General features: G+C 38.2%; 2 long non-coding RNA genes across 2 annotated transcripts; both read left to right on the top strand.

Moving 5' to 3' along the window:
• Positions 1-11,857: 11,857 nt before the first annotated feature.
• Positions 11,858-32,622, top strand: LOC309882854. Its single transcript, XR_014318370.1, has 3 exons — positions 11,858-11,928; positions 29,610-29,667; positions 32,602-32,622. It is a non-coding gene; the product is annotated as an uncharacterized lncRNA (long non-coding RNA).
• A 2,847-nt stretch (positions 32,623-35,469) lies between these two features.
• LOC309882853 lies at positions 35,470-80,999 on the top strand. Its single transcript, XR_014318369.1, has 5 exons — positions 35,470-35,543; positions 36,213-36,326; positions 40,145-40,266; positions 68,922-69,043; positions 80,967-80,999. It is a non-coding gene; the product is annotated as an uncharacterized lncRNA (long non-coding RNA).
• Positions 81,000-144,179: the final 63,180 nt, after the last annotated feature.

A 144,179-nucleotide genomic window follows, 5' to 3' on the forward strand; every position in this document is an offset into this window, starting at 1 on the left:
AGGTATTTTCCATCGGAAATAATGTATGCTTAATTAAATAAACTCTGTATATGTATGAGAGAGAGAGGAGGAAGAGGGATTTTTCCTTCTATCTTCTTACTTTTTGAAAGTTTTGTATTCATTTTGCAACTGGAGAGTCACACCGATGGAAACAGCCCAGAATAGCTGTGAAATCAATCAGCAATCCAACAGTTCTGAGCTCTGGAGTAACCTACTAGGGAAAAAAAAAAGAACACAATATATTAAATACAAATCCTAAAAGATCAGTAATGTGCCAAACAGGTTATTGCATTCAAGACTCTTGATAAAGATGATTTAACAGGGTGAAAAGATCGCTTCTGCAGATCACAGAGGGAAAGGATTGTGAAGAGATAAAAAAGGCACATGCCATAAAGAGATAAGTGAACGTTATCTTTTTTTAAAGGTTTGAACTTACCTCCTGATTGTTAGCACTTTGTTGTATTTCCATAATCAAAATTCTGACCATTTTGATGCAGAGCACTCCTACCTTTGCTCTCTTCTGTAGTCCTGTAGAAGCAGAATAAAATTAATGGAGATGTTAGGGTACCTTGGCTCTTGGTTTGCATGTTGTTTCATAGACAAATAACCAGTACAATTTTAGACTAAATATTTTGTGGCTATTTGTAAATTGTGATAAATCCCTCATGCTTGTTTGTTGCCGTTGTTTTTTTTTTGTTTTGTTTGTTTTCAGTAGGCAGAAACTGAATAAATGTGTAAACGTATTTCTACATCAAATAATGGGTGGTCAGTGGACATCAAAATATTAGCTCCTTCAGAAGGCTCACTCAAATTTATACCCCATTCGGATGCCAGTTTTGAAAATATGTCTTCTGCCTACCTACAAAGAGAAATCTGTCCTTCTGATGAAGCGTCTATCTGTTTCTGTTGCTGGAAGTCTTTAATTGCTTTGGTCAAAAAATCATTTTCTTCAGCTCCAAAGCATATGCCATCTGCCATTCATTGTCTGTTTCACACTCACCATTGTTTACAAAACTGCTGTAATTCTGTGGGATTTTTTTTTTTCCCATATCAGTTATTTTGAGATATTTTGTGAATTTTGCAGTTTGCAAAGTTTCTTAGGGAATTTCCCTTTTCCCTTTTCCTTTTTCTCTTTTTTCTTTTTTATTTTCTTTTCTCTTCTTTTCTCTCTCTTTTTTTTTTTTCTCTTCTTTTCTCTTTTCTCTTCTTTTCTCTTTTCTCTTCTTTCCTCTTTTCTCTTTCCCTGTTATTTAACTTCCTGGGAATAATTTGAAATGATTACTGCTCTTTCTTCAGGAAATACTTTACTAGAAAAACAATTCTCCTGTTTGCTTGTTTTAAACAATCATTGTGTACCTGTAATTTAAAAGTGTAGGAGGCAGAAAATAACTGTTTAGAGAATATTGATAATCTGAGACAGTCCCAAGTTAAAGAATCAGAATCCTATTGTGCTTAAATGCAGTAACTGCCTGGAGCTTCATTCTGGGAGTAAGTTGCTCATAGATACAATAGAAATGAATGTCTTTTTTATACATTCGATTTGGAGTCACAGGCTTATCATTAAAATATATGTAACCGTTTTAATGGTCAGTAAATAGCTATGTTAATGTTCAAGTGGGCAGTGCTGCCAAATAAGAAATGAAATACAAGTACTAACGTTACCTTAGGCTGCTGCCTCCTGCATTATTTAACTGTTGGGTGTAGCACATTTCTTAGGTATTGAAGCACTGTGACTGTAGAGGAGAGAAGCTTAGGTTCAAGTCTGAGAATATCAAGAAGAGTTTCTGGGCAGGTTAGTGGAAAGGATATTAAATATGATGCTGAGGATATGGGCCTAATTTAAAGAATCATTTTCTGTTGCACCCACAACTTTATTCTTTCATCTCACTGACAGCACAAATGTTTCCATCCATTTCATTTCATCTTCTTCCTTCTCATCTCAGATATTTATATGTTTGGATGGCCCCATCGTGATAAAATCCAGCTGCCTCCCAAACAGAAATATCATTTACAATTTCTCTTGCTTGCTTCTTTCAGAGTCTTCGGGGAAATGGCTTGATTAATTCATAGGTTTTCATTCCTTCATTTGTTTGTTTATGTGTGTGAGTGAGTGGATGTGCTGTGTAAGGATGTGTGTGACTAAATTATTGAGGGAAAGCTAAATCAAAGAGATTAAATTTGCCTTTAGGGTGTATTTAAAGTGCAGACTGCAATATAGAGATATGCATGCATCCTTAAAGGAGCTGGTCTGGGGTACTGGAAACTTAGGTGAGGGGAAATTCTCACTCCCCTCTGTGTCTGACAGTCTCTGCAGGATGGCATTTCTGCTCTCTGGCAGTTTGAGAGTTTGCGATTTAAGGATGAATGTCCCAGGTTTCAGTGCCAGCAAGTAGCTCAAAGACTTCTTGTTTATACAACTTTCATAAGTTTAAAAAGAAAAAAAAAAAGGTTTGTTTGTGACTGAATCTGCCACATTTCTCACTGGTTTACAGAAGTTTCTTCTCATACTGCTAAACTCTGGGGAACCAAAAAAAAAAAAAAAAAAAAGGAAATAGAAAGAAAAAGAAACCCTGTGCTTTCAAAACCTTTTGAGAGTTTCCTCTTCTTTTTTCCTTACTCCAATTAAATCTGGTGCCAGTGATTGTACGTGCAAATGAAGAGAGCTAGTAGGTCTTAAGGGTGGTTCTGTAAGGACCAGACCAGTCCTAAAGACCTCGGCAGACATTTCAAACTCTCTAGCCCTGCCTTTACACTTGTATGAGACCATTTCAACCATTGCTGTGCAAGATGGAAAAACTCTTCTTCTTAGCAGAAGGCGAAGCAGTCTGGGGAGAGTCAGAATAGGACCTGTGGTTAGGTGGGAAGAGAAACCACAGAATACTTCTGTTGTCTTGCAATGGGTTTACCAGCAAGGAATTGATTGTCATGAAATACCCCAGACCTGGTAACCCTCCTGACCCTACCTGAGTCATTCCTGTTAGTCCCCATTGATCACAGAACTGGGAACAGGGATTGCGTGATTCAAATAACCTTCTCCAGGAGTTCAGTCTACTCTTTTTCAGTGTCTGTGAGTCACAGGAGAGCTCTGGATGTTGTGCAGGGAAGCCATGCACTTTTACACTCATATCCTGTGCAGTGCTGCCGAGATCTGTGTTTTCCCTCCTGTTTGTCTGCAAAGCTTCACCCTAGAAATAACGATAATTTGCTCCATGGGAGCAGTCCCATCTTAAAATCTTTCTTGAAAAACTGTTTTTGGAAAACAGAAAGAAGATTATTTAAACAGGGAAATAAAACAAGAACCATTAGTAAACACAGAATCCCTTTTAGACTCTCTTTTCAAATTCTTTCCTCACACAAATCTTTTCTTATTAAGTTTTGATTTTCAATGGTTTTGCTTGGTTAGACCTCTAAGATGTTTTTATGACAGGCATTTTTCAGTTGTGGAAGCTGTCAATCTTCAAAGCTCAGTGTGAGCAGTACGTCTGAGCTGAATCAAGAGCTCACTGCCCCTGCCTGCCCAGGCGATGGGCACTGCGCTGCCTTGAACACCGCTGCAGCTACTCACAGGGTGAAAATGGTCATTTGTAGAGGAATTTTCCATAGCTTTGTCACTGAGCAGCAATTACTATGGCTGTTTTTTTCTGAATAGCTACAATTCTCTTTCTAGAAGACGGTGATTGTGAAATCATTATGAAGTATGTGAATTGGTGCTTGCTTTGCCATTCTCCCTGTATGTGAAGGGCTGAACTGACAGAGAGCAAAACTGTCTGCTTAATCAGCTCCCTTTCACAATTAGCAATGCCAAGAAAAAGAAGTGCACGTAGAGTATGCTGAGTCTGTGCTGTCTGCTGCTGGCAGTGGGAACGGCACTGTAATAATCTACTTCCACTGTCAACATCAGGAGGGACCTCTGGGTGTGCAAGAGCAGCTACAATGTGCCATATTCCAGCAGTCCCCAGCTGGAAAATGGTTCCTACCTGGGGAAATTACACTTGGGTACAGATAGATAGTAAGACTAATGACAATATCCTATTGATAAAAGTACATCTCTTCTAAAAAAGTGAGGGAAGAAACTTTACATACACAGCCTGCACGAGGAAGAGAAATTGGAGTTGGCAGCCATCAGGGAGGCAAGGAGGAGAGGCCCCCCTAGGATGGTAGCACAAGAAATGTTGCTGAGGGGACTGCTGGCCGCATCTCTGACAAACCAGGCAGGCTGACAGTCAGTGTCATGGCACAGAATGAACCGCTTTGATCGACAATGGTAGAGGGTAAAAGAAGGGGATTCTGAAATGGCATTGCCACCGATGGCAGCCACAGCAGTGTACCTGCAGAAGGCCATTAGCATGCACACGCCGCACGCTGTGCCTCGTGGGCTGGTCTGGGCCGCCGCAAATGAGTTTGCAAAAACAAATGGCTCTGGTCTGGCATCTTCAGCACCGAAGGGCTGACAAAAACAAAAACAATATTGTTAATGGAAAAATGAGACTGTGGCTTCTCTGTTAAAGCCTAGGGATCTAAGGCTTTGTCTGATGCATACTAAGGAATGGAGAAAAGTCTTTGGTAGAGGAAAAGAGATCTCAGAAAGGGAAAGAAAATAAACAGAAGGAGAACTGATACTCACATCATGATCTTCCAGATTCTTTGCTGTGTGATTGCATAAGTTTATTTTCTGAATTTTTTCTTTTACTAAATGGATTGTTTCATTTCTTCCTGAGAAGTGGTTTATTTCTATATTTAAGCAAGTGGTCCACAGGAATGACTTCTAAAGCACTGAAGCAACTTTGTAGCTTCAGTGCCGAAGGCCTACAACAGCTCTTGTTTAGGAAGATCTGGTTCCCTTCTGCCCATTGCAGGGCTCTGGTTTCAGGCAGAGCTTTACCCAATAGTGATGATAAACATAAGGAAGAAGTTTAAATATGTAAGAGCATGAACATGTTCATGTGTTTAACTGGCAGCATGTATTAACTTTTTTTCCTTATTCAATAGATGCAGTAACACAATAAATGGGTGTAGCTGTATGTTACATATTTAGAATAGATAAGTTCATCTTGTTTTTGGGATGAGCTTGAGCAGCGAAGAGCCATAAATTTCCCTGCTACAAAACCATCCTAAAAAGATCTGTGCTCAGTTTCTTTCCTCTGTTGCCTTTTTCTTCAGGGGTGATATTAATGTATTCCTGGTGTTGTGCTGATAGCAATTAAAACTTTCTATAAATGCTTCCAAAGATGGTACAATGGGAGTCAGAATATGTCATCGAAGCTATCCATTACACTGGAGATTGATAGCCTTTATTTTATATCTGTACTAGGATATAATAGTAGTCAAATTGGCTATTTTCACTCAGGTGGAAACTCCTCCCTTTTTTGACAGATGACATCTGTAGTGTCAGTTTTCAGATTAGAGATCTGGTCTGCCCTATCCTGCCCTATCCTTTTCAAAATCCTATTTTTGATAGATTCCTTTACTACCATTTACTATCCTGAGGCAGCTCAACTGTTAATGAGCATTCTTCCCCTTTCCTAGCATTGCAAATACAGACAAGGAGGGATGCTAAGTTCAGTTGGTGGTTTCATAGAATAATTTTGGTTGGGAGGTAGGTCTTACTCGTAGTGAGTCTAACTGGATAAGTTTGTTCAGGACTTCTCCAGTCATGTTTCAGTATCTCTAGGGGTGGAGACACCATAGCCTCCCTGGACACTTCACGGTATTTTATTTTATTTTATTTTATTTTATTTTATTTTATTTTATTTTATTTTATTTTATTTTATTTTATTTTATTTTATTTTATTTTGCATATAATCAAAATTTCCTTTTTTAGGAGATTGCATTCAAATTACAAAATGATTCTTCTCAACTCAGTTGGCACCAATAGCTGTTTTTCACATAGTTTGTTCACAAACTGTTTGTTTTTCACATAGCAAGAAGTGATTTATTTTCTGCTTTTCATGAGGCAGGGCAGCCATGCTTCCACGATTATCAAAAAAGTCTTTTGCTTCTATTGAAACTTTCTCTTTGAGAGTTAGTTGATTGTGAAGCTCTTTGGAAGGCTTTGAAAAGGTCATAGCCTCAATCCTCAGCTTCGAGGAGAATGTCAGAAGGCTTTAAAGGGTCATTTTATATCCAGCAAAACATGAGGTGATACAGCTACATACTTGTAATTCGTCTTCAGCAAATGTTTTCTCTAAGCTGCAAGAATGTTGTATTTATACTTTTAATGTATGCTGTATTATTAAGCTCTGACATTAAACACCTTCATGCCACTTTGGAGGCACTGAACTTTGCTAATCGCACCGTAAAAGAAGGAAAGGGGAAATTTCGAAAGTCTTATGGCACGTTTCTTCCTTCCTGTTAACTCTGGAGGTCTTTTCCAACCTCTGCCATTTTGTGATTCTGTTCATGTTGAACTGATCAAAACTTTCAGTGGCCAAAACTGAAGACATAGAAGCTCAATGATCAATTGAGCTTCTATAACTACAAATAACTACAATAGTTATATATATAATTTGTTCTTTACACTGTACATGGAAAACTTCAGTGACCAAACTTCTCCATTAAAACATTTTCTACTTCTTCAGCAGGAAAAGGAATGCTGTTTGTGATGATGCCAACAGAGATACCCAATCTTGGCACAAAACCACAAAAGTGAAGCCTTTACAAAAACAGAAAACCAAGCAGAGAGATCTTCAGCTGATAACGCCCTCTTTCCTGGGTATACACACAGCATAATCCTTGATAGATGAATGTTTTCTTGTGAAGAAGACTCCACCGTGCTGCTGAGGAGGCCTAACAGGCAAGTTAAACATTTAAAAACTACACAAAGTGATATATGGTGTATAGTGGAGCAAAGTAAGTTTAAATGCATTGAATATCAAATTCCTAGAAAAATCAGTTATTGTTTTAGATTACTTGAGCCTGCCAAGTAAGTACAGCTGGGAAAAAGATGTTGAAGGGAAGACGTTAAGGGAAAAATCCAATGAGTCAGCACGTAGGGCATTCTGATGTTTATTGCTTAACCTACTAGACTGTACAAGATGTTGGCTTTCAGTGCTCTTAAGCTCCACTCTTGAAACAGTTTCAGTATAAATAGACAAGCGGAGTAATGAGACACGCTTCCCATGCCATTTCAGCTAACTTTTCCTCATGTACAACCAGATCTGCTTTGCATGGGCCACTTGGGTATGTATGGATCCAGAGAAACAGTTGTGCAGGTATATAGTAAGAGTTCTCACCTAAGAGGTGGGATACTCAGTTTATAGTTTCTGTTCCAGTAAATGCGTAAGAAAAAATTGAAAGATTATAATTCCTTATACTAACAAAAATGATGATTTTCATTAAAGCACACTTTAGTGAAGGTGCAAACTCTCCTCAGGCATTCAGGATTCAGTCTCCTCAGGCACAGAAAGGAATTGTCATATGATCGGTTTGAGCTGTGAATCTGTCTCATTTTAAAATAATCCTTCCAAGTGAGTAATGCTCTTTCTTCAACTCCCAGGGTAACTTAACTCTACAAGTAGGAAAAAAGAAACCCAGCCATAATTCCCGTTCCTTTCTTCCTCCTTGTGCTACGTTCTCTCACAAACTTTGGAGGATCACTTATGACCAGCCACTGGCTCTAACTTTTCCCAGTTGGTCTCCCAGCGATGAATTGGCAATTAGCCTTTGCCTGCTACGCTAATTGACCTTTCCCCTTTGTCTTTTCAGCTAATTACCAAAGTAGTCTAGCTGGCTGTTTCTCAAAGGCTTACATAGTGTTAAGATAATAGGAGGCTTCAGGCTGAAACACACATAGGAAGAGACAGTTTTTCCCCACTCCCCTGTTTTTATCACATATACCGGTTCTCTAGCTGATCACCTTGTCATAGAAATTGGTCCGAGGCTCCTATATCCTGAGGGTGTGAAGTGCTGTGCTGGGGACTAATAAAGACAACTAACTTGACAATTCTGGCATTTCCTTTCCTGTTAGTTCCTAAAATTAACTTTTCATCATTTGTACCTCTCTCTAGACAACTAAAATATAGTGTTTTAGTAGTTAATTTCAGATGATTTTTTTTAAAAACAAATTGATTGACATAGATTTCTCCCTTCTATCCTTTTTTGTCTGCCAGGCAGCTAAGCTGGATACAGGTAAGTCTCACAACCCAGATCAATCAATACAGTGATAAAGATTAGGTATCAGCCTTGTTCAAAAGATGGGATTTTCATCTTAATGGCTCAGTCTGCTGAAAAACAATTCTCTTTTGGTTTTGCCAGATATAAGGACATAACCTTGTGCAAGAGAAAAGCCCTTTCAGTCTTATAATAAAACAGGTTCCTATTAAGGTATTAAAATAGGAATTTTTATCGTTATTGTGAGAAGTTTTGTTTCTGAGCCTGTCTTGAATGCCACCCAAAAAAACAAAAACAAAACAAAACAAAAAAGCAAAATGAGTTACTCTAGTCAGTTATAGTCAGGACTGTTTATATCAACATTATTAAAAAACAAACAAACAAACAAGAACAAAAAAAAAGTAATTACTTTCCAGTGTTACAATTTTCCAAAAATTAGCAGGGCTTTTGTCTTGCATGGCTAATTTAGTTTGCTGCTAAAGAGCTCTCTGATGAATACATCTTTTTAATCTTAATAGCATTAGATGGACTCTCCTAGCAGTCACTAGTAAAATAATTAGAAGAGTTGGACATATGAAATCTAAATTAATAATTTCAATGACAGTTCTCTCAATAAGAGGAGTAAACAATGTCTGACATGTATTTCATTTTTTATTTTATAACATTTGGTGAGACCATCATATTGTAAGTCTGGTGTTTTTGATTTGTACTAGTGAGAAACAACACAGACATTCTATAAATCTCATCACTGTAGTTTAGGGGTATCTTTATTTTAGAGTGAGCTGTTATCGTGGTAAGGCCTGATTCTTAAACATGTTGGAAGAAATGTTTATGTACCCATATGATTGCTATATGAAACTAGCTTTTACAATTTTCTATATTAGAATTTCAAGAATATATGCTACCATGATATATAGTTTATTTGCAGACTGTAAATGTCTTGGTAATGTTTGAGTTAGCTAAAGAAGTTCTGGTGGGAGATGATGTTCAAGACATGGTTATGTTCAGCATGGAGTATGTTCAGTTGCCATGGTTATTTCATGAAAATATATATGTAGTTTAGTTAAGTCCCTGTATAGTTTAATTTGCATCATAAATAAAAATATATGGGTGCAAACTTATCACATGAAACAAAATCTTTATAATCCCAGGGTTTATGATAATAAATTCAAACTGAGGTATATATTATGCACAGATAAACAGAAGCAGTGGCAGCTAAGGTAACAGTATTCATCTTTTTTACATAAATAGCAAAACAGGTCAGAAATGCAAAACAGGTCAGAAATAAGTGAGTTTCTAGAAGCTGAAGTGATGATGTGATGATCTGAATTTTTGAAATGATCTTGTGACATTCAGAATTACTAATAATGAACTTGGCTCTCATCCCCCTCTCTCCTTTTTTGTATCACTGAAAGAGCAGCAGGACAAAGGACTAAAGAAAAAGAAATGTGACCATTCTGGTTGTGCAAACAAGGACTTAGAATTAGTTGTTCAGCTGAAGGTAATTTCTTACATGATCTCTCAAATCTTTACTGTTTATATTTCTGTTTAAGCACTGAATAACCTTGATAACAGAACGTGAATAATGCCTGAAAGGAAAATAAAAGTTTGCCCAATTATTTCTTGCTTCCAGCTGCTTAAAAGATAACATTTATTATGTTGTCTGATTAAATGCATAAACATGAAATATTTATGCCTATGAGTCCCTGTTTATAAAATACCTGGTTCTTTCCTGTGGTCTAAAGGATTTAGACAACCCATTAAATAGCAGAAGAGGGACAGGCTTCATCTTCTTCTCTTCCCTCTTCATTTCAGCATTTGCCTGTATGAAGTGTTCATGTGTATGGAAACCAAAACCATCACAGGGTGGAATAGAACTCAAGTGTTCTGAATTGTGACAATTTTGATTTTCAGAACTGGTATTTTTATTCTGATTTGGAGAGGTCTGAGCAACTGTGTGCTCATAGATTGTGGTGGTCTGTATAAAACAATGCAAAAATACAATTTGCCCAAAAGGTACGATAGAATTTTAGTTGGATATAAATAAAGATAAATGTTTTGGAAGAAGTTAGTGATGTCAAGGTTTCTTCTTTTACTGTTGGACATTTTAAGCGCAAACATAACATCTCAAATATCAGGTAATGTAGAACAGATGTAAAAAAAATAATGTTGTTCATAGATAGGATGTATAAAAAGAACGTGAGGGACTTTAGATACTAAGTGATTACAGTGCAACATGAGCAGCAAGGCATAGCTCCGAGGGGGAACGGATTGAGTAGTGTTTAGTGATTTCAAAGCCAATACCAATTCCAGAGCAAAGGCAGAGATTTATTTGTGAGTTCTGGTGATAATGCGGATAATGATTCTGCCAAGTCAAATGCACATGCTGACCAATATAAATGAGTTACCAAGGCCTAGTGAATAATGTCCTGGTGATGAGCCATAAATCAAAGTGCAATCATCAATCCAAAAGGCCTAGAATGGTTTGGTAGTAACTCTCAAGTTGGTACAAATATTAATATGAAAAATAATGAATCTGCCAGCTTAACGCAGGGGTTTGCTTTGGATAAACACTGTTAGAATTTGGGCTGTCCAGTAAAACCAACTGACAGATTTGTTTGTCATGTGAATAATATTTCATTCAATGCATTAGAACAACCAGCAGTCTCTTATCAACGACAGCATGTCAGATTGATGAATACTATATGATTCTCACAAGTATCCTGATCAATTATTATTTCTTAATGTAATTATTATCTATTAATTGCATTAATACAGTGTTCAGATATCCTGGTCATAAACACTGATGATTTGTTCTTGCTTCTGAAACAAATGGGAAAAGGGTGATCTCTGTCTCAAAGCAGTCTAAATCCAACTAAGATGAGGCAATGGACAGACAGACAAACTGAAAACTACAAGAAAAAATGGGGCACTTTTGGTCTGTGAGATAAGCAATGGTCTTAGGACACTAGCAAACTAATCATTGTCAGTTTTTATGTCAGCATCACAGAGAAGAGGAATGTTAAAGCAACTTTTGAAGGAGGATGATGCATTACTTGGGCAGATGTTTGTGGAAGCTCCTTTCAATTGTGGTAGCATGGGAAAACACGAAGGGTGTTTTTTAGTCTTGCCTCTTTCAGTCAAATCATACAAATTATCACTCTGAGGATGGGACAGAGAGAATATGGAACATTTGGAGTGTTGTCTGTCCAGTTGGCTAACTTGAACTGAATTTAATAAAATAATAAGATTCCAAAAATAGCAAAGAAGTCATGAATATATGCAAGGACTAGTACAGAAGCCTATTTAATACCACTGTGGAGGGAAAGGCCAGACAGGCAGTGCTTTAGACAGTCAGGCAAGGGTTCTGCTTTATAAAACACCAGAGAATCCAAGCACGCAATTTAAATCTATAAAAAACAAGGTTCACTAGTTCTATTGCTCACGCGATCACTTGTTCCTGTTATTAATTTTCCCAGTGGCACTTATTCCAGTATAGTTCCATGGCTGTACAAGATGTGTTTCATCTACAGCCAAGCTGTGAAACCCTGAACTTTCTATTTATTCCTTATTTCTTTGTGTCACATAGACAAAAATGAATTTTCACTAAAGTCAATTTTGCCATAAGGCAAAACTAGCTTCATCTTTCCTGCTTCCTCCCATCTTATTTTCCCAAGCTGCAATTTTGTCTGTGCAAGATAAGAGGTAGCGATAAAATACTCTGACAATAATCATGTCCTTGTGTTTTAGTGCTTGGATGTAGGCTGTCTCCTTTGACATCGTTTGTAGCCCAGCTAGCCAAGAAGAACAGCTGCACAGGTCAGTTTTCTTTTCTACCCTTCTCCCCAATGTTTTCAGTAGTTCCAAGGGTTAGATTTCCAGAGAAAGTGCTCAAATGTAACCAAAGTTATTCTGAAAACTCTTTTTAAGAGTTCCTGGACTATAAACATTGCTATCCAGCAGATATTTCCATGTAGTGATTGCTATGCACTCCAGCTCTTGTTCTTACACCCAGAAGTAGCCTCATTGACTCATCAGTGTGGCAGTGAAACCCCCAAAACCAAATTGAAAGCAAAACAGTAAGCAAAAAGCGCCCGTTTCACATTTTGAAGTTTGACTGTTTGTTCCAAATTGTTCTGTATAGACAGACTTCTAAAAATAAAAGTTGTTAATACAGACAGCAAATAAGTACTCTTCCAAATAGATTTTATTTCAAAATACCTATTGTCCTTCCCTTTATGTTCGTATTATGGAGAAAGTTTACTGTTGCTCATGAAGTTACTACATTGAGAAAATTACCAACTCAGCACTATAATTACTTTAGGAAAGCAGCAAATAAGACAGCTTCACATTGTTTAGACAATTTGATTACTCTTACTCATGATTTCAGAATGTGATAATCTAAGTGTTGCTTTAACTTGAGTGCTCAACCATCTTCCACAGTGATTTATACAAACAAATGAAATGTCAAGTTGAGATGTTCCAGATTTAGATCTCCTGAAGTTCCGTGTTGCTGCCCTTTGTTACAGACACTCTGCAAACCTCCTCACCAGCTAATGTATACTATTACAGCTCTGAGTAAAGCAACAGGTTTCTGTATTGTCTCTAAATTTTAGCCAAGACTACTCAACTTTTCTGCAACAATAGAACTTTACAAGAAAAATGGTCTTAACAATAACAATGCACACAAAACTACTTGCAGACTTCTTTGTCTTCTGGAGAAAAATACAAATTTAGTTAATACGATCTATTCTCGAAAAAAAAAATAAAAAAATAAAATAAAAAAGGTCCTCAGACCTTCTTCCTAAGGGAAATGTGAATTAGCCACAAAGCAATGAAATATATGGCTGCATATCAAAACACTAGGATGAAACATGCAGCTGGGAGTCTGGTAAAATGCTGTTCTGCAGTTTAAAAATCTGAACAAAAAGTAAGGCCTTGGGAGAAGACGAAACAGTTTTGACAATTTATGACTAAGAAGATCAGATGCATCTTTTTGAAACAGATAGCCCAGTATTCATAACTGTGTGATGCCATGAAATATGCATGATCACAAATATAGAGAACATCTATATACAGTAAGAAAGAACACAGAAAGTTTTATTATTTGTCAGTTGTTGTAAAAAGATTCTACATTTGCTGTGAAAAATGTTCATGGCAATACATGAATGTATGTGCTTTCTTGGAGTCAGATTTCTACACTTCCTTACTTTCCTGATGGAATGAATCCTAATGGATTTTATCCAAAGACTAATAGAATGAATCTGATTTTGTTTATCATTCATGAGTATAGGTCTTGAACTCTTTTTGAACATGGGAAACTAAGAAAGTGTTGTGAAATAAGGCACCAGGACTATTCTACCTGTAGTACATCTTGTTTGCATGAAAACAAATGTAATACTTCAAATACCAGCTACCAGCTAGACAAGATATGAATGTATTTTAACTATTTTTTTTCTTAATTCCATTTGGAGGCCAAGGGAAGAAACATATATTGTTATTCAGCTTCCCTCTCAAGAGAGATTTCATACTGACAGATACTTGGGATTCCAGCTGTGGGACAGAGCTATTTGTGTTAAAACTTCCTTTGTCAATGTAAATTGTGGCATAATTCCAGAAGTACCTACGGTTTCTAGCACATTATTGAAATGGGACATTGCTGCCTACCAATTGAAGCTTCAGACTAACTGTATTGAATAAATACCCAGAAAAGCTGTATAAGCTCTCCTGTGTACTGCACATTTGACCTCTTTGTCTCCAGAAATGAATAATATTGAGTTCAGATTTCTATGTCCCATTCTTTCTTACATCTAATTAACTAGACTAAGTTTTAAGTTCTTATCTGCAATAGTGCACAACAGATTGGAAGAGGATTTTTTACAGGCAGCGTTGATGCGTGGTGATCAGATATTCTCAAGGTCAAACAATAGAATAATAAATCAGCAATAGCTGTATTTTATTGAGCAGTAGTGAAACACTACTGCTAGAAAGCTGAGGAACTTACACTGCAGTTAGAGAATTTTTAGTCTATTCTACTCTTCAGAGTGAAAATGTGTATATATATTTTTTTTTTCAGTACGTATAGAATGCATTGAGATTGTATTTCTAGTCTTGCAGTGGACAGGAGGAAGAACGACGAGGTGATGTTTGTTTTTCTTTCTAGATGAAGATGGTAAGTAGTATCAGAGCATTGTGCAATGCCACTGCTAACCAGCTGCCACCTGGGCTTCAGAACAGTGACCGCTGTGCTTTGAGCCCAGTGATCTAGCCTGGTTTCACTTCCACTGCAGTCCACCCATCCAGACTGCATGGACCCTGCAATGATACCAGCCTGTCACAAGAGAGAGGAAGGAAGGTGAGGAGTGCTGGTGGTGTTTGCACCGATAGAAGGGCGTGAGCAAGTGGAGGGGTGGAGAAGCTGCTGCAAGGCAGCATACTTGGGTATCCTGAGGGTAGGAGAGTAGTGTGATAGGCAGCTTGATAGGCAGTTGAACCGAAGAGGCTTTTTTGTAATGGGGTTAGAAGACTGTGGTTGTAAATACAGATGTAAATCAGAAGCGAGATAGAAGTTAAAGATCAAAGGAAAGAGCAGGGAATGAGGGAGTAGGTATGGGATGGAAAACAAGTTACAATGAATAGATATCAAGGAGTTAGGCAGCTTCGATCTGTGATAAATAAACAAGGTTCAAGACATATTGAAAATACGAAATCATTAATTCCAAATTTCTCCTATGTAATGCAAATATGCAAAGACCCATGTGCGAGACATTTTGCTACCAAGTTGCCTCTTAGGACTGAGTATCTGAAACTGGAAAGGATTTATCTACCAGAAGTTCAGATGCTGTGTGGCATATTAAGTGAATTAATATGCACAACATTGCATCTTCTCTTCCAAATTAATAAACAGCACGTTCATTTCTTTTCTACTAATTGAATGTTTAACTTGTTTGTCTAAGGCCAGTGATAGGTCAGTAAGAGGTTAGGAATAAATATTGCTTGTTTTCTCCAGAGCCCTGAACTGTCGCTGGGTTTCATATTTCCTCCAGCCTGTCTCAGTGCAATACTATTTTGCAGACAGATGAAAGAATTTCTTTCATTATTAAAACAAAAGGGCAAGTAAAGAGTTAGGGAACTGATAATTATATACAAACTTCTTCCCCAAGGGCAGAAGAAAAAAATCAATGTGTTACAGTTTTTTTTCCCAATATAATTAGTGACTTTATGGAGAGCAAATTAGTATACATACTTTCTTTTTAGGACTTTACCATGGCTGGAGTTTATAGCTAGAGGATACTTGCTTTTTGTATTGTTCTTTTGGTTGGCTAGGGCATCTGAACAATGGGAAATGGAGAAATAGTACAGTTCTAAAAATTAGATAGTTGTAGACATATTTCTAGGCTACTTTGTTTGTGAGCTGGTTTTGTTACTGTTTAAATTTCTCATTTGCTTAGGTTGGAAGTTGTTGAAGCTTATAAAGAGTACCGGAGTGTTTCAGGAACCACTTCTACCTTTTTAAAGGGATTTTGGTACTGAGGTTGGAGATGATTATAACTTTACTTTATACATCTAAAGGAACCTGCCTTTCTTAAACACTGCCAGTTGCGAGTGTAGAGAGAGTGAATCCTTTTGTTGGCAGAATATGAAGTTGGTTCACAGAATACGAATCTGGCTTACGATATTCTCTCTTTATTGACTGACTACATAAGGTATATGTAAGTTCAGGTCTATGTCTGATTTGGAGAAGAAATGAATTACCTTGCTTAATAGCAAATCTGTTCATGTTACTCAGGAGGGTAGAGACAGAATAGCTGCTTAGAAGGATTTTGGAAGAAACAAGATGTGTATGAGTTCAAAGTAGTAGAGCTGTTTTTAAGGGCACCATTAAAAATCTTCCTTAAATACATTTCATATGAAGGAACTTGGATTGACTGCATGGTACTGAGAAAACATCTCATGTATAGTGAGCAGGGACCCTGCTGAAAATTATGTTCTTACCTCTGCTAAGACAAGGAGAAAAGCTGTCGCACTTCTCATTTAAGGACCTGCCCTGGCTCAGCAGCCCTCTCACTCTTAGCCATGGCACTGCCATTCAAAGAGCAACATTTCTAGCAGCATGTTGATGACTTTACTCTCCTCTTTCTTAGACATGCTTTGGAGTATTATTTGCCTGTTGTCTGTGATGCAGAATAGACCTGTTGATGAACAAGCCTTTCTATTCATTGGATAATCTCTTTTATGAGTTGCACAAGGAAGTCAAGAGGAAATACTTGTTCTACATTTCTGTGGTACCTGACAAGTGCACTTTTGTAACCTGGATGGAAAGCTCTCTTTTGAGCCACCTGTGTTCACTATTTCTATCTGTATCTTGAGCATGGAGACTAAGCTACTGTAAGCTAGCTTTGAACTCATAATCCTTTCATATCCTCTTACTCTTCTCATCCACTATCTGCTAGTGCTGTCTCTTGGCTTCTCTACCAGTACATGAAGTTATCCTACTGTATTGCTAGCTCCATGCTCTACCCTTTCTTTGCACTCCATAATACATTCCATCATCCATTTCACCAATTCTATTTTGTCTTGCACAACTTTTCCCTCTTACATTTAGAAAAGCATCTCTTCTTCATTCTCATGCAAGAGTAGGAACCTTATTTTTATCTCCCTTCTGTAACTTAGATGTAATTCCATCAGTGCCTTCACACAGGGCAGCATCCCTAGAGCCTGGGTTGACACGGTGAGCAGTGGGCCATGGGCCCTGCCGGCGTAGGCCAGCAGGCATTGTTATGGGAGGAGACATCATGAGGTACTTTTGCTTGAGAATAGGCAGGTTGAGGTGTGTTTAAGAATAAAAAGGGTTCCTAGATATAGTCACTTAGAGAAGTTCACCCAAAGTTTGGCAGCTGGCAAATACATCTTCTGAGGGAAAGGGAGGAAGTTGGTGGGCAAGGCGTGCTTTGTGCAAGATGAAAGCATCTCCTGATGCACAGGCAGATGAACAGTGGCAAACATTATATGCAGAGTAGTGTTAACATGGTCTTGCAGCTTGTGAAAATTGCAGGTGGTTAATCCATACGTTATTAGTCAATGCATGGGAATGTGCAGTAAGTCAACGAAAAGAACAGCAGTGAGGAGAAGGACAAAGTGCCCAGTCTGGACTGGTCTCTTCGACTCAGACCTCATGAAATTCCTGCTAATCTGAGCATCATCAGTGAACATTTTCCACAGTTAGAGTCATGAGTCACAGAGGGATGTTTCTCATGTACCAGAGCAACTCCTAATCAGTTTTTTAAGGTCAAAGATCCATCTGCAAAATTCACTAATGCTGAATCTGTTCTGTTGTTTCCTTTGCTTTTTTCCACTGTGGTTACAGTTTCTGTAAGTTAAATGTGCTGGAACACAGAGGGCAATAATTTGAGAAAAGGTTCATTTTAAGGGTAATCTACCAGACTGTGAAAGCCAGAGATATTTTTACAAGTTTGATTTACAGAATATGTACCATTACTTATGGGGCAGCATACCCATAAAGGTTCGGTGACATTTAAATAAACTAACAGATGAGGGGTTATTCCTCCAACTCAAAAGCAAATGAAAAGCACAATGACAAATGGACATTTTGTACACTTCAGTAAGAATACAGTAAAGATATTTCATATGGACAGAAAGAAAACACCAGACAGTCCATGAGCTGAACAGTGAACCTTTGCATGCTACTTGGTATAGCAGAGTGGATTTATGACTTAAATTAATTCATCTCATGAAGGGCAATGGTAATTGAGACCTCTTTGTGTGTTTTATAGTGTGAATACTAATGTAATTAAATGCTTAAAATTAAGAATAGATAAAAACTTGATCTGACAGTAGTAACTCTGCAAAGACAAATTGCAGAGCACATAGCCAGTGTATGAATCTGTGATTAATTTATACTGCCGTTTATAATGCGCTAAGTAGCTGCATGCCAATTATTATGGAAACAAATTGTGTTTATATTAGCATGTCTGAGGTGATCATTGATCCCAAATAGCATTATTTGAAGACTAATAGAGAGAATAATGAAGGAATAACATTCTGCCCTGCAGCTGTCCAGTGTGTTTCAAAATGGAAACTGAAACTGGCACATTTTGGGTTTCATTGATTTAATCAAGAAACAAACAAAAAAGCTCTCTCACTTTCCATCAGTAAGATTTTTCTTGTCACAAGTAAACAGCTTCTTTCATCATCACCAACAAAAACATGAAAGTCTCTTGGAGGGGCATAGACTAGAACGTGAAAAGACAAATCTTTGTCATTCTGAAATGAAGTCATTAGCTGGACTCTCACTTCTTAAAAAGATGAAGATGGAAATTCAGTGGAAATTCTTTAAAAAGCAAGAATTTTGCTGACGAATGATTGATTATTGAAAATATGCTTGTAATTCTTTTCCTTTATTATTTTTTACTTTCAATCAAAGTTCCTGAACTAGTAGTTAAGGCTGGCTGCTTCTGATTTTATTTGCTGATTTTATTGCTAAGGTGTGGCTCTAATGATTACTATGATAAGTGAAGTCTGAATTTTGAACCTCTGAATCTGAAGTCATGTTGTAATAAAGGTGTTGTTTTAAAAGATCTTGAATTAAGTTCTGAATAATAGAAAGAATGGAAAAGCTGATGATTTTGATGGAGTTAAACTGTAGACAGATGAGATTGTCTTATCCTCTATTCTTCCCATTTTTTTTAATTTAAATTTCAATATTGGAAGCCTTCAGCTCACAACAAAAAAGCTAGTCAGTTTATTTCTGACAAAGTGAACTGCAGAATTCAGCAATGATATTGTTGAATGCTGTGATATCATAACTTTGATTCCTGTGGAATATGTCTAATAATAGGAATGTGTTATAATTGTCTGAAAGAAGTGATAGGGCAGCCGCAATTCTTCTACTGGAGAGAAAAAAAAAAAAAAACAGTCAGAATAGGTTAAGGAAAAAAATTAAGCAAATACAATTGCCCTTTTAAAATAGCTATTTCCCTCCATATGAGCTCCAGTGATCCTAATTACTTAATGAAATAGGCACATTTGCACTTGAGTTTTGAGGGGAGGCCTCAAAACTGCATCAAAATTTAATTTAGCAGCTTGCTAATGTCAACCACAGCTTAACACTGAGGCATTTGGTAAGGTAGCTTTAATTAGTGAGCACATGAACCAAGCTATGATACAATATCTCCTTCACCACCACTGGGGAAGAGTTTGATCTCATGAGGTATGTAATGTTAGATTGATTGGAGAACTAGAAAATCCTTGTCCAGGGGCCTGACAAGATACGGACTGGAGCACACTAATTGACCCATTTTAAGATGGGCTTTATGCAGCTTTCCAGTTTTGGATGTGCAACCGTATGTCCACAATTACTTGCAGTTATGATTAACTAAGAAGCCAGATAATTGTGATCAGGTGATTAAACAATAAGTATCATTCTTGTTTTACACTAAATAACATCTGTAAGATGAGACGTCGTCTTTCAAAATCAGGCCTAGTTACTTACTCCAGACACTTTCTGAAGTGCTTTGCATTTCCTATGGAGGTTGGTTATTGTATTTTTTAGACTAATGTATCAATTGATGGAATTCTTTCACTGATGTAAAATCAACTTGGTTAAGCACTTCCTAGGGAGCAGTTACTTAACCTTTTTTTTCTTCTTCTTCTTTTTTTTTTTTTTTTTTTTGGTGTAGGCATTTCTTGATCCTTCTTGTCACCTTAATAAAGACTACTCTAGAACAACTCACAGTTTATCCAACTTCAACGATAAGCAAGAAGGGGACAGACTCTTTTGAAGACTACTTTTCCTTGAAATAATTATCTTGACTTGGCTGACTGTAGTCAAGATTGTCCTGACACTTTGAGAAGATAACATGGGAATTAAGACACATGGGGAATTTTCCCTTTCCCTTAATTCTCTCAGTAGACCTGTGGGTGGGACATCAAAACTGTTTCCAGAGACCCACTTTTCTACAGTTGTAGTTCTTAGCTTGGGAGCAGAAATCCCCTTCTGGGGCACTTTTGTTTTAAAATATTTCTTTAATTGTGAACTGCCAAGAACTGTGCTGAGACTTCATGGTTTTATCTGCTTTAGCACAGCTGAAGAGATGTGATAAATGCAACCTGTTATACAGCACAATAAGACATAGAAAGCTATAGAGGGAAAAGACTGAAATGATAGGCTATAATCAGAGGTGAAGGGAAATGTAGTGCCACACAAATACCTCTGAGAAATTTGTTGAACAAACTCAAGCTCTTGTATAATTAGATGACAAGATTTATTTTAAACTATGAGGTATGAGTGTGACAGCACTATAATTTGTCTTAAATAATTTCTTCACACCCAACAAGACACGGTCTTCAAAGTTCAGCCCTGCTATGGATTTCTTAAAAATGAAACCAAACATTTTTACACCTAAATTGGGTATAGAAACTGAAATAAAGCTTGCTAAAAGACAGGTTCGAAATTTCCTTTTAAGATTAAAGAGATTACTTGATTTAGTGAGGTAATTACTCATGCTTTCCTATCTGATTTCCTCTAACATAGTCTTGTTGACAGCACCTGTTTTATTTTTCATTGTGAAGTGATGTGTGCATACAGAGCTTAAAAATCTTGGGACAGGGCACCAGTGTATGGTCTCCCTTCAGTCCCTTTGTAACCCACTGTTGTCCAGCATATAGTGAAATAAGTTTCCTCTATATATGATAGTTCAAGGAAAGGCATTTAGAAGTAATATTGCAAGTAACTCACTTAGCATTTTCTGTGTTCTGAAAGGGGAAAGAGGTGTGTCAAAAATGCCATGAGATCTGGTGATCCTAACCTCTGTCGTGCTGTAGTATTATTGTCATTTCCGTGAAGTGGAGATATTAAAATCTGTATTTGCCATATCTACTCATTTGCAACATTTGTTTTAATTTATTTTTCCAGCAATATTTCCTAATGGCAATGTCCCAGTAGGCTTTGGCACTTGCCTGAACACAGATGCAAATGGTGGCAATGCGCAGTTGGGTCGCGCTCTCTCACTGCTTGTGGGGTGTGTAGCCAGGAGTGAGATGTCTGTGTCATATTGTATATTGTTGCACTGATTCTTTACAATGACTGGCTCTGCAAACAGTTCAGGGAAGATACCCAGGCAGATGGAGTTTTGTTTCCATGGCTGTAAATTGCTTTCTACAAATATTTGTCCCAGTCTATTGAATGCTCGTGGCAAGGTGAGTCAGTGTGACCATAGCAAGTGTCTATAAATATCAGAGTGAATATTTATGGTAACTTTTTGCTGTATTCATGCAGCCTAATTACAACATATGCCTACATTATTTGTGACATTTTAAGATCTTCTGGTTTATTTCCTATTGTTTCCAGATTCTAGTACATTGAAAGCAAGAATACTTGCTGGCATCACAAAGCTCTTCTGCTTTTCAGTGATTCATTTGCCATGTGGAATAGTTTGTTCAGACATAGACTTGGAGACCCCTTCTTCATGTGCCAATTTTTTTCCCTGTGTAAGCTCTAATAAGCTTTTCCTTTCTCTTACACTCTGTGCTATAATTCTTGCCACAGGGTCTTTAAAGAAGTCTGCATCCATCACTGATATGTCATGAGGAATTTGAAACTTCATTGAAAGGGAAGATAATCAGCTTTATGTTATTTGTTTACATTTTTGGTGTGTTTTATCCTAACTAGATATAGCTGTTCTGAACCACTGGCAATCCCAAAGGAAATCAGCTGATTCTTTATGGCGACATAGCTGGGTAGCCTTCCTGACAAAATACAGCATCACTGCTCTGTGGCTTAGCTCTCTGGAGGTAACATTCGTTTTCGCAAAGCTAGAGCTGTTATATATTCATGAAGCTTTGAATTCATTAACTGTGAATCTGTTGTCTTGTCAAGTCCCTTTCTAAGAAATGTTAAAATTCAGCCAGATGTCTGGTGTTATCTCCCCCTAAAAAGAAAAAAAAAAAAAAAAAGAGAAAATCTTTAATCTGTGAATTGATAGTCAGTGAAGTTCAGTACTTTTAAAGTCCATCCAGGTACCTGGCACTTCTCATGGCTTTGAACATAATTATTATAGTTGGGTCAGGAGTTTTCATTCAGCAAAGTTTTTCTCTCGGAAAATGATTAGAAGGTTGTCTGTCACAGTTTATGGGTTGAAACCATGGATGAATGACACATTTGCTAGTACAGTAAGGCTGCTATTCTGTCACTCCTGGGAGTGGAGTGATGATACAACTTCTGGTAGCAGATTTTACAGGTGTTCTTAGCAGGGGAACATCAAGAGTCAGAATTTCTGACTTCGGTTCCATGTTTTGGATGGAAATGTGCTTTGATAGATATTCCCATCTTCTTTCTCAGAACTTACAGCTGTGGAGTAAGATTATAATAATGGTTGCTGCAGGCTATTAGTCCTAAGGTTGGTAGCCCAGAAGCCTGGGAGCCTGATCCTACTTTTATATGAGGAATCTTGCATGCTGAAGAGCTCTGTCTTCATATTGAGTTTAATGCTTTGTGACAGTGAACCCAGCAGCTCTTGGACCCCCTAACTCAAGCTGGGAGTGTCAGATTTTCTTGTTCTCAGAAGCAAGCAACAAAGCCTTGGGTTTCCATCAATTTGCTCTTGTGCTGTTGTAGGGAGAGTCCTCTCTCAGCTTGCTCCTGTGCATTAAGGACAGCCAAAGAGCCCCTGAAGTTCACAGCCAACAGCTGTGGCATTTCTAAATGTGAAACAGGAAAGGAAGTTCTCTTGTTTTTCTAATATTTTTAAAGTTTGTTGTTGCTGTTAAAAATTCATTATTCAGAACCTAAGCAAAAGATTATGCATGATGCAGAATCCAAGCATTTCAAAACACTGACATTTTCCTCTTGAAAATAAATCCTGTTTGCATCTATACAGGCAGTAACCAACACTTCTCAGCTGCACACTGGAAACTCCTGTATCACCAGTGCTACAGAAATCCCATAGCTTATATCATGACATTTTCTTCAATTTTCTTCTGACAGAACCTTTGTCTGTGGGGCAAGTAGCAGTTAAATGACTAAGAAAGATTTCCTTAGGAAATCCTACTCCTCAAAAGCCTGTTGAGATGTTAATCTTCAACCTGCTTCCTTATTTTGGACTCTAGACAGGCACTGTAGAGGCAGACTGGGATACCTTACTTCAAAAGACATTTTCAACGCCAGTGGTTGCTTATTGATTCAGCTGTTCATAAATCATTTAGAGATCCTCCTGCTGAACACGTCTTTCAGACAGGATCCCTGATGTTACTAAACTCAGCTATACAAGCCCTCCCAGGCAATCCACCCCAACAATAGCTTGTTTGATCAAGTGTCTGATTTAGATTTTTTTTTTTAGCATGAGACCTTTATGTGTTTTCAACAGAGTTTAGGTAGAGAATCCTTGATTTGTATTTTGAAGTAAGCGGATGTTGCATTCCGCTCTATTTTATTGCAAACTTCAGAACAAAATCAACTGCTGTTAAAAAGAATGAGGTAGTTTGCAAGAAAACAACCAACACAAAACCCTCAAAACTTAGGAAATGCAAGATATGCAACCTTAATTCAGTCACCTCTGCTTCTAAATTATGAAATACAAGGCTATATGACATGTAATCAGAATCAGGGGAAAGCTGCTGCTTATTCCTTAGTTCTGCCACTCCTGACTTCTGAATGCTTCAATTTGCAGCATGAGCAATTCAGTCATTTTGAAGCGTTCTATCTGAAATTCCCACCAAACTCTTAAGTTGTGTAAATTCGGACACATTTTCCAGCTTCTTCATACATTTACTTGAAATAAAACATTAAGTCACTATTCTAAAGCATAGAATAAAGTATAGAATACTACAATTGCTCAATAAAATGGCAAAAATTACCAGTGTAAGAACAATGTATTCTCCACTATATTATTCTCTGAAAAAGCAGAATTATTTTTTGCTGAAACTTAACCAAAAATCAAATCAAATCAAATCAGCCCGAGGCAGACATCAGCCTGGAATGGAAAATGTCAGTCTGAGCAATTAAAGTGTAGAAACCTATAAGCAGCTAAAGCAGGGTTTTATGACAGAAAGTATCTCGGCAGTCTTGGCTAAACATCACAGCCAGCATCACTTACCCTTATATAGGTGTTACAATAGAAGTAAAACATATTAAAGCAAAGAAATTGTCAGCTCCTGTAATGTTCCATACAGTTAAGGAAATGGTTCCCTAGTTCAGCCTGATGAACATGCCAGTACTGCACTATGGACATAGAGCCACGCAATTCAGTAAGTGATCCTACAGTGATGGCATGTGTGGAATGAATGGCACTGTTGCACAGCACTTTTGAACAGGATGTGTGACAGATACTGTGCTGTGTGTTTGGGGTGAACTGGACATAGCTGAACAACAAGAGGTAGCAAAAAGATAATATGTGAATAGTGAGTTAGGGCGATGCTGAGAATGTCATGTAGCACTACAAAAGGATGCACAATATTTGTAATGGAAACCTAAAGAATAATACCAAATATATATATATATATATTAATCTGAGAGCTTCTGCAATCTCCATACAGCATATATTCCATATATTTAATTTGCTAAATTGCACCACAGAAACAGATAATTTTCCACAAATTCATAGAGGTGATGAAAGGCTTTACAGCATTGCTCAGGTATCACTTCCTCATCTTCCATTTTACAAGTAATTATTTTCCATTTTAAATTCAAAAAACAAAAAGGAAATGTATGGAGAATTTAATTTTTAAAGTATTTAAATATTGAAAGTTTGAAGTTGTAAAGAGCAAGTAAAAGCTGTTACGGTGAAGCCTTGTTTCACTACCACATGTACTGTATCTCAGCTCCCCGAGACACTGAACTGAAAATTGTCATTGTCTTTACACTGCGCGCCTCACTGTCAAAGGAAAGCATGACTCTTACTCATACCCTCATCATTTTCAGCTGTCTGAGGTGGAAGCATGACAGGTCAGGAAGATTTTCAAAGACATTTAGAAAATGAATATAATTGTGGGAAGTTGAAACAAATAAGGCCTTTTCTTCCCACTGCCTTCACAGACACGTTTCTCCCTGCTGTGTAATTACCTCCCTGCCTAGTACTACACTACGCATGGAAATAAACCTAGGTACTTAATAATATAAAGGTGCTTCCTCTACAAGAAGTGACAAATGGTTTACGGCTGAGTACTTTCTGGCACTAAAGTAATTTTTAGCATTACTGTCGGTGTTAGATCTTTTAAAATTAGTAACAGAAAGGAATTTTCTGTAAATAGTCTGCTAACTCGAGTTAATTATTAGGTTTTGGAACATCTTTTATCACGTAGAGACAACGTACCACCTTCACCAACGCAGGAGCTGTTCCTGTATTAATGTAGGTATTCTCCTGAGTAAAAACAGTGTTAAGTTGTATCTGGGCAAGGTGTTAAGTAGTGTTTTATATCATGCTAGCTCACTTGTCTGGAAAACATAAATACAACAGAAAATGTCTTTGTCAATACCCATCTAGACAGCTGCCATGTTTAGTTGGTGAAGGCAGTGTTGAGATGCTGCCAGATAGAAAAGTGATGTGAAGGAGAATGCAAATCCTGAATTCTCAGAGTGCAGACTGAAGTGCTTAATAATTCCAGTTATTACTTAACTAACATTCATGTGTCTTTTTAGAATTCCTTATTATCATGTAAATGTAGTAATTCCATGTTAAAGAGAAAATAGAGGACACTTTATAAAACCAACACACGACAAAAAAACAATCTGTACAACATGTCGCTACAGGATTGTTCATAAATCTGAAATTTGAGAAGATTTCCTGGTCAGCTCAACTTGTACTTGTGACAGTGCAAGTTTATTCCTTTCATTTCCTATTTTTCTTTTTTTCTCTTTCTTATTTCTCACAGCTTGGAACATCCAAAGTGTGAGAAAAGTCTCAGTAATTAACTCAGATAGGGTCTTCTGTGAAGAAAACAGAAGAATGAAACTTTCATTCTCATGTGTTTCTCACATAAGTGAAAAGACTTTGGAGTCTGGAAGTGCCATTATAAATAGAGCTGTGTGCCCTCCTCCACCCCCATAATAATCTTATCTCAGTACTTTAAATAAGCAGTCTCCTTTCTTTACATCCATGCTTTGGAGAGTGCTGGAGACTGCAATATTTCTTTGTAGGCATCACTGGACCAGAAAATATACTCCAAACGTCCAGAAATTTCCTGTTTCCCTTGATTAACACCCTGAGCTGAGTTAGCCCCTGACCTACTGTAGAGCCCAGTAAGATTCAGTGCCTGGGAATTTTTTCTCTTTGTCTTGTTGCCCCATGAAGAAGTTGTAAGGCTTGGCTTGGCTTTAGATTTTATGGTTATGTTTCCCAAAACTCCAGCTTTTGGGAATTCTTACACTTTATATGGAAGATTTTTAAAAAAGTAAATCTTTTGTGTGTGAGCCTGTGATTTGTAGGTGGGTTTAGAGGTGACCAAGCTGCATTTTGGAGGCTATAAAAATGAACTAGTCCAAAGCCCAGCTCAGAATTTTATCTCAGTAGAAGATTTTTTCTTCAACAGCTCATTTTGCTTGTTCCCCTTGTGTTTAGTTGCAGTGCATTTATGAACCTCTATTTGCATCATGCTATTTTAACTTGATGTGCCAAAATGGGTAAATCTGAGGCTGTACAGGATAATGACAATGTCATTTTCAAGGCGCTCTAAATGATATGGAAGATAACTTGAACAGATATTAGTTTCCCACTGTGCTCAGTTGTTACACAGTAGCTAATTAAAAGGCAGTTGACAAGCACATAAGACAAGCAATGCTTGTTGGAGTCCTTAGCAAGCTGAAAAATAATCTAATAACCCTAGAATTAATTTAGACTCAAATGTTTCATTGCAAATGGTTAATAGGCTGATGGTTGAACTGGTGTGCTCAGACACTTTTCTACATGAAGTAGTACATGACCAGTTCAACTTTTCTCCTATGTAATAAAATTATACAAATCTAAATTATACACACGTTCCCAAGTTCCTAGACTTCATTAAATACTAGGGGATTAAAAACTTGTATAAATTAATCAATGTGCTATAATCCTAAAAATTATAAAATGAGCCCTTGAGGAAGTAATGTAATACTAGCTTTTTAATTAGTGTGACACCAGAGATTCATTGTTCTATAATGTAAGTCTTATGTTTATGAATTGTATTATCATTTTAAAATAGAAAAAAAATACAGTGTTTTTACTAGTTACGAACAGGAGGTAGGTGTTTACGGGTTTTGAACCTGTAAACACATCTTCAGCTTCTCGTCTTATGGGTAAATACTGTGCCAATGAGTACAGGCTTATCTTTACTTTTGTGAGTAAACGGGTTTATGATTCCTGGGCCTATTTCATCAAGATCTCCATAAATAATCCTTGTGGTAGCCAGAAACCCTGCTGATACCAATGAAGTGCTAGTAGGGCTGAGAGTATCAGCTGACACTTTAGGATGAAAATGTCCATTTTGTTTTGTTTTGTTTTTAAGAGTAAAGTGGAAATCTCTATTAGGTACGGTCAGTTTTGAGAAGTGCTTGCTATGCCATCTGACAAATATTTTATGCTTTCAAGATGCAAACACTTTTTATATATAAAAAAAATTATTTGTAAGTCTTCATTCATATTCTCAGCTCATCTTCATCTTACAGGCTGTTGTCGTGGTCATTGTTATGTTAATAAAGGGTGCTCCCAACTCTTGCGTAGGACTGGTTCTGATAATGTTAAACTACAGCGAATCACCCAAGCTTTTAATTATGTCATGCCAGACCTGTCAATAAACCAAATGACAAAATCTGGTGAAGTTAACCTTCAGGTGTAAGCACCCATAGGAAGAAAAAGTAGCCGCAGTTTTTACTGTTGTTCGTGTGAAAATATTAAGCCACTGAGATTTTCCAAAGGTTATTTAAAAAAGCACAGTGCATGACCAGTTAAAAAGCATTTTAAATGTCTTGAACAGTATCTATGATTTTAGAAACTGCTATGTGATAAATTAATTTGGGAGAACATTAAAATAGAATTATAAATTTGTCCTTTCCAGTCCCAATGTAGATTTCACATCTTTCAATAATCTAAAGCTGGAGTCTAGACTTCCCAGTTAACCTCAAGTGAATCCATACCAACAGTTTTCTGTACCTAGGTGACTGAGTTACAACTACTGAATCTTGCTTCTGCATCTGGCAGTGCTGTATGAGCAATTTTTGAAGCTGCTTAAGTTTGAGAACTCTTCCTCAGCATGTATATTTCACATTAGGATTTATAATTGTTTAGAGACTAGTGTTGTCTAAATCATATTCTTTGATGTTGTGTGAATTCCAGTTTGTAAATTTCCCTTAATCTGGCTTAAAGAACTTAATTTTCAAGCAGTGCCAGTGCCTGTGGGTGCCGTGCACAGTAGGATCAGGGCAGTGCTGGAAACTCGCACAACCCATATTTAGCAGTGTGATTTAACAACGTTGGATGGGGAACACTGCCTGAGATTGCCCCTTATTTCAAAGGGTAAAACAAAACAAAACAACAAAAAAGAGGAAATGCTAACTCTGTGTTTGGCAAGTTTCCCCAACATTGTCTGTTCTCATGAAAATGAACAAGGAAGATCAGAGATCTGAGCATTTTTTCATATAATTCCTGTGGAGCTACTGGAAGAGAGACAAGTTTCCTATGCAGAACATCATGGCAACAAAAAGACTGTGCCTCTTTTGTTTCCACTCTATATTTTTCAGAAATCTAAAGAAAAAATTTCACTGAAATTTAAATAGTCCAACAGTATCTGAGTCTTTCATATGTATTATTTATTGTACCAATCCTCAGCTGGTGTAAACAAGCCCACTTACAATGATGCTAACTGTGGATTTGCTCAATTACACCCTCCATCTGGGCAGTGGAGCCATGCTTTAATAATAAGGAAACAATTCTCTTTTTCTTCCTTCCATTCCCTCTTCCTGTTAGAATATTAAAATAATTCCATGCAAGCAAATTATCCCCAAGATATCCAAGAATTCTGTTCTTATGTCTCATTTTGTTAGTATTTAAGATTAAGTTACTGTAAGTAACCTTTTTTTTTTTTCAAAAAATACAGGAAGGCTGATATTTTTTTTAACTATAATGTACTTTCTTAGTCCAAGTTTGTAGAACTAAGATGTGTTCAGAAAGGCAGATACTGCAGTGTTCTCTCCTTTTTAGTAGGATTTTCAGCAATTCTGAAAAAAAAATCTAGTGTTGGTAGTATTTTACTCACAGAGGCCAATTTTCACATTAGAAATCTTTTATATTTAAATAGTTCAGGAGATAAGGCAACACTAAGTTTTGAACTACAGGACTAGATTTTGAATATATAAATGCACTTCTTATTATGAAGAGATTGCTGGAAGAGCTCATGAAGGAAACCCAAATTATGATTTTTTGGTTTTCTGTACTCGAAAATAGCCTCGCTACACTGTGTTTTATATCAACATGAAACATTGCTTCTAGGCTACTAACTTGTATCTCATGTTTCAGGTCAATGCATTTTGAAGCAGATGGGGCAGTAATTCATGAAAAATAGTGTTTAGAAAAGGTAAGTCAATTTTACAGATACTGTAATGTCTGCCACAGGCTAGAAACTGGCTTGTCTGTGGCTGGATTGTGAAAGGGTCTGAACTACTCCACAGCTACTTAATTTACTTGTAGGGGAAAAGGGAGAACACAACCACAAGCTAGAAGCCACATCCTAGAGTGGACACCCCACCTCTGTACATTTCCAGATTTGTCCTTGGACTAGTTGATAAAAATATATATAGATCCAATCAAGTATAATGTATTTAATGACATTTCATGGACTCTTTCAACCATTTTACATTTGATTTCAATGAAAATGTGGTAAATTGCTGAAAGATGCAATAAGCAGCATCATAAGGAAGAGGTACAGAATCGTGTTGTGCCTGTGGATGGTGTTTTTTGGTCACAAATACAATCACTCCCAGCTTCTGACTATGACAGTTGCTGAGGGACAAAAATGCCTAAATCCCATCTGTCTGATCCAAATAGGTGGAATTTTGTGTGCTAAGGAGCTTCCATATTAGATTAAGATCTATGTCTGAGTAAACAAGCAATTGACATGCATTCATTAGAAAGTATAGCTTTCACAATATCTGATGAAAAATTGTTTAGTACAAGTAACTCCCTGGTGTACTATTTAATTCCCTCAGTTCTAGCAAGCTTACTCCTAACATAAAGTGCAGGAGAAGTTTCCATGAGAATTTGGAGTAGTGCTTATCCTCCACTACTATCATTTCTGTAACCCCCTATGCTTCTTTTGTGGTGTCTCCATATGGTAAAGGTCTGGGAATGGATTTTGGCTCTATCAAACTTCATCAGAAAATGTTTTTTTAATTAGAATTTTTAGTATTAGTATTTGTACTTATTTTTATTTTGTTTCCCTCTGTCTTTCTGAAGTGGCTAGTAATCTTAAGTGTGGACGTGCAGATCTTCCTGGGATAGACATGCTTCACAAACAGATTATTCAGTCATAAGGGACAAGTGTTGACTGCAATGTCCTCTTTCTCTCCTGTAGGAATCTTGGTTTAGCCAGGTACGTCAAAGAGTACCTTCAGTTCTTCCTGCCATTTATCTGTTAGTGAGAGCAACATGTTGTAAAAATTTGTTTTTAACATACTTCAAAACCTGCTTGTAATTCCTCAGTTCGTACACACCATTTAGTGAATAATTTGACTTGTTGGCTATCTTCCAAGCCAATAATGCTGACCAAATTATCTTGAACATGCAGATGGTAACAAAAGGGCACCAGGTGTTGTTTTATTGTAATAAAGATGTGCAAACCTTTGCATCTCACTAAGTTATTTATCCACATAAATCATCAGGATTCTCAGCTTCCCACACTGCTTTAGTAAATTTTGAATAAGAGGCATCAGCTGTTTTCAGAATGTGCCCTTCTGTACATGCCACAGATATTTTGCTTTGGGCTTTTCTTCCACACTATGACCCATAGAGGCATTCAGTAGATCCTCTTTTTGATTTAAATGATTACTGAGCGATCAGAAGCCCAGATGTTCAGTGGCTTAATTGCTAAGTGTTAGCCTATAAAAGAGAGTAGGCAGTTAGTATCTGAAGGGAGGATTTTACTGCGTATAAATGTTATTTGGTACATTAAATGACATTATTTACATCCAATTTCTCTCTCTAAGGTGGCAACCTGAGGCTGTAAGTTGCCATGATGGAAAAATAGCACTTGTTTTCATGTCTACCTTTACAGATACAGAGAAACAAAATGTGGAAGCATAACACAGAGCAATGGTAAAACAATACTGATCGGGGGATAAGAAATACTGTCATACACCAGCAGACTACTGATTGCCAACTTTTCTATATGCCTCAAGGAATGGCTACAGTGTATCATCTACAGGAAAGACTTCAAAACTTAACAATAAAATATTAAGTTGAATATTGCAGCCCTAAAATCACAAAGTGAATATTGCAACAAAGATCAGGATTTAGTGAGATCACTAGAATGAAATTCCTATTTCTTTTGATTGTCATGCTGATGTATAACAAATAATTTGAGTACTTGACATTGATTCAGTATCATTCAGAGCTCCGTTCTCACTGGATTTTTTTTTTATTTTCTAATAGAAGAAACTAAACGTCCACTTTAAATAGTTTAAAAATGGGGGTGAGGACTCTCTGGCCAGATCAGAAATGGCAAGTGATAGCACAGGTCATAACTGTTCAATGTTCAAATAAAACCTATTTCCCTTGATCCCTGTTCAGTCTGATGAATCCTCAGGGTTGGCTCCTGCTGGAATCAAAAACCAAACTGTTATTCTGTTTTGTGAATTCCCATCACCTGTTGGCATCCTAAGCTGGTATGAACCACTCTAGGCAATGATGCAGCTCTCCACAGTCAAAGAAGTGGCCTTGCGCTAGGAAGAGTAATATACACTGCATTACTAGAAATAAAAAATACTGACTGTGAAACTCATCTGTGGTGGGCAAGATGATGGAACCAGGCCTTCTGCAATGTTTGTTACTGTAGCTGATGTTTCATACTGTTAGTGCATATTATGCTTTTTTGAGTGTTTAAGTGCTTGCGCTGGTTTGATCTACTTCAATGCCTTTTTGCTAAATTGCACAGTTACAGAAAGCATAGAGCACCTGAACATACCATTAAATGAGATCCTCTAGCATGTCCTTGTCAGGAAACACACTGTTTCTTCTAAGATTTTATTACATTACAATATAAATGACAACCTAAGTAGTACTGTCCTGGGAATGCTAAGCATAGTGCTTCTACTTAAGAAGGAAGGGTGTGGACAAATGGTTAATTAATGCCATAGTGTTTTTTACAAACATGTTAGGCAAAACCCACTCTGAACTGTAACAATGATTGTAACTTAAAAACTTAGAGACTTTCCTGACTGAATTCGTGGACCAGTCTTCATCCTTTCTTCAGTCCAGGTCTGCCATTATCATTATCATTGTGTTTTTCCCATAGAAAGAAAGGCCGAAAGATGACCCATTACTAGTCACAGCACGTTGCTCTCACTGATTGGAAAGCAGTCACACAACAACAAGCATTTATTCTGTTTACTGAGATGTAACACCAAGGAACAGCAATTCACACCTGCGGTGAAGTTGTTATACTTCCCATTTCTTTTTTTTTTATATATATATATATTCTATTTTTATCCTTCATTTTTCCTGTTTCGTTTTGCCTTTTTTTTTTTTTTTCTTTTTTAATCTTCTCTGCCTCTCGTTCCCCCACTTCTATGATGGGTGTCAGTGCCAGTCTTGACACTTACCTTAAACCTGAAATGAAGGATAAACGGTCAGTGGTACATTTTTCAGCTATTAAATGGGTATTGCCCTAGTTGTAATTGATGACTTTTCTGTAGGGCAATCAGCTTAAATGTGTCTGGCTAATATATGAAGTATATATAAAAATGCATGTATATATATTTACATGTATATAGCTTAGACCCAAATCACATCGTGGGCTGTGGAATTTAGAGGAGAGCTCCCTTCTCATGCACAGGCTGTTATATCATACTATATATCCTCCAAAAATAAAGGGTATGACTGGAGACGAGCAAGGGAAAATACCAGAAAATCTGTGAATCACTGATTTATTCACCACATCACAGAATATTTGATTTATTTTTTTTTTTCCCCAGAACATTTGTACTAGACAAGGTAAAACGTAACTGGAAAACATTGCAGTGTTGTAATAATCCTATCGCACTCCTTAGAAAAAAAAAAAAAAAAAAAAAGGTAAAGTAGCTCTCCTGAGGCAGCATGAACTTTCATATGAAGATTCCAAAATGTTTTTACTTTTCTTGTAAGGACCATAACCTAAATAAATAAATCCAAGATAGAAATATCCCACCTGCCCCATGCTCATCACAAATCAAACCCAGAGGTTTAAGATTACTATTCTTACCTCTACAAACATGACACTTAGCAATATAATGTCTCTCAAAAGGGAAGGTGGGCATAGAAATGGAATTGCTAAAATGATTTTACTGTAGAAAGAAATGGAGACCTAGTTGGTAAGAAAATAGTACATTTGAATTGGTCTCAAGTGTTAAATAATGGATATATGTGTATATAGGGTATTCAAATGCTTTTGATTTTTATGCAGAAGATTAAAATTTCCATTAGTATTCCACCTCTTCAGTTTTGCCTGGGGACTGTTAATTATATTTCTGAAATTGCAACCAAATAAAAACTTAAAAAAGTAACAACCAGATAATATAGTAAAAATATTTCCGTTTCCCCTTTTCTCTTCCCTGCAAGCAGTGTGCTATCCTCTGTACAGCCCTGGACTAAAAGCTTACCTGTGTTAATTCCTGCACTCCACATCTCTTCTTGTACATGTACTTACTCCTGAGCAAAAAGAGCCCGTTTCAGTAACATTGTAAGCACTGTCATCCAAATACTGGTGTCCTGAGATGCTACTGTTGGTAGCAACTGTGATGCCTCAGGAACAAAGCAACATTGTGTATAAACCTTCATAAGGTCGGTTCTATTAGTGATGAGAGGATTTTCCGACTAATGATGGTGTTCTGCTCCATAAACCAAGGCTCTCAACTGCTTTTAAGAAATGCTAGAAATGCATTTAGAAAATGTTGATATTTCACTTCTAATATTTTCTAACTGTGAGGGTGTTTGAAACCTACAGTTTTATGCAGTGCTTTAACTTGCCTGAGCATTATGGAAAGACAGGAATCATGGCTGCTTTATTTTCAGAGGTGTTTTCTGGTAATAGTATAGGCTCCAGTGGGAACTAGGTCTTGGGACATGATGCTGGCTTGCTTTCATTTTTATGCTGTGCATTTGCATGAAAATTGCACAAATAATGATGATATTTTTTGTAGTGTTTAGTGGAGCATTTGGTATAAAAGAACTTGAAGTGTAAGGGTTAAGGCTTTTTGTTCTGTTTCTAACACAAGGGCCGGATCATGGCATAGCCACAACTCTGTTGTGTGACTGGAGTACCAATGAAACCCCAGTGAATGCCGTCCTCCTACCATTATATCCAGGCAATGGCTACCCAGCCGCCTGGACGGCTGTAGAGAGCTATTAGAGTTTCATGGCAGTTGCCATGAGTAAAAATATACATAAAGGTGGTGGACATAAAGTAGACCTCAAAGTATTGCTGAACTTTCTTTATAGCTTATTTCTGCAGTCTTAATTGAAGTAAATTTTGCTGAACTGAAAGGAACTTCAAAGTGCCTGCCTCTGCTTCCCTGTTACGAGCTTTAAATTGTGTTTTTATAATTAAGCTATAAATTTTAAAGCCATTTCAACTACAGTTTTTAATATGCCACAGGTTGTCCACCTGTCGTAACTGTGGTTCGATTGTTGTAGATCATTTTCTTTGGTGTGCTGCATGACAAAAAGCTATTATAGCAAAAATACTTTCTAAGTGAGAGGTGTCTCAAGTTGTCTCAATATTGGGGCAGAATGCATTATGTTTCTAATATAGGTGCAAGGTAAAAAGTTTTTATAATGGAATGATAGAGTATCAGTGTAATCCAAAAAATACTTTGTTTTCTGAGGTTATTGATATTGATTTCCAATATATCAGTGAAAGTGTTGAAAGATGGAACATTAAAAGTAAGCTGTGGTGCTCCTCATGGCTACCATAACAGCACTGAGGTGGTACCCATCTGAGTGCCCAGCTACACTATTAATAATTTAGGGTTCCTTTCAACTAGAAATCACATGTCAACTCACCATCAGGTAAATGATAACTCGGCTTGGAAAGCAGTAATCCATTAACACCTGTCCTAATGATATCTGGATATGTAGAAAATATGATGTAAAACTCCCTGTTAATATAAAGAAATTGTGTAATTACAGGTATGCAGGTTTAATGAAGAAAATTGCCCTGGTAATGGGGATTACCTTGATTTTTGCCCTGTTACATCAACAGTAAGTAAAACTTTTAACTAGTGTGTGCACAAGTTTTGTTGTCTTTCAAAGGCAGTTGTAGGTTTTTGCATTGCTTTAGAATTATGGCTGCTGGTCACTGATGTGTTTTTTTGTTCAGAAAAGATATGAAACTCTTTTATACTCCTTGATTGTTCCAATTTTCTTTCTAGTTTAAGAAAGAGTAGGTTGTAGAAATTAATTTTCTATTTTTCTGACCATTTTGTTTTATTCTTATTATAAATAAGGTTATAAAAATGTACTTTGAATTAAAACTATCAGTTTAGACCTAATGGAATTGGGCTAGTTCAATGGCTTTGGTGTAGATAAGGAAGCTGACAGTAGATTTCCAGTTTTTGTGTACTTTAGGGAAGGGCGTTTAGGGATGCCTGTGATATATCAACTCCTCCAGTTACAGCATTATAGACAACTAAAGTAATTTACTGTTATGAATACCTCTGGAGAGTCAGTGTGTGTTGCGCTGAATTAAATATCTTGAGCTAAGCAAACACAGAAAGACAACCCTAACTTAAAACTTAATTCAACTCTGAACCTGTGGATTCAAGTCTCATGCTTCATTTTATTGAAGTCTATTTGTATTTAATCTTTTTTTTTTTTTTTTTTTTTTTTGAATGATTGCTCAGTGTATTCAGTGTATCTTCTATATTTCAGGAACAGAAGCCTGTGTGTATTTTTTAATTATAATCCACGGTGAGGTGTTATGGAAGCCAGTTCAGCATAAAATCATCCATGTGATACCCGAACTTTACTGAGGCAAAGTGTATTGTAAGTATGGCAACCTTCAGCCAGAGAAACAACGTGAAATTAACGTTTTTTCTTATAACATTTGGACCACTTCTAATAAACGTGTAGAAATAAAGTATATCACTCTAGAGGAAACAAAGACCTCTATTCTTGAGAACATCCACATGCCCTTACCGACCTTGGGTTACAGGCATACACTTTTTAAACTGGAAACATTTTCACCGTTGGCACATTCAACTCCCACCTGCCCTTTCTTTTCACTCTTTATCAGTGTAGACTAAATAGACTGGATATACCCTACACCCTCAATTTCTTTGAATTGTCCTTGTAAGAAGAAGTGTCTTGTCTTGGTCAGCTTAGCTTGTTTTGCAGAGTTCATCTTTTTTTCCACTTTCCAGAAGCACTTCTTAGAGCCTAGACTTTGCATAGGGCTTGGGCACTTCTCTCATAAAAGACATGGATGCTCCCAGATTTTCCTAGAGAATTAATAGCTTCCAACAGCACACAATGCAGCACAGGGACTAATAAATCTCTGTTGTTGAGAGAGTCCCATTTAGCATGCAGCCCTATTTGCAGTATATCACTGTTGCAGGAACTTGGATATCCATATTAATTCATACCAAGAATGCTCTCGTCTTGCCCCTTCATCCTTCTGTTCTCTCTGTTTCTCTCTTTCATTTCTGCTGATAATCTTCTGTCAGGAAAAGTTTGGTGGTTGTTGGAGGGGTTTTATTTTTTCCCAAACTGGTAGCACAGTGTCTAGCTACCAATGGTATTACCTTACATTTTTTATGAACCTTCTACACTGTCACTTGCCTTCTCAGTAACCCCAAAGTAGATCTACTAGATGATGATATTTAACAAGAAGTAAGGCTCTGAAGGAAGCAAAGTAGCACTTCCATCATTCATCATTTAATCATTTTGAATCCATATCAATCTAATTGCATGAAGGTCTCCAAATCCCAATTCCAGCAGACCTTTTTTCTCCCCAGATAAAATCTGTGTTGTAATCAAACATGCATGTATAAGAACCAGGAAAAGGTAGACTCTATCCTAATCCAGAGCCTAGCTGTGGAGTGGTAGGAATGATTACTTTTCCAGCCAACATCCTCAAAAAAATCTGCAGATGTCTTTTTTTCCCATGTTCCGATATGGCCTCTAGATGAAACCAGAGCAGGAGTCAGTCTGTCCCAAACCTATGCCCAGATTTGAGCAGGATTAAATGGAGACCACCTCCAGTAAGCCCGGGGTCTTCCCTGGCAGTTTGAGAACCTGGCTGAGCAGTGCTGGGGCCAGGGAGCCAGCACGCGCCTGGTGCCTGCTTGCCAGGGGATGGCTTCAGCAGGTGCAGCCGCTGATGCGCCCCTCGGAGCATGGCAGAAGTGTTTTCTTCTGCATGGGGAGATGTGTTGCCAATGCACACTAACTGCTTGCAGACAGCCTCTAAGGTGGCTGTTCATTAAATGCTGTAAGTTAGACCCATGCAGCGTCAGAAATGCCTCTTCTTGCATGGTCAGTCCTCAGTGCTCATTTTTTGTTGGCCTGCATTGTATTCCTGTCTTTAGTGAGAAGGATGAATAATTTCTAACCTATTTTGGATCAAGAAATTTAAATTTGAGTTTAACTGTAAGCTTACAGTATTTCATATTTCTTCCAACATTTGGCCTCAACTGCACAGCATAGTTACAGAAGCAAAAACAAAAGGACAATAATTTTCACTAGAGCACACCTGCAATAATGGCTCACAGCGTTTAATTTTTCCCTTGGTTTCCTGGTAGACTTTGTTTTGACACCTGCAAACAACCTTTTCCAAATCAAAGTGAGCTTTTTCTCTCCATGTCATTCTGCCACCCAAGTTGAGCTGAAGTCCAACTAAGAAACAGAGCAATTATAAACACAGTTTCCTCTGGTGCTTGTGCTGTTTTTAGCTTTGCTGCTCTCCCAAGGAGAAACCTGTGCCTAATGTTTCCAGCTTAGCATGCAAAATTAATAAAACCTAACAATTAGACTGAGCAACATAAAATAGAAGTAAGGGATCCTTTCCTGTGTGGTTTGGACTTCAAGATATTAAATTGGCTCCTTTCTCTTAAACATTTTTTTTTTGTTTAACACAATGATCATAAAATGTGTATCTGGAATGATAAACAATAATTGGCTCTAGGCAGCCTTTTCTCACAGAGACAAAAGAACAGTTGTTATTCCTGTACTTCTTTCAATAAACACATGTGTAAGTTGGAATTCAGCTAGGCTGCCCTGAAAGGAGGCACACTTTTGTGAGAAACATAAAAGAGATTAAATTTACAAGTGGGCATGTAGACCGAAAAAAAGTTTTTTGTTTTATAATATTAAAAAGTGTTTTCTATGCTCATACAATGCCATGATATATCTCACCAGGAGAAATTCCATCTGAAGCTAATCCTGTAATGTTCTGTAGAAAACAACGGTTTTAGCAAAGATGTAAATCAGGTCCTTACTGAGCCTATAGATGGTTTGGGGATTAATATTCCTTATTCCCATAAGGTTTTCTATATTACTTGGGCTCACTTTTGGATTTCAAGGCTTATATTACAATACTTCCAGTTATTAGCTTGCTTTCAGTTTGTCTTCATGGGAAGGATTTACTTCATTTTCATTTTAGTGTTTATCAGAACTGATCAGCCAACTTCCTTCTCTATTTGTTGAAATGCAGACTGTGCCTTACATTGATAGTCTCTAAGATTATGAATAGCTCAGAAGTAAAATGCTTTATTTAAGATTAAATATGTTTCTTAATATTGTGTTGCTTTTTTATTTTTATCTTTTTGAATAACAAGAAATTAGTTGTAGGTGTTTTTTCTTTTGTATGTGTTTTTGTTTCATGACAGGATTTCAAACACTTTATGGCTACTGCAAGCAGAATTTCAACTATTTTCTAGATCCTCAGGGATTTATTACATAATATCTGGATGATCCTATCTGATGCAGTACAGTTTACACTATACCACATTTTGAACTGGGCACGTGATCATTCACAAATCTGTTTGGCTGTATCATTTTTCCAGATTATTAATTATAATCATCGTTAAGTTTGTCCTGGTAGATTTCATTTAAAGGTAATAAGGAAAAAAACAATGTGAAGGAAAAGGAAGATATGGGATACCATTTTTTTTCCAGGGTGTTTTCTTTAGAGAGAGAAGTACTGAAAAATGATATCTAACTTCCTTTATTCCAATTAGCTAATTTTATTGATGGCTTGTCTTCTTGTAGCAAGAGATAAAAGCAAGTATGAATTGCCTTTAAGAAATTGCTGTATCATTCATTTGAAAAAGAACTGATTGTTCTAAAGGATTGCAACTTGACAGCCTAATTTATTGACTAAATACGTATTTGAACAAAGGCTATAAAAGACTGCAGAAGAATCTTTGGAGTATCTTTTAAGATTGACTGGGAGTCTTAATGAAGCCAGTGTCCCTTGCCCTTGGCCTGTGTTTCTATTGACTTCAGCAGTCATTAGATGAGTCCCATGATGACTCTAACTTGAAGTAACGACAACTTTCCTAAACTCTTGTGACAAGTATTTTACTAGAGATATGTGCTCAGCTGATTGTGCACCTGTCCTAAGTATTTTGGAGGCCCTGCACATAGTGCTAATCAGTACCTCTGCTTTACCAGAGACTCAGCGCATGAAACATGTACCTTCACTGCAAGTCCTATTTGTATGTGTGCTGCAGCCAAGACTGCTTGGAATTTGGAAAAGTTGCCGGTCCTTTTCAAATCAAAAGAAAGTTGCATCTTTTTTATGCAACCTGTAGGATTTGGCTGCATAATACAGGAAATACTTTATTATGTTTGTGCCCTAGGTTATCTTGGCAGAGCTCAGTGTGGCCAGTGGATCTTGGATGCTCCCGAAATCGTAACGTGTACACACTGTGTGGTGTGAGGAAGCAGAGGGATAGCAAGAGCTGGACTCTCAGCAGAAAAGGTGGTGTATCTTCCATACTCTGTGTGTTATTTATAGTCAAGTCTGAGTTGATTTTGTTGATTTTTAGGATACTAGCATCACTCGTCTGTGAAGCATTAAGCATTTACAAAATGCACAGTAAAACCCAAGCAACTCACCTTAAATAGTTGACAACAGAAGTAATAACCAAAATGTACAAAAATGTATGAGCAATGGGACCACATATTTATAAGCACTGACACTCAGCTGTTCAGAAAACCATAAATATTTATTTGATAAAAGACCTATAGGAAATAAAAATCTGAAATGTTTGATAAAGCTTGAACCATGTTAAACAAATTACTTACCTCCAACCAGGTGTGTGCTTGAATGTAACAGCCAAGCCAAAGTAAGCAGACCTGAAAATGCTTTCACCTGGCACAGTCAGCTTGTACTTATTTGTGAGTCAGCAGCTGTATGGTTAATATTAAATAAAGATATGAAGGCCCGTAAGTAAATGAACACGGGAAGTGAAGTTAGCTGCTTGCATGATTGATAGCTGGTTTATTTTTAAAATAACTGTCTTATTTTGTCTTAATGTGCTTGTTATATACTTACATAGAATGGTGCCTTCTTGTTAAGGTATTAAAAAAAAGTTCTGTGTGGCTTATCCAGAGACTATTCTGAACTAAGCAAAAATGACAACATTCTGATCTTAAAACAAGCTTGGAATTCTTTTGCTTAGATGTTACATGATCCTGTTCCTTCATGGTGTTCCTCAAAATATGATTTTTTTTCCAATTTTTTGTTTATCTGAAATACTTGTGAGCTATCATCATGAACTTGTGCAATATGAATAATTATACCTTACTTCATAAGATCATTTATTAGCATACGGTTAATAGTTGCCAATGATCATAACATGCCTGTGTGGCTGCTGGGACCCCACCTGTTATGGTACTCCAGAACTGAATGAAAGTGATATTGCAGATAAGCAAGTGTTTTTTAGTAAGAGAGCTTTTGTTGAGGGAAAGCAGGTTTTTTAGTAATACAGAACCGCAATTTGTTTTCTGTTTTATTCTTCTGGTACTCGATGTTCCTAAGCTTGATTTGGTTCCTGACTGCTAGGCTGACAATTAACCAGCTTCTGTGCATCCTGTCTCTGTTAGTGTTTGTAAGTAGTAATTGTTTTCCACATGTAACACTAACTATACAAAAATTCATCCATGTTGAAGACAGTATTACCAAGGAAACCTTGAATAGTTCCAATCCTTTTATTTTATACTGTCCCTTTCCCCTCAGAAGTGCTGTTCAGCTTCGGTTGGGGGTTCCTAGGTAAAACTTTGCATACTAGAAATAGTATATTTATTTGTAGCCTCTGAGTAAGGCTGACTGAAGACAGAAATAGTTTGACAAAATAAGAACGCCTTCTTTTTCAAGCTGATCTGTAAAACTACTTTCAAGGTAAATGTTTCACAGTATTGTTTAGGTGTATCATGATACTGTGGCACAGCGTATAAACATATCTCTTCTAGCTGGGAAGTGTTTGATGTGGATGTGTTTGTATAAAGAAAAGGTAGGTAATTCTCAATTACTACTGCTGTGGTAGAGCATATATTATGGTAGAGAGGGCAGAAATTGGGAAGAGTTTTTTCAGCTCTTCCAAAGGAGCTCAATTTTGAGTCAAATACCATGTTTAAACCAACACTTACAAAGGGGGCCTTAAGCTGGATATTTGGGTAACTGGAACTGCATGATTTTTGCTCCTTTGTAGGCATCCAAATGAAGATTTCTAAAATCCAATTAAAAGTATCAGCTAGGAGCTCAAAACTTGTTTGCTTTAATCCTGAATGGGGGCTGATCTTCTACAAAATGTAGTTGGTTTTCTGGCATCTGACTGTTTGGTGGTGGTAGTGGATTTTTTTAATCTGTTTTTGTAGATTTAATCTTAAAATCCAGAATAAATAATAGGAGGAGCCTTTAGATGGTGCATATGAATTATGATGTTGAAAATAGCCTGTAGTGACATTTTTGTCATAGTAAAGGAAAATTTTGAGAAGGTGGCAATCTGCAATTTTTCAAAGACCTCTGTCATAATAGACTGCTTTTATAAACCCATGCCAAAACAGATCATTACTGGCTGTCTTACATGAGCTGACATCTTGCTTTAGGTATACTTCTAAGTTACTGTTGGCTCATCTTGTTTGAGGTCAGCTTATATGTTCAAGCCAGTATACACTTATTGGCCCAGCTCTGCTCCTGTATGTTTTGTAATTTGCATGTTGTCATATGCTCAGAGATTTGTAGTCATGATCTATGGTTTATATGTGTGTATATATATATATATATATATATATATATATATATATTTTTTTTTTTTTTTTTTAAATATGTCAATGTGGAGCTAGTGCACAGACCTAAGAGCTGTTGTGTGTCCTCCATAATGCAGGTTAGCCCTTTAGTGCACGGGTTTTTAAAGCTGCCTTTTCAGAGGAGTTGACAAAATGGGCTCTCTGAGGCACTTAAAAGATTCCAGTATCTTTTTGTCTGAAACAAGAACATAAAAAGCAGCTGGGAATAAAATATAGCTGAACAGATGAGATACACAGTCTGTTTTCTCCTAAGTAAAAATAGAGATTACTGTTCATTTTGAGACTATATGATGCAATGAGAGTTCACTTGCAGTGTAACTGTAGCTTATGCTCCAGAAGAGTTACAAAGACATGAGACTGCTTCAGTTACCTCCTTTGCCAGCCTTACTCCAAGAGGTGTCAAGGGAAAGAGCAGATGTGTGTGCTAAGATATTATCTAGATTCCTTTAGTGATTATCAAGACTTTACTTAGACAGTAGACCTTATGTCATAAAATACATATATTCCTAATTCTCAAATAAGAGCACAAATCAACCCAGTAAAGAACATACTAAGAACATCAACTAGAAATTCCAGTAAGTATAAATTTTTAAACTGTTCCACTGAACTACCAATGTGCTAGGCTTAGCAGATGTCGTCTTTGCAGTTCTTGTAAACATTTACAGTTCTAGCAAGGTAGGTGAACACTTATGTTAGTGAGTTCCCTGTACTTACAGCCATAAATTATTTGTGATTCATGTAAATATCTTTATAAGCCAGGAAACGGTGCCAAGTAAACACTGGTCAGCTTTTTAGAAACACCTTGTATGAAAACAGACTGCTTTAAAGTTGTTTTTTTTTTTTCATTTTTTTTCTTTTTTCTCATATGACCCAAGTTAACTGAATCTTCACATTCCTGGTGAGCAGTGCTGTTGTCTGTGACACCTGTTTTAAATTCACCTTTTATAGCTGTAAGATAAATTTAATTTTGTGAAGTCAGAAACTGTTCTGCACTTCCCCAAGTCATCCCTGTAACAATCAGTGTTCCAGCTGCTTGCTCCCATGATCTTTCCAGGTCTGCATTTCCTGTGGAAGAGTGGCTAGGAAGCTGGATACTTTGGCAGACAGGGGTCGCTCACTTTCTCCCAGTAAAAAGTGGGAATCACAATGTGCAAGCAAAGTAATGTGTTTTAAGATGCATTGGCAGTATTTTTGAAATACTTTTTTTGTCCATAAAGGTGTGTTGCAAAGCACACAGCTTTCATATGGTTTTCAAATACTATATTTTTGTGATTGAAGATGAATAAAACATGCCAATAAGAAACAGTACAAAAATTAAGGAAATTCCAGAGAACAGAAAACTTCAGAGAAGTAAATCATGAAACATATGCATCCATTTTTTAAGAAAGTATGAGTCATAACTTCTAGCTGCAGACTTTCCATTTGTTCACCATTTTGCTGTTCCAGCTTTGATTCAGAAACTAGCTCTCAAGCAAGAATCGTCATTTAATTTAAAAAGTCTCTGGGTTGTAAAAATGATGGTATTGTGTATATATATGAGATACATATTTTAGTCTTCATCTATGTAACAACCACCCAAAAACATCTGAAATGACAGCAGACAGCTTTATTTTTCCAGTGAGCCATAAAAATGAGAAAACAGCAGAATAGCTAATGTTACGAGTTGCAGTTAGTTATTGTGATACTAAATGGAGAACATGGCAATAACTTTTCAGGTTGTCCAACTTATCTATCAAGTGTACCGTAACGTATACTTTCACATAGTTTATTGCTTTAATATTATTCTGCTGGATGGTTCAAATCGTACTGTGATGAAATTCATTTCAAGGAAATTCTGACAGTATAATGAAGAATGATGTTTGTGTAGTACTTAACGATACATTTCTTCAGCTTAAACCAAATAATTGTACTTTATATTTTGTTAGCTGAATATATACAAAAGCAGAATCATTTGGGTCACAAAAAACAGCTTGTAACTTTTCAAACTGTACACACGTGCTTGAGGGCAAAACCATATTATTTGAAAATAATGTTTTATTGTTGAAAGTATGTATAACAAACAAGTGTTTATGTGAAGAGTAAGAGATTCACAATGCTATATCATAATTCAAAATATCTGGATTAGATGCTTATTGCATGAGAGATGACCCTGAATTCCATGTTTGCTAACCACGAGAACATAGTTAGCGTTCCTCAAAGTCCATTTATAATACTGTGAGAAAACAACTGGTGCAACAAAATCAAACGTCATTGGTTGTACTTAAAAATAAATGAGCTGGGGGGAGAAAGTACAGCAGTGAGTTTTGGGCTTACTTCAACCATTCTGCATAAGCCTTCTTCACGAGCCTTTTCACTCTTGGAATCTATCTACAGTTGTCATTTGGGGGGGGGGGGAGAAGAAAAAGGACAATGGCCTCTTTCTTCTCAGCCTGAAAATCAACAAATGTAAGGCTGAAATCTGTTTGGTTTAATGAATGTTTTAGTTATATTGTTTCTGAAATTATATTGATGAAATTGGATTACTTCCTGGAGACAAGGACATTGCTGAGGCAAGAGAGGAGTGTAATGAAGTGAGTTTCAAGTTACAATACATACAATTTACAATAGATAAGTGTGTTGTATATTCCTTCTTTGTTTAATCGTACTTTTGTACTTTTTTTTTTTCAAATGGCAACAGTGATAAACATGGAAACAGCAGTATCTGTCCCCTCTTACAAGTGGAGACCCCACCACTGTTTACCCAGAAGCTCTATTGAGTGTAAACTCCATGGGTTATCCATCTTTGTGTTTATGTAATCCAGAAGAGAGCTTTCTGAAAATCCTGGGTACATGAAACTGTTGTCATCTCACCATCTCCAATCTTCTTATGGCTGTTTGACATTTTCTCCTTCTTAATTAGAAGTTGGAAGCATGCAGTTTGGCAAGATGGGAAACAACAGGAAAGGTCTATCCATTCTGCAAAGTTCATGACAGGCTTTGCTCAAGTTTTTGATGGTTTGTGTTGGTTTTTCTTGTTCTGTACCAGTTCTTCCACCGTCTGTGCAATTTCCATTAATAGTCATGAGTGATTTGCGTGTCTTAATTCTTCATTTAGAGTGTTGAAAATCTACCCTAAAGCTATGAAAAAATAATGGAAAAAGCATGTATAATTGAAAATAGTCTTAATCACTGGAATGTTGAAATCCACATGGCTTGGAAGACTTGAAGGATTTCTTGTTTTAGAAAAGTTGAATTGAAAAGTGCTGTCATTTTCTTTAAATACATTCTTTTGAATAAAACATCCATTCCTGGCGCCAGCAGCAAGCTTCTAAACATGTTCAAGATGACATGATTGATAACAAGAATGCTCTCCTCAAGATGTTTCTAATTTCTTCTCTCTGGTTCAAGAATGTTAAACTTCCGACACGATATGTGATACAATAACAAATATTTTAACCAAAGATTAATATTTTTCTTAAGACTGTATAACAAATGGGACTGAATGGAAACCTGAAAATGAGTTGCTTGCTACAGAATGCTGGTAAGTTCTAGAAGCTATTGCCTGAGTACAAATTATTTCCTACTTAATACTGCAATGGTAGGCACATTTCCAACTTGAATAAATGAATTGACCCTGTTTCTTTAAGTGAGGGTCTTTCCTGTTTGACCGTAGCAGTGCATAATTTTAGGTCTCAGTAGATTTTTATTAAATTTATAATTGTATAGTAGTTTTTACTTGATCTGAGGATGATACCTATTTTACGCTTGGATGCTAATCAAGTCGAGTCCCTATCAGAAAGCTAGATCAAATAGTAATAAATATTTTGTCTCTATCTCTGACCTCAAATTAAGTATGAAATATTGGTTCTCACACCTTTTTAGTAAGTTTGTACCCTAGAACTTTTAGTTTTTGAAAATCTTAATGATCAGCAGTTGATTTGGGATGAAGTTCCTCTTCTAATTCTAAAACTTCTGCCAGTACATAAGAGATTAGCAATGTTAATCTTGTCATCTAGGTCAGCAATTGTCCCTTTCTATTTATGAAGGTCCCATAGTCAGAAAGTGACAGATTTTCCAAGGAAAGAAGCAAGGTCCCACAGTCTGTTCAGGCAAAAGGTAGCATAAAGCATCTTAGTCTAGCTTTAGGCAACAAACGTAGAAGTCTTATTTTGTAACCTATTATCAGGATCATATTGAAATGTGAAGAGTATTTTTGATCTTTTTGTAATGGTGCATGATCCAGACCAGCTGCCGTAATTCTTGGCTTTGCTGGATACAAGCTGTTATTTCTGGTCTCTTTGATTTTGCAGAAGAGACTTCCTTGCACAGGCTTCTTGTATCTTCCAGAAAAAGATTAGAAGCAGCCCAAGATACATCACTGGGGACACAGAGATCCTTCCAGTTATCCCAGAAGAATCTACAGTTGAGAAATGTAGCCCGTAGAAATGAACCCAGCAATACCCCATCCCTCATCAGCTAGACCATACCAAGGAAGTGCATCTATGTATGGTAGCAGCTCTGGTGTATTTCATGTAAGGATGCTGGGAAGGCTGACTTGGGCAGGTGGAAGGTTAATAGGGTTCTTCATGGTGGGCCTGTATAGCTGTGAACTCTTCCTCACTTCTGCAGAGCAGGTGAAGCCATATTAAAGTAAAGCATTTTAGTATGATTTTTGTAACCATTCCCAGTAAAGAGTGGGATTTTTAGTTTTCCATCTGAAAAAGGTGATCTCCCAAAGGGCTGAAGCAGATACACACGCTTGAAGGTCAATGTCATTTCTCATCTAGTGCTTGCCAGCTGGCAATCTCCACCTGTAAGTCTCTGAATTAACATCACAGTTTTAAAAACAATTAAATTTCAGGAACAATATGTGGCTGATTAACGATAGTGGAACTTGGTATGGGAAAGGACTATCTGCTCAGTTTTAATTCAAAATGTGTCAAACTACGTGACATGGTGTTATATTACTGCATATCGATGCCAGACAATGACATTACTGTAAATAGTATTAACCGTCTGACTTAGGGAAAAACAAGAAAATTTACAGTTGATGTATCAAATTATAGCTCAGATTGCAGCTTCAAATTATACTCTTGTCAGAAAACATGGCTAAATAAGGAGAGTGAAACACTTATTAGTTTGAGATAAAATGGAAGTGTTACCCTGGTTGTTTAACAAGTCCCAGTTTGTGCCATACATGGAAAGCTGTCTGTTGACATCTCATGGAAGACTTTCTATAGCACTGTGACTAGACCTCTTTACTGGTTTGCAGGGAGAAGAATAAAACCATTTTGGGTCGATCAGAAACCAAATTCCTTGCAATTTTTCATTTCATTAAAAAAAATGTCACCAAGGGAGAGAAATGACTAACCAGGAACAATGACCTCTGTGAAAGTTATGCAGAACTAAACGTAGGAATAGGTTGGCTATTGCTCTGCCACTTAGGAACAGGGCCAAGTATATTATTTGTATGTGATTCACTTACTAGACTGTATATGAAAGCTGGCTTCAGTCTAAGGAAGTACAACATTCTGTGTGTAGTCTTCTACAGAGACCTTTTTTATTTTAATGTTGTCCTTATTCTTCCAGTCCTCTTTTCCAGTTGTTGAGTTAACCCTTTTAAAATTCTCTTCCTGCTAGCAAAGCCCACAGACTATATTCTAAATTGGACTAGGAAAAAGATAAGCCACGCTTTTGGGGCGTCTGAGGAGAGGGAAAAAAAAAAAAAAAAAGAAAAAAGAAAAAAAGAAAATGGCTTCTATACTTATCAAGCCAGCCTGTAGGAATGTATTAATTATATAAGAATATGTATGAATAGATAGCTTTACAGAGATATGAAAAAAATCTTAACTACTTATGTGACTCAGAGTAATAACTGTCAAGAAAGGAAATAATTTAAGCCAATAATTGAATAGAGGAAGATCAAGTAGAAGATCAAGCCACAGTTTAGGCTTTGCCACTGAACATGCAGTGAACAGCTACTGGTCTCTATATTGTAGGTTCCTTCTTCCCATTCCTGGAATCCACCAGCACTGTGTGGATGAGGAGCTAATGGGCAGATGGGCACTGGGAGTGCAGATCAGTTCTACTGCCTGCCCCCCACCTTTACTCACTGCTGAACAGTCTAAATAAGAGTTTCAGCACAACTATACTCTGCCTGATACTTGGCTTTATCAGGTTCGTAAGTAATGTTTGTGGTGTTGCTGACTACTCAGACCATCCTCTAGAATACAAGAGAAGAAATAATAGAAAAATGCTGTGTGTAAATATGTAGATGCAAGAGCAATATAGCCCTTGCAAAAGTTTCAGTCCAATTTATAATTTTGAATACTTACTCCAGTTTCATCATTCTCTTTGATTTGCACTATCATAATTTTCTGTTTTGACACATATAACTGATCGGTGCTTGCTTGTACATTCTTAACTTAAAAATACGAGGGGGCATTGGAAATTTAATTCAAGAATATATGATAAATTTTTTCAACTTGAAATGAAAGGTCTACTAGAACTTATCAAATAATATTCTTTATTCACCCAGAAAAGCTATTATGTTTGTAATTATTTTGGCAAGACAAGCAAGAGAATCGCTTGTACTGGTTCATGATTCCCCATGCAAGGTCTTCATAGAGAATGTCTAGTTTTGCATGCATATCTTCAATTTCCTTTTAAAATAGTCACAGAATTGGGCAACAGTCAATTAATTAACTGATTAATATTCTTTCCAAACCCCATGCTCGTAAAGAGGAAATTTATGTATCTTAGATAACTGAGTCTAGATAAGCATTTAGTCAGAGCTAGAGTGTTTGGACTTCTAGCAGAACTTGCAGAGGAAGGGGGGGAGAAAAAAAGCTTCCACCAAAGCTTCCCAGGTGGGTTATGCATCATAGAAGACTCAGATTTGGTGTGATCTTTTTTTTTTTTTTTTTTTTTTTTTCCAAGGAGAAAGATTTCTCACTGTTACAGCAGGGCACCTCCACAGAACTTATTCCAGTTGAAATAGCTCTCTAATGAATACATTGCATGTGGTAGGTCATGGTGGCAGAGAGAGCACGTGGTGCTCTATCTGGCTGTTGGGAAGGTCTTTGGACCTTTGAGCATAATCAGCCAGTGAAGTCTGCCCATGTCAGCTCAGGCCAGACTGTGCCTGCTTCCCCCTGCGATGGTGAGGGTTGGTCAGGGCTGTGTGAGAGGATGAACTTGCCCTGCACACGGCTTGAGCATCCCCATGAGATGGAAAATGGAACACTCATCCTTCAGTGAACTCAGGTTACTAACAACTTTCATTTTCAACAACCTTGATAATATCTTACCAAAATCCCTGAAGGCTTAGCTAGAGTTCATTTTCGACACAATTGCAGCTGTTAAAATAATTAAATTTAATTCACTTTGCCATGATAGTAATTTGGTTTTTGTTTTCATGAAGGTTTTAGCTTAGAAGCCCTTATAAATGAAATCTAGTATCTGAAATGTAGAATTGTGGCATTTAAAATGATTTGGAAAGACTATTCATGAATTCAGCTGGGAATGTTTCTGTGCACCTAAGCTAAAACTCCATTTTTCCCTCATTGCAGTACCTCTTTTTTCTGAAGTATGGAGAAAAAATTATTAAGCCGTGAAAAGTGCTCATTATTCATTTGTAACAATGGCTTTTCTGAGGATTTTCATTAAGTCTCTTCCACATAGCTCATTATGATAAGAATCCATAGATTCTTGACTGAAGAAAAATTCCATAATTTTCTGGTATATATTTTTCATATAAGTGCAAAAAGCAGGGGGCAGTCTGCAGTTCTTCTGTAAAGGTAAAATTGTAGTCATGGATTAGTAAAACAAATACATCACACATGAAACAAGATTATCATCACTTTTAAGTAATTTAAGTTAAGACAATATTCAGATTGAAATCTAACTTTCCAGGGAAAGCACCTGGAGATGTTACTTGTTTGTCCTTTCTCCGAGGAAAAGACTCTGCTAAGTCCATCTTTTCAAATGCACCTTTACTGTCTGTGGTGGATATTCTTGTGTCTAGCTCTAGGCCATTAACTCTTGGACTTTTCACCTCAAAACAGTTCTTCCCCGTCCTTGTTTTGTTGTTATATTTACATTCCGCTGATACATCTCTGTGCAGTATTGTTTTCTGCTGCCTGCATCTTCAAATGCAATGGCCTGAAATTCTTAGCTTGTGTAAATTAGACTAGCTGTCCTCTGGCCAGGAGTAAATCAATGGGACTGTCACTGATTTACACCAGCTCAGGATCTATCCTGCCACCTTTAATCCTTTTTAAAACATCTCTCCAACTAATCAATGGCATGTCTGTACTGTACTGAACTCTGGACTGAGTTCCAGCTTTAGGAGAAAATCTGGTCTTACTTATGTTGATTGAATTTCATGTAAGTGAGAGTCCCACGTGTGTTCCTAGGGGCACAACATGGACTCTCCTCACCTGAATACAGAGGACTAATCTTCCTTCTAAACTTAGAAAATCAGATCTGTGTGTCCTTTCTAGATGTTGGCCTACAGGATTGTTTGTTGCTGTTCTACTGGAATCTGGTTAGCCAAAGGAGAGAATGTTTTAAAAAGTAGATAAATAAAATGAAAGATGAATTTCAAAGGGAAGAATGGTAAGAGTTAACTGTGTTTTAATTGCTGCCAGATTGCATCTAGTTTTCAAATGCTTTCTGGGGGAGGATACTCAGATTTCCCATCTCCAGCTGGGTTTGGGTTTCCAAATCTCTGTCAAACTAAGCCTGTTTCCTTGGTAACTATTTCACTCTCCCACCTATGTATAAGGACAATTACTTCTTTCTGCTGAGCGATGATGGTGGAGCCAAAAGAGAAGGAATAAGGTGAGTCTACTCCACAAGAACCCTTTTCACAAAATCCAAGTGGTTGGGTCTCTGTGGGTTGTGTGAGGATTACTTGAATTGGGTAAGGACAGGGAAAAGACCCTGCATACAACATGCTTTCCTCCATACTTGATATTTTTTCTCCATCTGGGAGCAGTTTAACATAAATAACAGTTGCAGTGGTAAATGAAAAAATGTTTCTTACGTACATGGATGCTCAGGCAGTTTTGCTTTTTTTTTTTTTTTTCTTCTTCTATTCTAGAGACATTTTCCTTTCCCTTATGAATTGCACTTGACTATACCCCTAAATCTATACTTAGTCAGTTGTAGGTTTTAGATTAGCGACCAAGTTCAAAATCATTGGAAAGTGTGACTATGAGACCAAAACTGTAATTGAGAACAAATACTCTGCCATTGTTTTCTTTTTCATTGTGTCAAAAAAATCAGGATTAGTCAAGGTTTTGAGAGACATTTCTCAAGATTCTTCTCTTTTTTTTATTATTATTTTTTTTTAATTTAGATTTTAGACTAAATTTGAGACCACTGGACCCTATCCATTTCAAAAGAAATTAGTATTTTATTAATTATTAATTAATTAATTTATTAATTCTGTGCTTTAACAAATTTAGAATTTTGTTCTGAAGATCTTCTTCATCTCTTCTGCCAATGTCCCGCTTTAGTAGGATGTGTCTGTGAGATATGGTGGTGTATATGATACACACTGAGTCTCACCGAATGGCTTTAAAAAATATATCAGTCTGATGATTCAGAGTCCCATTATAAAGGCTCCTTCCTTAGTTTACACTACATAAAGGAGCTGACACTTCAATTATAATTTTTATAAAATAGTAATAGACTGTTCAAACATGAGGAAGGCTAGAACTAATACTCTCCTTTCTTGTCCCAGTTTTTCGTCTTTCAACAAAATGATTTGCTTATGTATCAAATGAACTTTCTATTATTTTTTTTAATATAAAATGATGGTAGCTATTTGTGATACTGTTACAGATACTTCATCCATTACTTCTTTTAATTGCTTCATCCATCCGTTTGTCTGCCTTGTTTTCCTTTACCTTCCTTCAGTTGAACTCTTTAGTTGATGGGCATTTTTCATACAAAGGTAAGATAGAAAATGAGCTTCTACTCATACGTCTCTTTCCTGTAGTTTTTAAACTACAGATAATGAGTCAGGGCCAGTGTACTTCTGATGGAGTCGTCAGCATTTTCAGTGCTCTGTGGAAGGTTCAATTTAGTCTTTACTGTGGAGAAAGATTGTCAGCTGCACACAAACCTGATGAGACAATGGTTAATGAGGTTGGTCATTGGAGGCTGTATCTTCAACGGTCAGCCTTAAAACATGCAACTCCTTTTTTTCCAAATTGATCTAAGTGTTATATCTATAGACTGAGACAACCTATAATCCAAAGAATCATACAGAGAGTAAACAGGAGAATAATGATATCTCTAGTGAGTGCATAATGTTTACTTTGACTTTTATAAAGAGGTAATTTGCAAGAGTGGAGATAATCCCACTATACTTTATAATTTAAATGTCACTCAGAATGTATCCTGACATGCAACTGATTAACAGCAAATTTTGGTGGCAAATTAATTAGCATTTAATCCAGAGGCTCTATTAAGATGCAATGTGATAAAAATACCTTTTTTTACCCCAGTAATTCAATTAAAATGCACAAGTGATATCAACCATTTTCTGAGCTTCACATATTTTATTTAAAAGCCTAATAACCATGTCTCACTTATGAAAGTTGGCACATACACAACTAACTCCCCAGATAGAGCTTGGACTAAATGTGACGAGCTTATGATAAAAGATCAATTGTACATTTGTTAAACAAAAACTAATGCCAATGAATATGGCTTAGATATATCTTCCTGTTCGTTATTTTTAGCATTTTGTATACTGTTCATATTCCTTACTCTTCCCTTATTTTGCTAAGTGCACTGTGTGTAGTTTTAAGACTATCATTTATCTTTCAGCACCTCTTTGTTTCTATTCTGAAATTATGGCTTAAAAGAATGTGACTTTAAAAAAGATTTTTGTGCTCCTAGATGGAATTCTGTGTAAATAATTTATCTTCGTGTAGCGGTTTTCGGTTCTTTCTTCAGCATCCTTCCATCTACTTCTTTCTTATTGGTGCCCATAATGATATTCTTTTTTGCAGATAAGAGTTATTCTGCTGCAAGCTCTCTGTTAGAACAGTTGTGCCTTTATGGGGAGAATATTAATGCAGAATTCTTGTGACAATGGCCCCTATTCAACAGGAAAGATCCCAAAACTTACTGGGAAGGGAGAAAGCCATAGACTCTAGGCAGTAGAGGTGTATGTTATTGAAGTTAGTGTGTGCCTTTCTTTAAAATTTTCATAGTTTTTTCTTTTGCATTTTATTGTTGTTATTATTATTCAGAGGAACCACTTACCTGTTTTATAATGACTAGAATCATCACGTTTATGTGTTTTCTCACTAGCTAAATTTGAAAAAAAATACGTTATCTTTCCAGTTTTTATCTAGCAGCATCCTTTCAGCCAAGGATGATGTGGCTACCAGAATCTCAGATTTTCTCATGTTTTCCTGACCAAGTTATCTTTGACATTTTTCAGAAACCTCTGCTCATGCATCAGAACAGAGTCCACATGAACAAAGAATTTAAAAGTGTACACAAAACTGAAAGAAAGAAAGAAAACAAAATTATCATGGCAAGTCAACCTAGATCAAACCAAGAAAAGTACAACTCCTTTAGGCTGTACCCAAAGCTACTAGCTTTTGTAAATTAAGCCTTATTTGAACAATGGTAATGTGTTTTAATATAAAAAATATCTGTAAGGCTCTATTTTAAGTGATGGGCAACAGAATGGTTCTGGTAAGCATGGCTTTCCAGCAGTGATAATAAAAACTTCAGTACTGGAACTGAAAAGTTGCTCATGACAATATTGAATCAGTTTGTGTCACATATTCATAGACTGAGAGGCCCTTCCTGTATCATTGTTTCCCAAAGCAGCTGTTTAGATGTGAATAGACAATATCAAAATGGATTGGTGGATCTTAAATGTCAGATTTTTTTTTTGTTCTGTGGTCTCAGACATATTTTTTGTATCTGCTGGCATGTTTTATCATTACTTGCTATCATAATCACTGTCGCTATGTTATAATACCCTCCAGAGATCAGGAGCTGCTCTGAAATTGGATTTATTTATTCATTTTAACTGTTATAAGCTGACTTATTTCTAACACCATGACATATATCCTTTATCTCCATGAATCTAATAATGTGCTAAGGCCACATTCTTGGCTGGTGTAAATCAAGATGGGTTCGCTTAGGGCCAAGTCAGCCCACAAGCTGAGAACCTGGTTTACAAACTTCCATAAAAGTACTGAACAGCAGACCATGCCCTTGAACTGCAGTCACCTCTTAGCAATTGGAGGAAGTTCCCATAGTTACCTTGTTCCACACTTGGTATCTGCTTGTCATTTAAATACCAACTGCTGTGTTCTGCCTAATATTTTAGTTTCTCTCTTTCAGTATTTCTCAGATACTGCAAACTTTCTTCTGAGCCTTTCTGGCTCACTTTCAGCAGTGAAAGTCAGCCTACTGTTGCTAAATGTCAGCAACACAACTACCCACGCTAGGACTCAACACCTCCCCTCCCTCTGTCTGTCTCTTTTTTTCCATGTGGCAAATGACAAGTTTTCAGGAAAAGCACAGCAGGTGCTCGCGTTCTTGCCTTTCTCAGGGAGCTTCCAGGACCTCCTAATATTGAGTGAATGTGGTATTTCCCTAGAATACCCTCTTCACCCAATTTCCAATATAAGCTAAGCCAAGGGATTGACATCAGCTGACAAAACATTATTTTCATCGGGCTGTTAACCTTATTGTTCAACATGACTAAGGCAAAACCTTGTCCTGGCATCAGTGAGCATCTTCTACTAAAATGCGTGAGCTGTCTGCGAGGTCTGATTCCCAAACAAGTTGTATGTTTTAGCATGTGTATTTAATATGGAGTGATACATTCTCATTCACGGTGGGAAAGGATGCCCTCAACTTTTACCTTAAAGTCTACCCCTGTACCAATTTTTTTTATGTCCTTCTGCATTTTACTGCCAGCTTCCTGTGCTTGCGTGCAGTCTTTTGCACAGCTTCCAGCTAAATGTGGAGCTGTCAACATATGAAGGGAACACCAGAACGAAGCACGTCTATGCTGGAGGAAACCAGCTCAGTGTGGCGGCTCTGTGTTCAGTGCTGGCTGATGGGTAGGCTGCCACCTGTGCAAGAGGCAGCACCCACTGCAGTACGTGCACCCTTCATGAGGGCTCGGGGCCAGCTTTCCCCTCCTGCAGAGGAAGAATGCCATTAGAGGGGAAAATGGTGAAGCCCCCTGTTGTCACACTGCCCCACTTTGTAGCGTAGCTACAGGAGGGGCTGAGTACAGCAACCTGAGAAAATGGAAGTGCTTGGGATTCAGCACCATAGTAACTGCAAGATCACTGAGCAAAGCATAGACTGGAAAGCCCATTTGGGATTTGGATGAGATAGGCAGCTAGACTGCTGGTTTTCATGATGCTTTTTAATAGATTTCATCAGTACCTGAACTTGAGAAAAAAAGCTAGCGTGGCTAGAGCTGAGCCCTACCTATGACTGTAGTAATGTCGTACTGACTTCTGAGCAGCAGCTGGTTTGCAGCTTCTGGATGTTACTGAAATAAGATCTAAACATCCTTAACGTATTAGACTACCCTATTGCTTTTCTGTAATGTAGCATATGGAGGCAGAAGGTAATGAAGTATCTGATTACCAAATGTACTGGAAAAGTTTAAAGTTGACCTGGTCTTTCAGGTGAGCAAAGATAGAGCTGTAAAGTAATTTGGTCTGCTTTGCCTTTGCTGTGCTTACCTGTGTATCTTTCACGTTGATTATCCCAACAGCATAAACTTGTGTTACAGGAAGTCAGCAGAAATACCGATAGGAAATCTCCTTCTAATTTGATTATTTTTCTCCTTATGCAGACTTATTACACTGAGCAGATATTCAGGATTCCTCTAGTCATATAATCTGGAAATTTTCCATCATGGGGAGCTCTCAAGATCATTGTTTTAGAGGTCTCATCATTTAATAGAACAGTGCTGTTTGATTAAACACTTAATGGAGTCATTTCTTTCATGAAATAAAGAAATGCCTTGATCAGGTTATTCAGACTTGAAAATTCATCCCTATTACCATGCCTGTGAGGATAAGGCATGCCGTTTCTTCAAGTAAGGTTACAGTATTCATCATAGCTTGAGTTTATAAAAGGATTTCCATTGAGTTGATCAGGTACCTGTCTGACTTTTCTGACAGATTGAGTCAAGTATCTTTTCATTTGCAGATTGATTGGAATGTAAGATTAATTTAGTCTCTTCCAAATCACTTTATTACAAACTCTTTTATTTTACCATTTCTTTCCCCCTGAAAAACCTTGCTGTCTTTTTAATATGATGCATAATAGAACAGTTAACCTATATTGCTTCCTGTCAATGTTGTTAAAAAGCATATATTAAAGTGTGATCAAGAGATACACAGAATAAAATGTACTTTATTGATAGAAGTCAAGGTTAGAGGAAAAATGTAGTTCTTGAATCCCATTTGTTTTCATAGTTACATAATTATTTACGGGAGCTGATTTTTTGCTTTTGGGAGTTTCTAACTGGTTGTGTGTTGGACACCACTATTTGGAACACATAAATGATTGTATTTTTCCACTGGCTTGAATACCTGAAATGTTTAAGATAAAGTTCAATGTTTCAGGAGCTTCAGTTACCTGAACTGATACAAGATGCTTTATACCTATTTTTCTTGTAGCACTGGTATATATTATCTTCATTATTCATAGTGAACCAGATTTCTTGGTTTTGAGTAATTTGTTCCAGTATCTAAAATTGTTATTTATGCAAGGCAAGGAATAAGGACGTTTTGTTTGGAATTTTTAATAGTTTTTGCATGTTATAATTCTCTAATCTGCTTCTATTGTTTCAGTTCTTTAATTGTTTCTGCTAACACTTATATCCTGTACAACCTCTACGAGGAATGTAGCTATTTTAAGAATATACATAAAAGCTGGCAATTACATTGTCTTATCAAGTTTTTGCAGCCTATTAAGTTGTTCAGTGGTACTGGAAATGATTAGACTCAATACTGTAGGAAAGAGTCTAAAACAGCAACCTGGGCTTTTAAAGCTGTGATATCTTGGAAAATTCTACCTGTTGACTAGGTTTAAAAACTCCAGCAATGATAAATACAACCAGTGTGGAATTCAGAATGTGAACAGGTTTCAAAAAAGAAACGAAAAAGCAATCGTGCATTAAATGGAAGGTGAATGGAAGGCTGGGTAGACCTCCAGTATCGTGTCAGAGGCTCCTGAGTAATGTGCCCCTTCTTTGTTAAAGAAGAAATGAGTTAACATTTTCAAGATGAAATATGACCTCCAGCCACAATAACAGAAAGTGATTCCCAAAGGACTGCTTTTTCCCTGTGGCTGTCCTTGGCTGACAGGCAACGAGCATGGTCCTGATTCATTGCTGGACCAAGGACCAGCAAGATCCTATCCTAGGAAAGGGCATGGCTGTGCTGCTTCTCTGTTGGGGCAAAGTGGAAGCTTTAGCAGTCTTGTTTTTCCTCCATTCCTCATCTAGCTGATCTAGAGTAGGCTTAGCCCAGGTATTTACTGCTAAAGGTTTTTGTGGGGCCATGGTATCTTGTAAAGGAGTAAGTGGAAAATTCAGGAAAGGAAAATATTCTTTAAAAAGTTGTTTTTATCAAAAAACCCAAGCTAGGCCCCAAAGGGTTTGCTGTGAAAATAAATGGATGGTTTGCAGGAGAGACTTTGACATCAAAATAAGTGAACCTATGCAAGCTGTAAAAATATGAAGCAAAGGGAACTACTATGCACATTACTAGAACAAAAGGCAGTGCATTATCCATACGCTTAGCAGTAGTGGGAAAGAGGTCAGCTAGTAGGGCTGTACAGATGGGCGAGACTTGTAAATATCAGTGGGCCTTTCAGTTTTATCAGTGCATGAACAACTTGGAGATTTTCATCTGCGCAGCTCCTGAGTTTAGTATACCCCCTTTTTTCTTTTCTCTCTCCCTTTTTAAAAGTTAGATGCGTTGTTTTTGGCAGATAAATTCTGCTGAACAATGCTGGGATTCTGTACAAGAAGGAATGCATTTCTTTGGGGAGGTAGAATTGTTAGTGTGCAGGATGCGAAGGAGCTCAGGTTAATATGCTGATCCTGACCCACTTAAGTCTTTTGCCTGCAGAATGGAAAAACTTTACATTTTGTAATGCTCTGATGGCAAAATAAACTACTTGAGAGACATATGTTGGACAGCTGCTGCGAGTCAGCCCAGCATGAGGGTGGAGCAGTCTGTGTATACTCTGTGAGTAGCTATTATGTTGCTGGAGTCCAAAAACTATTAAAAAAAAAAAAAAAAAAATTGGATGTTAGTTTTAGCTGGAAATTTTTTTTGCCTAAATTAGTCTTTCCAAATGCTACAAAATAATTCAGTGAAGATAAATAATGTACAGAAAGAAGAGATGCTTCTAGAAGTACTTTGCACTAAATTGCTTTCAAATGTGTGTGTATAAATATATATATATGTATACACACATATATATGAACTTAACCAAACGTGTAGGCTTTTTCAGAGTTAAATATTTTTGAGTTTTCTTGGAGAAACCTTCATTACGATTAATTATTGTCAAAGCCTTGATCTGAAGAGATGAATAGATATACAGTTGTTTATTTGTACAACATCTGATTTTGCATAGTTTATAAGAACTTATTTCTGAATGTCCCTGTTTGAACTTTCAAAAACTCGGTCTAGCTCTTCCTTTTTAAATAGTCACCAGCTGTGTTATTTTCTTTTATTCATTCAGCTAATTTTTTCCATATTTAAATAGCTTGAGAGCTATGTTAAGGCTTCATTCTGTTCAAAACTCAAATTAAAATTCTGATTTCTGCAGTGCCTGGCATTTCTGACTAGCACTTTAGTGACTAGCTCTGATCTTTATACTAAAGAGTTTACACGACAGTTGCAATTTTAGAGGGAAAATAAAAATAAGCAAACAGCCTTTTCCCACTGACATAGCTCTTCACAGCACAGTGTAGTTTTCTTCTTCATCTTCGTGATGTAGTCATGTATTTCTCTCTTTCTTTGTGGGACATCGATTTCAATTTTTACTTAGAGTACGTTTTTAAGAGAAGCAGTTCTCAGGAATTTTCATTGCACTGGATATTATGTTTTTACTAATGGACTCTGATGACTCTAAAGAACTGTTTTTCCTATCCAAGCCAGCCAAGAAAATGCAGGTAGACATATCTGTCTTGAGTTCTCTTCCTCAAATTTCTCTTACTGGTTGCTATCAAGCAACCAGAAAGAAACATGATGCTTGTGAAGTGTGGGAAAGCAGCCTTATTTGACAGGCAAAAGGTCCAGCCCAGGTCATTTTCTCTGACTCCAATAAGATTTGACTGAGACACAAAGACGCTAGTATACAACATGGAGGAATTTATCTTTGTTCTGTTCTGAATGTAGCTTAAACTGCTGACCCAAGACATTTGCTGCAAGCTATTCTGGAGCAGTCCTGAAGATCTCATGACCAGTGCTGTTACTCCCGTGTCTCCCAGATGTCTGTTAAATCAGGATAAATTCTTCACTCAGTTTAGAGAAAATGAAGTGCTAACACAGATCACAGGAAGAGAAGATTTATTTAAAGCACTTGTCCCTCTTCGGAAGACAAAGCAGTAGATTTAAGTTAAAACTGCCAATATGGATCATGCTGAGGATAAGGAACATTGAAACCAGCGCTGTCAGTCTTTTGCAGACTTGTCCTTGGGCTTGCCTGAAGATGTGGGAGAGTGGACAAATGCCTCTGAGATCATTGTCATGTTTCAGTTTTTCAATTCTGTAGATTTCTTCATGAAAGAAATTTACAGATAATCTCAGTCTGGATTATCTATCAAAAAAGTTATGGTCATTTTTGTGGTAAAAAGCAGATGCCTCTTTCAACTGTTTAGACCCTTTGCCAACCTTCAGCTCTGTGAGCTTTGGCTCACGCTGAGGTGAAGAGCCCTCCTTTCACCCTTCTGGCATGAGCAGATGACAGGGACTGACAGAAGAAGCCTTAACCAAGCTGGGTAAAGCTTTGTTTGCACTTGCAGCATCTGTAAACATCAATCTGTCTACAATTAATGAAGGAGGCAAGTAGTTTTACGCAGAAGCAAAGAAAGTTCGGTGTTACCAAGCCAAGATTTGATCTTTCAAATTAGATTTTGATACGGGAGAAACACATGGAGGAACTTGAAAGGCTAAAATGACAGTAACAATCTTTAAACCTTTTTAGTCTTCTTATTCCCAGCATGATCCTTACTAGTTCCCTGTCTCTGCTAACCTCTGTTTTTCCTAGCTCCTTCCTACCTTTCAGTCTCTAGTCTCCCCCCACCCTTTTTTTTTTTTCCATCTGCCACTCAGTTCTTCCCCTCTCTATCCCCTGTCCTTCAGTTCTTTTCACCTTCAGCATTCCCTCTATTTCCTGTAGAAACTCACTGGGAATTGGTATTCATAATAGCTTGGCCACAGCAATTCAGGAGGGCCCTTTCTAGGTGACGTATGAGTCCAGTGGCATCCCTGCAAAACCATTTTCAAGTTACTCTGATGAATCATGGCTCATGACCAATTTATGTGTAAGGTAGGCTACCAAACACTATACAGATCCTACAGGATGATGGTTTCTCACTGACCATTGCTGTGGCTCCCTGTGTTGCCTTGAAGGAATAAATTGTGCTGTCAGTTACTGACTGCTTGTCATACTGTTTGGAAGGATGCTACTCCAGACACAGCTGACATTCCTCACCTTATATTAGTTCTGGATGGTTGGAGACAGACTGACTGCATGTTAGCTCTGTCAGGGTGTTGGCCACGATTGTTCTCCTCAGTCTGTGTAATATGTGAAGGCAATATATGTTAAAAATAATAGAAGCTTAAATTTCAGTACAAAAACCTCTTCTGAGATGATCTTTCACAGATGAGGGAGGAAAGACAGAACAAGAGGAGAATGGGTAGTAATACAGTGAAGAAACTGTATTACAAGCAAATTAGAAAACTTATTTCCCATTCTCAATTCATATGCACTTCACCCTTGAAATTGTCCAAAGAAGGGGTGCGTGTAGGCATTACATGAATGATGCCATCAACCCAGTTAATCTGATTCATCACAGGCCTTGCAATACAAGCATTGACATTTGTTTTAACTAATAGAAGGCAGAAACAAGTGTCTGCATCACATCTGCACATTTCGTGGTTTCTTTTAAAGTTTTTGTATGGCTCTGCGCTATTTATGATGTGCTTTTACTAGTAAGAGGGGGATTAAAGGAGGGAAAAGGAACTGCTTTCTGTCTGCCTTTTGGCTATCACCAGGCTTGATTAGCCCCTGAATCACACGGAGTAGACACTTCGAAGTACTACATGCATTTTAATACCTCTGCATTTTATTCCAAATTCTACCTAACTGGATTATTAATTTTCGGTGGGGAGCGTTATCTGCATAAGCACTCTGGTGACTTGCCCTGGATCACACTGATTGCTGGCAACACAGGACTTGATCTGACACATCAAAGCTAACATGAGACTTAGTTTAGCAATAAACAAGTTCTCAGTATTCAAAGTGCCAAGCTCTTGCCTATCCAGGAGACAGCATAACAACTTGCTTTTATTCATAACACCAAAGGAAGCTCTCTAGATCTTAAATTGGATATTCATTTAGATTGTAGCAATGTTGTTAAATTGGGCAAGCCAAAAAGAAAATCCCAAACACCTAGTTGTTTGACTCTAAAAGCATTTTCTTCTGGAAACTTTCCCTGAATTACTTTACATTTGGACTTCTGTCTCAGTATTAGATGACACATTTGTATGTGTTTCCTCTACAACACCCCCATGCCATACTAAAGAATATACATTTTCCAGGCATCTCTAATAAAAACTATAATTTAATCTGCAGTTTTGATAGCACCAAAAGGAGGGATTGGAACAAATTTGATGATACTATCTCAATTTCTTTGCTGTGATCCATCAGTTCATTATGTCAAGGTCAAAGCCAGAAATTTTAAACTCTTTTTATTTTACAAAATGGAAAATGTCAGCAAATGTCAGGATTAGGAACAGTGTTGACAGAATCGATGCCATAAAGTATCATTTATGAGAGCAGCAGAGCACATAAATGCTGTGAAGTTCTTCGCTTTAGAGAGAGGAACATGTTCCTCCCCACCAGAACAATATGCGTTTATATTAATACCCTTACTAGCCAAGGTTTTAAGGCAGCTTAGTTTGCTACCAGCATATAAATCCCTCTGATTTAGATTTGTTTTGACTTCTTCCTTTCTCCAGTACATTCCTCCTTTCCTGTGTTAGTAGTTAGAGATCAATTTAAGCAACCTTCTGCCCTTTGAACTTACTTTCTGTCTGAACTCAACACATGATAAAGCTTTTCCCCAGAATGCAGTGGTACTGGAAATGATAACCACCCTTTGGTCATGCGTCCTTTTGCTTTGGTGTGTTGCTGCAATGAAAGAAAAAAAAGTCACTTACTTTGTGGATGATGTTTTGTCTCGCCTTACTGCATGCTTTCAGCTCCTTAATTGAATTAACAAAGTTTTGTATGTATTTTTTAAAGTGATGAACTGAGTTCAGCACAAGTGTAAGTAAACAAGCAAATAGTAGAGTGACTGTTGCTTTCATCCCATTAAATAGTTAAGCACGTACTTAATATTAGTTCAAATCACAATTACATCTTAGCAAATTTTTAAATGTCTTTCTCAATCAGTCACATAAGTTAATAAATTAAAAGCAAAGAAGACAGAGGCAGCCAAGAATTGTACACAACAGACCTCAACCATTGCCACTCTCTCTACCACAAACCTGCAAAATAAACACAGAGCAAAGCAGATGCCTGAATTCTGAACAAAATATTTTTAAACATAACTGTCTGGCTGAAAACTGGGAAGGTGGCATTGATCCCAGGAGAATTTTTGCAGTGCTTTTTTTTTTTTTTTCCTCTCTCTAAAATTTAATCAAAATTGATCTGCTGAAACTCAACTGTTCATTCAACTTCTTCACAGCCATGATGTATGGCTTTGTCTAACACTAGCTAACTAGTTGATTTTCTCAGGCTCTGCTTCTCCAAGCTGAACTTATGCTTCGAAAAAGTATATTCAGAAATTTAAGGAAGTATCACTTCTGTGAATATTGAGTTAAAAACTACTGTCAAAAGTCTTTCATAGATATTTGTCTAATTCAAATTTCCACTTAGTGATTACTGTGGTCAAATTTGAATCTCATTTTGTGTTCTGAATAGCACGAATTCATAACCTCACATCTTTGTGTTAGATGCCTGTAACGCTTCACATACCCGCTAGCTGATCTAGCCAGTGCATTTCTCAAATCTAGTCTTGCACTGGGATGGCTTTGGGGAAGTTAGAGTATTTACAGACTCAAAATGTAATTTAAGACGTTATGTCAGGAAAGGCTTTAGTCCTATGGCCTTGTGAGAAGTACATGATGGGAGCTGTATGCTGCATCTTCAGCTTGGGAACTGCCCTTTACTCTGAATGGGATTTGGTCCTTGGCCATTAATGCAGTACAGGGAAATAAGGATAAAGGGAGAGGCTGCTTATGCTGACATGAAAGCAACTCCCTCCATGTTCCCTTTTTTATATGAACTGTCCCTTCTGCTGCTGCTGCCAAGCTCGTAACTTCAAAGTCCTTTTTGTCCTTGTAAACCGTAATTCTGGGTCGTGGTCTCCATTTGCTGTCTTTGTAGCTGCTCCTTTGCTACTGTTTGTTTTGTTCTTACATATATATATATATATATAATTTTTTTTTTCTCCCCAAACATACTTTTATTCTTAGTGGGTTTGTAATCTATTTGTAGCTTTTTGGCTGTCCATTTTTTCTGTATTTATTATGATTTCTGTATAAGATTTTTGCATCGCAAGATGCATAGTTCATTCCCTAAGAGATTCTTCTGCACATATGAAAGATGTTCCAATTCCATCTTAATATTTTCATTTTTGTTTGTTCAGCTTGTTACTTCATTTTACTTCCCTACATTCCCATGTTAATTTAGTTGTGTCTCTTTAAGAATTCATTCAGGAGGTGGGTTTGTACAAGATATCACAGCTTTAATGCATGGACTCCTGCTTAGGTATTTTCCTATTTCGTCTGAAGACACTAATCTTCCTTTACAATAAAACAACTTAATAAGCTGCAGAAAATTGATAAGGCAATTTAATTGCCAATGTTTATGTATTTTCTTACTATAGCTCAAATCCCGCCAAACGTGGCATGCAAGTGGTACCAGAAGTTCTCAAAGAACTAAAATAATGGGAACAGATTAGCAAATACAGTGTAAAAAAAAAATTACATCTTTACAAAGTTTCTTTTATTTATTCAACTTTTATAAATATCACAGAGAATGATAACTTGTTTTATAAATTGAAGGAATAAAGTGAATACGCTAATGTGAAAAATATAAACAATTATATTGTCAATCATTGTTTGAATTATTCATTTAAAACATCTTTTAAGAGTTTTCATTTCATCTGTAAAGCAAAGACACATTTTTATAAGGGTAAAACATAGTAAGCAATTATTGAGGTAGGCATCAAAGAACCCTTTTGATTATTTTAGAATATATATTTAAAACCACTACTTCTGATTTTACTGTCAACTGTTGGCATATTTGATGTTTTCTGTAAGGTTTCAAACCTGATGCAAACAAATTTATAAAAAGAGGACAACTTTTATCTTTTGAAGGAAATGTATAGCTGTTGTGACTAGATCAGAAAAATACAAATGTAGCTAACAAGATGGTAAATACCAAGGTAATTAAAAAGATATTTTAATGGGAACCAATTCCTAAAATTGAAAATATTGTGTAACTCCAGATCCACTACTACTTGCCAGATAGGACATCATTTTCAGCCCACGCTAATTTATATGCAGCTTTGTATCATCACGTAGTCAGAATGCTTATGAAAAGTGTCCCCTACAAATGAACAGATCATTTTCTTTCTCCTAAAAAGCACATAGTCATTCACCAAAGTAATTTTAAAGGTCTGTCTGTGAAAAAAAAAAGAAAATGCAGCTTCTGTTGAGTGCCATGGAAAATCAGCTTTCCCTGGTCTAACTAAATTGTACAATACATCAATTATTATAATATTAAGAGCTGTGTATTTTTCTAAATAATAATAGTCATAACAGCATTTTAAGAGAAATGTACAATAGAAACATCCAAACCATTCTGAATTTTCTGAAATGGAAAAGTTTCCAAAAACAAGTTGGGGTGAATTTGAGGCAGATTTTTAGAGAAAGGAGTGAGAGAAGCGTTCCGCATTCAATGGGAAGTACAGGTAGGAAAAAATAATATTGTGCCTCAACACAAAAATAAATCTTATAATGAAATCAGAGCAAATTCAGTAGCTGTAATTCACATCAGACACAGTTCCAGGTCTTTTCATTCCTTTGCTGTTAACAATTAAGAGGGTCAGGATTAAGAGACCCAATTAATAAAGATGAGCTCTCAAAAAAGAAACAAGATGTTTGTTACTAGTTTCAGCGGGATGAACATTTGTGAACTAATTTAATGTATACCAGTGAGGGCAATAAAAAATATTTGCAAACCATCATAAAAATATTGTGTAAGTATTAGAATTGTTAAAATAGAAAATGATCATCACTGGTTCCCAGGTTTTGACTTGTATCTTTCATCCTTTCAGTTCAAAGTCAGGAATATTTGCACATTTGTTATTAAAAGGGAACTGAGTATTCTTTTTAAAATGTAGTGAAGTTGGTGAATTGAATTTTTTCACTTCCAATTATACAGGTTTGGATATAAAATGCTTCAAAGCATGCTGTTAATCTGTTATAGTCAAAATAATGGGTAATTGGAACTGAATGTCCTTTTTATCTGGCTGCATCTAGCTATCAAACAAATCCTCCTATTAATTGTTAAATCATAAGGACTTCAAGAGACATTCCTCAAGTTGGTGTTGGTGCTCTGATAACCTAATCTCCATTGGGCACTGGGACTGCACTGAACAGCATTGTCATTAGTCTTGTCAGCTCTGGTACCTAATTTTATTCTCTCGATTTAATGAAATACATTATAGGTTTTTTTGAGAAAGTAACCTTTTCAAATGTAGCTTTACAGGTACGGTTTTAGAAGACAAAGATGTTTTGTAATAATAATGATTTTTCACTATTGGTTCCTCATTTTAGGAGTTATTTTCTGGTAATGCTTCAGTGGCACAAAAATGAGCAGAAGCGTGAGGTAACCTTATATCTAAGGTTACATTTTGTGGGAGACAGACTAAGGCTTTATGCTTTTGTGGGAGACAGACTGCAGCAAAATCCTGAATAATTTGGTCAGGCAAAACATCATCTGAGCAGAGGGAGTTTGGTTCAGGAGTTTGATCAACCAGAGCTGACCTGTCATGCTAAATGCTGAAAGATATTACATGCCCCGAGTGTGCGCACACGCATGGCAAATGGCCTCGTCTCGTGCTGAACTGTAACTGTCTGTTTAACTTAAGTGACAGACTCCAGCTGCATGTATTACGCTTCTGAGAGCTTCTGAAAACCATGTCGATTGCCTTTGGTGAGCATTGGGTCTCTGGGTAACCTGGCTTCCTGCACATGTGATGCACAAGGCTGGGCTCGGGAGCACTCTGCAATAAGGCAGCTGAAGCAAGAGAGCATCTGCATCGTGGTACAGCCCAGATCTCCACTCGCTTCTGTTGTTCTGAGGAAGCACATTTTCAAGAGTGAGAGCAAGGGCTGTCATGATACCAGCAGAAACACACAGTGAAGCCCGTGAGCAGTTTTTCAGAGCCATTCTATCCATGTCTAGGCTGGCTCCCATCGCCTTTGTTCAGTTTAAAGGATCCTAATGTAGCATTGTACTAAGCAAGCAGTAGGCTGAAAGCTCTCACAGTGTGTATCAATAGCAAGCATTAATTTTCCATTGTTTGCTGATTTTAATTAAATTTGTTAGAGTTCATGGCAGAGATATGTAAGCTTACATACAGAAGTGAGAAAGATGCTTCAGATCTTCATCTAGGCTGGGCTTGCAGCTCTGAAACAAAGGCAAGGCAGGCAGCAGTGTTTTACTCCAGGTGATGGAGGAAGAGTAAGCAGATGTGTGCAAATTAATAATTAAATAATTAAATACACTGTGGTGTGTTAGGCACCATGGGAAAGACTGAATGACAGTATGTTGAAGAGAATGTTTAGGTACAATTCAGTGTACTTGGTAATTGGAACAAATGCTTCGTGAGCCTGCAATTGCATCATAGAATCACAGAATCATTAAGGTTGGAAAAGACTTTCAAGATCATCTAGTGCACTCATCACCCCTACTGCCAATGTCACCCACTAAACCATGCCCCTAAGCACCAGGTCCAACCTTTAATGATGCAATATTTTTCAAGATTTGCCTGCTGCATTTCCATACACGTGTAGCCTTCATGAGAAGCTTTCATCAAATTCTCCAAGACCATTTGCCTTAAAAGTCAGCCAGGATGCCTGAATTCATTTAGCTGAAGCCCTTTGAAGGCCTGCATTATTAAGGGTTTTTATTTATTTATTTATTTATTTATTTATTTATTTATTGGCTGAGGTATTATTTAAATATATTGGAAAACAAAGGGATTCTGTCATTTAGAGAGTATCAGTCTCATGTCTGCATGAAGTGTATTAGAGATCATAGCAAAGTGAGCACTTAAAAGATCATCAGCTTGACACTGTCAAGAAAATTATTTTGAATTTTTGCTTGAACTTGTCCCCCCAAGGGTCTCTTTGTGCCTGTACCTCTCTTTCATTTGTGAAACCTACAGCTGTGGTGCTTCACTTGTGTTGAAAACCATAAAAATGCAAGAACAAAGAAAAAAAAACAAATCAAAAACATTGAAAGAGAGTACAAAATAGCTGCTATTCTGTTCCCTAGGCTCTCTGCTTAAGAGCTCTATTCACTTAAAACATTTTCCAGCTTCTGAAACACTTGATTAAAGTCAATTGGGAAAAAGATAAGCTCTTAAAAGTGCTAATTTGTGACTCAGAAAACTTGAATAAGTCTAAATATGAAATTCTCTGTTGCTCTGTATTCATGATTGCAGGGCTTGTTTGGAGAACATTTTAACATTTTGTTGCACAGTCTCTATGCCTATTTCTTGTGTTGTGTATTTTTTAAGGCATTCATTAGTATAATATTGCAGCGCAGCTATAAGCTCCCCCAGTATCCTTTCAGTTTCTTGAGATTTTAGAAAGATCCTTCAGATCAGAAATGTTGCTTTCCTTTTGTCTTTCTCTGGTCACACTAGCCTATATGCAGTCCTTGCTTGACCTCATGTACTAGACTGATATTCTTGTCTAATTAACATCCTCTTCTTCTTAGGCTGGGGACATATGAATGAAATTCAAGAATAGAACCAGAACAGGTTGCACTGCGACTGATGTGTACAAAGAAGCACGCTCTGCACTGAGCAGGCGAGAAAGCAGCAGGCCAAACACTAAAAGGTAAGTATTTGAAGCTGTGACACATCTAACTGCCTCTCCCAGAAGCATGTTCTATGATTCTGTGATTCACATTTGCTAGTACTGGAGCAGAGCGATATAATTTTAGTGAATACATCCCCTGTTCATAGCTTTTTCCAAATTAACATGGCTTATTTTCAGTGTCTTTAACCATTTCATGTGTCATAGCTAATTTATTTTTCATACTGAAGGCATCCTCTAATGTACTCTCTTCTATCCTACTTTGAAGATTGTTAAATGTCTTCTAATCTAGTAATTCCGAACTCTTCTGTCCTCTCTTTTTGCAAAAACAAAATTATCACTGCATATCTTATAGCTAACCCTGTGCCTTATCTTTCACACCTCCCTTCTCAAGTCAACCCCTTTTTCTCCTGGTGTACTTGTGAAAATCCTGATATTAACAGCAGTTACGTATTTGCCTTAAGAAGATAATTCAGTCTTTAAACTGACAGTTTCTAGTCTGCCCTGGGGCTGCTCACAGAGTCACATTGTATAATACGTAGACACTTGCACACAGTTGCTGCTGTCACACTGCAAAAGTTATGATTCACTGATCATCTTCTGCACATTACTTCACATTTCTCCAAAGCTCCTTGCTCCCACAGGTAGAAGAGATTTTCACACTTGTGTAGAGGTGCAACTTTTCTTCTGTTTCTTTCTGTTTGACTCATTGTGGGAGTAATGAATACAGGCAGGCTGCACTAAAGAGTGAGCCAACAAGGTGGAGTAGGTTTTTGAGTACTCAAAAGCCTTTTCTGAATGTTGTTTTCTTAGTTGTTAGGCCTTAGGCCCCATCCTCCATTCATACATACATGTACATCATGCATACATGTATGTCATATAAAATTAAGGGCTCTTAGTGTCCATATAGTTATGCTGGTCTTGAAAAGGGTTGTTTTTTGTCTGGTTTAATTGCAATCTCAGTTATCAACTGTTGCTTTACTTTTGATGTTGTTTTTAGAACTGCCATAAGACTCACGACATTTTAATTATTGACAAAGCATTTTGTTGATGATTGAGACTACCAAATTCATGGACTAAAAATTTTTCAGAGTCCCTAGATTTCCTAACAAACCAAACACAGTACAAACTGCAATGTTACATTGTTAGGTTAAAGTAACTAGCTGCTGGACTTGTCATCTTCCTTTTAGTATTCTATATTTTTCTTTCTTTATGTATATAAAGAAATATATATATATATATGTAAATATATATATTACATAATATTATGTATGAAATGACATGAATTCACTCAATGAACGAACGAGCATAACTGTAAAACGCATACACATCTTCCAAAGATTTGTAAAGGAAGTGAAATAGCTGATAGAAGCTGTTAATGAATAAACCTTTCATATCAATGCCAAGTAAAAACTATTTACATGATACAGGTATAAATAAAAATATGACTTTGGATGATACTAAATTTATGTCAGTAACAAATTGATTCCATAGCTTGCCTGTTTATGATAGGATTTTTGGTTATTTTTAAAAGTGCTTGTTTAGGTTCGTGGTCTTCCCTGTTCTGTAGTATTTTCATTGATAAAATACAAAACACAGGAAAGAATTATTTGAGAGTGCTATTAGGCAAAGAAGGTTGCTGAATGTGAAAGACACTAATGCAGCAGTACAGAGTATAAAAAAGAAGCACTGAGGAGCAATCAGTATTTTAGAGGATTAAGTCCCTCTGCTAATCTGATTAAGTTGAAAGATTTTTCAGAAATATGTAGTTTCTTGAGACTGAGAAATCAGGATAGCTAATGTGCCTCATTTCTATTCCCATGATCCTACCACACAGTTCAAAGGACTGACCTTTGTAGAAAATCAGCCCATTAATTGTCTCATGATATGTAGAAGAAGAGCATAATTATTTAACGCCTTAAAATAATGGGGAAAGCAAGCATCTTAAAATATGAAATAAAATAAAAGAAATCTCTATGACCTCTAACCACTAAGAGGTAGCACAGAACCAGGAACCAAATGCACAAACTAAAGGGCTACAGCAGCTTGAAGGACACCAAGAAACTGCTCTGGAAGAACAGAAAGGAAATTAATGTGCCTCCAAAATACGAAGACTTCCATAAGCAAGACAGGGGTCTAAAAGCATAATAGCAACAAGGAAATAGATAAATAATGTGAACAGCAATAATGAAAAATTGCATGTATAAAACAATCAGAAATGTTTCGTAGCGTAGTTGTAGCCAAATTCTTGCACATTTCTTTCTGTGCTTTTACAAAGGAAGAGGCAAACTCCATTGAATATACTGTGACAGTGCTCATTGGTTTCTCTCGTCTCAGCAAAGACTTTGCCACAACCTCTGAGCATATTGACGTGAACATAAATGAAGTGGTGATGTAAAGTATCTTATAGATGAAAAGGCCCACTTTGGCAAAGGACCAAGAATGCTCAGGCACAGATACGTCCCTTCTGACTGCACAGTTTGGGAACCTCCTCATCATCCTTTTAATATATAATCAATGAAGAGACAGACACCTCCAGAAGGCAGTTCAGGCCTCTCTGGAGGGTGTTTTATCTTACCAAAGATCTGAATCAACCTCTAAAGTTTTCTGCATTTCTTAACTTACTGTGAAGTGCAGGCATAAGGTGATTAAACTATTGACTTTGGGGTTCAGCTCTGTTTGGGCAAATACAAAGCCTAAGAAGTTGCAAAGCCTGATAAAATATGGTTCAGGTAAATGTGATTTAGTTCAAACGTTTAATTTGTAGATTAAAATGCTGTGTAAGATCAGCCAATTAATTCTAGTGATGGACTAAATCCTGAACGCTTTGCATTCTATAATGATTTTTTTCATGGCAAAAATAATTGTCCTGTAAATGCCCGGATTTATCTGCATTTTATTAGGAAATCCTTCCTAAATGCATATGCTGCATTTTGTGGTTAAGGGCACATTCTGCAATAAAAGTGGATTATTTAGGTTACTTCTGGGTTTGGGGGTTCCTCTGCCAAAGAGGAGGAACACTTAATGTGTCAAATGTTATATTGGGTTTACAACATCTTTGATCCTTTTCCCCATGTGTACTTTTGGGCAAAATTAATGAGACTTAAACACCCCAATTTTTATTAGTTCCCCGTTCATTTCGTTAAAGCATACAGTGGTTTGTGTCAGCTGAATGGTGCAATTCCGTGTCTCAGGAAGGAGGAGCTAGCCACGTAAGCAAGTACAGAGAGTGCCCAGCAGGCTCCTGGGAGAGAAGGCACGTTCAGACCCATGAACAAGTGTGTCCCATCTGACACATCTGCAATGAGTAGCAAAGGCAAGGAGAAATAGGCCATGCTTACGGGGAAATTCATTTTCCCCAACCCACCTATGTTTAATCTGAGGAAAATATATCTCCTTTGCTTTATGCAAAGCAAGTTCTTACGCTGGCAACTAGTAGGGCACAATGGTGGCCTTAGGCTGATCTTGGTGGTGGTTTTTCTTCCTGCTTAGACCAGCTGGAAGATTCAGTGCATTTCCTCAGTATTCAGACATGACAATCCTTAGTAATTAGCTGTCCCAGAGCTAGATTATTAGTAAGCTATAAAAAAGTCTCTAATTTCCATCAACAAATACAGTTTCCAGTCATTATAGTCTGCAAGAATAGCGTCAATTTATTTGAGGTTTTCCTCTCCTAAGCATTGGTACGAAGAGTTATTCCCATATGAATTCAGAAGGATGATTAGAAAGAGACTTTCTCAAGATGGCTTTAAAATGAAGCAGCCAGACATAAGAATGTAAATCATGTTCTATGGGAGGAAAAAAAAAATAGATCAGGCTAAGAATGCAAATCATATTCAAGGGAAAAATTCAGATCAATATTAGAATCTGCCTTGTGTGACTGCAGTAGCATAAAATTATTTGCTGAGCTGCCTGTAAAAATGACAGTAGAGAGAAGAAAATGTTTTCAAGCAAAAGATGGTCTGCTGATAATTTGGCACAATTAAGCTAAATTGTTACCCAAAATGGGGGTAAAATATTATATGAAAGCAGATTCAGAATACTTGTGGAAAACGTCAGGTACCTTCTTATTTCTTGGTTACAGTGAGGTGGGTTATGAGGTGTTGGAGAGGTGGGGAAAATTACTTCACTGGTATAAAGTTCCTGGCAATGGAAACCTGATTCTCAGATGTTCAATTAGGAAACAAGTCAGTGACCTCATATTTCCGAGGTAGTGTCTGTTTTCAAAGGAGGGATCCCAAACTTTGATAGACGTATTCTGGGGAAAGTTTATTTTGGAAAGATTTTCATTATGATTTTCAACATTGCCTAGAATTATAAAGTATTTTGTGGGAGGAACATTTAGAAGAAGAGATACTGAAATAAAAGCAAAACAAATAAGCTGGCTTCTTGAGTTTTCTGACTGAAACAGAGTTGACTGACTTCAGGCTTCATGGAATTCTTTTCAGGCTCTAGTTTGTGCAGATCCTAGATGTTTTCGCAGACTTCAGAGGTGGAGAATTCTACAAGTCTGAGGCCCTTAGCTTTTCCTTGATCGTGATGTTATCTATTTTAGAATTCAATATCAGACACCAGATCATGGAAGTCCCAGTTCAAGATTTCAAGTTCAGGTTCTTTATTTTAGAGTCGGGTTCTGACCTCCTCTTGTTACTTGCACAACAGAATCTGTCTGGATAGGTAAGTCCACCTCATTCTGAAGCAAAACATGTGATGGTTCATTCTGAACTTGTAAGTTTGCTGTAATTGAGATCGTGCTGTGAAATGTTTACTCAGTATCTTCTTAGCTCCTTGTTACAAGTTTTTCTGAAAATTTGGCAACAAACAACAATAGGATCTGCTCAGTTCAGGTAGTTTTGAAAGTTGTAGGGTTTCAAATAGGAGAAAATTTTTAAATTTTCAACATACCTGTTTAAGATGTATTAGAAATGCCGTTTAAAATTAGAAGCGTGATGTGAATAGAGTTAAAGAAATAATTTGTTTAGTAATGCAAATGGCAAAAGAATTTTCTTTGCTAATGACTAGTGAAAAATCATGGTCACATGAGCAGGCTACACTGAGTTAATGAGTGAAGGTCCTGCTTATACAAATGAAGGTGCACATCTGAATTAAGAAATATGATTTCCAATTTCTCTTTCATGGAAAACATTCAGATCCATTGTATAATAAATCATACAACAAAAGTAAGTAGCAGGAACTTAGATGCTATGACTATTGTGTAAAAGTAGGGTGAGTCAAAAACACTTTTTTTTGAGCAAAGGATGTGCTTTGCAATGATTTTCATGCTTTATATGTAATACATGAAGCCCTGAGCTGCAGTACAAGGGAAGAGAAATTAAGAATGTCTAGCACCTCTGCAATTCCATGCTATAGCTGAATGATCACCAAGGCTGGGCCTACAAATTTGCCTGAGCACTTACTTAAAACTTCAACTATAGGTTTAGAATTAAAAATATATTGTTTAAAAACTGATTTTGCTTCATAGCCCATTGCCACTCTTTTTCCTTGTTTACTTGGAGGCTGATGCATTTAGAAATTTCTGACTGTGGCATGGTGGAAGAACAGTGGGGGACATGGAGAGCTCCATATCCTGTGTTTGCTTTCCAGACCTTTCCTCTTAGAAGTCAGACAGGCACAAATTAGCGTAACTGAGAAAGTGACTTATTCACAGAACATTAGATATAACCATAGGCTCAGGATATAAGATGCATAGGAAAGATGTGGCTGTCTAGGACTGGTCTTCACACCAATCCTTCAGAGAGAATCATAAAGATTGTCTCAAATAAACATTGTTTAATTTCTTTATATTGAAAATAAAGACTGCAGTGGACTTTTGGATAAATCAACCTAGAGAGAGCTGATAGGTGATTTTGTTTAAATTCTTTTGATTGCAGCAGAAATCAAATTTATTTTGCGTGAGGGCGACTTACAAAGTAAAGCACATTAAATCACTCTGCTTCCAAGGGAGAGTGAAGCAGCAGATATATATCCATGCTGGAGAGGTGAGATGTCTGCTACATGCTCATTACACATATTTATGTCTCAGCTGCAAACTGAAAAGTATTCATGAATTTTATATATTTTAAAAGTGTTTCCAGGTATGCCTTTAGCTTTTCAGTTAAGTCTCAGCTTGTACAAACTGCAAATTCCCTTTATGCCTGCTATACTGTTTAATTTTTCACCTGTCAAGAAGTTGTGGGAGTTTCACTGCAAGACAGTAGCACAGAGATGGCAGAATGCAACCAAGCATACTGAGGTGTACGCCTTCTGTGCTAACGGCACAAATAGTGGCTGTCAGGTCTTTGCAGCATGAGTCCAGGAAAGTGTCCGATCTGGTTCTGTGTAAATTAAGAACATCTTTGTAGGTTCACATTTTATATAAATGTTGTAGAGCTCGTTGACTTGTGTTGTGTTGTCTTGTTCTGTGGCTGTTAGTCTCCTTCAGACTTCTAACACAAGATAGCTGCCCTACAATCTGCATCTTCACCTCGAGGAAAGTTTTGCTTTAGATTAGTGGTGCTGGTACATGGGAACCACCTTCTTTGGACCAAATTCACCTTAGGTCTCTTGGCTGGGATACAATAACATTTTAAAAGCAGTATGAGAAGGAAGGAGAATAGGAGCAGCAATGCTGAATTTCTGACTGAGTATACTTTGCTCAATAGTGAAAATGCTGGTGTGGACACCCAGGAGGAAACGAACCCTTTCAAATCCAGAGGAGCTCTGAGCTCTTTTTGCTGTCTGTTTACAGCAACAAATACATTTAGCGAAAATGGGAAGGTGCACAACCTGGCAGTAGATAAGGGAGAAACAAAGGCTTCTTTCAGCTTATTTAACAGTCTTGAGCTTTCAAGAGGTTTTAATTCCTAATTAGAAGTAACAACTTTTACAGTTCTCTAGAAAATGTAATATTCACTCCTGTAAAACAAAATTTATTTCAGCTATTAGATTTTTTGTTTTAAACAAAAGATACGATAAAATTAATAGCGTGATTTATAATATACACCTAGATCACCAAGTTATAATTATTTTTTGTGCTGGAGAAGAAAAGTTTTTACTGAAAAGTGGCACAGATTTCAGTGTCTTAGGCTGTTTCCTGTTGACCATGCGTGAAGATGAAAGTGATACCTGCACACTTGCTCTGTTGATGATAGCGTCAGCTGATGGTAAAACTGACCCATCCGTGCACATTCATTGTATGTGAAAATATAAGCGCTGGAGTCAGCTCTTAAATAGCTAATGTTATTTGTATGATCTGATACCATCCTGGTCCATGCTGATTAGCATATTATGTGATAACCTAATGTCCTTTCCCAACTGTCTTTGAGTGGATGAAGCCACTGAAGATAACCTGGAATTCTGTTTCACTTTTCTGTACTGTGGCAATGAAAGGAATTATGAAAACGTATCCACTGGTGATAAAGGAAATCATTAGAAGATTCCAATCAAATTAGTGGTAGAGCGTCTGCAGGTACATAGCAACTGCTTTCTGTCAGTGGAAGGGAGACTTAGGTTTTGTAAAAAATCTCTGATGCCTCTGAAATTCGTAGTTTTTCTGCATTCATTTCTCAGTCTGGGGTAAGTCAGGTCTTCTTTCAATGAAGTATCAGACTACAGCTGTAAGACTTAGATAAATAAGAAGAGATGAGAACCCAGAGTCTGTAATATCTTTTTGTCTAATTTTCTGTACGTATTCAGAGCAGTAAGATTAAAACTCTGAGAACGCAGGCAAATCTCACAATCTTAGCCTTAGGTTATTTGAAATCAAGGAGTCCCCATTTCTTTACTAGGAGTACTGTGTAATATATTTACAGATGAGGTGTTGCTTTGAAGTCGGGATCTTGTCTTTGATCAAAAGCATACAGCTTCCCTCATGTCTCTCAGAAAGAGACAGTAGTTATATTGCAGTGGTGTGGGCTTTTTTAATGTTTTGGACAGCAAAAATGACATTTACATGAAACAGTAATCCTGGGAATGTATGAGATAAGACAATTTCAGCTATGAGTTGAGAGAGAGTCTCTCTAGCAGACTTCAAATCAAGCAGAAGTAATAGCATGTCATACTCACTTTGCCTCCCTTACCTGCTGGTAATTAAAGTACTGATAAAGGAGGTCTGTCAAAATTAATATGATGAAAAGTAAAACATATGTTTAAAATTTTCTAGATGAAAGTACTGTTAATTAGAATTACAGGGAAAAAAAAAAGGTTTTGAGTAAATGCTCTTAATTCACCATGCTTGTTTAAGAAGTGTCAATATACTACAGTAGAGCTTTTTAATCCACAAAAGGAAAGAGCACATAGACTGACAAGGCAAGGTTGATTTGCTTTTTTGTTGTAATTTCTTTGTTTATTTTGTTCCTGAGGATAAAGAAGGCACAGTTCAATTAAAAGGAAAAACTCTTAAGTACTGGCATGCTTAATCTTTGCAGTCACTCAGGGCACTGGGTTTATCAGGCCTGTGTATTCAGATCAATAGTATCACTTTCCTGGTGTTTTTATATTGACTTGCCATGGATTGGTGTATGATTTTTGAAATGTAAACATGAATATGTCTATCCTAGGGGAAAAAATAGGACTGAGGAAGGAAGAATAATACAATGCATACCCACAGCAAGGAAACAGCGTTGAGGCATCTCTGTAAATATTTCTTTTAATAAAGAGTTTCTGGTTTACTGTGTAACATGTAGTAGACTTGAATGTTGTGGATGGATTAAGCATTGCAGCTGCTCTTTATGCTCTTTATCCATAGATAAGTAGTGTTTTCTTGTCTAACAGTGGAAATAAGCATCTCGTATCTCTGTTGTTTGTTTATTTGTTGTCTTTTTTTTTTTTTTTTTTTTGGGGGGGGGGGATGGCACATTAATGTAGTATAGACATTCTTTTTAAAATGATTCTTAGAGGTAACCAAAACTCCTTTACAGAAATCTGATGGCAAAGCTATCAAACACGCGTGCATAGCACAAACCACATTTTTACACAGATATTGCCTTATTCAGGTATCGTGACTCTTTGAGCATTACTATGAAGTGTCTCTGAAATGCTTGCTTAGCTAGAAGAGGGGTATTAAGAAGCTATTCAGTCTGCTTGCATCAGTCTCTTAATGTCACCTAGAAGCTCTAAATAAGCAAAACTAGTGCCATGAGGCTAGCTAGATGTTCACTGATAAACAGGAATACTAGAGAATACTTGTTGCCATCAAGAACGAGTGGGTTTGGACATCTGCATTATGGCAATTTTGTTCCCTCTTCAAGGAAATTAAGTGCTGCTGTTGGAAGATAAGTGAGAATTTCAGTCTCAACTGGTGTCACTGCCAGCTTTATAGTTTGTTTGGCCTAAGCTTAGGTTACCTCCCACGTGAGCTTGCCTTCTGTACAGATTCTAGCCTGCAGAGAAAGAGGGACACAGAATTATGAACCATGCACATTTTTGTATGATTACTTCAACTAGGAAAAAAAATATATATATATGTTTTTGTTTTTAATGTTTTTTTTGACAATTTAGTATTCTTAAAATACTGAAACCAAATGAAAAATAGGATGCCCACCCAACGAAATGATGGTTTGTTGAAAAAGGCAAAGTAATACAAATTACTGGTGGAAAAGTGCAGGCAAATAAGAGAATGAAGTATAGCTACTTAAATTCCTGGGGGAAAAAAGGCTTTGGTATTGCAAAGAGTGTTTAGATCCTGTCCTTCCATTACTGCATTGTGCCGAGAGGGATTTTGTAAAGGAGATTTCTGTTGGTGAAATTTCTTTAGCAGAAGTGAGCTATATTTCCATAGTAATGGGTGAGCCTGATGTCTTTTACAAAGCTGCAAAACTAGAATTTTATGCATTAAGTAATTCTTAGCCTTAAAACAAAATTAGAGAAAAGAGCTTAAATTTAACTTCAGTAAGGAAAGGAACTATAAATTACTTTGAAAGGTGACCTTTGTCCCTGAAACAGCATTTGTGCAATCTGTAAATCAAACTTTCAACTGAACTTTGCACAGATGGGGATGTCTGTCTGGAGCTAAGAAGCACAGCTGTGAAAGAGGGTAGAGTTGGAAAGAGAGAGCATAGCCTGATCTGAGATATATCAGCAATACTTTTTGTTTTGCTCTGGCTATTCTCCTTTTTCCTTGCTTGCTAGTGCTACCAGCAGTCTTCTGTTGAGTATTTCTCAACTCTCCACCTCTTCCCTAGGATCTCCCTCTATTTCCAATAATTTCAGTGTTCACCCAGTGAATTTTTGTCTTCACATCCTCTTAGTGTCCATAGCTCCAGCTCCATATAACACCGTATAGCTCCATATAAATAAATCAAAGGAAAAGTAAGTTTTGTTTTTTTACTTTGATTGGCAATACTAACAAAATACTTTTTTTTTTTTTTTTTTTTTGTCCTCTTCCAGTGCTTTGCCTATCTTTAAATTTTTTTGAATGTTAACTACCTATTGGTCTAGGTCTGACTTATATCCAGCATAAGGGAGCTTCATCTTTGTTAATCTGTATACAATACATATACTATTATATTTTAATTTAGTTTTAATGGGGGGTTGATCATCTTGAATTCAGAATTGAATAAGAAGTATAATTCCCAATTGTAAGTGGAAATAAATAACAAAGAGAAAATACTAAATAATATGAAATATAAAATTGTTCTTCCATTCTACACCATAGATTTCCCTTGAGGAAAATAGGAGACATCAGTAATGTGAAAAATCAAGATGCAATTAAAAAACCTGGGAGTGTAAGGTCTCAGAAATAGCAGAGTGCTTTTGGACCTTCAGAGTGTGCTACATAAGCAGAGCACACAAACTTTCCCTCCAAAGTTGTGTTCACCTCTACAACTTTGTCATAACAGTTCACAGCTAAGGGAAATAGCTTTTGATATTTTCTTTTTCCACATCAATCCTCTGTCTTTGTTTTTCTTCAGATGCTTATTTCTTTATGCTTCTGGTGCCCTGAGAAGTGTAGAAGTGTGTGATGTGAAAATAAAACCTTGGAAGTATTTTAACAAAGCAGCTTTGTTGTCTCACAAACTTCCCAAATATATGGGAATATATACAATGAAACTACTTTCTTTGTGTTATTAATAATGTTATCAGCTGAATAACATAATGCTTTATAACTTTATAACCAACTTCCAAAATTAATATTGGATTCAGAATTATATAAAAATCAATATAAATCTGTACCAATTCAATACATATATGCCAAATTATTCCTTATTTACACCAGTGCAATTCCTCATGTAATTTATCATGAAATATATCTCAGCCCTTTGTTAGTCCTATAAAGAAAATCTTTTAAGGTCTGTCAGAACTGCAGAAAGGTTTGTGTATCTGTCCATCCATCTTTATATAACATTTTTTAAACACCAATCCAAATACTCGTCACTTCAAATGTCACTTAATCATTCTTTGCAATTACTAATGGGTAATTCTGTAACTGTTTAAAGAATGCCCTTCTGCATGACAACAAGGCTTGGGCGTATCTAGTGAGGGCTGGTTATTTGTTCTGTGTGTCATGTTTTTAAGTATGAGATACAAAGCCATTTTAAACGTGAATAGTGTTGGAAAAGTGAGACTGTGCGCTTAACATGCAATAGGATTAGATTTATTTCATGCAATTTCCAGCAAGTGCACTGTTACAAGATGCATGCTGGAGGATGCTAGTGACCTACACATACCTTGAAAATTAGTACAAGGTAAATTAGCAGAGAGTCACAGAAATTGCCCATGGCATTCTTTTTGAAGTGTTTAGAGAATTAGTAAAAAGGTGTTCAGTGTAGATGATTTTTGTATAACATGCAAAGTCAGTCAGCATTGTTCAGTTAAAAATCCAGGGTATCACAGACATGTACTCTGTTCATGTCTATAGGCAATCTGAAAAATTGCTGTTTTTTATAAAATAAATAAAGCTCACTTGCTATTTAAATGCATTTCTTTATTTGATTTTGTATTTCAGAATCCTGAAGGTTTAAGAAGAACCAATGTTTTGGCCCTCAGGCATTTCCCTTTTCTGCTTAGGAGTGCCTACAGCCAATGCTGACTTGGTTACAAATGTGAAAGCACCATTTGTATGAATACCACAGATGCTCTTATTTCTGAAGAATGAGAAGTGATTCTATGGCCAATTCTCATGATGCTGATTTTTAAAACAGATCAAACATGGAAACAGCAGGGGAAAAAATCAAAGATGTCTTTCCTATTTAATACAGACTCTTGGATGGAGTAACCATCCAGAATTAGATTTCAGAAGTATGATCCCTTTTCTTTGCAGAATGAAATGCTATAGACTTACTGTACCAGGGGAGAAAGCAGGCTCTCTCCTAGTGCATGCTCTGTTACATAAAGTGCTCAGACAAGCTGATTAATCTATGGGAGTTGATAATGATTTGACTCTGGATATTTTGTTCAAATGTTTTTTTCAGTGATTCATGAAGCTCTTATCGGAATTCAAAAAGCACTTCACGAATCAACTAGGAGCTTAAAAAAATTAGCAGTAATGAGCTCATTTCCATAGAAATAGGACTAAGCTCACTGGTGGGTCAAACTGTTTTCTGCACTTCCACTTTCCAGTATTTTCCTCAATTCTTCTCCATTTATTTCATGCATCATTATCTTCTGTTTTTTGTATATCCCAACCATACCATTTGGCTTTTTGTTCTCTAACCAGCAACTGTCACTTCGAAGTATTTCAAAATGGTGGTTTAGAAATGGTCCTCCATATTTCACTCAAGAAATTTTAGAATTTTTTCTCATTTTGAAAGCCACTATTCAAGACATTTTCCTCAACAAATTACAAATCATAGTTTGAAGGAGTATTAAGCAAAAATTTATAATGCCCAAGCCTCTCAATTTCTGCTGGATTAGCAAAGTGTTTTAATGATATTGCATTTGTATTCTTTCAGTTTTCTTTCATGAAACATCAAAGAAGCAACACAGAATGCATCTTTCATATTCCAGACATACCACAATACTTCAGTGTTTTCCATTCCTTCAGATTCACTGCTAACCAAGATGAAAGCTGAGGTCTTGTGAGCAAAACCTAAGCCATCTGAAAAGAAATGGTATCCCTTTGAGGTTCTCAGTGTGTTGGAAAGAGGGAATTGCTTACAGGTTTGCTGTATTGCACCACACAGCTTTTATATATAAGCACCTGCATGTATACCACAGCTAAGACTTGTTTTGGCAGGTTCCAGAGAAGGAACATTGTGGTCACGTTTGACAGGCTGGTGTAGAAGGTCACACAATGGTGCTGAAGATGTTTCATGGATTGTCTTCCAGGAGATGAAGAAGGAACAAGAAAGAAAATTCTTATGGCTTTAAATCATCATTTGCATGAAAGAAAAACCCAACAAAAAAATGAAAAGGTTTGGACTGAAATATTTACTAAGCTATATATACAAAATATACATACACTTAGGAATTATACATATATGAACTGCGTATAGTTGTAAGGCAAGGTACAGATGTTGATGTTAATGCAATATCTGGATACGTATATTTCAGTGCATGGTATGTATACGAATCACTCATATTCACATGTGTAATGGAAAAAGAAGCTGTTCTCTGTAGCTTTACAACATGATACAATAGAAAACATTGTGATCCTGGAAAAAAGAATCATTAGAATAGGAAATTAATATTATCAAGATCCATTTTATAAAGTAAAATCTTTTCAGAAAGTATGCTACTGGAAAGGTCTCTTTTATGCCTTTTTCTAAGTTGCATCAGGTAAGTCCACATCTAAATCAGGACGTGAAACCAGTTCTGCCTGCAGTAGAGTTGCTTATCTGCTGGGATGAATACTGTTGGGTTACTTTGTGAGTAAAGAAAGAAAGAAAATGTATTGCTGATGAAACTTCATTGATCTCAGTCCTGAAGCAGGTAAGAATTGTATGCCAAAAGAAGTGGCTGCAAAGAGAAAAACTAAAACTAGCTCTGTAAATACACTCTTTACCAAATATGGTGGAAGTGCGACTAGAAATTCTAATAGAGCAGAGACACGGCATAAAGTGCTGGTAAAGCATACAAAGGTTTGTCTCCTTTTCAGGAGACGTAGCATTTTCTAAGAGAATACTAGAGGTGGCATAGTGTAAGGCAGCCACTACATCCCTTCAGGGAAGAAAAGTTTCATATTCTTTCCTTTCACTCATTTTTACGATACATAAGTGTATAGGAAATTAAAATTTGGTCTAGTGTCCCCTGTATCACATTTTCTATGAGAGCAACACTACTGGGACCAATATGCATATTTTAACACTAGGCAAAAGTGCAAATGGCTTTAAAAAGCAATTAAACAAAAGCACGGAGCATAAGGTCATTAATGAATGTTAGACAAAATGGACAGGGTAAAGCAATAGGTTTAATCCTTTCTAACTGGTGGTTGCTGGAAGCTGCCTTCTCTGGAAAGTATGTCAGGAAAGAGTCACACTGTTCAAGCCCCATTTCTCGCACTCTTCTTGATGTAGCAGTAGTAAAATGCTGCTGGAGAAAGGAGGTTAGCTAGACAGTGCTGGTCTCCACCACCATGGCAGATCTTGTTTATGTAGGAAGAGACACACGTACTTCATCCTTACTATGTAATGGAGCGTGGCAGGATCACGACTCCAAAGTCCCCCCAGAAATGCAATGTTTTTATATTTGGTTCATACTAAGGAGCTGCTAGCTTGTATTTCAAGACTTACATAATGAAAGCAAGTAAACGTTCGCTGGAAAAGAATAAAAAAATCTTACTATGTAAGTTAGAGAGCAGGCTCTCACCTAGTCACATATAAGAAAATTCCACTCTCTTTCTCACAATAAGTGGTACTTTGTTTTGTGAGCAGTGGTTAAACCATAGTGGTGTGTGTAATAGATTGAAAACGAGCACATGCAACAGATAGTGAAATCTACTAGAGAATACAGGAATTTTGATTATACCATTATTTCCTGCTACCTTTAAAGTGTCTTAAATAGAGATGATAGTAAAGCTGTACTAGTCTTTATGAGAGGGAGGTTTTTCTTTTGTCTTTTAGAAAGTACAGTTGAGCAGGTACAGGACATAAGCTAATGGGAAATGGCTACAAAGTCCAAGCCAAATGATTAGCTTTGTTCTTGTTTGTTTATATTTTGCCTCTTGAGGAAAATTCTGTCAAGACGAGGAATCATACAGGCTTGCTGTAGTTCCTCCAGGCTCTTCCCTACTGCATGTTATTCTGGGCTTCGTAAAAGAAATCAGGAACTCTCCTGTTAAAACTTTTCAGTGACTAGTTTTCTGGTTTATTGTTAGCTGATTTTTCTGACACTGATCTGTAATGCTGTCCTTCTGTGGAGGAATTACTGAGGATGCCTTACTGAGCGCAGATGAAGGAAAGTTTCCTTAGCAACAGGAATAACATGGAATGCTGAAAAGCTCTCTGGTGACTCTCCTTCTCTCTTTACAACACAAAAGACTTTTTTTTTTTTAAACATTATAAAGACTCAGATACACAACCTGACAATTGTGCCCGCTCTCATTTTTTTTCAAGCAAATGAAGTTAAAAAAGTAGTAATCCTTCAGGCATCATTCAAGTAATTCTCTTAGTATGTCCAATTCCTTCCTTAATTAATTTTCAAAAGCCTATTAACATATAGGGAAAAAAAAAAAAAAAAAGATTTAGCCTGACTTGTATCCAAGGAAACCTGTATACTTAATAACTAAGATAATACTTCACAACTCTGCAGCACTTGCGTAGCCACACTTTACCAACCTGGAGGACTTTAAGGCCAGATATTAAATGCATTTAGAGATCTACAGATGTAGATAGGTGTCTAGAGAATTTTTGAAAAGTAATTTCAATAATCCATCATTTATCTGTTATCTCCCTTGTGAGAGACAACAAAATACTGTTTCTAGTGGTAATGATGTAGATTAGAGGGGAAAAATATACACCCCACAAAAACAATAAAGCTGTGAAAGAGTTAAGAGAGAATCCAACCTTATGGTTCCTACCACTGTGCTTTAATGACTATCTAATGTTCCCTGCAAGGCAAGACTGGGTAATTAATGCAATTTAGGAAAGAGAAGAACATTTTGTTCAAAGTGTACACCTGAGCAGTAAGACATCATCTAGCTTTTGTCCTGCAGAGGCAGCTCACCTCCAAACTGCACTCTAGCTCAATTCCCTCTGTTAGCCACCATGACCTCTTCTTCACTCAGGTCTCCACTATCGTGGCAGGGAACAAATACTGAAGTACAACAAACCTTGCGGGGCAACAACTCTACTTGTTGCCAATAACTAGCAGCCACATCTTAGCTCCTTTCATAACTGACTCCAGCTCCATCTTTATAGTATTTGGAGGGTTTGGTTTCATGTTTTCAGTCAGATATGACTGCCCTCTATAAATAATACTCTCTTAGTCCTAGATTTGCGAAGACTAAGCATGCCAAAGGTTTTATTTTCTACAATAGCTCCTCCATCATTCTGGTATTCCTTGTCTCTACTTATTTTGGTTTGAATTCATCTTTCTAGAACATGGGGTTAAAGTGCATTAGAACTCCAGTACAAAACAAAATAATTGGTTTTAGGTCTTCAAAAAGTAACGTTTGCTCCTTCTCAAATGCAAGCTAGCCAGACATTTCTGCATACCCAGTACCAGAACTATTGGAAATAAATGCTTGGTATTAGGTCCAGTGGAATGAATTGTTTTCTTTGTGTTACCCCTTGAAAAGGAGCTTTAGTCTTAAAATCTCGTTGGCTTCTTTTTTTCTTTTTTTCTTTTTTTTTTTTTCTTTTCCCATTTCCTGCTTTTTGGTAGCATAGACAACAAGTTATGTTAAAGAAAAAGAGCAGATTATTAAGATAAAGCCAACAGTATTTAGCGTAGCAAAGTAGTGTTGCTAGTAATGTTGCTAGGTGTGGATGGGCAATCAGTTATGTTATTCTGGTAGCACTACTATTTCATTGATTCTCAACTGGGAAGTGACAGTTAAAATTTACCACCAAGGCTCAAAACAGATAAAATATCTAGTACTGGAATATAACTGGAAATCAGCGGGCATACTGGTCAATGACAAAAATAAACAGGGAAAAAAAAGAATTTTTTTGTGTGTGTGAAATCTTTATATCATGGCTATTCCCAAGCCAGTTTACATTTCCTAGGGACAATGTATAAAAGCATTTAAAACAAGCAAGTATTGCTCGTTACATTTTCTTGCAGGGTATGTTTATTTGTACTTTTCACTGTGCAGTAATAAAATGGCATAACAGGAACATCATTATGGTCAGAAGAGATTTAATTGTAATGCAAGTTTAATTGCCATGAATGACTTACAACCATATTATTAACAATACAATGCATTTGATATTTTTACATGTTTGCAGGGTGCAACATTGAAATATATTTTCCAGTAGCTGACAAACTAAATTATGGTTCAGAGAACATAAAAAGCTATTGTATCCCATTGTTAGGTGATCAACATCAAGATATATAAACCACTGCAATGGAGCAATAGAGTGTTTTACATTGTATCTCTCGTGACAAGATGACATTTTCCACCTGTTAAGAAAAAAAAGACACAACAGAGGATTGTACACCTGCTAAATTTCAGATAAAGAATGAAAGAATGACACCATCATGGTTAGGATTTCATCTTGTAGACCTGTTTTTTTTGTTTATACGTTGTGTGTGTGTGCATGTTTGGCAGCATTCTGTAGCTACTGCCTGCTGGCGTTTTGGATGTGCTGGCCATTTAAAGCAATAGATAAACACCCTGGGATAGTGGTTTTGAAGACTGATAAATAAGGCCTGGGGATATAATGGAGCTCCATTTATATATAAAGTGAAAAAGTTGAAAAGAACAGGGTTTGCTGGTAGTTTCTGGATTTTCAGCAAGTCCCTTGTTCCGGCATATTCTGTGCTGAAATCCTCCTGGCTGTGCACGTGCCTTGTCATGTCATGCAGCAATAGAGATTCTCTTGTGTGCACCAAGGAAATGAGCCATGTGAATTCATCCCAACATGTAGCTTATGCTGGGGTACTAGTTGTGGTGCACAATAAAGAGTGTGTTTGCTCAAACATTTCTTACCAAATTTCTGAAGTGGGAAAATGGGAGCGCTGTGCAACCCAGTCTTCTGAGGAGATCTCATGTGAAAATGCTCCCTGAGGAGAAGCAGAAATTACCAGAATGGTGCAGGGAGCTTTGGAAATAAATCACAACACCACAGGCATATCTGGTCTGATGCAGTTCTCTAGAAAGTGCATGAACGAAATTTCCTTGGCTGAAACTCTGTTTTGACATATCAAAAGTGAATTAATACCTCATGCACTTACCTGGCTCCATAACTCATCATCTATAGTTAGCCATAATTCTGTGCCGTATACAGTATTTTATTTAGGCTCAGCACATTTTGCACCTCTTTCAATCTGTTTGTTGTATGTACCACAATGCTGTCACTAGCTCCTGAAAGTATCCACTACTTAATGATTGCATAATACCAACTTTGTTTGTTTCAGATGTGCTGAGCCCCCACCAGAGCTATAGGAGCAGCTGCCTGTGTCAAAGCTTATGAAAATGTGCTGCATTCACCGTTGTCCCTACTGCCAGATTACATTGATAGGAATGGCTCAGGGATGCTCTTCTCTGAAAATGCAGACTTTTGGACTGAGAGGGATTCTCCACTGGCTACTAGCAATGTGCTGTCTGTCTTATGTACATGTACAGTTCAGAATACACTACCTGTAAGTAACCAAATATGCACTAGCATATACACTATCTTATTATTATTTATTTGAGTGGTATGCTGTAGACAGGAGTATGTATTAGTTGGAACATGTTTCTCCTGACTTGAGATTCAAAATTATTTCACCAAAAGACTACAGGCTCAGAATAGATTGATGGCATCAGTGGAACTGTTTGAAATTCAGCAAATAATTTGACTAAAGTAAAAAGAAACTCAGCCTTCTAAATATTGTAATTTCTTTGACACTTAGGTTTTTGGAATTCATAATAAAAGCAAAAGAGCATACTGCTGTTACTTGTACACTCCAGCAGCAGTGTTGGGGTAGTTGGGAAGTCTGTGAGGCCACAAAGGTTCTGTGTCTGTCCCCTCCTGCAGGAGAGGCCCACAGTCTTGTGAGAAGGACCATGGCTTTGGAGCAACTCCAAGGCAGTTTCTTCAGACTGGTGGGTTGGATTTTTCAGCTCAAACATTGGTGCAGGGTTTTATTTGATCAAGGGACGACGGAGTAAGCCCCTTTACCCAGAGGATGAGGGCAAGCACCTGGGGTACCAGGTGGTTTGTTGTATTGCCTGCTTCACCCCCATCTCAGAGCTCTCTGGAGGAGGGGGTTTTGCTGTGGCTGGGTTTAACACAGAAGAGCCCAAGGAGAGGTGGTGGTCACCGTGAGCATGGGGAAGGCCCCAGCCCAGCTGCTGCCACCACCCTAGTGTGGGAGCTAGGCAAACCCCAGCTGGGCTTTGATTTGCACTACAAGTGCTGTGGGTGTGACAGTAATCCCAAACCTGTTGTATTTTGTATTAATGTCATGTTTTAGTCAGCTTGGCGTCTCTCTTCCACATACAAATAAAGCTGGGCTCACACTTCTACCCACGTCCTTGTGATTTCAGCTTGCCATGACCTGTGTTATCTGCCAGTTATGCAAAACTGGATCCTTCCTAGAGGTCATGAAACCTGGTTTACTGCACCTGTGGTAGCCCTTAAATGAGGGTATTTGCAGGTGCTCTTTGCCTTTGTACAGCCTCTGTTTTGTGTCCTGGCCTGTGGGCTGCCCGGACTCCCCCTGTGCCAGCAGTGGGCCGGGCCTCGTTACCTCAGGGCCTGCTGAGGGGTGTGTGGGGTTGCTGCTGGTGTGGGTGCTGCTGCTGGCAACTTCAGCTTACCTGAAGGTAAGGAAAATGGGTTTTGTTCTTGCCTGAAGCTGGGCTGGGAACTTGTAAACAAAAGCCTTGCTGTCAGTAGTAACTGCGCTCCTTGTCACTTCAGGCGTTAATTTAGATATGTGGCAGCAGTAGCTACATCAGGAGTGCTATTCTAGAGAATACCTGGAGACATGGAGCAGGCCTGGATCTCAGTGTTTTATAACCCATGTTGTGATTCACTGTGCGTGCGCTGTGCCAGTCAATCAGCGTGTCACCATAGCCTAGAAGCCTTTTTTTTTTTTTTTTTTTTTTTTTTTTTCCCTTTGCACTCCTTGATGGCTTTGTGTGCGTTCTGGACAGGAGGACAGACCCTGTCACACTGCTGCCACTCGCGCTGCTTTCACTGTGCTAACCCTTTCTGTCTTCATGTCATTGTGTGGTGAGTGTTATTTATTAATTGTGTGGAGACCAGCAGTAACATAGTTGTTTTCAAGTTGGAATATAGGGTGTATTTTGGTTCATCATGCAGTGAAAGTGATTCTCATCCACAGTGTTCTTAAATCTCATTTTGTGCTTCCATATCCCATAGCCAACTACAGGTGATTCAGTTGCAACAAGAAATATGTACTGTTAGTGTATTTCCAATAGTATTTAACTTCATGTAACACATACAAATAAAGCTCTTCAAAGAGGGGAGAATGGATACAGCACAGTACTGAGATAAAACACTCCTATGTTTTGCCTTCCCTGAGGAAAAATAAGGGGTTGTTTCTGGAGCTGTGGTGCTTGTCTGAGTCAGCAGGGAGCCTGAAAGGTTTGTTTCAATGAATGTGAATGGTGTGGAAATGTCTGGCAATTGCTGCCCACTAGTGATCAGAGAAACATGTAGTTTCCAAACCTTCCTTACCAAGTTCTGGTGCATATTGACCTAGTTTGGCCGGGAACAGAAGAAGAAAGCCCAGGTAAGTGTTGCAGAATAGGGCATCTTAAAAAGCAGCTCTCCCCCTCTAAGTGGGATTCACCAAATGTAGTGGTTTAAAATTGTTATTAGAACATGAAACTAAAATTTGGGGTTGTTTCTTTGTCTATGGGGTGCACTCCTCGTGTGATTCTGGCAATGAAGCTTTTTGATAGTAGAGTCTGTAGAAATGTTTCAGAGAAGTGCAGGAAGTGTTTCTTGTTTCTGAGCTGCAAGAAGACTGAATTGCAGAAAAGGTCCCAGCCCCTCAGAAATGGGAAAGCAGAGCTTGGGACAATAGGTCGTGTTCTGTGAACAGTTTCTAACTGGTCCCTTGGACTCAAACTCTTGCTGCTAGCAGCAGAGTCAAGACTTCAGGCAGTCAAGAGTATACCATTCAAAGGCAAAAAGGGGAAACTAGGACTACTGTATGCCTTTTATAAGAAAATTTTAATTATAGCTATGAAAAATTCTTTCTGTTTTTCATCAATAGTTTAAAATAATGTGCTGCTTTTAGAAATGAGTCGCCCATTTTGGAGCCAAATTATCTGCAGGTATCAACTTGTTTACTTTGGTGGAGAAGCACCAGCCTTGCTAGTGATCTTTTAGTGTTTACTGCTATTTCAAAGTGTTTGGCCTCTGAAAAGCAAGAGGAGCACTATCCCACTAGTTCCTCTGGCATCTTAAAGATTTCAGTCATATCCCTTTTTAACCTTCCTTTTCTCCAGTGAGTACAGTGGCTTTTTTATCTTGAGTTGAAAGAATTTTTGCTTGGTGGAGTTCAGTAAGGCTTATTTTTCTTCCAAGCTTCCAAAACTCTTCAGGTTTTCAATAATATATTAATTATTGTTAACACACCTCTAAAACTCAGCTTACATATGCTATTTTAAAACATTTGTTGTGTTACTAGCTGATGATAAGATTGCTTTCAAAGTGAAAGCTGAATGGTTTTCTGGTGATTTGGGTTCCCAGTATGTATGAGGACATTCCTTTTGATTTATTGTCATTGCTCCTCAAATACATTTAAAGTAGACTGTGTATGTCGTTCCAGAAATTGCCGGTCTGAACTGTTGTTTATTTTGTTGAACTTCGCTTCCACCTGGCAAATGCAATTATGCAATAGAAGTGAGAACTGTCATCTTGAAATCACAACTAATAGCTTCTTGGGAGCTTGCTCCAACTAAATACTGTCCTGGTTTGTTTAGCTCTGTGTATCCAATACATATCAGTCAGCCTCATGCAGCAGCGTTCAAGGTTAACAGTCTACTTGTACAAGGATAGATAGCCTACTTATTAACTTTAAAAGAATAAAAATAAATAAAAACAACTTTCAATGAATGACAACAGATTTAGTGACACTGAGATTTTGGTAGTAAACTTGTCCAAATAGTCATTTTTCTTCCAGTATTTTTTTTTTTTTTTTTTTTTTTTTAAGTGAGGGTTTTAATCAGTAACAATAGGAGGTATTTTAGACGATGTTAAAAACTAGAACTACATACAGAAAACCATGACTGTGAAATAGTTTCTTCTAGGTCATATTAGGATGTAAATGCGATTTAAATTAAATCACAGAAAGTGACCAACAATTATAAAAATCCTATTTCTGAAAAATGGAATTTAGGATTTGCACTATTTCTCTATCAGACTGCTATGCTATCTCTGTAATAAAAGGTGAAAAGGTGACTTATGCTATTTAAAAAGGAGGTTATTGCAAATTGAAGATAGAGCTATAATTGGGTCTCCTGCTGATGCAAGTGAAGAAGAAACAATTAGTGGAACACTTAAGAAAAAAGGCTAATCTCAAAAAGTGGTTGGAAAGTAGAAAGTTCTTTCCGTTGACATGCTGACACAGATAATGATAATCAAGGCTTTGCTGCAACTGTTCCCTGCAAGTGTTGCTGGACTAGGCAACTGGGCGTGCGTGACTGACTTCCCTGGTGCAACACACTTTTTTGCCTATTTGCTGTACACTTTTGTCACTACAATTGTTCATGTCTTTTATTAAATTAGCTTATTGCTAATGAAGAATATAGTGATTTTTGTAGTTTGACCTATTTTTTGGTGAAGTACAGAGTTCTTAGGTGCTCAAAGACAGGTACAAAGTACTGATGTGCAAATGAGGTGACTGCCATCATCTTCACTGAGCGTCTTCCTAGGCAGCTGGTAACATCACCGCTGTGTGCACCACAGGCTGATGAGCGCAGGACTTGGAACCAGCGGATCTGTATGGATTGCTTACGTGCCCTGAAATTCTTCTCTGTGGGACAAGGCTTTGAAGATGGAATGCAAGTGCTCCTCAGGCTCCGTTTACCAGAACAACAGGAGGGTGATCATAGCTGTTACAGGTGTCACTGATCAACTTGTTATTCACTGCAGATAATGACTGAAATTTAGTTCTTGTAGCAGAGCCTTGTGGTGGTCTCCTGGCAGCTGCTGGTAAGTTAGCCAGCAGGTCCAGCAGGGTGGCTGTCGCTGCCCCAGTGGTGGTGCCACCAGTATTTGAGGTGGCAGAGGTGTGTGTGGCAGGGCTGCACTCGTCCTGTTGCAGAACAGACAGCTTGTCACAGGCAGACTGCAATTCTTGTGACGAAAATCTGTGCTCTCCTCACTGGACTTATACATAGTAATTGGTCTTTGCAAAAATGCAGTGATATTTCTGTGTTTAAGGCCTGCTCTCTCAATATTTTAGAGAAAATGTTCTTTCCTGAAGTCTCATGTGAGCGGCAAAGGTCAGGTCTGATGGCAACCTTAAAATACGCATTTTTATTTGACCTTTATGTGCTTAACAAGTGTATGAGTCTCCCCCGCCCTCACTTAGAGCCAGGGGAAAGCTGATGTGCTGTCTTCGATGCCGAGGTGTCTCAATTTCTCTGTTCCTGCCTGAAAATCCCTTTTGTGAAGCTCTGCAGCTGTGAGCCTTGTAGCTCTTGGGGTTAACCCATCCCTCCGTTGGTATTTGCTGCATGGGATGGGGAGTCCTCAGTGCGTAGGACTTTCATTCTGGTTTAGAAAAAAATTCTTTTTGAAATACGGTCTTTCGTGTGGAATGGAACTAGCTGCAACTTTCATGAACACTAATTTGCTATCGAAGTTTGAGGTGTCAGGGCCATTTGGCAAGCCTGTGAGGCATTTGTCTCTTGTCAAAACTGTGAATTGTGTGGATCTGACAGACAATATGCTTGGTATGTTACATGCAAAGGAGGCTGAGGTCACTTCTCCCCCATATCAGGAGGCGCTGACTTTATGAACCCAGTGTCCCCTGTACCAGAAGCTGAGGGGGGACAAGTGGAGCTGGGCTCGAGGATGTGCTGGTGGGAGCCTGGAGCTGCCCTGCTCTGCACCTGCTCACCTTGGCCGTGTGCGTTGTGACCCCTTGTAGCTCATGGAAAAGCCAGGGATTCAGAGTGTGCGGGGGGACTGGTTCTTCTTGGGATTCTCAGTACTACCTCATACTGTAGATTTTATTCTGGAGTACTGGGGTACATGCAGTCTGCAAGGGCATCGCAAATACTAGAACTTCTTTCTCCAGTTCTGCATGTGCCAGATATTATTTTTATCACTGATACTAAAATTCCTACGCTGTAGGTGGTGCTTTAGTTAGTTGAGATCTCTGGCATGCAGATAATAGATCATTGATAGATCTGCAATAGATCATTGATTGGGGAGCTTGTTGTTTAAAGAAGAAAGGTCTAAGAAAGACGTAATGAATGGCATCTTTCTCTTATTTGTTTAAATGCTGAGGAGTCTATAGGGCTCTGGATTCAGGTGTTTTAAAATGCTTCAGTTACAATATACAGCCTCAAGTCTCTTTATGTTAGTGCAACACCTAATTGCCAGATGTTATTTACTTTTTTTTTTTTTTTTTTTTTCTCTCCGGGCAGTTTCTAGGTTGCAGTATCTTGCTTCATGTATTTTACAATAGGCTGGCTTAATATATTTCAATTGATTTGGAGGAAAAAAAATAAAAGTAGCTGATCATAGATCAATACTGTAACTAACTGATGGATCTCTTTTTAAACCACTACTTTCGTGTTCATTTATGTATGCACAGAGGCTTTTATTAATAAGCTTAAATTGCTATTCTAAATTGAGTTCTTTCTTCTAATAGCAGCCTCATTCCTGGAATGCAGTATATTGGTTGGTTGTTGTTGTTGTTTTTGAAGCAGGAGTATGTATAAAAATCAAAAAATACATCTCTACCTGATTACTTAAAATGAAGATTAACTGGGAAATCAGAACAGAATGCTTTCAACCAGAGCAGCTGCTTTGGGGCTGACTTGCAGGCTGCACTTGTTCTGGGCTTGGTGCTAATTCTGGAGGAAACTATGCCATTAGCTTACAGTGGGTCAGCACAGGACACATGTTGGTGTCCTGATCTGTGTAACTGCCTATTGTTTTGGTCCTTAACAAAATACTAACTTCTCTTGTGAATAATAACAAGTAATTAATGACTTCTTGCATTCATCTGGAGTTAATATTAGTGCAAGCATTGAACAGAATTAAAGATGGTAAAAAGGCAAAGCAGTGATGTATTCCAGGTAATTAGGCTGACCTTGAGCTACCTAAAAACTAGTACTAAAGAATCCCATAAGAAAAGTCATCTGAAATATCACCAGGCCTTGCAGTAAAAGGATCTTGTGTTTTTGTTGTTTTTGTTTTTTTCCCGTTGCTTGAGGCAAAACTGAATGTGACAATTCCTGTAGAACTTCCTTGAATTTGCTTGTGTAAATCTGTTGGTGGCTGGCTGGGCCAGAGGCTCCTTATCAGTGAGAACAATAAGGTCCAGTTCAGAGGGAAGGGGCAGTGAATGTGGCATGTCTTAGAATTTGTTCCTTTCCTCCAGCATGGGATACAAGAAAGTTATAGGAAGTCTGGGATATTTTATCCTTTCTCTGAGATGATTCTCACTATTAATTTGCAGCTTGCACTTCAAGAAGCATGGCAAATGCACATTGTCATAGGTGTTAGTTTCAAGTCCTTAATTTCCTAAACTTAGAAGTTTCAAATTGTTTCAGAATTGTACTTATGAAGATCTGTCACAATTTAAAACAAACAACAACAACAACAACAACAAAAAACACAACACCTACATCTGTGTCTTCTTTGGGGGGGCGGAACGTATGTGGGTGATGAGAGACTTACAGTTACGCCAGCTCCGGGGCTGCATGGTTGGGTTGCTGAAGTTCGGGGCAAGAGCTGAGGCACAAAATGTGTGGAAGCAAAGAGGGATAGATAAGCTTTCTGGTCTGCTCTTCACGCTGTATTTTGTTGCCAAACCTATTTTCAGCTTCTGACCGAACTTGTCATCACACTACTTGGAATTTTCTGAAGTGATGGAGTTAGAAGTTATGGAAGTGTTTCTCCTCCAAAAACGTGGCCTTTGACAAACTTTTCTGCAGTACCTCTGTGGAAAGAGTTCAGCGATTTCTTGGCTACAGTGACTTTCAAAATAAAATCCCAGACACAGTCTCCATAATTTTGGAACATTTTCAAAATTCGAGTAAGATCGAGGCAGGGGGAGAGGGTGTGTGCGTGCGTGCACACACATGAGGAGGATTTGGAGTGGAAGGGAGAGCGGAGGGGAAATGATCTCTCTTAATTGAAAGCTCACTAGTAGAGGAGGAAAAAAAAAGATGCTGCTTAATATTTTGAGGTGGAAAAGAATATTCCAGATTTACTCAAATCAGTGTGAAACTCAGAGGCAGTTTCCATGTCAGAGCAGCTGCAGCCACTATTTGCTCAGCAATCTTCCCCCCTTCTACCCGTTTGATCCCAGCGAAGCCGGCTGCAGCTCTTGGTGGGGACTGCTCCGTGTCTGCTGTCTGCGCCCCTTTCTCCCCAGCCTTCTGCCAAGCACGGCGCTTGCAGGAGAAGTAACCAGAAACCCAAAACATAAGCTTCAAACAGCACCTTGAAGGGTCAAAATATGAAATGGGGGGAGGGTGTGTGTGTGTAAAATTCCTCTAAAACATTTTCTCAACTCTGGTATCGGGACACTGGCTCATAAAAAGCTTTCAGAAAGCACATTTCTGCTTGGGGTCTCTGTATTGCTCTTGTGTGAACTCAGGCTTCTGAATGAGGCTTTTTTGTTAGGTTTTAGGACTCCCATGGGACAGGTATGTATTTTTTTCAAAATACCATGTAATCATTAGCTTTTAAATATAGTAATAGATTACTTCATTTTTCTTTTAGTGCAGTTTAAAGGCTATAAATTAAACCTAACAGCACCTCTGCAAAAAGGTGCTGTGTGACTCAAAGCAGCATCTTGACAGCCTTTAGTATGTATATTTGCCATAAAAATGCTTTTAAGCTATTCTAATAAAAACACAGCTGTTCCACTCAGATGCCGAGAATATGAACAAATATATATAATGAGCTATATGGAGACACAAAATTCTATTGTATAGAGGTTTTTAGGATTTCAAAGCTCATTCCCTTTCACAAATTCAAAATGTGAGGGTTGCTAAGTATTTCTTACTGTTACAAATTTGCAAAAATATTTGGCTTCATGTTATGTAATGCAAATCTAAAAAATAGTCAAGTAAATCTATGATGTAAGAGCATCCTTTTACCTTCAAGTTTTTCTAGGGCAATTGCAGTGATATTAGAAAATTTTATAATATGTTCTATACATAGGATATTAAATTTACTTCGTAATGGAAAACTGATGAATCATCGTCTAATGCTTTTACTCTGAATGGCTAACAAAATACTCTTAGTTGTATGTACACATTACATTAAATGACCCCAGAGCTTCTCGATAATGCTTGAATTAAGTTCCAGCTTTGGCTTTTGATTGAATTTGTGAATTCAGACTTGCTAATGGAAAGATGACTGGTATGGACGGAAAACTTAGTCTTATATTGCCAAAATAAATTTAACATGTTATGGAGTTACACAAATGTGTATTTATATAATATATGAAGATACAGTCTCTCTATATTTTTGTCCTTAACAGTGAAATTCCTGTTTAAGCGCTGAAATATTACTGTGCATCTGTCAAGCCTTATACAGGCTCTTTGACATAATATAACTTCAGAGCAAGACACTTAATAAAAACAGTCATCTGTTTTTGAAGCTTTAAACATACTTTTAGTATGCTTTCTTGCATTTGACTTAAGAGACTTAATTTCTTTTCAATAGCAGTAAAATAAATAACATCATAGCATTCTGTGTTTAGACCGTATGATAGGAGAAAACTGGGCAGTAAAAGAGTAATATAGGTTTTATTTCTGGGGACTTTACTTCTGCTTCCTTAATGCTGTTTTAAACAATTAAGTAAATTGGGTACGTGGCTAATGTGACAAGAGTCTTGGACAAATGTATTAAATTGTTGTGATCCTGCGCTTCATGTGTGACAGATCCTAGATACTGAAGATCCTCGTACATTAAATGCTCTTTTGTGCAAACCCCCATTTTTAACAAACAGTGAAGCAAATTATTCCAGGGCAGTCTGCTGGAATTTTAACTTGGAGTAGAGGTGCTGTTTCTTATAGTAATGGTCACCGCTTTTGAGCGATGGATACAAGATGTCAGGTCCAAATTAACACTCTTGTTGAATCAGATTAATAGTGCAACTATCGTGGTGTACAGTCTTGCTTGAAATTCAACTCTCTTAATTTTTTTTCTTAGTATTATTGAAAATCTTTAGTGACCAGGACTAATGAGGCCACTACATGAGTAAGGTAAGTCATATATTTTTCAGACTTGAGCTTGGTTCTCTGCATGCTTAGAGGCAGTCTTTTGATAAGCAGTCCACCTTCCTGAGTCTTTCTCCTACAACAAAGCTTTTATCAGGAGTTGTTTATCAAGAGGAGTTGCCAACGAAATGGTGTGTGTACACCATGTGTGTTTTTCATGTAACTGGAAGACTTTCAGTTCTGCCTCAAGGTTTTGTTTGGTGGAATGAAGATGCTCTGGTAGATATCACCATTAGGATGGCAAATTTCTCTACTGCTGCTGAGCTGGTGCCCCAAGCTAGACCAGGAAATGTTCATGCCAAGTGCTGCTGTGTGTGAGTGCTCTCTGTCCTTAGGGGTCTACTGCAGGAATGAAGACGACTGGGGGTGAGAGACTGGAAAATATTGTTTCCATTGAAAAGGTAGGGTAGCATCTTGCCTGAGGACATGCCTAAGGGTTTGTGAGAGAGACAAGAACTAAACTGAAATCTCCAGGGTCCCCATCCAGAGCTTTAATCGCAAACTCATTTTTCCCTTGGAAGAGAGTTCTTGGTTGACAAGCACAAAAAAGTTTTCTTTTTTTCCTCCTGTGATGCCTTAGTTGTTTGCTGAATTAACTGAGAAACTTTTGTGGCAGCAGATATCCATATTTTAGAACAAAAATGGGTATTGAGAAGCTTTCCCACTTCTTTCCAGGCTCTGTTATAATACTTCTCCGGAATCCATTCATATCCTCTACAACTGAGGATTTTTCTTTCTTTTGGACTGCAATCTTTTTCAGGCTTCTGACTTTGTTTTTTCTTAATGCACATGCCAGTGCTGGCACAAAGGAGACAGGAAAAACACAAGAATGCAATAATTCAGAAATTTATGAAATCTCCAGGGTACAGTGTACATGACAGTATCTTAAGGTTTTGCCTGGGTCATGCAGTTGAAGTCTGCCAGCTGCCCTACTGCTATAACTCTTCTAAGATGCTATAGTGTGTTTATTTCTCTAATGTTTCAGAGAAAACATTTTATTCAGTAAGCTTGCTGTGGAAATGCAGTTCGCTCCTGTATTTAAAATGAAATGGGGGGAGGGAGGAGTGGAGAGGAATGGGTAAATTATGTTTAAGTGCTCTTTTCATAATCTGCATGTAAGCCAGGCTTTCAGCTGGTTATCTTGCCTTAGCTTCATTGATTTAGTGTGATGCATACTTCTAGGTATCAGATTAAGCTGAGGATACAAAACAATATTTGTCATGCATGCTTGGTCAGGACTGAAAACATTACACCTCATTTAAAAATAACTAATTTATTGGGAAGGTACTGATTAAAACCCAAGTTGGGTCAACGGAGATGACAGCATGTGTGTTGGATGGTGCAGAAAGCTTGTGAGAGCAGACTTGTAGAAGCTTAATGATATAAAAGACTGTGGTGGCTGCAGTAAAGCAAAGACGTCGTATCTTCCCCAGCAGAAAGCAGTCAGAGTGCTGAGCAAACACTTTGCCCTGGGGAGGTAAGGCCCTGATCTAACAAACACTTGAAAATATAACTGCGTCCTATTGTCTTCAGTGGGATTCTGCACATGTTCAGTGCTGATAAAGTTTTAGCCTGGCATTTAATTGAAGCAGACTTGTCCAAGGCAAAACACTAGTAGCTTTTTAACTCGTGTTCATTTACTTTCTTAACCTTACATTCTTGCACTTCTTTCCTCCAGAAAAACTATGCGATAAGTCTTTTATGCTTGCCCTACGAGCTGTACCTTTAATCTCACGTCTTAATCTCAGCACTAGTATTTTTTTTTCTGTTCAGATGTTTAAACATAACTTTAAAATGCAGCTACTAATAACAAATTCTGAGCAAGTCATACTGATTAACCTTATTCTTTTCTTAGAGTTGGCCTATAATTTTGAATTACTTGTAGCAAGCATTTTAATTTCCTTTTTTAAAGGGACTTGCCCTTGTTGCCTGGAGATGAAGCACATAGTGAGGGTTCTCCATTACCTGAGGGTCCCTGGCAGTTTGGGTCCATGTGCTCCTATGTGCAAATCTTGGTGTTGTGCCAAGGTGCATCATGTTTGTCACCAGGGAAGCATGAGGTAGTACTTGGTTTGTTAGCGCAGTTAGAGTTACAAGCACCACAGCTCCCTTTGTCTTTTGTATCAGGATGCAAGGACTTGTACTAGAGATAATCCGGCTGTAGTCCAAAACCCCTGACTGATTTCAGTACATACAGTGTGAGTTCAGTGTGCTTCCAGTGCTGCAAAGCAGGAGAGGTGTGTGCCAGTACCTTGCTATGTGCTGTGACTATCTATTACTAGATCCTGAAGGATGTCTCCAAACACAGTGCTCCTCAATGGTAGGATGCTTTCTTTCCTGCATCTCCCACCTTAGTAACCCTGCAAACATGTTGGGGTTCACCTTGCATGCTGAAGGAAAGCGTGTTTTACTGTAGCCACCAAAATCTAAAAATTTGTTTTGGTCGTGTCAGCCTGAAGTTAGGTCAGTAGCATTTACTGCTTTCTGCAGTATCTCATTGGTAGCAAATTCACATCAGTGATATGTAAAGCATGACTAATCATATATTTTACCACTCTAACAGCTGATCTTTTGTTTGCTTTATTCTTTCTTTTGTGGTAGCTGTTGAGGAGTTTTAAACACTCTGAAGAGTTTTAAACACCTGGTTTCTAGAGGAATATTTGTGCTCCTTATGGGCCTCTTATGAGATAAGGAAGCATTGGTCAGAAGCTCTAGGGAGGCAATAGTATGCTGTATGTACATGATAATCATTGAGCAAGGCTTTATGCATATCTGAGATGTTTACTTTGGGGAATGGAAGCTACCTTGCAGAATTATATAGAGAATGAATAATGCGAGTCTTCACTAGGCTGGGTTAAATTTCTATCAACACTCAAATGCTATTTGATTGAGAGGTCTGGTTTAGTGTATACAGGATTTAGGGCTCTAGATTTTGCACACAAATATTTAACTGTATGTTTGAAGGGGGGGGCTTAGTGGGGAAAAGAATGTTACTGAAAATGCTTTTTTTTTTTTTTTTTTTTTTTTGGTATTACGAAGAAGAGGCTTTTATCTTTTTCTGGAGTGTAGTTTTTATATGGACCTAAATGTCTTTATGGCTCAAGTTATTAATTCCTTGACTCCTCTCTCAAAGTAAGCAGAAATCAACATCTGTTCTCAGGAACTTGTTCTTAGACTAAGAAAGAAACGGCGATGCATTTGAATAAAGATATGTGGCCCATCACTACTTTGAACAGAAGTTAAAAATCGGATTTTACAATGCTTATTTCAAGAAATGAGAGGAAACTGTGTAGAAATAGGCTGTTTGAGGGAATGGCTGTGCTTGACACAGCATCAAAACAACATATACTAAGAGTTGTCAGCCTGAAGTCTTGTCTAAAGTCTTGTCTGTTGTGTAAAAATAAAGGTAGGAAAACCATTATTTCCAGCTTCTTGAGGATTTTTTTTTAAGAGAAGGAAAACATTTTCCCTCTTTGGCTGTAGTAAAATTTGAAATAGGCATTGGTAGAAGTTCAGGCTGTACCAAAAAATGGAAACCATCTCTATTTAACAGCCACATGTTGGCAAACCACCCTTCCAGGGGAGCGAAGGATTCCCTGGCTGGCTCTGCAGTGACCCTGGCCCCTGCAAGAGCAGAGGGTATCGGGAAGATCTGTGAAGAGGTGACATTGCTTGGAGGATCTCTGGAACTTTGTGGCATGCTTCAATTAAGCGTATGGCCTTATGAGTCCGTTACCCACTCCTTTAGAGTTTCTGCTTGGAAATGAAATGAATGCATGAAATGGAAGCTGGGAAGAAGGTAAGCAAGCTTTGCTCACAGCCTGAGTGGACTTTAAAGCTTGTTTGAACTCAGAGAGGTGGCCTCCTGTTGAAGCTATTCATGTGACTTAATGTGCCTGCCCTGGACTTGGGCAGCTCAGTAGTGAGGAAGCAAATATTATTCCAAATGCAGTAATAAAAGGAGGAAAAAAAAGGAAGTTAAGTGTTGGAAAACAAGTTTCAAACTGTTTGCTAGCAGACATAATGTATCGTTTCATCTCTGCCCTGCTCTAATTGATTTAGAAGTGTTAGGCATTTAGCAAGTGCAAGTTTATCATTTATTGAAATCTTTCTGCAAGCTTGCTTTCTTCTCCCTTCAAGTCAGCTAAATTCCGTCTCGGCTCTAAATGGCTCCAGGCTGAGCCAGCCTGGGGTTGATTACATAACGCAGGAACAGCCCCAAAATGTTGCTGGTGCAGATCGACCTCAGCTGACCTGGAAATGCCAATCCATTAGAGAAAACAGCGCTTGCCTCTGACAACAAATAAAGGTAACCCCAGCACTAGTGTGGAGCAGACTAGAAAAACAATGAAGCGTTTTCCCCTGATAATTGTTCTGTGGTCTGGAGGAAAAGTATTCTAAATGTCCTCTAATGAAGAGTTATAATTAGCGTGCATATGGTTATGTTTTAATAATAATCGTATCTCATAAAAATGCCTTTCTGTGATATTCCTGTACAGCTTGCGGAGTAATTAATGTGGTTCAGTGTACTTGATTTGTTAGGCATTTGAAAAAAGACTGGAGCATCATCTCTTCCGCTATGTATTTACAAAAAACCTGTAGATATAATGAAACCCGTCTGATGTTGGGGAAATTGCTGCATTAACTGTGATTTATGGTTACATGGGTAACTTTTATGACTGACAAACAAGGGATCTAAAACACAGAAGTGAAGTTAAACAAAAGCTGTGCAGCCTTGTATGGATGCGATGGTGTCCTTTAAGGAAATGCCTTGGATTTGCAGGGCGCTCTGAACCCATATATTATGATCAACCAGGGGCTCTGAGAAACTAAATCACTTTCACCTTGTATCTGGGTATGGTTACAGCAAAGGCTACGTTTTAGTTAATGCACTGCCTTGATACATTCTCAAATGTAAGCGTCTCTTGTTTCATTGGTGTGCTCCCTTGTGTGTATGTCTGCATTTCACTTGTCTGAGCCTGTAAAACAACCTCTGCAGTTACTATGGGGTAGATTTTGGACTTTCCCCGCCCCCCCCCACACACACACCTTCCCAATAAACTAGTTCAGTCTTACGTTCTTTAGGATGGCTCTGTGTTCTGATGTTGTGTTTAGGTTGTATAACCTTTTTGCTTTTTTCATGCTGATTTATCAGGTAACGATTGGTCTCCCTTGTGTCACAATACATTTATTCATTTCCTGTACAAAAACTTTTTCATTTCTTCTCATCAAGTTAGGGAATCTTTTCTGTACTCTTCTTGTACAGAAGATGTTTCCAGGCTGCCCATTAACTAGCCCAAAAGGAGAAATAAAAAGCAGCATATTTGGGAAGTAAAAGAATTATTTCCATGTAAAGAACGGTATTAAAACTAGCAACTCTATCCTGATATCCACTTTGAAGAATGTTATGACAGCAATAAGTACTGAATCTGTTTTGTAAGGAGTATCCTTTCTGCCTCTGCATTGGTTATGCATTATGTAGTCTGCCTTGCCTATTTAGACAGTTGCATGAGAAGCAGCCCTGCATGCCTGTGAGCCTCATTTGTCATCCAGGAGTTTTATTTTCTACTTATAGTGTGGACAGATCATTATTCAGGTTATCAGGAAAAGTTTCCTCCATTTCTCAGTTCCAGGGTTCTGTCTCTCTTAATAATCACATTTACAAATGTTTTTTTCAGTATTTTAGTAATCTCTAAAATTAAATTCACAGCTTTCAGCTACACTTAAAAATTCTACTACACTTAAAAATTCTGACTTTTTCAAATAGGTGGCTTGTATCGTAATGGACTTGTAATTCGTTTTACTTCCTATTTGAGAAGAGGGGAGCAGATTGGTTCTCATCCATACTTTCAGGTATGAGGACAACCTGACACACGAAGACACTTCTACAGCAGAAACAACTGCTGGAGTCAGCAATGAGGTATTGATGATATACTGTTGGCAAACACCACTGAGCAGACGCAGATGTAATTGTGAGGCTTGAACTGTACTTATCATTTGTTACAAGATGCATTTTGATGTTATGTATTTGGAAATAGCACTTGTCCATGTGTGGAGCCTGTCTCCTGCAGCCATCCATCTGAGCTGGACATTGGCCTGCAGGGAAGCCTTGCACAGCAGTGCACCAGGATTTCCTCTGCCAGTGCAGGGGTGTGAGGGCTTGGGGCTGTCCTCAGCCCAGGAGGGACACCAGCTGAATACTGTCAGCAGGGATAATGCAATTAACTGGGAAGTACAGGATTAGAAAGGAGTAAGTTTTAACAAGAGATTTACCTTAAATGAGGATTATAAAAGGGGAAATTGGATCTTTAGCCAGTGATTCCTGTAATTATTCCTATGGGTTTATGCAGAGGAATATTTTAACACAGTGTCACAGAATTCTTTGTCATCACAGCAGATATAATGTTGGCTTATGTAGCACTGTGCTTGGGCTTGTTTCATGGACTTAGTTTGGCTAACCTTAAGCACCTTTGTAAGCTTTGAAAATTAGGACTCCACTTACTCTGGAAATGGTGGGAAGAAATAAGGCTGTTAGCAGTGCCTGTGGGTTGAACTGCCTGTTGGAGATGACAATTTCTCCACGTAGGCTGGGAGCCCAGGGTGACAGGCTTCTAAGTTAGGCTCCAGCCACTTCAGAAATCATGAATGTGGCTCTGTAAGCTGTGGCGAGGCTGCAGGGCAGAACTGGACGTGAAGGGTAGTCAGAGCAGGATGTGCTGGCCACAGCAGAAAGTGCTAAGTTCAGCCTCTCTGGTTTCCTCATGCTGGATTTACTAGATGAAAAATAAACATATTTTATTTTACAGCAAATATGTCAAGTAGATGACATCAATCCCCATCTGAGACTGCCCTGGGGCATAAAAATAACATAAGGGAAATGTTTGGCCAGCATCCTTCATGCTGAAATAAACAGTATCTAAGCAAATATTTGTGTATTGTTTCTTAAGACAGACTCTGCCAGACAAGTACTGTTAGTACAGTATTAGAATAGCAGCAAGGCAGTCTGCTACCCGGGTCTCCTCTTTCTAGGCAGCAGATGAACGCAGTGTGAGAGCTGCTCCTCGCTTCTCCAGAGTGCTTACAGCCCAAGAGGGGCCTGCCCACTCTGGCAGGGCCTTTTTTTGCAGTGGAGCAGTTGAAAATACCTGGCTGGCTGATCTGGTGCTGACTTGTTCGAGCAATTGCTTATTTCCACAGAGTCTGAAGCAGTTTCTGTCTTTTTAAAACAAAAAATCGAAAAATTTCTTAACTGTTGTCTTTGACTACAGGCATTTTTTTATAAATATTTTTAGTGAAGTTGGCCAACACTGAAAATATGTATTTGCACAGTAAATAGGATGTTTACTTCTTTAAATGTTTTTCTGTGAACAGATTAAAAAACTGAAATCACTTTCTCAATTTAGAGGAAAAGTGAACTATTCAAATAAATACTTAATCCGTTGTGCATCAGGGCACTTTAATGATTCAGACAAGAAACAGACCTGAAACATGACAAATGTGGTGAAAATATGAGAGGAAATACTTGATCTCGTTTACTTTTATTTGTGAGGTGGAGGGAAAAAGTGGTTGAAATCTTCTAATTCTGAATGTTATCTTATGTGACCATGGTATCTCGAAGAACGGATTAGCAGCTGGCTGGATCGGTTTGCTGGCAAAGCAGCAGAATTCTTGAACTCTGGATATCTTTGGTTGCATACCCGGAGGAGACATGTTCCAACTGTGAGCCGGGAGGAAGTCGTCAGCCCTGAGCAACTGTCCTTTCACCACTTCAACAGGCTGGCTTCGTTAGCAAAAAAAATGATGATAAAAAATCATTTTAAAGAGCAATATCAATCATCAGCCTCAGTAAACATTGTTTGGATCAGTGGAGAGAAATGCTTTTGTCTGTGCCTTTACGGTTTTATCCACTTACGCTCCCCAGAGCTTATTCAGAACCATTCTTAGCATTTTCCTCTGAAGAGTTTGCACTGGAGACCTTGTCTGCTTGGTCACCCCTCAAGGAGGAAGAATGCCTCTCCATATGTCTTAAGCAGAAGGCAGCCTAGGCTGACAGATAGGAATGAGATCATGTGTTTTGAGAAATGCTTAGTCCATGGCAAGAGAAGTTTGGAGGGGGCTGGGCAATAAACTAAGCTTGAGGGCAGGTATAAATTGCAGTGAAGGACACAATCACTGCCTGTCCCTGAGGTGGGGACCTACAGTGTGTGCACATTAGGAGAGTAAAAAAGTTGGGGAACGTGCTGAGTGCTTTAAAGAAGAAAGCTGTGGATCAGATGTGTGAACTGACAGTCCTAATGTCTCCATATGAAATAGCTCATGCTGAGGAAGCAGGAGATGGCATGGAAGAAGAAATCAATGGAATAAACTGGGGAGAAGGGAGAGCAGGATTTGAGAGATCTAGAGCTAATGAAAAATCTATTTGCATGTAAGTGGGTAACCACAAGTGTTAATATATCGGCCTATTTTGTACATAGTGAAAAGTACTTTGGTTAGTGAAATTCTCTCTATGGTACCAGACTACTATAGGCACAGCAGTGACTTTATAAATAACTAACCAGCCAGCAGCCTGTATGGAAAATGAGCTTTGTCACTACAGCTACTCTGCCAGAGCAGAGGGTACCAGGAGGGTGATCTGTCACAAGGGATGGAGAAGATGAGCCTTCCCTTCTGGGGGCCACGAACTATGAGAGCAGGCTAGCAGAATCATTGATCTTTGTCCTTATCGGCAGTTTATTAATGTTGCATTTAGCTGAGTTGTTGAATTACAGAAATCCATGACCCAACTACTTTGCAAGAGCAAATGGCATTTACCAGGTATTTGTAAATACCAGGATTTGCTCTGGCGTGCCATGTGCCAGTAATTCCTCATTTTTAAGTCACTTTAGTTAATGCCAGCAGACAATTCATGCTGCAAATACAATATGGGCTACAAAATGCATTCTACTCTACTTGACAAGACACAAAGAGGCTATGAGAATAATGTTCAGATCCCACAGAACCATAGGTCCTCAGGCACTGGAGATGAAAGTAGTGTGCTGCTTTGGACCAGAGTCTTTAATCTGTCAACTAGGTGCTTTTCTGTTCTTTGCTGTTTTTACCTGGTTTGGTCAGTTGTAAAGGAACATAGATACGTGTGGAATGGAAAGGAGATGGTCTAGCTTCACAGAAGTGTTAGCTTTTTGGATCATCGTGTTTATATCTCAGTTGTTATGGCTGGGTTTTGAGGGGTGTTTTTACTGAAAGATTAATTAATTTATTTTTTTTAGTTTCAAAGCTTGGTCCTTGTATTTCCTCGATTAACCATTTTAAACGCTACTTCGCAAAAAAACAGGTGTTAAAGAATAAAAACTTTCCATAGGCTAAACCAGATGTCTTTTCTCAAATCAGTGAGAATATCACTGGGAGGCCTGTATTGAATGTGGCAAGGTCTTGACTTCCTGAGAAAAGCTAGTGAGGAGAACTCCATCTTTTCCCTTGAGCTTCGCCATCATTAAGAGTTGTTCATATGTTCCTATATAGCAGTGCTAACAAGCTAGTTGTGTTTTTATTCTGTCCCATCTCTGATTACATTCAGCCTTCAGGCAAATCTTTATACTCAGTAAATCTTCTGTCATACTGTAGAAATCTTTGTAGTAATAGATTGTAATGAAGATTAAGTTGATGGACTCATAAGTGAGTTATTATAAATTACTGTGCAGTAGCTTGTTTTTTTTTTTTTTTTTTTCTAGCACTACTACCTGTGTAGTGGAAGGATTGTTCAAATATGGCCTCGGAGCAGCCTTTGGGGAAACATGGGGAGTAAAATAATTCAACTATGTCCTTTGCTCTTGGATACCTTTCCAGAAGGCTTGCTTGGAAGTGAGGGGAATGGTCTGATTTGAGTTCTGTGGAAATGCTGTGCAGTAGCATTCCAGCATAGGCTGAGACAGGCCCATGTACTGTACATAAGTGGAAGAATACAATCAGCTTCAAGATGAAAGCCCTTAAATCTGTTCACTGCTGCTTATGCTGATTATCATGGCCCCAAGGCATAGTTACAGAAGAGGGATGCACTCAGGAGGGTGACTCCAGAATTTGCACAAATTGTTACTGATTATGTATGTGTGTTTTTAAGTGTTCATAGATGGATGATTGTTGATACACTAACGATGTACCTTTTGGAAATGCATAAAGAGGAACGAATCTTGATTTGCACGTGGCTTTCCATTATTTTACCTTTTATTACAGTCCACATGTCTCCTGTTCTATAAACAGGAGCTGTAATAATACACTTAGGAAGGTCTTCGTATGCACATACCTATATATGCATATTGCTGCCAGATAGGTACCTTAACGTTTTCCAGTTATTATAAAATGCATTACAGACTCTAAAGCTCATTTTGAAAAGATATCTATAATCAATTAACTGATGCTCTAGAGCAGCCTTCATATGTTGGTTTAATTACTGCAGTGTTAAAGCAGAGCAGGCTGCTGCAGGACTCCTGTGTGTGTTTGTGTTTTGCACTAGCACTTTGCAGATGCTGTCCTTCTCTGGTTACGCTAACACTTCATGTAGTACTGTTCTAATCATACCTGTAGGATAATAGAAATAAGGAGGAGGTATTTCCAGAAGAACTAGTGTACTGCAGTAAGCTTCCAAGTAAAAAAGATGAGAACTGCTCAGGTTTCATTTGAGCAGAGTTTTCTGACACTGATTCTGCTATACAGTTATTAAAGCTCTTCACTAGAGTCAATTTAAACCACTGAAAAATGAAGGTTTTGTATTTAAAACCTCGTGGTGTTTTTTCCTACTTCTGATCTCTTTCCCATGGGAAAGATTTGTGCCAGACCCTCAGTTCTGAGTTGAGTTTATGTAGTCATTAGTTAGAGAACTTGGCTTTGTGATACTAAAGAGAAATTCAGTGTAGATAAATGCTTCAGGTAAGAATTACCCTGTTTGTCACTCCTGTCACTTATTTCCGTGTGATGAAGGATCTATCGTGGTGGAAGTTGATCACTTTTCTGGGTTACCTTTTTAATTTTGTTCTTATTTCAGTGTTTGCAGCCACATAGGGAATTCTTCATTTAGACTGAAACTGTTCCAATGGTCTGTTTGCAGACGTTGGGGCGGGGAGATGAAAATGGGACACTTGTGCCACCCCATGCCTCTCAAGAATTAACTCACTGCAGGGCTGTGTTAGCAGTAACTCCTGTCCCTCCTGCTGCTGTTTGCTCTGAGTTCACCGGGCCTGTGGGTTTGGGGCTGCTGGTGTCCGTGCATGGGGTTGGAGGAGTGGCTGCTTTGGAGCCAGTGGCCAGCCCATGGAAGGCAGTAACAGGACGTCATCTTGATGTGCAGCAGAGACACGAGTTTGCCCAACGAGCGGTCTGAACAGCCGGAGTATATCAAGAATGATTAAATTCCTGCTGTGTGTAATAATTGCTATATTGATAGAATAACAAAGTAAGTGAGTTTGTGCTTAATCTGCTGTGCCAACCTGGAGAAGGAAAAAAAGAAATGCTTTGGGAATGAATGTTTATGTGCCGATATTTAATTTGATAGTGCTCTTAATAAATGGGTTGGTGATCTAAGGGTGTTGCTTTTTTGGCATTAAGAGAGGTGATGTATGGTCCAAAATCTATTAGCTTTTTTCTTCTTGTGGAAAATCACTCTACTTTGTTTTCCCTGGCTTAAGGATGATGAAATTACTTTGTGGCTTTGTTCTGAGACGGGCAAGATTTTGGTTTGGCATGGGCAGGATACAGTGAAGTAACATTGAAGATGCTCTTTGTAAATACGCAAATAATTGGAGAATAAGGATATATTAATGAAATGGTCTCTGTGGGGTTCTGATGTGTCCAGCAGGGCCTGGGACGTACTAGCATGTTTTCCAGCGTCTAGTTCTCCTTCTATTAAGAACATTGGTGATTTTAAACTGAATTTTGCAGGAGTTGAATTGGAGAAGACAACTGATAGGTTTTTAGTGGGATGAGGGATAGTTCATTTAATGTTCCATATGCAGTTATGTAGACCAAGGAGTTCAAGCATCTCAAAAATGACTTCCAGATCAGTACCAGCAAATACTAGCTTTGCTGAAATATCTAAATACCTTGGAGATTTATCCTACCCTGGAATGAGGGAGAGCTGCATTACTTTGAGCTAGATGCATTGAAAATTCCTTGCTGGCTAGGAAGATATTCTGTAAAACAAAAATGCTCAGATTAAACGATGTGGTTTCATCCTCATTTGGGACTTGAAACTTTTGGAATTAATGGTATTTCAAAATAAGAAATGGCTTTTAAAATACCGTAGGGCAGGCATGAAGATGGAAAGCTAAAGGCCAAGGGCTTCAGCAAGGAGCTGGTGCTATTGGGGCAGAGCTGTCTGTGGGCAGCTGGGGGAGGCAGTGCTGGCAGCCCCCCAGGGCAGGACCAGCTGCAGAGCTGGGACCCCATGGGCCTTGGCCCCGAGGGCACCCGGAACTCACCCACCAGCTCGGCTGCTGCTCCTCTGGGGCTGCTGCAGCTTTCTTGCCCTCCCCACTCGCTATTTCTGGCTGCTGCCCCAGGCAGGCTCCTGTTGCGCAGCATGGACAAAAGCCAGCAGAGAAGCTCTGCCTCGGTTTTTAGAGGCCACTTCAACCCCGTGACCCCAACGTTTGGGTGGACAGAGGATTCATGCCTTAAGTAGGGGCTGCTAGCATACTAATTATGTACTGATGGCAGTCTCCGTATAATAGCAATTTTCACTCAATTACTCAGTGCACAGTGTCACTATGATAACCCAATTAATTTTTAAATAACATTCTAATTTAAAAGAAGGCAGTATGTTGCATTTCCGTGAGTTATCTATAATGTTATGATGGTTAATTTAGCTAACTCTCTCCAGAGTTGCATTATGGAGTGATGCAAACAAACCGGTGAAAAATAGCGTGACAAAAAAGGACTGCATCTTTGTGGTGCCAGAAGCCTCTGAGGCTGTGTTGTACAGCCTGCTCAGGGGCTGCCTCGGCGAGACAGGAGACTGCAGAGGAAGCTTTAGCAAATGCTTAATTGGAGGGTGGTGTTCCATTAAATCTATACTTCAAGGTGTACATAAAAGAAAACTACCAGTGGTTAGTAGACCATTGAATTAAAAGCAGTGATAAACTTCCATTGGTGGTTTAGGGTTACGTTTCACTCATAAGGAACTGGGTGTTAAAGAGAAGTCTTTCCTGAAGGAAGATCAGCGCCATCATGGTGAACGTGAACAACAGATGGCTGACTTACTGCTTCATCATGTCCACGGGAATTGTGAGCTTGTGGTATAACATGAAAGTAAAAAAAATACATAGCCCCAAACAGGGGGCTCAGTATTTCTAAGTGTTAAGAAGTAACTCTGGTATCACTGATACAAACTCTCCCATTTTACATATCAACCAGCGTCTGATTTCTGGCCTGACTGTGAGGCATTTGCTGTGGTACCGGTGGTGCTTTACCCCACTGCTGATGAGCGTGCTGGTAGCCCCAGTGAGCAAGTGCTTGTACTGGTTGGAGGAAGAAGGGAAAATGAGCACTGGTTTGGGAACAGCCCTGCTGTCACCCGGTGCTGAGGTTGGCCGAGTAGCTCCCTTTGCAGTGCTCCAAATTATCTCTGGCTGTTGTCTGGCTAATTCTTACATGTGTGGGTTGTCATTGATCACGAGAAAGCACCCAACCTGTTTTCCATCCCCAGGATTAGCTTTCCATTATTACTTTGTAAATGATTTGACAGTAAGGTTGTGTGATTATTCTGATTATTCTGTTAGGATATGTTGGTATTGTTAGCTAACTTCCCTTTCCTTGCAAACTGCCAAACCAAGGAATTGCAGAGCTGCTGCACAAAAATCCCTCTCTCAATTCCCAAATTTCTTTTTCCTTGAGGGCTTCTGCAGCACCCCTCAGTGCAGTACTGAAGCGTTTAACTGACACTGTGATTTTTTTTTTTTTAGTCATTTTAAGAAAGAGGTAGAAGCAAACATGTTTAAAGTATACCCAATGGACAGAGAGTCAGATACTCATTAACAGTATCTTCAGACCATAATCAGTTAGCCTCAGAGAACATGTTTTATCTTGTGCTCAGCCAACCTTTCTGCCTGCAAGTGATTTGCACTCTTATTGAACAAAGTTGGTAGCGGAATGGATAATAACAAGTCTGAAGCTGTTCTGCAGTCTTGAAGGTAACAAACTGGGCTCAGGGACAGTAAACCCGGAGTTTGGAGTGGAAAGTGAAGAGCCAGGACTGTTGGAAGTTGCAGCATTAAGGTTGTCATTGGATAATAAATTGTTATTGTAACAGAAAAGGTAGGGAAACGTACCTGGGACCTTTCTATTTGCTTTTCCTAATGCAGAGATCTTTTTACCATTTCTTAATGATAATGGATAGTTCACAACTGGAATTACTACTGTGGGGGAATTGGTGATTAGAGGAAAATATCCAGTATGAACATCTGCAGCTTTGGTAATCACAGCATTGCTGCTACTTGGCTATAATATATTGAGCTTGGATAATGCAAGGAATTTGCAGAAGATATACAACAGGTAAGTGACAGCACGTGCTGTTACTCAACTTGTGGAAGAGGTGTGTGGCTGTTCGCGCTGAGATGCTGCTTCTGCTTTAGACACTCCTGACTTGCTCTCTCACAGTCTGCTTCTCACAGGAGAATTCTTTGTTAGAGAATTATTTCTCTTCAGAATGATTTTCTATAAGTCCAGCGTCAAAATGTATTTAGGTGGTGAGTTGTTCCCAAACTAAGCGTGTGCTGTAAGAGTGCCCTGTTGTAAGGGTCTGGCGTGGCTGTGCAGCTGGTGGGGTGGGTACCTGGGCTCCATCTGCAGCTTGCAAGGTGAAAGAGAAGTTGGCACTTCACGTGTGGTAGGTGACAGCTTGGTTCATTTTGCAGACAGTATGTATCAGGCAGAATGGCATTTTGGTCTCCTTACAAGCATGCAGACCTAATTGAAAAGGAACCACGTCTCTCTTTCTCCCTTGTTTTGTTCAGGGTACAGTTGGTGTTTGTTTAGTTATATTTACTCATTTGCATCTTCTAATAACGTGCTAACCGTCTAATTTATATCTGAATTTGTTGGATGTAATAAGGTTTGTGCGGAAAACTGTACATCCACTATAGATGTTTCTCTTTCCTTAGCTTCGTAATTTAACTCTAGTATGTTGTTACAATTTCATGAGAGAGAAACCTAATAATACTGCAACACACTCCTAAAAAAAATAAATAAATAAATAAATAAATTCATATTGCTATTTAAAATTTATATTCTAAGAGTTTTAAGTCTATTTTTTCACTTTAAATAATGAACAGTAAATGAGAGCATATATGCCTTTCTCCTATGATGTTTAATTGGCATAGTTATCAAGTTATCTTTAAAAATTGTTTGTTGCAGACCATGAATTAGTCAAGCTTAGTAAGTAGAAGGTGGATTTGTGCTCATAAATTGTTAAGAGGGGGGAATACAACCCATCCGGAGTGGAATTGCACTATCCATGAGTAGAATCCAAAGTAATCTCTGAAGCATATACCTGGATTTCACCAAAGGACTGAGTCAACTTGAAGGTGAGATGTGAACATTCTGCGAGTCAAGCATTTAGTTTGCATTCCTTCCTGCTTCACTGCAGTGTAGCCCTATGAAGCCCTATATGGCCATGCCACAACCCCAGTCTCACTTCAGCAGTGACTAACTGGAAATTGGATGAAGTTGTGCTTACTTGTTGACTCTGTTCAGGTGAAGGTTAGCAGTACTCAGTATGGAGCAATACTACACTTAATGTCTTTTTTTTTTTTTTTTTTTTTTTTTTAAACACTATTGAACCTGGCTTTCTACTTTGGTGCAAGCATCTTCAAAAATACTGATTTGGTACCATCCTCTTAACTAGTATTGTTGACATGTCAGCACAGAACAAAGCTACACATGTCTATTGGTGTCTGAATTTGAACCAAAACATGACAGTTATTTACTTTAATACGACGTAGCTCTTTCTTCAAATCCCAAGCTTTAAGTACTCATGATAATTAAAATGCATTGTAATGTCAAACTGGTGAATAGTTACAATGTAAAATGTCAATTATCCTATTTTTGAATGCATTTGGAATAATAAAAAATCATGAAGCCACAAGTCTCCAACTAAACAGATGTCTGTGATGTAAGTGGGTAGGAAAAGTCAGCGCCATAATTCCTGCAAACGCTTGTCAGACCTCAGAAGATCTCTCTACCATAGCTGTTAACCCTGGTGATGCCTAAGCCTTGCCTGCAAAAAGCTGCTTTGGACGTCTCTATGTGCCAGCACACCTCTGCAAGGTGTCAGTAAGCGGTCAGTCAGTCCTTGGTGCAGAGAGCTGGAGGAGCTGCTGTTCCTGCTGCTCTTTGGGTACGGAGGCGTGCAGAAGCCAGCTGTCAGTTGCAAGGTCAGGCCCTTGTGTAGTTGCGTGGTGTTTGTGGGTTTTTTGAACTATCATTCTATGTCAAGTGCCACATGGTTTAGTGATAGTTGTGGTGGTGTGGGTTTTTTTTGTCAAAAAAACTGACATGTTTCTAAAATAGCAAAGATAAAGAGTAACTGCAGGAGTAACTTGTGAGGTGAGCAAGTTCTTCTGGTCAGTCTCTACCAGCAGGTGGATAGGAAATGCTCACCCCGTGAGCAAATGGGGATATGCTTCCAGGCATTTGATCTTCACCCAAATGGTGTAACCACGTGAAGCCTCCTGTTATTCATTATTATTGACTTTGTTTCTCATGATTCAGGCATAGCAATATCATGTCACTGCATATTGAAATACTAGATTTTTAGCAGCTGCTTTTTAGTCCAGTAACAGTTCAAAAACACGCTGTTGGCTTGTGTTTAAGGAATCCAAATTTGAGTGCTTGAGAACTACCTTGTGCCTGGAAGTGCACCAACACATCCAGGCTCGGATCAGGCAGTCTAGCTGCTCTGTCTGGCCCAGCTAAGGCACTCCACAGTTTGAGAAGCTAAGGCAGGTCTGTCTAATATCCAAGAATGAAGGCATGTTGTGTATAGATGATGCCATATTAAAGCATTATGCTATTGATATCCGAATTTTTTGACCTTTAGGGACACGTGAGATAACATCAGAGGCAACTGCTGAGTTGCCTGCGAGTGTTTTAACAACAATACAGAGAAGTAGAATTTTGTTCTTTGCTGACCCCATGTACAATACTTGCAGGTCTAGTTACCAAGTTATAATTTAATTGTCAAAAATGTGTTTGTATACACATAATTCCCTGGGCTAAAGCTGAGGCTCAGTGACATATACCCAGTTTTGTCCTTGACAGTTGAAAGATGCTGTGTGAACTGTTAGCCCAGGTGCTGTTATTCTTAGTTAAACGCTTGGTTAATGATGTAGGTAACTATGTTGTTTAGAAACCTTAACTGTCTTTGGAGTAGCAGTTATGCATTTTAGTGTGTTGTAATGGGAATCTCTGTATAGCACTGAGCAAGTCCCTCATGTCTAACGCTGTGCTTTGAGCAGTAGGTGGAAGCACAGTGGATTCACATTAATTGGTTTGTGTAGTTAAGCTGCAGTTGTGAAGAAGACAGAGGAGTTGAGAACCAGGGGAAAACAACGTCTGGAAGCAGTGGGAAGAGAAAGTAAAAGTGTCTGCGCTCTGAAAAAGGATCCTGCCAGGAAATGTAAAAAATATCAGGTATAAAATATTGTGGCTCTCTGTTTAATCTATAGAAATGTTCATGGTATTTGAGATTTTTTCTGCTTCATTTATGTGCTGTGTCTCCAGTTTTCTGATAGTTAAGAACTGCCAGAAGTTCATGATTAAGGCAACAGAAGTTTTTTGTTAGGTCTTAGTAAAAAGATTCCTCATTAGCAGTAAAGTGTCCCTGCTGAATAACTCCCCCCATATAATATAGGAGAGTGAAGCCCCTGCCATGCAATTTGTCTGTCCTCATCTGCTTGTATGAAAAGGTTTGCTACCCCATTCTGTACGAGAAGGCGTGGTAAGCAGAAACTTCATTCATTCATTCAGAATAAAATCTAAAAAATGCTTGACCAGAATTATGAAATGAAGAACAAGACGAATTTTAACTGGCCAACCTTTACCAGCATTCAACAAAGTGCCCCACAGCACTATGTGACATGGAAAGAGTGCAAAGATGCCTGTGCTTCATTAAGAGCAGATGAACACAATTTATTTTGCATGTAAGGTCATAATCTATTCCTTGATGACTAACTGGGATTATATATACTTGAACAGAAATCCAACTTGATACATTATCTATGTTTTCTAATAGAAATGTTTATGCTAAGAACCCATAGCAATGCTTTCACCTACATAACTGAGATGTTGCTGAGCCCACAGGGTGTGCCATGGCGGTGCTAATCCTGTTGTTGCTGGTGGAACATTACTTGGTGTCTGGTTTTGTGGCTGTTTAATGTTAGTGGGTAAACTGACTGCTGCAATCCAGCTCTGCTCCAAAGGGTGTAGGATGATTGTGAAAGGATTCATCTATCAATTGAAACAAATAGCCAATAAATAAAATCCCCTCCCCCCAAACAAACAACAAACAAACAAACAAAAAAAACAAAAAACAAAACAAAACAAAAAAAAAACAAACAAAAAAAAAAAAAAAAAAAAAAAAAAAAAAAAAAAAACGCAGAACATCCACCCTAGCAGTATTCTTCTTGTACTATTGTTGGCCACCTGAATGGGGGTGAGGTTACTGCTGCAAGAGGTTTTTGACACTGGCTTTCTTACAAGAAGTTTTTAGCTCTAGTTAGGAAAACATTACAGAAGCTCAGTGTTATTGCCTGGAAAGCCCTTAGCCCATCACTTTAGAATAATGTGGATTGCCTCACCTCTGCAGACTTCAAGCCAGCTTGCAATGTTTATTGCAAGCTCTGTTTGTGCAAAGGCATAAAGTGACCTTATTTTCTTTTCCAGTCTTTTAATTTTAACAATTATGGACACTTGAAAGTACAGCTGAACAGCTTAACAGTTTATCTTCAGGCTAACTATCTCAAAAAAGGATGTAAAGGATGTAATCTATAGGGGGGAAGGGGGGAGGAAGGCAATTTTATCCTTGTATTTTCACTTCGTGGCTGATTCCACCCACGTTTCTTAGGAAAACTGAGCAAAACCCAAGAGCCAATGTTACACTGCTGTTCCATGACTTGAGTCCTGTAGCCAAACACTGGCTGGAGGGGATTTAAGAACTGAAGAACTCCAGCGGGTAACTTCATGGCATAGCTCTGCAAGCAAGACAAACCTTGAGCAGAGCGAGCACCACTACATTTGTATTAAAGGTTTTCTGTCTTTCTCCTGCCTTGACGTGTTTCCTCTTTATTTTGCTGGCTTTCATCTGAGGTGATCTTCCTTTATCACCGAACTGTAATTCACTTGTCTAAATAGTCGTCTTCTTCGCTCTGGATGCAAAGGTATTAGATTATAACAAAAAGCTGGATGTTATTTAATTTTAAATATCTAGTTTTGCTGAAAACAATGGCATGACCTGTTCCATTCATGTGCTCTTCAGGCAGTAGAAGGTTTAAATGCATAGGTAATGGCTTGCTGTAATGATCCTATTTTTCATACAGTTATAGGATATAATTATTGTTCTGTCTTTTCAAGGGAGTGTTCGTGATTACTTAAGTGTTTTTTTCACCTTCATTTGTTTTGTTCATGGGATTCAGTGCCTTTCTAAATGTTGGCAGCACAGTCTTCCTACAGGTGACACCATTGTCACTTGCTGTGCCCTGAGTGCTGGTGGCACAACAGGAGTCAATGTAGACAAGCACAAATATGCGATGTGAGTAACTTGCGCCTTAGGGGGATGTCTGGCAGAAAGCAGGTAGTTAGCAATTACTGGTTCTGTTCATTTCTGTTTTCAAATGGAGCTGCTTTTACTTTCCCAGAATACATAAGAATTATCCTACTTCAGTAGTTGCACTGAGATCAAAGTAATGTTTTTTTAATCCCTATTGCACCTCCAATTTTAGCTATGAGGAAGGGAAGGAAGGTTCAGAATGCAGGGTAACCAAGGCTCGATGGCACTCTTCTGCCCTTTGGACAACTACATTAGTGATGGTCTGTAGTTGGAATGTCCAGTCCTGTCGAAGCCTGAATTCAGCTGGAAGAGCTATTTAGGGACTATGTTTGGGGTAGCATGTTTTGACAGCAGTTCATACTTCTGTTAGTGTGTAAAGGAAGAAATTTAATTGTTCTTGAAAAAGGGTCAATTGCATCACAATAAATCAGCTCATCTGTAGTACCTCTTAAGATATACAAATGTCAAGTGTGAATAGCATTGTTTGTTTTTGCAGAAGAAAAGTAGATGATTATTTGTAGGAAAAGACTCCTTACTTATCTGATTTCTTATCTCTAAACTAAGGGATATAAACTAGACATTTTCTCATTGAGGTATTTCTGTCTCAGCATTTTTTCTAATGAACCTTTCTCTACACTTATGATTTCCAAACAATAGCCTTCATAGAGCAGAAAATAGTTAAGCCAGGTCTTTGTCTTCACCATGTAGAATGTTGGAAGATGAGGTGTTTATAAGTATCTCTTGTTAGCATGTGTATTGTTAGGTTGTTTGACGTTGGCCAGCTGATTTGGAAAGTACCAGGAGGGGAAGGTGAAGTGTGATTACCAACACTTCCCCTGTTAATTGTGCTGTGCCTGATGTGGGGGCTGTCACCTTGGTTTGTAATGGGTATCTCCTCTGAAGTCTCAGATATGACTTAAAACACCCACATCCATTTACCAGCTCTGTCACTCCCTGAAGGTTACCTCTTTGCAGGGATGGCAGTTACACATCTTCCCTAGTGCATCTGCTTCCTTAATTTCCCCAGGACTTTATGCTGGATTATCTATGACAGTAGAGATGGGTAGATATTAGTGATGTCCTGAACCTCTTCAGCCTAAGAATATACATCAAAGATTTTGGGATTTTTTCAGGCTAGCTGAGTTCTGCCAGTGTGTTTGTGCCACCTGGAATCTGCCTTGAACAACTATGTTTTCATCTGGCTTCCAGTAGGACAGACTGGTATTTATTTACTCTTCATTTATAACGTTTCCAGTCAGTAATTCTCATCCTTGTTTTCAGCGCCCAGTGTCTTCTCCCCACCACTGATCACCTTTCTTGAGTTTAAAAGTTGAGTTCCAAATGTCAGCATGCAGAGGGAGGAAAGGCAGCGTTACACCTGGTGGTTATAATGATAATGTATATAGGGAAAAATTCTAATAGCAAGGTGAAAACAAGTCAGTATCTACAGTGATCTTTGGCTGTTGCACAGCTGAACCTGTGTCTGCACTGATGCCTGTAACATAACTTGCACTGAATTAATTGTGGCTATCATTTCCCTATGTCTTGAGCAGGAGGTCTCTGTGGCAGGTAGAAAGCTGTATATGGCCAGCTCTGAATTTTGAAATGACAATACCTAAGAGGATGGGCACAGACACACAAGGGTGGTGCTCGGTGAAAAAGGTCTTGGGTCTCAATGGTTACAGCTAATTCCATTCTGGGATTCTGCTTAAACTGCAAAGCAGCTGTAAAATTAGGGCCTGAGTTTTCTGTTGGGAGAAATTGGATCAGAAAACACAGTACGTGGTTATCCAAAATTGGTCCTAGGAACCATAAAATACTTGTGCTGTGTTCTGACAAAAACTGTAATGCTTCCAAATGTCAGTGCTTTCTGAATTGAGATCTTAATCTAGCAATATTATGAAGATTTAAAAGAAAAAAATGTAGCACATACATTTCCTTGGATTTATCTCTTGTTTAATATTGTAGCAGCCAAGACTTTTATGTCAGAGGATCCTAAAACTAAATTATTGTCAGAATTAATCACAAGAGAAGTTGTCATGCCTACCAAGCACCAGAACCAGTCAGCAGCACCTCAGTCTCTCAGGCGTAAATCCCGTACAAGGACCACCAGCCCTGTGCAGGAGGGCCCTGCTGGAGCTGCGTGCTACCCGCCTCACAGGGAAGCTGTACCCTGGAAATGGGAACGGGTCACTTGGTCAGTGTTGTCTTCGTTAAGAAATGTGTTGTACACTTATCAGCTCTCCTGTCCATGTCTTCCTAAGATTGTCTATAAGTTACGGGGTTTTAGGTGTCCCTTTGTGAGCCTGGTTTACAAGTGGGTCAGTCTTCCCTGGGGGAATTGCAGCGTGTGCAAGAAGCTGCAGAAGGGGCTGAGCACAGGACAGACCAAGAGGCTGGGGCAGGAGCAAGCTGGGGACCTGCTGGGAGGGAAGGAGCTGCAGAGCACCCAAGGGCTGTAACTGCACGTGGCTATCCAGCCAGCTACGAGATGCATGGCAAAAGGAGAAATTAGCTCAGCACTTCTCTCGTGTGGTGCTCCGTTGCTAGTTCTAATGGTTGCTCTGGAAAACATCTTGACCAGGTTGATTAAGATGGCAGTAACATTTTTACACCATATTTACGGATGGTGTGTAAATAACTTGTATCTTCTAGAATTCTCCTAGCAGTTCTCAGGTAGGCTCTTTATCTGCTGCATCACTGTGGGTTCTCTGGTCCAAAACTCCCAGGAAAGATGCTAGCACTTAAGCTTATTGGATACCTACCTGTTCATGTGCATTCTCTCATCTGTACAGACTACTTCTTCCTGTGTGTCTGGTGGGACTACAGATTAATTCTCTGACACTCTTTTCAGATCTAATCTCAAAAGAAATTGTGACTGGATGGATATGGCATTCCACAATCTCTCCTGCTTTTCAAGTTTTTGTCAAAACAGGTGGTGTCCTCATTAAAAGTAAGAATCTGTGATAATTCTTAACATAGAATATAATGCCTAGGACATTTGTTCCGTCTACTTTTCACTTACTTCATTTTTCCCAGTTATTTTACATTCCTTAGCTCCCCATGGATTGCATCTTCAGATACAGAGCCCAATCAGTGTGTTCAGAAAAAAATAACGAAACCAGCATTGCAGAGCTTATAAGAGCCTACTAGCCTGGCACAGTCACTACAGCTGAGAGTCTGAGGGAGGGGTTCCTCTTGCTTTCAAAAGAAATTTCTCATAAGGGGTAGTGTTTCACCTAATTAAGTGAATCTGTTTAAAAGAGTAGGTGTGCTTCAAAGCATCCCAGAGAGGAGTCTGCAGAGATGCATGTCGTCCATTCTCTGTCTGGATCAAAGTGGCACAGAGACATTAGGCAAGTTTCTCCCTTTTATCTGGTTATTCTCTACTGGTGCAACAGATCTGACACTGTTAAAGCTTGAGCAGTCTTTGCTGCAATGGTTGAATGGTGTCCAAAGCTGATTTGTTAGACAACACAAAGACCAATGAATTATCTGCCATGAAACTGCAACAGCTGGCCTGAAGATTAAGAAATAAATGATAAATTAGATAAAATGAGGTCCTAATCTTGTTATGCAGATAACAGGATCTTAATAAAGCAAAATTAGCTAAACCTGTCAAGTAACAGAGTGAATGCCACCAAGAACTCAGTGTTAGTTGCTGATGTTGTTGCTAACCAGACTGCTGGCAGTTCTTTTAGATGCAACAAAATAGAAAACTAGCAAAAGACTTTGGGAGAATTTGGGGGCTTTATTTAAAAATGTAGTTGAATATAGATAAAACAAGGTGAAAATGGCACCCATTACATGCCCAAATCTAGCTTTCACTGCTGTTGTCCATGTAGTTTTCTGCTTTTCTGCCTTTGCAGTGCTTTAATACATCTCCTTTGCTCTTGTGCTGTATTGATAACATCACAAACAGCACAAGCTAAGTAAAACTGTGTAACGCATCTTTCTTGGCTTACTTGCTTTGTGTTTTCCCCTGTTATTAAATTAATTTCCAGTTGGATGCACTGAGTTTCAGAAACTCATGTCAAACTTGTAGCATCCTATGTGACCCATGGAGGATATGGTCCCTGTTGTATAACAAGAATTTCATGGAGCCCCTGTAAAGATGCATATTTTTTAATCAGTGTTCTTATTTCTATGAAAAGTTGTGTTACTTCTGGGCTATTTCTAAAGGTATACTTAGGATTTGCAAGGTATGCTACAAAGTATATGGAACTTATCAAAAGATCTCTTCAGGAAACTTCTGAAACATGATGAAAAACTACTGCAATATTCATAATGTTACTTAAAATATGTTGTGAATAATGGACAGATACTGTGCCAGCAGGTATCCTTTAAAATAACTTAATAAAGTAGCAACTGATAACCATTCCCAGAAGTAACATCACACCCTGTTGTAAACAGCAGAAATGTTGATTAGCTGGCCCTTTGCCTTTCTGTTGCTGAATTTCTAAAGTCATAATGAAACTGTTGCAGAAGTAGATATATTATCAAAAAGTAAAGTTGAGAATTATTTTTTTATCTTGGGGAAAAATTTAAGCAGTCTTTTTCCCACAATTTAACTGAGATTTCAGTTTCCATCAGTCTGTGGATCAGTTTGTGTAGGCCCTGTGTGTGTATTTGGCAATTTGCAGAAGACCAAACATAAGTAATCAAAACAAGGAAAACTATCCATTATGCAGGAATGCACATAGATGAGGTATTTATTAAAATAAAAATGTACCCTGCTGGCAAAGGCAAGCACAAATCTAAGCTGCATATCTGAATCCTAGAGAAGCCTGGATGCACATTCTGGGTCTTGTCTTCGTGTTTGACATAAATGCAAAAAATAAGGAATCTTTCTTTTTTAAGAAAGCGGTAATCATTTTAAGATCAAAGCCAAATTTCCTTACCTTCACTTTTAAAATGCCATTTCAGTATTGATTTTTTTTTTTTTACTCTATTTTGCTTTATAAACTTTTTAACAAACCCAGGAATGCCAGCTGTTACAAGATGCCTTATAGGATTATCTATAAGGAAAGTCATTCTTTTGAAACTTTAACAGGCCATAGATCAAAAGTGATATAGAAATAGCATTGTCAGAAACAGACTTTGTGTTTTACAGGCAACAGTCATGATGTACGGCAGGCAGTGAGCAGGTAGGTTTGTGTGGCCAACCTCAAAGCCAGCGTCTTGATGAAATGTGACGCAGAGTGCCCATTGAGCCCTCCATGGTGGTGCTGGTGCAGACGAGGTGTGCCAGCTGGAAGCTTGTCTGCTTCCTGGGCTGGAGACGAGCAGGGTGAAAATGCAGATTCCAGAAGTCTGATGTCTGTACCTAAAATCATATACCTAAATCTGTCTGTTTATATTCCTAAATCAAATAGCTCCTGTGTGAGAGAACTGAATTACTTTTGATGGTTAGGTTTAACCCTGAAGCTTACATTTCTTACAATGAGGCAGCTTGCTTAGGGAGAAGTGCAGATTCCCTAGTCTGCTAAACTGACTGTGTTTAATATATACGTAATATATCAGTATGTACTGTACATTAGTCTAAAGGAGACGTGATTGGTCTTGCAAGCTATGTCAGAGGACTGGATTTCAGTTACATTTCCTACAAGAAAGGAATTATGAATATTGATAATAGCAATGTTTGAATTCAGTGGTAAAAATGACATAGTTGTCTCCTTGGATTCAACCTTTTGTTTTTACACTTGAAATGTTAAAAGAACTATAAAATTACTGATTTGCATCCCTATGGAAAGCAACACCTGCTTCTTGGTTAAAAAAAGTCTTTACTGACATTGAGAACAGTTTCACTGGGCGTATGTACTGTAGGACTGACGGCAGCTAGCAGGCCTAGATAGGATTTAGTATTAAAATTGTGTTAATCCTGATCTTGCATGCTGCATAAACAGGATCAAGCAACAATTTTCAGTGTCTATTTCCTTTTAATGAGTATTGTTTTCCATCTTAAAACTTGGACAACTTCTGTCACTCAATCACTCAGGAACATCAGGTACGCATTTCATGCCTGTCATGCTGTAGGTGTAAATCAAGATGCAGATACTCTGAATTGTACCTTTGTGGATACAAGATATTGCCACAAAATACTTGGACATTTTCCCAAAGCTACTCCAGAAGACAAATCAGAATAACAGTATATTTCTTCTAAATACGGAACCCAGAAATAGAATGAGGAATAACATGAATGATTAGCATGGGAGAAGCAATCCGGTTAGATGCTCTTTCCTGACTTCTGTGCTCATGAATACGGGTTAAAGAAACACTACTTACTAAAACAAAACTGTTTGTTCTGCTCTTTTCATAGCACAGCCATCTGTTTGAAACAAATCAAACAGGGAAAAACTGCATTTCCTTACCTCATGTAGTAAAGTGAGGGTATGGGCCTTGGGGCTCCATGTTCCTGCAGCAGCCCTGGCCTAACCTAAGCAGAAAGGCAAGATTTTTATTTTATGTAGGTGCTCTGCCTTTCGCTTCTGTGGCTTGGTGACCAAAAAGCTACCTGACAGGCAGACGAATTTAGCATGGCAAATGAAAGTCCCACTGTGGGTGCCAATAGAAGTCTGCACAAATAAGCAGAGAATGCTTTCCAAAATGCTAAGAGAAGGTGTAATGAACTTCAGCCACTCAAAATCCAGTAAAGTAGCAGAGGATGTAATGAGTGTGGTCATAGTGCAGTTTGGTTTGGGTTGCGCGTATCCTAAAATAGTTTTTTATTATCACAATGCCTTCTGTGTCATCACTTCTGTATAAATAATAAAGCTTTTCATCCACACCTAGGAAATAAGTGCTTTTCCTGTGCACTGCCAACATTGTGTCCCCCAGCACCTCCTCATTTCACGCTACCACGCGCAGAAAGCAAATTACAGCAAGGCAAGGGGGCAGCCTGGTATCCTGTGCTATAATTTGGTGAAGGGCTCTGTGTACGAGTAGACAGCTGCTGTTTATTCCTATCTTGCATATTGCAGTGTTCTCAATTTTCCTCCCACACGAAGTTGTATTCCTGTGTTCAGTTGAAAGGGCACTTAAAAAGCAGTATGTCACTTTACCCATGATTGCAGTCAACGTAACAAAGATCATATATTTTCTAGACCTGCAGTACAGTACCAACCACTTTTAATTTAGGTTAGTAAGTGTTAAGGCCAGAAGGGTGTAGAAAATCTATTATGATCTCTATGACTTAGTCCAGAAGTTATTGCTGTTTTGCTCCGCTGGATATTTGTCTTGAGTTTGCATCTCTACCTGAAACAATATATCTTGAAGTCTTCTAATCATTTTTTTTGGCAGTTTGCTCAGACAGTTGCTTGCCCTTGTTCTTTAAAATCTACATCTTAATTAAGTTTGATTTTCTTTTGTTTGGATTCAGTATCCTGTTTGTTTCTTTTCATCTCAAGAGAGAGCTTTCTTATTGCGCAGCATCTTATTCTTGGGAAAGAAACTTCTACTATTTCAGTGTGCAGCACATCTCTCAGCAGAAAGATTAGTGCAAGTCCAGGAAACAGTATTGACATGTCAGAGGAATGTTCCTCCTCATCTAATTAGTCTCTTTTCTGTCCCTCCCTCCTCCTCTTGTGTTTAATTAGTTCAGATGCAATACTTTGCTGGCATGGCTGTGCAGTTTGTGTAGGTAGGCGGGTTGGAGCTGGACTTGGGTTAATGGCAGTGCTGCACTGCACAGCGAGGACGCTGAAGCACACCAAGTCGCTTCTTTTTGATGAGCTGAACAGACTGAGCCGAAGTGTAAATGCAAGGCTGTTTCTCCAGTACTCATTTTTCTACCATAATAGGTCTGTTCGTGCTGGGCTTTCATAAACATGCTCAAAGGAGGTTTTAAATGCCTGAGGTATTGTAAGTCTTAAAATAAAGAAATAAATAAACCTGGGTAGTGTGGCAGAAGGTGAAGTGAAGCTTGTAGGCTCTAATTTACTACCTGTGGGATTCTGTAGTGTTATTTCTGGAAAAATTATTTCTGGCAAAACATTGCATTATGTGATCTATATTATGGGTTGGCTGGATAGGATGGAGGATATTAACACTGCCTTAATCTATGTTTGCCACTGAACTCTGGAAGTTTGGGCCGTGGATTAATACTATCAGCATTATGTATTTTTGCTGCAAGGCAGTGATTTCTTAATGCTAGAAATGGTTTAGGAAATGACTTTAACTAGTCGAATCTTGACAACTTTGTTGCATTGGCTTCCTTACTATTTCCATTTACTGTCTTTCTAAAGCTTTCTTAATGTAGTGTCTTCTCCGAGTACAGTTTTTATTTTCCAAACCTTTTATCATCTTAGATGCTTTTCTCTGAACTCCCTCTGATCTGTCCATCTCCAAAGCGAGCTGCTCCAAAACACATGCGCTCTGATTGAGATCTAATGGGACTGGGTAATCATGCTTATTTTACGTACTTAGTGCTGTGACCTAAATAGCATTCATTTTTTATGTGACAGCATTTTATTGTTAACTTGTATTCAGTGTATTATCCAATATGACATACAGCTCCGTCTCCGTGATGCTCCTGTACAGAATCTATTCATGAGGAAAATCCTAGTGGCCTTGTTCAATTTAAACTTGTCGCATCCTCAAGCAAAGTCAGTTGATCACAGTGGGAGTTGCCAGATTAAGATGGAACAAAGACCTCAGGATTTGGTTCCCTGTTGGTACGTTTGTTTGTTCTTCTCAGCTGAAACTATTTGTCATTTGTTTCTACTGAATCATAGTACAAATTGATTTAATTATTTTAGTCCCTCAACATCTTTGACATCTTGCATACTGTTTAGGAGAGGTGTAGTGGCATGCAGTTCTCCATTTCCTCATACTTAAGATTAGTATATTTGTATTTTAAATACAAATTTGGATATTTTTTTGGAGAGTCTGCTTAGTAGACAGACTTTTCTCCATCATTAAAACTTGCTGAAAAAGCTATTTTTTTCATACAGATGGGGGCAACAGACTGCTCTAGTATTTTCATTTACAACTGTTCACACGGTAGAATATCAGTATATACACATCAAGAGCTTTACATTGTCTGAGGATGTTCATACATATGAAAGAAATAACGATAATTTGTAGTTTATTCTAAAGGTTCTTTGTTACTTTCTCTAGCGTAGTTACAGTGGGGGAAAATTATTATTAAGGTCACCTCTCCAGTATAGACAGATACTCAGAGTATGAATTTTGCACTAGAAGCTTTAGGCTTTCTGTTTTCCTTCCTATCACTTCCTAATTAAAAGGAAAAAGGGAGGGGAGGGGGGAAAAAAAGCTTTAAGACCTTTGGCTCTAATTAGATTTTCATTAAGGTTTTATAAAATCTATTACACCAAGTCTCATAAGAAATGGATTCATGGAGATGATTAACAAATTGGCTTAATGAACTTATCTTGAACCTCTTAGACCCACTGTGGAGTTCTCACTACCCTGAAGTGCTAGAAAGAAGCACATCTAGTATGACAGTTCAGAACAGTATAAGAAGTAAAAATGAGATCAGATGGTCTCAGCCTTGCTCGTAGTTTTTTGAGTGCACACATCAACAAGCCATACTGAACTGTCACTAATTTGACAGCTGTAGCAGTGAAAAGCCCCATAAAGCCACAATAAGACACTGGGACTTGTGCCAGCTGAAGGCAGTTTTACCTTGAAAAGACTGACTGGGTTCTGTGATGGAACAAGAAGCTGAGCTCTTAACTTTCATTTGCATAGGAACGAAAGCAAAAGCAGCTGCTGGGTCCTATTTTGCCATTTGCTTGCACTAGTGCAAATACCAGCGTTATAACACTAGACCGATCTGCATGTGGTTGGCAGGCAGAACACCAAGAACAGAACTGCCAAAAGAGAAGGTACTTTCTGCAACAGTTTCTATAATAATAATAAAAAAGAGGTGAATTAAGAAACTAGTTTCATTTTCACATCTGTAAGATGGTCATATTACAATTCTTAAAACTTTACTGTGTGATTTATGTAGCTCTTACATAAATGATGTTATACCATTTTACAAAAAAGTGAACCGACTTTTTGATGCTAAATAGAAGTACATTAAAAGAGCACCCAAATTTAGAGCTGTTCTTCGAGATATTTTGTTTGTGACTGCTGTGGGATGCTTTGGCTTTAATAAAAGTGAGGTCTAAAAGCACATGTGAAAGCCAACTGTAATCCAAGGATTTGGACCAGGGTTGTTGTGAGTGGGGGAAGAAACCAAACCAACAGGGTTGCATTCTTCTAGAAATACTGTTGAAGGACTGTTCATAATGCTGTGCAAGTTTACCAGAACCTCATGAAAAACACCTGGACGGCAATAGCTGGGCTTAGAACATAGGAAACATCTAGAGGACAGCTACTTTCTGTTGGCACCTATCAGCATGCGTACCCCTTGATCTTAAGGCTATAGCTTGGTCTTTCTGTTTACTTTCTCTGTTGTGCAGTAGTTGTGCATCAAATGGGCCCTGCAGGAGCAGTGACCCCCTGCCCTTGGTACCTGAAGGGCTGAGGTGCTGCAGCGAGCCCCTGGTCCTGCTGCCCCAGGAGGGCCTGGGCCCATCCTGCTGCACCTCAGCTGCCTCATGGTGTCAGGCAGGCAGTGGTTGTGCCTGCCGCCATGACTGGTCAAGCAGTATCACGTTCCCCTGGCTCAGAAGTAAGCAGGGTTGGGGCTTAAAGCCTGGTTGGAGAAATAAATCCTGATGGACGTCCTTGAGTCATTTCCTGGTGGATCGTTTCACTCAGCCCGTCTCCGTGTGGTGCAGTGAGGGAAGCGCAACGCGTGGCTGAGGAGAGGCTGAGGCCTGGCAGCTATTTGGTGGTGCTGCCGTTGAATGTTCAATTACACTCAGCTATTTTCAGCCTGAGGATTAAAATTCAGCTATTTTCCCTTACCAGGAGGGAGTAAACACCATAAAGCCTGTACTTGGCTGTGCTTAACTCCTCATTCAGCTTGCTGTATGGGATGTCGGCTGTGTCCTTTTCTCATCCATCTGTGCACGAGCGCGAGTAGCAGCTCCCTTGCCGTTCCCCAAACTGTCATCTGCGAAAGGGAATTTGGAGGAGTAAAGAAGCTCCCTGTGTAACCGTATGTCCCCACATGAGCTCGCAGAACAGGAATCACAGATTGTCCTTGTTGTTGTCGTCTCTTGCCAGGCTCGAAGTATCTCCTTTTCAGTTGCTGAAGGGGGCTTCAAATGCTTTTAAGAAGCTCTGGAAACAAGGCTTCCAGTAATTAGGCTTCCGCCTCCTCAGAGGCAGCAGCTAGATGGGTGGTCTGCTTTTTCAGTTGCACATCTCTGAACTGGCGTAGTGCATCAGCGTGTGTGAGCGTCAGCATGGTATGTTCCAGCGTCTTTGGGGTGTTTTGATCCAGAGCACTCACCTGAAAATGAAGCTGGTGCTTGGGGCTATGTGACCTGCTCTCTTCTCCCAGTGTGTGTCTGCAGAATACAGCAGCATGCAAATAATTTAGAGTCTTGTCTTTCATTGGTGTTGTAGAAGATAGCTTTACTGTAGGTATTTTGCAAACTCTAAATACATATTAGGAAAACTCCCTTGATAGCAAGGTTAAAAAAAAAAAAAAAAAAAAGCTTTGCCAACCTTACAGACTCTATTAGTGGAAAGAACTTAGGTTGCCCCTGTAGCCTTTATTTGCTTCCTTGTAGACATTATGTTATGATAGCTATTTTAGAGTTATTTTAATTGCTGAATAACCATCTTAGAGTCAAATTTTGCACTTCAGAAAGGTTAAGAAATTGCATTGGAGGGTGCACAATTATGTCACATGGGGGCTTTATTAGATTTGGGCCATTCCTGAAACAATTGTGACTTCCAGATGAAAGGATGATTTGTTAGCCAAGTAAACTAGGATTGTTCACATAGTGTTAGCTGTGCTTGGTAAACCTAAACAGTTGTGTTAATTACACTTTTAATTTAGTATTCAACTTTTCAGAATATTGTTATTTATTCAGGGGAAGGATGAAGCTTAATTACTGGAATGAGAAACAACGCAGAGTTGCAGTTATGTATTATTCTTGGGGTTAATTTTCTATTGAAGACAGTGCCAGAACACCAGCGTGGGCACACGGAGGAGGGTACATTCTGATTTGCTTAAGAGCAGGGCCATACATCTCTTAAAATTATGGCCTAATAGTAGCCCTCTTCTTTTTGACTTAGTAATTGGTTTGAGCTGTGTTCCCTGTGCAAGTGTAGCAGCATCGTGAGGAAACATGAAGATGCTACATAAATCAGAAGACCTATGCCTGAGTTGTTTGCAGAAATAAAGGACAAAATTAGAAGCCTGTTGATTTATAACTGGTGGTACTTACTGGTAAGCAGGCTTGCAGGCATACATTTTACACACATCCTATTGTTCATGTTTAAGATAGCAAATGAAATTAGGACAGCTAAAAATCCACGTTTTTGATCTGGATGGATGTTATCAGATATCAAAAAGAATAGAGAGCAATGTTCTTATAAAAAATACAATGGGTGCCTCATGTCCATGAGGGATTACACATCTTATTTCCTAGGGTCAATTCAAAAAGAACCTGTTTGGTAAAAACGTGCAATACTGTTTGCCTGAACAATGCAAAGATTTCAATCAACATCAGTGGGTACTGGGGTGTGTGGCAACTTTGAATGTAGGCTAAGTCTTGCCAAAATGGAACTGATATACTTATTGATGAGCTTTTGGTTTTGATAGCAGCAAACAAACAGAAATCATTTAACGCTTGCAACTTCTTGATGCTGTATCCCGTAACACAGTGAGTACTTTTACTTGTAGATGGTAATTCTGACCATTAGGGACCGGATATTCCTTGGGGGTGGGCAGTGACAGCAAATACAATCAGGTATATAAATGAACACGCAAAAAACTGCAGGTCTTTTTTTGGGGGGGTTGCTACTTTTTTGGGGGGGGGATGTGGAGGGAGTTCACTACCCCACTTTGAGGTGTGTGTATTACTCAGTCACAATAGAGAAAAAAGTGGATTATTTTGTTGCGTATTAGTCTTTGTCATCACATTGTATTTTAACAGCAAATGAATCTTTGAAACCAAACCTTTGAAATGTCTCAGAAGAAAAAATACAGGTAAAATTATGTTGCCCGTATAGTGGTGTTCATGTGAAAGGACTCATTGACAGCTGAGACAACTCATGTTGGCTTTTACGATTTCAAAGTAGGGTAGTTGCTCTATCTTACAGATCTATTTCCTCACAACTCATCTGATTAATCTTATGCACGACTTCATATGGCTAATTTTTTCTCCCTTTCTCAACATCTACTTCATTGGTGGACTGCATTATTGTTTGGGATGTGTTTGCTGCTCAGTTTATTAAATCTCTCCCAGTATGTTTGTGCCTTACTTAATTCCTGGGTATAGTGGTGTTAAAACTTAACTTACTGAGCAGTAGTAGTTCAGTGCAAGAAAATTTGCTAGTGGAAATATTGCATGTCAATTTAACATAGTTTATTTCCCAGGCTACGCAGTGAATGATTCTCTTAATTCTAGTCCTAGCTTCACTTTCACATGAGCAGCAGCTGTGGGCGTCCTGGCATTACAAGCTACTGGAAACCATTCCAGTTCTGACATGTAGCCTAAGCTCTGAGCAGAATTGGATGATGTGGAGCTTAAAATGCTGTCAGTCATCTTGAGCCATATGAAGTGTGGTGCTTCTGTTGTACCTGCTACTGACCTAAGCCAGTGGTAGCCACAAGGAAATTTATTGTTGTTTGCTGTTGTTTTTGAAACTTCTTGGATCAGACTTCTCCTCTTAATGGCATAAACATCAACATCACTACAGTGTTATAAATGAGAGCCAAGGGTGTGTGTTCTTGTTAGAGATGACTCAGTCTTTACACTTTGGCTTTGATATTTACATACTTCTTTTCAGTAGAGAACTGTCACTAGCGTCTTTTATCTGAAATTTGGTTCTAGGTTGTCCTGTTCTCAGTAGCAAAACCAAAAGGAGGACAGCTTGTGCTCCCTCAGGGACTTAACCCCATCCACCCCCTGCCCTGGCTGTGTGACAAGTACAAACTGTAGACAGGGCTGGGATGGCTGCACTCTTATAGACATCTAAACTGTGTTTCTTTTTTGTTTGCAAGAAGTGGTTTTAAGCAACTGTCAGATTGCACTTCAAAGCATTTTACTAAATTCACTTCTGTAAGAACTGAGCTGCCCCAATATGCTGCCTTGCTGGCTGTAGCAAGTATGAATCTCTGTCCTGAGGGTCTGTGGTGTGTGCCTGGCCCTGTGGTGTCCTGCTGGTGCATGGAATGGGTGGATTTGGGCTGCTCCTGGCTGGGGCTGCTAATAACATCATGTGAGAAGGAAGATGTAAGCAAAACAGAAGAGAAAATCACTTTAGCTCTTTCACTTGCAAGTAGTATTTCATATGTAAGTTGAAATAGCATTTAATTTAGGAACATACCTACAGAAATAATGTACTTGTCTAAAAGCAATCTAAGTGACTTCATTTCAAAGTTGCAAAGAGTGTGTTTGAGTGATCGATATACTGCACCCTCACAGTGAATATGCATCATGTTTTAAGGTAAAATGAATAGTTTGTAGCTTTACACAGAGGCAAAGCTTAGTGTTTAAACCTTCTAAGGTTTTTTAATCCTTTTTTTTTTTTTTTTTTTTTTTTCCAGAAAAGCTTACTAAATACACGGAGAAAGGAGGAACTGAAAACAGGTTTTCTAATTATTTTTCTGACTTAAAAACTTTGATGTAAACTAGGCATTGACCACCAAGGGCAGATTGAGGAATGGAAGTGTCTAAACTTGCTGTGGCATGTGTGTAGAGCTTTCAGCCACCCATGCCAGGGATTTTCCCCTCACCTGGTGTTGCTTGGCCTTTTTTGAATTCCAAATTCAGCATCATCAGAAAACACCTGCTGAGCAGCTTGTGTGCTTCAGGTAGGGGAATAACACTGTGTCTTAAAGAGTGATCTGCATGTAGATTAAGTCTTACAGTCCAACAGAACTTATGTCCACAAGTTGATGTGGAAATGTCAATAAATTGCTTTCTGATACAAAATAGGAATAGGTTAAAATGTCAAACTAGATTTTTAGCCTAAACTGTGACTTTTTTTCTGTGTAAACTTCAATTGCTGCATACACCTACAGGGAGGTTCTCTTTTGTACTTTTTGCCCTATGATAATTAGCTGGGAAACTTTTTCAAATGTTACCATAAATAAGTTGCAGTTATATGTATGTAACATACTTGAAAAAAAAAATGTTTTTTGATTAAGCTGATGTCACTTTCAAATTGAGACTATCAAAACTGTCAAAACTTTTCTTCCCTCATCTTGAAATGCTCTTGCTACTTTCCTCTTTTTCTCATGGTGCTAGTTATCACTTTAAGTTCATTTATATTTCAGAAGAGTCCACAGTCTCAGCACTTAAACATGCCAACAGTTATGCATAAGTTTAATAATCTTTTGATATCAGTGGGACTACTTATCTGCTTTAAAGTGGCTAGAGGGCTTTTGGGAAGGCTGAGGAAATAGCAGTGTGCATCAGGACCTTCTTGTCCACATGGAATGAAACAGAAGATATAGTCTTCATCAGCTGAAAATTTCCTTGACTGTTGTTGGAAATAGCTCCATTTTTACTTAAGGATCAGTCAAAATAGGAATAGGTTAACTCTTTCTGTCCTTAAACACAACATTGAAATACTGCCATGGTCCTTTAAGCTTTGTCATACTCAAATTACTGATACATCACTTTGTATAGGTTTTCTAGGTCTGGAGCTTCCTAACAGCTCTGAGGAAAATGTAATCTGTTGAAACTAATTTATAAACATTATTGGTATTTAATGTAGAGCTCTGGATACTACTTGAATTTGAGCAGTGTAGCTATTTATCTCATAGTGACAGCAGCTACTGATTACAATCTAGAAGGACAGAAATGCCATTAGACAGGAAGGTCTGTATCCCACTGGTAGCATGGTCTGTCATTTTGCAGGAGGGTTGAAGCCACCATCTCCTCCCTTTGCGAGAAGATAGGGAACGCTTGCCCAAACTCCTGGGCACTGCTTATCATGTCTTTTGCACCCATGTTGCAGCTCTCCAGGTAGCAGAAATGGGGCTCTGTTGCATTTTGTTTTCTCTGTGTCCTAGTCCCCTTCTCCATGCAGTTCTGACATCAGGCGTGTTTGTGGTTTGGGGCATGTGCGCAAAAGCGTAGCGGCTTGCTAATGCTTATTGCCTTAGAGTTAGGCATGGTTGGAGATGTATGGAGAGTTCTCCGCTGCCAGGTCTAGTTAGGAGGTGGAAGCCCTCATCACAGAAGGCAGTGTCTCCTGTGGCCTTGGAAGGGAAGGAGTGCCCCTTTCCTGTGAAAGGTGGTGCTGGTGTATTCCAGTACCCCGAGAGCACGGAGTTAGGGAGCAGGGTGGGCTGTCCCTGCTCAGTGTGTCCTGTCTGGGGCAGGCTGCCCCCATTCAAGCTCAGATGTGCAAGAGAAGCGCATACACAGCAGGATTCTGTGAGTGCATCGCCCTTCCGGCAATAGCATGTCCTGTAATTTACTATTCCTTTTCATGTCCATCATATTTCAAGTTCATTCAGGGGAATTAAATGGCAGTTAAAAAGGATCAGCTCTCAAGAAGTTTGAGTGATCTGTAAAAGCTCTGAAGATGCAAGGAGGCATTCTGAAATGAGGTGCCCCTGCGACTCCTTCAAGAGAGGTACGGCTGCACTCATCTTGACCCCCAGAAGGTTAGGATGCATTCAAGGCTGTTAGAAAAAGTATTTCATTTAGATCTGTCTGCACTGAAAGTAGAGCTGTGCTTGGCTGACCTGCCGCTGCATATCACGAGTGGTAGGTGTAGCTCCAGAGCGATGCATGTCAAGTGGCAGGGGGTGAAGGAGCCCTCACCCGTGGCTGATGTGACTGATGCCTGTTGTGTGGCTGCATGCTCTGGGAGAGGTTAGGGCTGTGGGTTTGTGCTCTACTCCTTCTGCTTGCAGCAGCGTGGGGACAACCAGGAGACAGACTTGTTGGGTTTTCCTGTAAATCCTGCCTATGATGGAGATGCTGGAGGCTCCGGTGTTCTGGTGCCTCGTGGGACTGGATCAAGTCCTTGCTCTTTTTGTTTTAAACTTCCAAGTAGTGCTGTGTGGGCATATTTCAGAGTGGGGTTTTTGTTAGGCAATTTCATAGATTTTTGTCCAAATGTATGGAAACTGAATTTTGAGAGGTGTCATAGTCATATTTCAAGATAGCAAAGGCAAGAATATTTGTGTTAGACAGCTGAAGTCCTCCTGAATTTGCTTTACCATTGAAATGAATTTTCTGTTTGGAATTGTACTTTTGGTTGAACTTTACTTCGAGTTTTCCAAAAGACAGCATTAAAATTCCATGATTTTGTTTCAAACATATCAAAGTAGTGTTGTGTTGGTTATTTTTGATACCCAAGATCCTTGTTTCCATTCCTCTCAAACCCACAACCTTCTCTGTGTATTGCTGTGATCAGCAGCACTTTAGAGAGCTTGCTAACTGTCACTGGTGTATGGGGCGTTTGGTTCTTGTATGTTTTGGTGCAGGGGAGGGTCAGTTATTATGGCATTTGCCTGGGCTGTGTGGGTGGCTGACCAGAAATGTGACTACTTGTAGTATTCCCCAGTTGGTACAGGTAATCTGTTCTAAAAGCAAGCCTCAGCAGCCTAAGGAATAGCTTGGTCTAATTAGTACTGCTGTCTTGGGTGGTAATAAAAAATTTCTCAAACTTTCGAGATTCGTTAGAACTCCTAACTTTTGAGCATATCCACTGCTTGCTTTGGGGTATGCTGTTTGTCATGTGCACCTCTCAGGGTGAAACTACAGGACCTGCACGTGCCCAGACCTCTTCCACTGTCTGGAGTTTTCTTGCTAATTTTGGGTGGCTTGATTTCAGTTAACTGACTTCAGTTCTGTTCTTTACCTCTCTTTGTAGAGTTGAACAGAAATCTTAGAATAAGATATTTTAGAGAAAAATGTGTTTGAAGCCATAGATACACAATGAGAGAGAGCACAAACTTGCAGTAGTGGTTTTCGTTCCATGTTGCTCCTGCAAGGCTTTCATTTTGTGCAAGTCTGGGAGGGAACACCTGGAAGCCTCAGATGCTGTCTTACACCATCTCTTCGCTATGTCTGAAACACCTCCTGGTATTCCTTGTCTCTGTAGTGTCAGCCTGATGCTGGGTCAACTTGATTTCCTAGCCTTGCTGAAGCATGTGTGGTTGTAGTTTGGAGCAAGAGAGCAGCAACTATAGTTCTTACACCCTAGTCTTTTTTTGCAACTGCTCATGTGTATTTGGGGAGCATCTGGGATTAGGGCTGTTGTGGTGGTTGTGTGTTCGCTTTGCCAAAAATTGCTTTAAAGCTTTCTTAAATATTTGTATAAGAAACTCAGTTCTGTGCAAGTGTTTACATGGGATTTGCCCACTAATTTTGTCTCAAATTTGTGCCATTGCTACGCATAGACTTCATGTTTGCTGTATACAGACTTTTTCCTGTAAGTAAAGTATTTAAAAAAAAAAAAAAAGGCAACATTAAGATACTTTCAGTCCTATATTTATTTCCATGAAAAAAGGGGTAGCAAATACACTTTTCTTTTATGACAGTTCATTTCTCATGATAGTTGAAAATAAGAAAGCCAATTGAAATTAGTGGATTTCCATTTACTGAAAACCAGAGTGTAGTAATGGTGAACTGAGCCTCAGCAACGTAACTACCATTAGCCAGCTAGCCAAGGAACTAATTTCAAACATGGCTGTAATTATTGTGTCAGCTTCAATAACAAAAAAAAAGTCAACGGATCTTTCACACTTCCTTCACTTGTCTTTTCCTCTAAAACAGAAAACTAATTATGAGAGTACTCATGTTTTAATTGTGACTATGGATGACTGGCAAACATGTAATTAAGTGATGCAGAAGTTGACATAAGACAGTTGACACAATGTTTTTGTACATCATTATAAGAAGACATGTAGTGAAGCAATTAGTCCTTCATTAGTTCTAAGTTATTCCAAAAGCTTTGAAATACTTGTGTATTTAATTTTTAATCATCAAGGAAATGTATCTTCTAATGGTGTTAACTTCACGGACTTATATTAGACGCGCTCCCCTGAGACTCGCTGCAGTAAGATAAATGGCCTCCACAGCTGCTGGGCCGCGGAAACTTTCTTGAGCTTTTGGGGTTCAGCAGCAGTGCTGGCTCTTCAAGACTATGCCCTGTTTTATTTCTCTAGTGACTTTAAAGCTCTGCGTTATTGCACACTTTGGAGAGGAGCTGCTGTCTGCATCCATCCCGATTGCCATTATACCGCCTTCTCCAGCACATCCAGCTCTTTAGTCACTGCAGCTAAAAGCAGCAAGTTTTGGCTTACGTGTTAAAATGTGCTTTGCCATTTAGTGTTGAAAATGTAACTCAACCCAACTCAAATGGGGATAGGCAGCTTTTTTGCTATGGGACAGGAGGCTTTTGTTTCCAGTGTCTTTATTCTGTTTGCTGAGCTGGCTTCCACACTACCTGCTGTGATGTTGAACATCTACCAATTTTGGGGGAGTTTTTTGTTTGTTTTTTTTTTAATTCCTGAGGAGATTATCTTGACTTTTTTTTTTTTTTTTTTGGCTTCTACTGGCAGTTTGTCACCTTCTTTTCTTTTAAGGCCATTATAAAGCCATAAAGTCTCCCCCTGGCTAGACTGGATGCAGTAAAGTGGAGTAGATGTGCGCTCCTGTGCATATTGTAGAGGATCCTGATTCTGTAGAAAGCCTTCATGAAGGAATTTATAACTGACATGCATGTTGTGAAATTACGGGCATTAGAGGAATAGAAATATATAAATACAGAAATACATATATAGAAATATATAAATACAGAAATTACAGAAAAGCAAAAGTTTGGGAAACTGAATGATTGTATACAGCCATGCAGTAAATGTAACTTGGCATGTAGAACCTGGAGAGCCTGGGGAAGACTTCTTTGCAAATGCAGAGATCCTTTATTTTTGCTTAGTGAGGATTTACTGTGTGTTTGTAAATTTGAACAGTTTAAGTAATAAAAACAGGCTTCAGACAAAGGCTTGCTCTGTTGATCTGAACATGCCTGGAGTCTGCACATCCGCACAGGCTGGCCATATAGTGTATTTCAAAAATCTCTTTTAACCTACTACAGGTACTAAAGCTGTGTTAGGTCACTAGCTAATAAAATGACAGTAGTTTAACTTCATCAGAGAACAGAACAGCTTGACCTCTGAAACAGACAAAATAGCTTTTCTATTTATTTTAGTACTAATAATTGCTTTAATAATTTTTGACTCCCCTTTTAAGTTATGTTCAAATTCAGCTTTCATTGTTGTTTACCTTATGTTGCCAGGAGAAGAGTACTTAGTTTCTAGCATGTTGTTTCAAGGTGCACTTTTTCCTACCACTCTTCCTAAAATGCATTTTTTGGTATGCTGAAATGAAGTGTCGCATTATATTCTTTCATCTCAGTGGCAATTAGTCATTGGTGTCACTAAGATCACCGTGCAGTAAGGATTTCATAATGCAGCATTCAGGTATTCAGAGGCAGACTGTGAGAAGATGCTTTTGCTAGATATGTTTGTTCAACTTCTTTTGTTAGACAGAAATAAAACTTTGATGTGAAAGTAGTTGTACTCAACATGTGTGAACAGCACTAGCTAATTATTTTTCCTGATATGTTTGCAGCTTTAAGACACCTACCCAGCTACATTCAGTTGGTAGAAGGGGAATGAGGAGAAAAAGGAATTGTATCTGTCACGTTTTACGCTGCATGAGACTTCCTTCCTATACATATTTTTCTACTCTGAAACAGATGGCACAGTTTGAGATGTGCAGGGAGGAGTAAAGGTGGAGGACTTTCACAGGTGACTGTAGACTCAAAGGAAGAGGCTATTATTAGGGTTTTTAGCTTCTAAATGCTTTTCCGATCTTTCTGCCAAGTGAATAGTAGAGGAATAGTAACAAAAGTTTAAATACTCCTGTATGCTCCAGTCAGCATAATCATGGAACCCAGAAGAAAAAGCAACATGGTGTGAAACCTGCCAGTTCTCTGAAATACTTTATATGCTGTGTGGGCTTCTATTATGAGTAAAAACAAGGAGTGGGGGGATATTTCTCAGAATGGAAAAAGCCAGGTATTTTTTTGCAGGGAAGTGGGGAGATAACATAAAGCAGACAGCAGGAAATAGTCTGAGAGCTGTATGTGGAATAGGTTTAGTGGCTGTGCAGGGTACTGGAGCTAACACGTATATGTCACTGCTCTATATTCTCGTAGTAGTGAAATTACGCCATTTCTTTGCAACTTAATAGTTGTCATGTGATGGACTTACCTTTATAATGAATGACTTCTTGAATGCATCGTAACATTGCTGGGAATTGCAGCACAGGTTCAAGTAAGTATTGTGAACATCCAGCAGTCACTCTCTAAAAATGAAGAAGTGAATTTTCTTTACGTGACTAGAAACTTTGCTTCCATGTGTGAAGAACAGTTCCATCTTCTTGCCTTGAATAAAATCACAGTGATGGTGTTCTTGGAACTCGTAACATCTTCAGTTCTGTTGACAATTTTTTTTTCCTGTGAATCTGGTAAGTATTAGCTAATATTCTGAATAGTCCCCCTGCCACTCCCAATACCCTTTACCAAGTTTTGAAACAGATTTAGAAACAGCTATCTGTTATCAGGTTGTTAGAAAGCTTAATTGGTATTGAATGACGAACAGTGTAGAAAAGAGAGTTCATATGAAAATAGATGAGCAAGAAAACAAAACTTAAAGAACATGGTATTTAGAAGGGGGAGGGAAGGGTGGAAGAATGACAACTGTTCTCAGTTGCAGTTTGCAGTCTTCAGGAGTTTGGTGTGCTCAGCCCTGCTTAGGACTGGATCCTGTTTGCATGCAAGAGAGAGCGAATTTTCCAAGTCTTCAGGCTTGTTGCTGACTTAGAGAATAAGCTGCTGGATGTTGTGAAAAACTTTGCTACTGTAGCTCTCAACAAACTTTTCCCTCTGTGTGAAACTTAAATGAGAATTCTTTAGGAGGAAATGAAAAAACAATATTGAGTTTTTTCTTTTTTTCCTCCTATTGTCCTGGCCATCTGCGTTCTCCTCCAGCAAGATGCTTGCTTCAGGTTGCTTGAGATAAGGCGAGGGAAAATGAACCATAAACTACTTACAGCTGCCTGATGGCATAGGTATAGGAAAACAACCTTCAGCGCAGATGGCACTCCAGGTATTTTTCCCCCGGAAAAGTGGGTGAAGATGTTTATTGGTTTGTAAAGGAACCTTTCTTACTATGGTATGGGAAAAAAGGGTGGTGCCGATCAGTCTGGTGCATCTAATGAACTGTGTCTGTGTTCACCTGAGTAGCTGAAGTATAAACCAGAAGATTCAAGTCTGACTACTGACATCAGGAGCTTGAGGAACAAACATTATATTTGTGGTAGGAAGAGTGTTTGCATAGTCTTTGCTTTTGGGACTGGAAGTGCAGGTTTTGGAGGTGAAAATGGGCTCTTGGCTTACCTGGTGATGTGTCAGTGAAGAATAGGGTTCATTTGGGAGGAATGTAGCATGAATAAAAGCTGAGCTGCGCCATTCTGCAGCAAAAGACAGCAGAGCTGACCCCACTAGAAACAGGTTTGTAGTGTTAATGTGTCTAAAACTTGTTTTTTTACTTGAGCTGGTTGTTAGTGATGTGATAAATACTTCTGGAAATCTGATGATCAGTGGCTGCAATTTTAACTTATCAAATGAGTGGAAAAAGCAACAACCCTAGATGCCTTACCTTTGTACGGCATACAAGGTTATCAATGACACAGACATTACTTTCCCTTTACACTGATAACGTAGAAGTTGAAAATGTTGAGTATTATATTTCATAAGTTATTTAAACATTACAGACTTGACATTAGAGAAATGGAAAAATGTCAGTTATGCTGGTCACCTGGAAACAAGAATGGTAAGTCACATAAAGTGACAGACTTGGTACTTAATGCTAAATACTGCAGGTTATTCTATTTTTAGTGTCTCTCTTATACTGAATATTCAGTTAAACTTCCTCTTTACAATCAGAAATAAAATAGTGTTTCCTTTACTTCCCAATCTTTCTTATTGCCCTAGGTAGTGTCAGGCTGTTGTTTGATGTTGAAGGTGAATGGTTTGGAGCGTGCAATACTATTCAGAAGTATTATTTTGGGGGGTTTTGCAGTAGTAAGCGTCCAATGATAGCAGTACCTATGAAGGTTTTTGTGTTGGACTGAGATTTCATACATACAAACTACAGTTCAGTAGGGCCATAGTGGCATACATCTGAAATAATAAGTTGTGTGGAAATACTTGGGCTTTTTTTTTTTAAAAAAAAAAAAAAAGGTCCCAATGTATGGCATCCATAGTTGTGTCCCAGACATCATCTAAACAGAAGCCTCAGTAACGCTGAGGTCTTCAATATCAACACAGAGTCTTCAGTTTCTTTTTTAAAAATATTTTTATAATTTGGAGGATAAAAAAACAACACACAATTATTATTCCTGATGACTTTGTTTATTTACTGCTGGTTATTTTAAAATATCATTCTTGCATTCTGTGCTTATAACAGTGAACTTATTTCTGGCCATCTTGTGGTTTATTAATGCTTGTAACAGATTGTTTGGTGAATCTTTTTTTTTTTTTTTTTTTTAATAAAAATGGAAATTCCTCTCAGTTGGAGATCAGGTATCTTCCTTTTCCTCCTCCTTCCAACACTAACAATTTGTAGCTAGACTTGTGTTCTCTGCTCTTCAAACAGCCGTTGCAATTACATGAATAACTGTCTTTGCTAGACTGAAAAATTAATTTGTGATTCTGTTAATGGTCATTATTGTTAATGATCAATGGAATCCCTCAGAACTGAACATGAAGCTTATTTTATTGAACTTTTTTCTTAAATGTATCTTGTGCTCATTTCAGCTTGGCATTTATTAAAAAAAAAAAAAAAAAAAAGAGAGAAATTATAAAAAAAAAAAAAAAAAAACAAAAAAAAACCACTAAACTTCTGTGTAATGATTGAACCCCAACTTTATCAGGACTTTAAGGTATGGAATTGTAGACTTATTTCCCATGATGTAAAAACAAACAAACAAACAAACAAAAACAAACAACAAAACACACACATAGTAAAATGGCTCAGATTCTAAGTGAGAAAAATTGATGTAGACCATCAAATTTTCAGAGATGTACTGAAATAGATTAAAATAAGGCATATGTAGGTAAATAGTCTTCACCCTTTGTGCCTTTTACAATGGCTTCTTTCTTTGGTCCACAGGATTTCTGTAGTATTTTCCTTCCCTGGGAGGCTCCTGTGAGTGGCAGTTAACCCTTCTTATACAGGCTCCCCACTTTTGGTATCTAACCTAAGTTATCATTGACCTGCCCTGTTAATAGTGATCAATTACCCTAAAGAAATTCAAGCTGATCAAATATACAAAAACAGGGACTATGTCAAATAAGATGTCTCCCCTTTGAACCGATCTTAAGTATACAAAGCAATAATGTGGGTAGCACCCATTGTATCTGGCGTACGTGTGTATATACATGTGATGTAAACCACTCATTGGTTTGTACACCATCAGTATTGTTTCTTTTTTCAGTGGATTTCAGGTTGAATTGGACATTTTTAATGCAGCTCACATCCAACTGAATTGAATCTATGTGGAGGGATTGCACAATGCCCTTCTGCTAGGAGAACCGCAGCCATCTCTTTATCTTGCTTTGTTGCTGGCTTTAATGCCACCTTGATGTGGATATGGTGTGGGTTCTGGGAATGTACTCATAATTCACTTCCTAATATGTGTTAGCAGTAAAAAAAATAAATAATAATAATCCTGAGCTTCTTGAAAGAGAAGCAAGCGCTGTCTAGCAGGCTCAGGCATACAGCCTACGTGATGTGTACATGGGAAAAAAAAACTCTAGTGCCCTGCAAAAGGCCCAGTGAGACTACTTAAAATTTGATTGCAAATTAGTAGGCAGGCACACTAGTTAATGCCACAGCAAAGCTTGATTTGTTTATGTCTGCCTAATGGTGATTTATTTTTTCTACTGTAAAGCCTTAGTGCTAAACCAGTTTTCTATTATTATCAAGTTCCTGGTAGTTCTAAGATTCTAAGACAGAAGGCAGTAGCAGCAGGCAGAGGAATACATAACTCCATCTGATCATGAGGGCCAGACTTGAGGAAAGAGTTGTCATCCGCAAGATTTTAATAGTTTAAAGAAAAAAGCCACTGTATCTTTGAACAGAATATGAGTTCTGTGGAAAAAATAAGTTACTAAATCCATTTTCTAACTTTAATTTACTGTTATTACTCTGGTTCAGAGATTCCTTGAAGCTTATTTCTTTGCTAGATTACAGAGGTAGATCAGCATCGTTTTTATGTATGTAGCTCTTTCTTCCTGCAAATCAGAATATTTTACTAATGAGCTTTCTACCTTCTTGTCAGGATGCAATGTGTCCCAAGGAGAATGCCAAAGGGATGAGTCTAAAGAGATGAGCGTTACTCTGTAAATAGAAGAAGCATGAAAGAATGTAGTAGATTCTGTTCCCTCCTCTTCTTTTTCTTTTTTTAAAGAGGAAGTGGGGGCAGACGCACTGAAAGGAGATGTAGATTGCACTACTGAGTGTTGAGGTTTTCCCTTCTGTTTTACAATCTAAGTCTTTAATTTACTGCACTTGTTATAATTTCAGCTCTGTGTTGAAACAGATTTTAAATTCTGACATGAAGGATATGTCTTTATCCAAAGATGTTTGATGAAGGATAGTGAAGGAACAAGAAAAGAAAAGAAATTCCCAAATTAGCAATTCTTAGTGATATACATCCCCTGCTATTAAAGCTCTGGGGCTTAGAAGTAAGATGAATACCCACCATTAGCTCTGGCTTGCTAGTGACCCAGCTTTCAGCTAACTTAAATTCACAAACACGTGGTGTTCAGAGACTTCCACAGTACCTTTGGGTGTTTAAGGATAGAATTGAAGGCATGGGTAGCAATACTATGAGTATTTGAAGTTGTTACCCATATCCCTCGTGAGAGACAGTTTTCGTGTAAGTCTGTGAATCATGTTATATCAGTTGGGAAGACATGCTACTCGTGTGATGTTTGGATAGGTCACAAGTATTTTTGTGTTCTGGATTGATTTGTTTCCATGGATTAGTGCCTAACTTTGAAATTCAAGTTCAGTGTTTACAAACAGCATAGGGAAAGTTTTTCATCATGTATGTTTCCAGTGGCAGCAACAACTTGGAAGAAATGGTGATGGTTTTAACTTGTTTCACTGCTTCATTAAAAAAGGACTGTGCTTTCTTTATTAAGGATTTGTTGTACACAGCTGTGCTTACTGAAGTGTATAGATAGTATCATTTTATGTATGTGTTTTTATAATTCGTGATGGAGGAGTAAAAAGAACACTGATTTAGCATTAATATTTTTGACCTATGTTGCTCTCACTATTTAAATATTTGTTGTATAATAGCATAAATAATTGCTTTGCTCTGGAAAGACTGAATTGGCATTCTAGCTCTGTTTTTGGCAGACCTGCTCTCATTTATTCATATAGTGGGAGCCCATTCGAGCAGGAGAATTGGAGCTTGGTGTAATATGTCTTTCATGTTAATATTCATGCACTTCTCTCAAAAAAGGGCTGGCTGGGATTGACTTGAATTATGTACAACTTTAGTTGTCTAAGGAGAAGAAAGCAGCAGCTTCTCTCCAGTTGGGAATCAACATAGATAGAAATAAACGAGAGCTTAATTCTTTTATTTCAACATGTGACTGAGGAAAGGAGGGATGAAAGGGATTATATGAGCAATGGATAGAATGCTAGCTGTGTCTTC

The sequence above is a fragment of the Aythya marila genome, assembly GCF_965140915.1.
Source record: "Aythya marila genome assembly, chromosome: 12".
NCBI classification, from domain to species: domain Eukaryota; kingdom Metazoa; phylum Chordata; class Aves; order Anseriformes; family Anatidae; genus Aythya; species Aythya marila.